This window comes from Scyliorhinus canicula, chromosome 10 (assembly GCF_902713615.1).
Source record: "Scyliorhinus canicula chromosome 10, sScyCan1.1, whole genome shotgun sequence".
Lineage (NCBI taxonomy): Eukaryota > Metazoa > Chordata > Chondrichthyes > Carcharhiniformes > Scyliorhinidae > Scyliorhinus > Scyliorhinus canicula.
In genome coordinates, this window is record NC_052155.1 from 2,824,614 (window position 1) to 2,968,792 (window position 144,179).

General features: G+C 50.2%; 3 protein-coding genes across 7 annotated transcripts in view; 2 read left to right on the plus strand and 1 right to left on the minus strand.

Annotated features, from left to right (window-relative positions):
- Window positions 1–5,128, plus strand: part of LOC119972896 (mitochondrial potassium channel ATP-binding subunit-like) — a 91,023-nt gene extending 85,895 nt beyond the window's left edge. The window contains exon 15 of the mRNA XM_038810441.1: window positions 4,614–5,128. Coding sequence (XP_038666369.1) covers window positions 4,614–4,700 — 87 coding nt within the window. The 3' untranslated portion in view covers window positions 4,701–5,128. The remainder of the gene's footprint in view (window positions 1–4,613) is intronic.
- Window positions 5,129–24,192: 19,064 nt separating this feature from the next.
- cdk5 (cyclin-dependent kinase 5) lies at window positions 24,193–83,822 on the plus strand. Its single transcript, XM_038808507.1, has 12 exons — window positions 24,193–24,306; window positions 34,881–34,969; window positions 40,765–40,832; window positions 41,910–41,970; window positions 57,941–57,997; window positions 59,433–59,528; window positions 60,871–60,945; window positions 66,176–66,272; window positions 69,828–69,897; window positions 75,568–75,628; window positions 79,094–79,174; window positions 82,865–83,822. Exons 1-12 carry the CDS (start codon window positions 24,270–24,272, stop codon window positions 82,949–82,951), a joined length of 879 nt encoding a protein of 292 aa, XP_038664435.1. The 5' UTR covers window positions 24,193–24,269; the 3' UTR covers window positions 82,952–83,822.
- A 13,783-nt stretch (window positions 83,823–97,605) lies between these two features.
- faim2a (Fas apoptotic inhibitory molecule 2a) overlaps window positions 97,606–144,179 on the minus strand; it is a 394,729-nt gene continuing 348,155 nt past the window's right edge. For 2 of the 5 annotated variants that reach the window (XM_038808514.1, XM_038808513.1), the window contains exons 8-12: window positions 141,443–141,480; window positions 119,968–120,055; window positions 116,571–116,666; window positions 100,959–101,012; window positions 97,780–97,926 (exon numbers count right to left, since the gene is read on the minus strand). In XM_038808514.1, coding sequence (XP_038664442.1) covers window positions 97,780–97,926; window positions 100,959–101,012; window positions 116,571–116,666; window positions 119,968–120,055; window positions 141,443–141,480 — 423 coding nt within the window. Of the gene's footprint in view, window positions 97,927–100,958; window positions 101,013–116,570; window positions 116,667–119,967; window positions 120,056–141,442; window positions 141,481–144,179 lie in introns of all 5 variants that reach the window. The other 3 variants (XM_038808515.1, XM_038808517.1, XM_038808516.1) reach the window with 3 other exon arrangements.

Sequence of the window (144,179 nt, forward strand, 5' to 3'; positions counted from 1 at the left end):
GGATATGGGGAGAAGGTGGAAGGGGATTGACGGATATGGGGAGAAGGTGGAGGGGGATTGAGGGATATGGGGAGAAGGTGGAGGGGGATTGAGGGATATGGGGAGAAGGTGGAGGGGGATTGAGGGATATGAGGAGGAGGTGGAGGAGGGATTGAGGGATATGGGGAGAAGGTGGAGGGGGATTGACGGATATGGGGAGAAGGTGGAGGGGGATTGAGGGATATGGGAGAAGGTGGAGGGGGATTGAGGGATATGGGGAGAAGGTGGAGGGGGATTGAGGGATATGGGGAGAAGGTGGAGGAGGATTGAGGGATATGGGGAGAAGGTGGAGGGGGGATTGACGGATATGGGGAGAAGGTGGAGGGGGATTGACGGATATGGGGAGAAGGTGGAGGGGGATTGAGGGATATGGGGAGAAGGTGGAGAGGGATTGACGGATATGGGGAGAAGGTGGAGGGGGATTGAGGGATATGGGGAGAAGGTGGAGAAGGGATTGAGGGATATGGGGAGAAGGTGGAGGGGGATTGAGGGATATGGGGAGAAGGTGGAGGGGGATTGAGGGATATGGGGAGAAGGTGGAGGGGGATTGAGGGATATGGGGAGAAGGTGGAGGGGGATTGAGGGATATGGGGAGAAGGTGGAGGGGGATTGAGGGATATGGGGAGAAGGTGGAGGGGGATTGACGGATATGGGGAGAAGGTGGAGGGGGATTGAGGGATATGGGGAGAAGGTGGAGGGGGATTGAGGGATATGGGGAGAAGGTGGAGGGGGATTGACGGATATGGGGAGAAGGTGGAGGGGGGATTGAGGGATATGGGGAGAAGGTGGGTGAATCTGGAATTTTGATGTCATAGACGAATGTTTGTTCCTCAACCATTGTCACTAAAACAGAGCTTTGAAGAGGCAGAACGAGTCAAATCATTTCTCTCTCCACAGATGCTGGCAGACCTGCTGAGGTTTACCAGCATTTTCTGTTTTATTTCAAAATACCTGGGTCGCTCAGCAGATTTGTTTTCATCAGAATAGAGAGGAATAAAGGATGATCTGAAGGAAAATGGAATATATGAGCAGGAGTAGGCCATCGGTCCCTTAAATCTGCTCCACCATTCACCTAGGCTGCAACTGATGTACCTGAGAGCCATTTTCCCACACTGATCTTCTTATCCCTTAATGTTCTTAATATCTAGTGATCATTCAATCTCCGTCTTAAACAAGCTCAATGAATGAGCATTCCAAAGATTCACAATCCTCTGGATGGAGAAATTCCTCCTCATCTCAGTCCTAAATGGCCCATCCCTTATTCTGAGACTGTGTCCCCTAGTTCCAGACTCACCAGCCAGGCGAAACATCTTTGTTGCATCTACCCTGTTGAGCCTATAAGAATCTTTATAGTCACCTCATGAGGGCGAGGATGAGCCGATTCTTTGAAGGAGTAGAAGATGTGGTGAACGGGGGGTGGGGCCGCTAATCACGTTCATATGTTTTGGTCCTGTCCAAAGCTAGAGGATTACTGCAAGGAGGTTTTTAGGGTCATTTGTAAAGTGGTGCACGTGAAACTGGACCCGGGCCCCCGGGAGGCCATATTCGGGGTGTCGGACCAGCCGGGGTTGGAAACGGGTGCGGAGGCAGATATCGTAGCCTTCGCCTCATTGATCGCCCGAAGGTGGATCCTGATGGGTCGGAGAGCAGCCTCTCCACCCTGTGCCCTGGCGTGGCGGGGGGACATGTTGGAAATCTTGACTCTTGAGAAGGTTACGTTTGAACTGAGGGGAAGGACAGAGGGGTTCTACAAGTCATGGGCATTATTCATGATGCACTTTGAAGAACTGAATAACATCGAACATTAGTTGGGGCGGGTGGGGTGGGAGGGTTGGGGGAAGGGGGGGCGGTGTGTGTAAATGGCGACTATGGGGGATCCCTAATTCCGTTTTGTCATTGGTCTGAACATGCGGGCTAATGTTTGGGGTTTGGTGGGAGAATGGGATCGTTGTTGTTGATAATGGGATTAGCAGGGCTGCACGGTGGCGCAGTGGTTAGCACAGCTGCCTCATGGCGCTGAGGTCCCAGGTTCGATCCCGGCTCTGGGTCACTGTCCGTGTGGAGTTTGCACATTCCCCCCGTGTCTGCGTGGGTTTCGCCCCCACAACCCAAAGATGTGCAGGGTAGGTGGATTGGTCACACTAAATTGCCCCTTAATTGGAAAAAAATAATTGGGTACTCTAAAATTAAAAAAGATAATGGGATTGGCATATCTGTTGCTGATTATTGTTTATTATTGTTGGGTGTAAATTTGGGAGAAAATGTGAAAAAGGAGAATAAAAATATTTATTAAAAAAAAAAGAAACTCTGTCTCTCTCACGAGGGATTCCCGGCTTCACCAAACGAAGAGCTCTCTCCGTGGATTCCCCCTAAAAGCCGGCCCCACTTGGATGGCTTTGAGGGGGGACCTGATTGAGGTCTACAAAATTATGAGAGGTATGGACAGGGTGGATAGCAACAAGCTTTTCCCAAGAGTGGGGGTGTCAATTACAAGGGGTCACGATTTCAAAGTGAGAGGGGGAAAGTTTAAGGGAGATGTGCGTGGAAATTTTTTTACGCAGAGGGTGGTGGGTGCCTGGAACGCTTTGCCAGCGGAGGTGGTAGAGGCGGGCACGATAGCATCATTTAAGAAGCATCTAGACAGGTATATGAACGGGCGGGGAACAGAGGGAAGTAGATCCTTGGAAAATAGGCAACAGGTTTAGATACAGGATCTGGATCGGCGCAGGCTGGGAGGGCCGAAGGGCCTGTTCCTGTGCTGTAATTTTCTTTGTTCTTTGTTCTTGTTCTCACAGGGTTTCAATCTTGCCTCCTGATTTTCCTCCACTCTGGATTCCCACGTCTGCACTTCAGCCTCTACTCCCTGACGTAATTTCAGCTCTTTGTCGGACAGCTAGCTTCACTGAGCTGGCACTGTCCCTGTGTTTATCTGAACTCCTGTTTCCTGGTTGTAGAAGACCATAAGAAATAGGAGCAGAATTAGGCCATTCGGCCCATCGAGTCAGCTCCGCCATTCAATCATGGCTGATATTTTCTCATCCCCATTCTCCTGCCTTCTTCCCATAACCCCTGATCCCCTTATTAATCAAGAACCTATCTATCTCTGTCTTAAAGACACCAAGTGATTTGGCCTCCACAGCCTTCTGCGGCAAAGAGTTCCACAGATTCACCATCCCTCTGGCTGAAGAAATTCCTCCTCATCTCTGCTTTAGTCTGAGTTTTAGTCTTATAGTCTGAGATGGTGTCCTCTGGTTCTAGTTTTTCCTACAAGTGGAAACATCGTCTCCACGTCCACTCTATCCAGGCCTCGCAGTATCCTGTAAGTTTCGATAAGATCCCCCCTCATCCTTCTAAACTCCAACGAGTACAGACCCAGAGTCCTCTAGCGTTCCTCATACGACAAGCTCTTCATTCTTGTGAACCTCCTCTGGACCCTTTCCAAGGCCAGCACATCCTTCCTTAGATATGGGGTCCAAAACTGCTCCCAATACTGCAAATGGGGTCTGACCAGATCCTTATACAGCCTCAGAAGTACATCCCTGCTCTTGTATTCTATCCCTCTCAACATGAATGCGAACATTGCATTTGCCTTCCTAACTGCTGACTGAACCTGGACGTTAACCTTAAGAGAATTGTTAACAAGGACTCACAAGCCCCTTTGTGCTTCTGATTTCCTAAGCATCTTCCCATTTAGAAAATAGCCCATTTCTCCTTCCAAAGTGCATAACCTCACACGTTTCCACATTGCATTCCATCTGCCACTTCTTTTCCCACTCTCCTAGCCTGTCCAAGTCCTTCTGCAGCCCCCCTGCTTCCTCAATACTACCTGTACGATCCAACTGTATGTGTCTCCCAGGGCTTTTTATTATTTTTGTAACCTCTACCTTCATCTGTTGTCACATTCTTAAGTTTGTACACTCTACTCCTTCCTACCATACTCTCATGATTATTTTCCTTATTGCTACATTGTTCGCCGAACTATTCCCTCTTTCTAATTTGTTAAATCTTCTTTCACTGCCCTAGTTATGCAGCTCACCAGAACGCAGGTTCCAGCGTGGTTCAGGTGACATGGATATAAGATTAATGATAATTAATTAAAATGGACATGGAGATAAGATTAAACGTGGGAGATGTAGGATAGAGAGGGGGAGACTGTATCTCACAGGGTTGCGAGACTGTGGAATTTACTCGGAGTCAGTGATTGAAGCAGAGACCATGTCAACATTTAACAGCAGGTGGGATGGGGGAGGTTAGGGATAGGAGGTTAATGGGCTTTGGAACCAGGTAAGGTATGTGGGGTTCAGGCACTTAAAATTGAGATATTGCTCAACTGGAGGAGCAACACTAACGAGGTTTGCTTCTGCATTCATAATTTAGATGTTATTCTAAACCCTGATTGTGGGAATTTGCTGTTTTCAAAATGGCTGCTGGATTTGCCTGTTCGAGAGCTGTGACTGTAAATTCCTTGTTTGTATGTCAGATGCTCTGGGCCTTTGGTGAGAGGCCTTTTGCTGCAATGTCAAATGGAGCTTTTCCCTTGTACCTTTATGATGAGCAGCTCTCATTGCCCACAGGTGGGGACCCATGCTGAACTGCTGAAAAGAGGAGGACTGTACGCAGAACTGGTTCGCAGACAAACTAGCGAGGAGTTCATCGTGTGAGAGGACAGCAGAGTACGCCATGGAGAGCAAGCAGACTGCATTCCAGGCATTTAGCCACCTCATAACGCCTCCATTCCAAACATAAGACGGAAAGATTCAACTGAGAAGAGAAGAAACTTTGGATCCAAAGATTTATACACCACCCATGGTAGCTCTGACAGCAAAGCACTGAGATTTAATTATGGCGGAATAGGTGTGGAGAGAGAGAGAGATTCCCTTACACTACCCATTGGAACTGTGAAAGTCACACAATTCCAGATCCTTTACCTATGCAATGGGAGTGTTCCTGAAGAGAGCTTGAGGCACAGTGTAACACTGGGGTACAGTACTGGTGGGGACAGGTCTGTCACTATAACACTGGGGTACAGTACTGGTGGGGACGGGTCTGTCACTGTATAACACTGGGGTACAGTACTGGTGGGGACGGGTCTGTCACTGTATAACACTGGGGTACAGTACTGGTGGGGACGGGTCTGTCACTGTATAACACTGGGGTACAGTACTGGTGGGGATGGGTCTGTCACTGTATAACACTGGGATACAGTACTGGTGGGGATGGGTCTGTCACTGTATAACACTGGGGTACAGTACTGGTGGGGATGGGTCTGTCACTGTATAACACTGGGGTACAATCCTGGTGGGGATGGGTCTGTCACTGTATAACACTGGGGTACAGTACTGGTGGGGACGGGTCTGTCACTGTATAACACTGGGGTACAGTACTGGTGGGTACAGGACTGTCACTGTATAACACTGGGGTACAATCCTGGTGGGGACGGGTCTGTCACTGTATAACACTGGGGTACAGTACTGGCGGGGACGAGTCTGTTACTGTATAACACTGGGGTACAGTACTGGTGGGGACGGGTCTGTTACTGTATAACACTGGGGTACAGTACTGGTGGGGACGGGTCTGTCAGTGTATAACACTGGGGTACAGTACTGGTGGGGACGGGTCTGTCACTGTATAGCACTGGGGTACAGTACTGGTGGGGATGGGTCTGTCACTGTATAACACTGGGTACAGTACTGGTGGGGACGGGTCTGTCAGTGTATAACACTGGGGTACAGTACTGGTGGGGACGGGTCGGTCACTGTATAACACTGGGGTACAGTACTAGTGGGGAAGGGTCTGTTACTGTATAACACTGGGGTGCAGTCCTGGTGGGGATGGGTCTGTCACTGTATAACACTGGGATACAGTACTGGTGGGGACAGGTCTGTCAGTGTATAACACTGGGGTACAGTACTGGTGGGGACGGGTCTGTCACTGTATAACACTGGGGTACAGTACTAGTGGGGAAGGGTCTGTTACTGTATAACACTGGGGTACAGTCCTGGTGGGGATGGGTCTGTCACTGTATAACACTGGGATACAGTACTGGTGGGGACAGGTCTGTCACTATAACACTGGGTTACAGTACTGGTGGGGATGGGTCTGTCACTGTATAACACCAGGGTACAGTACTGGTGGGAACGGGTCTGTCACTGTGTAACACTGGGGTACAGTACTGGTGGGGACTGATCTGTCACTGTATAACACTGGGGTACAGTACTGGTGGGGACTGATCTGTCACTGTATAACACTGGGTTACAGTACTGGTGGGGACGGGTCCGTCACTGTATAACACTGGGGTACAGTACTGGTGGGGTCGGGTCTGTCACTGTGTAACACTGGGGTACAGTACTGGTGGGGTCGGGTCTGTCACTGTGTAACACTGGGTTACAGTCCTGGTGGGGACGGGTCTGTCACTGTATAACACTGGGGTACAGTCCTGGTGGGGACTGATCTGTCACTGTATAACACTGGGGTACAGTAGTGGTGGGGACTGATCTGTCACTGTATAACACTGGGGTACAGTACTGGTGGGGACGGGTCTGTCACTGTGTAACACTGGGGTACAGTACTGGTGGGGATGGGTCTGTCACTGTATAACACTGGGGTACAGTACTGGTGGGGACGGGTCTGTCACTGTATAACACTGGGGTACAGTACTGGTGGGGACGGGTCTGTCACTGTATAACACTGGGGTACAGTACTGGTGGGGATGGGTCTGTCACTGTATAACACTGGGGTACAGTACTGGTGGGGACGGTTTGTCACTGTATAACACTGGGGTACAGTACTGGTGGGGACGGGTCTGTCACTGTATAACACTGGGGTACAGTACTGGTGGGGACGGGTCTGTCACTGTATAACACTGGGGTACAGTACTGGTGGGGACGGGTCTGTCACTGTATAACACTGGGGTACAGTCCTGGTGGGGACTGATTTGTCACTGTATAACACTGGTTACAGTACTGGTGGGGATGGGTCTGTCACTGTATAACACTGGGGTACAGTACTGGTGGGGACGGGTCTGTCACTGTATAACACTGGGGTACAGTACTGGTGGGGACAGGACTGTCACTGTATAACACTGGGTACAGTACTGGTGGGGACGGGTCTGTCACTGTATAACACTGGGGTACAGTCCTGGTGGGGACGGGTCTGTCACTGTATAACACCGGGGTACAGTACTGGTGGGGACGGGTCTGTCACTGTATAACACTGGGGTACAGTACTAGTGGGGAAGGGTCTGTTACTGTATAACACTGGGTACAGTACTGGTGGGGACGGGTCTGTCAGTGTATAACACTGGGGTACAGTACTAGTGGGGAAGGGTCTGTTACTGTATAACACTGGGGTACAGTACTGGTGGGGACGGGTCTGTCACTGTATAACACTGGGGTACAGTACTGGTGGGGACTGAACTGTCTCTGTGTAACCCTCAGCTAAATGGCTGCAGAGCTGGCCATGGCCTTCCACTTACAATGTCTTATCTGCATGCTAAGCAGTTGTTGAATTGTCTGAGGCCTGTTCTTTCAATGTTCAACTTCTCTTTGTAAATTATCCTTTAATCGTCAGAGCCATTGTTGTATTTTTGTGATTATATTGGAGTACAGAATCAAACATGTGGATGTGTAAACATCCTGTCACTCATACATACATGTTATGGAGGAACTGCACTGTTTTTTTAATCCAGAGGACAAGTATTTCAGTTATAGAGTCATAGATGTCTACAGCATGGAAACAGGCCATTCGGCCCAGCTTGTCCATGCTGCCCAGTTTCTATCACTAAGCTAGTCCCACTTGCCTGCATTTGGTGCATATCCCTCTATACCCACCCTGCCCATGTAACTGTCTAACTGCTTTTTAAAGGACAAAATTGTACCCGTCTCTACCACTGCCTCTGGCTGCTCGTTCCAGACCCTCACCATCCTCTGTGTGAAGAAATTTCCCCTCTGGTCTCTTTTGTATCTCTCCCCTCTCACCTTTAACCCATGCCCTCTAGTTTTAGACTCCCCTACATTTGGGAAAATATGTTGACTATCTACCTTATCTCTGCCATTCATTATTTTATACCCTCTATAAGATCACCCCTAAGCCTCCTACGCTCCAGGGAAAAAAGTCCCAGCCTATCCAGCCTCTCCTTATAACTCAGACCATCAAGTCCTGGGAGCATCCTCGTAAATCTCTTCTGCACTCTTTAATATGATGAAGTTAAGTAATGTGAGTACAGAGCAGGTCAGTGTGATTAGGATTGTCCGTTTCAGGCTCATCACTGAAAGCAACAGACTGGGTTCAGGGCCTATTCCTGTTTACTATTGAAATCCCATCCCAGAACAATGGGATTGAACTGGGGAATGGCCTCTGCACACAGTGATCAGCATGTGCCATAAGATCGAGGAGGGGAGGCAAAATCTTGAACTCCAGGATTAGATGAAAGAGGCAAATGTATTCTATCTGGATGGATGGATGAACATCCATAGTTATTGTGACAGAACACTCTCTGTACAAGCTGGCCAGGTCACAGGAATCCCACTCACACTGCTTGATTTGATTGATTTGATTTATTGTCACATGTACTGAAGTACAGTGAAAAGTATTTTTCTGTGGCCAAGGGAACATACACAGTACGTACATAGATAAATAGAATAATCGACAGAGAACATTGACAAACAGTACACCGACAGACAATGATTGGTTATAGTGTGGAACAAGGGGCCAAACAAAGCAAATACTTTTTTAAATTAATTTTTACAGAAAATATAAAATATAACAACAAACAATGAAATGCAACAAAATAACCTATAACAACAGTAACACCCCCCCCAAACCGTATCAACACATGTATCAGATCCCCCCACAAGAGAACTTAAAAATAAATTAAAATTAAATAGACAAACATAGTCATCATCCCCCCCCCCCCCCCCGGGTTGCTGCTGCTACTGTCCCAGTACCCTATCGTTGAGCCAGAAAGTCGAGGAAAGGCTGCCACCGCCTAAAGAACCCTTGCACCGATCCTCTCAGGGCGAATTTGACCTTCTCTAGCTTAATAAAACCCGCCATGTTATTGCTCCAGATTTCCACGCTTGGGGGCCTTGCATCCTTTCATTGTAGCAAAATCCTTCGCCGGGCTACTAGGGACGCAAAGGCCAGCACACCGGCCTCTTTCGCCTCCTGTACTCCCGGCTCCACCCCAACCCCAAAAATCGCGAGTCCCCAGCCTGGCTTGACTCTGGATCCTACCACCCTCGACACTGTCCTCGCCACCCCCTTCCAGAACTCCTCCAGTGCCGCCTTACAGGGAACAGATCAGTCCGAGGGGGAGTCATTGAGGAGTCTTGTAGCTGTGGGGAAGAAGCTGTTCCTATGTCTGGATGGGCGGGTGTTCAGACTTCTGTACCTTCTGCCTGATGGAAGGGTCTGGAAGAAGGCAATGCCTGGGTGGGAGGGGTCTCTGATAATGCTGTCTGCTTTCCTGAGGCAGCAGGATGTTGACAGAATCAATGTGGGCATAATGGCAGGTTTTTTAATGTCTAAATTCACCTCTTTCTGTGTTATCAACACCTTTTAGATTATGGACGGGCCCGTTTTCTCATTCACATGTTTGAAAAGTGGTGTTATGAAAACATTTCCTGAGGTGCTCATCATCAACCCATCAATCAATAAATCCCAATTGGATTTATTGGTGATTGTAAATTCACGGTACCTGTGTGTCCAACAGCTCGACATCCAGTGTGTGGCTGGACTGTCCGCATCCTGTATGTGAGTTTGCTTCTTCGAATCGTACAATCCCTACAGTACAGAAGGAGGCCATTCTGCCCTTCGAGTCTGCACTGACCCTCCGAAGGAGCACCCTACCTAAGCCCACTCCTCCAACCTATCCCTGTAACCACATTGAACCTTCGGGCACAAAGGAAGGAAACCCATGCAGACACGGGGAAAATGTGCAAACTCCAAGTTAGCCAAGGCTGGAATTGAACCAGGGTACCTGGTGCTGTGAAGCAGTGCTATCCCCGTACCAACATACCGCTCTGCTGTGTCTCCTCATGGTGATACACTAAAGGAGGAGCCCCTGCTGCCTGAGGTTAAGGCTTCAATGGAAGCTTGGGCAAGATTGACTCCCAGATATGTTGTGTGATTGCCCAGGATATCATGACCCAAACACCCAGCTATTGTGAATAGCTCCATTGTGAATACCTCGAGGGAGTTGAGAAAAGCTCGGAGTAAACCCTGACAGTAGTGTGCAGGAATGTTGAGGGGGAGAAGGAGCGAGTGGAGATGCAGGGAGGGGAGTAACAAGCGGGAGAGTTAGGGAAAGAAGCAAAAGGTAGAGGTGGGAAGCGCTGAGCAGGAGGTAAGCTGAAAGAATTAGTAAGTCATTCAGAGTTAGTAAGAGGATTTTTGTGCCAGTTAATACCACTGATACCACTGTCGCAGCTGGTTTTGGATTTGTAGATTTAGTTAAGGAAGATTGATCCCAAAGATGTTCGGCACATTAGAAACACAAGGCTGTTTCTTTTGAGTTTGTGAAAGGTTTTGGATTCCTCGCCCAGATCTCCAAATAATCATCTAACGGTTCTTGTCTTGATATTATCTCAAGGCACATTTTAAACTGTTCCTACTTGCAAATACTTCTTCTCCCCAATTGACTTTTGAATGTATTGTGAGGTAGAATTCAAAAATGGTGAACGGGTTTATTACTGCACAATTGGTAGATGTTGAATCCAGTACTGCAGGATCTCCCCATGCTTGCAAACCCAACACTCCTGCAACAGCTGCATGAATGTGTCTGTCTCTGCTGCAGGGCGAGAGCAATGTCAGAAGGATATGTGTGATGTAAAAGATTGTGACCCTGCACAACAACAATGCTGACTATAGCAACTGCAAGAACTATTGAGGCATCTGTTACAACTAGGCTAGTGTCTGGTCAATTCCAGTCCCACGGGCCCCGGAGTCACCAGACCAGTGAATGAACCAATAATTCTGATAAAAATACCCAAAGTCTTGGGCTCTTTGCTGCTTAATAATTACAGTCACCAGGTTTGTAAATGTAAACACAATTACTGTTTATTTATAACAAGAACTTTAATGAAATATGCGGCAAATACAACTGATTAACTATTAGTTAATACCTAATTCCCACTTTAACCTGCCCCACCCTCTACACACACACAAGGCAGACAAACACAGAAGGGTCGAGAGGGGTAAAAATCATCGGCGAAAGGAAGAATGATGATGGTTCTTAGCACACTTTTCACAGCAAGCTTGCAGATTAAAGTTTTTGGTTTGCAGCCTGTAATGTTCCTCCTTGTAGATTCATTCATTCAGGTAATTTGCATTTAGAAATGCTATGCAAACCGCATTTTCTGGAGTGGCACCTTATTTCTGTTCAAACTTTGCTTTCAGTTCGAGGTTTGTATTCAGGCTTCTGTAGTTTCAGGAAAGCAACACTCTCGGACTTTCTGGAGGTAGATCGCACCCACAGCAGGCTTTCTAGACTTTGTTTGCACAGCCTGTAAGGGCTCTCCTATAAATAGATTCATCCAGGCTCTCTGCCAGTTCAGAAAGACAGCCTTTCTGGAGAAAAGCAGATGGGAGAGGACGGCATGACCTTCAGGGGCTGCCAAGATCAAAACTCAAACGTTGAAACTCTGAAAGGCATACCACTAGGATCAGATCCAATCACCTCGTGTTACTGAGCAGAGCACAGCCATTTGGGCCAATTCATTGGCCACCAGCCAAATCGATCAAACCCAGTCCCAACCCATCTCTCTCTTTGGTGCCGGCAAGCCTGTAGCTTCTGTTTAAATAAACACAGCCTTCCAGATTCTTTTGTTTGAATTAAAGATCTCGGCTGCTTGCCTTAAAGACAAATGTCCATTAATCATCCATGGATCAAAAATGTAACGGAAAAAAATAAAAGAAAGAGGAAGTAAGGGAACAAACGGGAAGCACATATCCCTGCTTAGCATCATTCAGGTACCGTGCCTTTAATTCTGAGGTTTTTAAAGAAATCTCTAGCCTTACCCGCTGACACAATCTTTAGTTTCTAGGCTCCGTAAAGCCGATGATCAGTTCCTTGGTCTTTCCGACATTTAGAGAGAGGTTGTTTTCAGTGCACCATGCAACCAAGTGATCTAGAACATAGAACATAGAACGATACAGCGCAGTACAGGCCCTTCGGCCCTCGATGTTGCACCGACATGGAAAAAAAAACTAAAGGCCATCTAACCTACACTATGCCCTTATCATCCATATGCTTATCCAATAAATTTTTAAATGCCCTCAATGTTGGCGAGTTCACTACTGTTGCAGGTAGGGCATTCCACGGCCTCACCACTCTTTGCGTAAAAAACCCACCTCTGACCTCTGTCCTATATCTATTACCCCTCAATTTAAGGCTATGTCCCCTCGTGCTAGCCACCTCCATCCGCGGGAGAAGGCTCTCGCTGTCCACCCTATCTAACCCTCTGATCATTTTGTATGCCTCTATTAAGTCACCTCTTAACCTTCTTCTCTCTAACGAAAACAACCTCAAGTCCATCAGCCTTTCCTCATAAGATTTTCCCTCCATACCAGGCAACATCCTGGTAAATCTCCTCTGCACCCGTTCCAAAGCTTCCACGTCCTTCCTATAATGAGGCGACCAGAACTGTACGCAATACTCCAAATGCGGCCGTACCAGAGTTTGGTACAGCTGCATCATGACCTCATGGCTCCGGAACTCAATCCCTCTACCAATAAAGGCCAACACACCATAGGCCTTCTTCACAACCCTATCAACCTGGGTGGCAACTTTCAGGGATCTATGTACATGGACACCGAGATCCCTCTGCTCATCCACACTACCAAGAATTTTACCATTAGCCAAATATTCCGCATTCCTGTTATTCTTTCCAAAGTGAATCACCTCACACTTCTCCACATTAAACTCCATTTGCCACCTCTCGGCCCAGCTCTGCAGCTTATCTATGTCCCTCTGTAACCTGCAACATCCTTCCGCACTGTCTACAACTCCACCGACTTTAGTGTCGTCTGCAAATTTACTCACCCATCCTTCTGCGCCCTCCTCTAGGTCATTTATAAAAATGACAAACAGCAACGGCCCCAGAACAGATCCTTGTGGTACGCCACTCGTAACTGAACTCCATTCTGAACATTTCCCATCAACTACCACTCTCTGTCTTCTTTCAACTAGCCAATTTCTGATCCACATCTCTAAATCACCCTCAATCCCCAGCCTCCGTATTTTCTGCAATAGCCGACCGTGGGGAACCTTATCAAACGCTTTACTGAAATCCATATACACCACATCAACTGCTCTACCCTCGTCTACCTGTTCAGTCACCTTCTCAAAGAACTCGATAAGGTTTGTGAGGCATGACCTACCCTTCACAAAACCATGCTGACTGTCCCTAATCATATTATTCCTATCTAGATGATTATAAATCGTATCTTTTATAATCCTCTCCAAGACTTTACCCACCACAGACGTTAGGCTCACCGGCCTATAGTTACCGGGGTTATCTCTACTCCCCTTCTTGAACAAAGGGACCACATTTGCTATCCTCCAGTCCTCTGGCACTATTCCTGTAGCCAATGATGACCTAAAAATCAAAGCCAAAGGCTCAGCAATCTCTTCCCTGGCTTCCCAGAGAATCCTAGGATAAATCCCATCCGGCCCCGGGGACTTATCTATTTTCACCTTGTCCAGAATTGCCAACACTTCTTCCCTACGCACCTCAATGCCATCTATTCTAATAGCCTGGGTCTCAGCATTCTCCTCCACAATATTATCTTTTTCTTGAGTGAATACTGACGAAAAGTATTCATTTAGTATCTCGCTTATATCCTCAGCCTCCACACACAACTTCCCACCACTGTCCTTGACTGGCCCTACTCTTACCCTAGTCATTCTTTTATTCCTGACATACCTATAGAAAGCTTTTGGGTTTTCCTTGATCCTACCTGCCAAAGACTTCTCATGTCCCCTCCTTGCTCGTCTCAGCTCTCTCTTTAGATCCTTCCTCGCTTCCTTGTAACTATCAAGCGCCCCAACTGAAACTTCACTCCTCATCTTCACATAGGCCTCCTTCTTCCTCTTAACAAGAGATTCCACTTCTTTGGTAAACCACGGTTCCCTCGCTCGACCCCTTCCTCCCTGCCTGACTGGTACGTACTTATCAAGAACATGCAATAGCTGTTCCTTGAACAAGCTCCACATATCCAGTGTGCCCAACCCTTGCAGCCTACTTCTCCAACCAACACATCCTAAGTCATGTCTAATGGCATCATAATTGCCCTTCCCCCAGCTATAACTCTTGCTCTGCGGGGTATACTTATCCCTTTCCATCACTAACGTAAAGGTCACCGAATTGTGGTCACTGTCTCCAAAGTGTTCACCTACCTCCAGATCTAACACCTGGCCTGGTTCATTACCCAAAACCAAATCCAAAGTGGCCTCACCTCTTGTTGGCCTGTCAACATATTGTGTCAGAAAACCCTCCTGCACACATTGTACAAAGAACGACCCATCCAATGTACTCGAACTATATCTTTTCCAGTCAATATTAGGAAAGTTAAAGTCTCCCATAACAACTACCCTGTTACTTTCGCTCTTTTCCAGAATCATCTTCGCCATCCTTTCCTCTACATCTCTAGAACTATTAGGTGGCCTATAGAAAACTCCCAACAGGGTGACCTCTCCTTTCCTGTTTCTAACCTCAGCCCATACTACCTCGGAAGAAGAGTCCCCATCTTGCATCCTTTCTACCACCGTAATACTGTCCTTGACTAGCAGCGCCACACCTCCCCCTCTTTTGCCCCCTTCTCTGACCTTACTAAAGCACCTAAACCCCGGAACCTGCAACAACCATTCCTGTCCCTGCTCTATCCATGTCTCTGAAATGGCCACAACATCGAAGTCCCAGGTACCAACCCATGCTGCCAGTTCCCCTACCTTATTTCGTATACTCCTGGCATTGAAATAGACACACTTCAAACCACAGACCTGAACACTGCCGCCCTCCTGCGAAGTCAAAACTGTGCTCCTGACCCCTCTACTCTCAATCTCTCGCACCCCAAAACTACAATCCAGGTTCCCATGCCCCTGCTGAATTAGTTTAAACCCCCCCAAAGAGTACTAACAAATCTCCCCCCCAGGATATTGGTGCCCCTCAGGTTCAGATGTAGACCATCCTGTCTATAGAGGTCCCACCTTCCCCAGAAAGAGCCCCAGTTATCCAGAAATCTGAATCCCTCCCGCCTGCACCATCCCTGTAGCCACGTGTTTAATTGCTCTCTCTCCCTATTCCTCATCTCACTATCACGTGGCACGGGCAACAACCCAGAGATAACAACTCTGTTTGTTCTCGCTCTGAGCTTCCATCCTAGCTCCCTAAAGACCTGCCTGACATCCTTGTCCCCTTTCCTACCTATGTCGTTAGTGCCAATGTGGACTACGACTTGGGGCTGCTCCCCCTCCCCCTTAAGTACCTGGAAAACACGATCCGAGACATCACGTACCCTTGCACCTGGGAGGCAACATACCAAACGTGAGTCTCTCTCGCTCCCACAAAATCTCCTATCTGTGCCCCTGACTATTGAGTCCCCAATTACTAATGTTCTACTCCTTTCCCCCCTTCCCTTCTGAGCAACAGGGACAGACTCCGTGCCAGAGGCCCGTACCCCATGGCTTACCCCTGGTAAGTCGTCCCCCCCCACAAGTATCCAAAACGGTATACTTGTTACTCAGGGGAACGACCGCAGGGGGTCCCTGCACTGACTGCTTCTTCCCAGTCCCTCTTACAGTTACCCATCTATCTCCAGTCTTTGGTGTAACTACTTCCCTGAAGCTCCTATCTATGACCCCCTCTGCCTCCCGAATGATCCGAAGTTCATCCAGCTCAAGCTCCAGGTCCCTAACACGGTTTTTGAGGAGCTGGAGTTGGGTGCACTTCCCACAGATGAAATCAGCAGGGACACTGACGGCGTCCCTCACCTCAAACATTCTGCAGGAGGAGCATTGTACTGCCTTCCCTGACATCCCCTCTAGATTAAAAAAAAAAAACAAGAAAAAGAAAAAGAAAGGAAGAGCTTACCTGATATTACCTCAAACCCTGATCCCGCTGAAAGGTAAGCAAATTTAAAGGCACTCACTCACCTTCACGACAGGCCCCTGCTCCCGCTTCCCAACCACCGTGGGGTGGGGGGGTTGGTTAGAGGAGGAGGTAGGGTGGGAAACACTCACAAAGTGTTTTGGGTTTAACTGTCACTTGCCAACAGCCCCTCCACAAACCACCTTCAACTTAGGCTGACCGCACTGCACGTATGCAAATTTCCCCAGAACAGCTGATCAGTAGCTCTGCTCTGCTGCCCTCTGCTGGTTGCTTGCCTTTACTCAAACTCCTTGGGTCTTCTTCGCAGGTTCACCTTCAACTTAGGCTGACCGCACTGCACGTATGCAAATTTCCCCAGAACAGCTGATCAGTAGCTCTGCTCTGCTGCCCTCTGCTGGTTGCTTGCCTTTACTCAAACTCCTTGGGTCTTCTTCGCAGGTTCACCTTCAACTTAGGCTGACCGCACTGCACGTATGCAAATTTCCCCAGAACAGCTGATCAGTAGCTCTGCTCTGCTGCCCTCTGCTGGTTCTATCTCCCTTCTGATGTCCGAGAGCATTTAAGAGTCAACCACATTGCTGTGGGGCTGGAGTCACATGTAGGCCAGACCAGATTTCCTTCCTAAAGGAAATTAATGGTTTTTATGACATTCAACAATGGTTTCATGGTCATCATTAGACATTTAATTCCAGATTTTTAAAACTTGATTTCAAATTTTATATGGCAGGATTTGAACCTGGGCCCTCTGAGCAGGACTCTGGGTCTCTGGATTACTATATTACAGCGACAATACCACTAGGCCACTGCCTCCCTGTTTGGCAAGATTGGATGGAATTTATTTTAATGCGAGGAGTTTGATGAACAAGGCAGATGAATTGAGGGCACAAATTAAAAATGGGGGTATGATGTCATTGGTGTCACTAGGTCATGGTTGAGAGAGGGGCAGGATTGGTAGCTCAATATTCCAGGATACAGGATCTTCAGGCGAGATAGGGAAGGAGGTAATAGAGGAGGGGGTGTCGCAATTTTGATCAGGGAATCAATTACAGCAGTAAGGAGGAACGGCATCTTAGAATACTCTTCAAATGAGGCCATATGGGTAGAACGTAAAAACCAAAAAGGAGCAATCACATTGCTGGGAGCGTTCTAAAGGCCCCCTGACAATCCGAGAGAAATAGAAGAGCGGATATATGTCAACACATTTCAGAGAAGTATAAAAGTAATAGGGCAGTGATAGTGGGGAGTTCAACTTCACCAATATTGACTGGGGTGGTCAGATTGTGAAAGGTTTAGAGCGGAATTCTTAAAATGCGACAAAGAGAAGTTTTAAAGCCAGTACGTAGAAGGACCGACAAGAGAGGGGCGGTCCTGGACTTAATTTCAGGTAACAAAGCTGGGCAAATGGTTGAAGTATCAGTCGGGGGAGCATTTAGCAGACAGTGATCATAACTCAGTTAGATTTAAGATTGTTCTGCAAAAGGACAAGGATGGGCCTGAAATCAAAGTTCTAAACTTGGGGAAAGGCCAATTTTAATAAGATCAGATATGATTTGGCTAGAGTGGACTGGGAGCAGAGGCTTTTAGGTAAATCTGTGACAGAACAGTTGGGTGCAGTCAAGAAGGAGATGGGGAAAGTACAGGGCCAATATGTTCTAATCAAGAAAAAGGGTGGGACCAACAAATCCAGTGAACCCTGGATATCGAGGGTGTAAGAATCCTTTGATGTAACCCCTGTTTGTTTCCTGTTTTACCCGTTTTTTTAGTCTTTGCTATTACAATTTTGACCTATGGATAATGTGTCTTGAAGGCAACCTGTATCTTCAACTCAAGCAGATGCAGTGACCTGTGACTTTAAGAAAGCAGTCGGCATGAAGCAGCCTTTAGTTCAAACAAGCAGATTCCAGAATGATTTGACTGACATCAGTGATGATTCAGATTGATGGACTTGGCTGGCAGACTATGAACTGGCTCGAGATGGTGGGCTTTGCTGCTAGACCGTGTTGACTGGTTCTGATTTCTCTGGAATGTTTCTCTCCCCAGTAAGGCTGGATGATAGTTTCACTTTCAGTTCAGAAGCTGGAAGTCATGGTATTACAGTGGGTAGCACTGTTGCTTCACAGCGCCAGGGTCCCAGGTTCAATTCCGGGCTCGGGTCACTATCTGTGCGGAGTCTGCATGTTCTCTGCGCAGGTTTCCTCCGGGTGCTCCAGTTTCCTCCCACAAGTCCCGAAAGATGTGCTTGTTGGGTGAATTGGACATTCTGAATTCTCCCTCTGTGTACCCGAACAGGCCCCGGAATGTGACGACCAGGGGATTTTCACAGTAACTTCACTGCAGTGTTAATGTAAGACTACTTGTGACACTAATAATGATTACTATAAAAAAGAAGCTTCTCTGATTTTCTCTCTCTGATTTGATGAAATAATCTCAGAAACATTAGAACATAGAACATAGAACAGTACAGCACAGAACAGGCCCTTCGGCCCTCGATGTTGTGCCGAGCAATGATCACCCTACTTAAACCCACGTAACCCGTATCCCAACAATCCCCCCATTAACCTTACACTACGGGCAATTTAGCATGGCCAATCCACCTAACCCGCACATCTTTGGACTGTGGGAGGAAACCGGAGCACCCGGAGGAAACCCACGCACACACAGGGAGGACGTGCAGACTCCACACAGACAGTGACCCAGCCGGGAATCGAACCTGGGACCCTGGAGCTGTGAAGCATTGATGCTAACCACCATGCTACCGTAAAGCAGACCAAGCAGGCAAGCAACACGATTCGATTCCCATACCAGCCTCCCCCAGACAGGCACCAGAATGTGGTGACTAGGGGCTTTTCACAGTAACTTCATTGAAGCCTACTCATGACAATAAGCAATTTTCATTTCATTTTCATTAAGTGTGTGAACCCTTCTCTTTCCCCAGTAAGGCTGGAGGTCATTTTAGTGAGACTGCAAAGGATTGAGATTCAAATTTGAGCTGGGATCTGTGTTTGATGCGAGACCAAGATTTTTATGAGGGAAGTAGATTTGAGTTGAAGACCCAGTTTAGTAAAAGCGAAAGTGTCTCTCCAGAGCAGCATGGTGGCACAGTGATGCTGCCTATGGCGCTGAGGACCTGGGTTTGATCCCGGCCCCGGGTCATTGTTTGTGTGGAGTTTGCACATTCTTCCCATGTTTCACCCTCCAAACCCAAAGATGTGCAGCGTAGGTGGATTGACCATGCTAATTTGGAAAAAAGTAATTGGGTACTCAAATTTATTTATTTTTAAAATAGTGTCTCTCTGGAAGACGTCCTGGTGCCTGTGAGTACTGAGTGAATGTTACTGTCAGAAAACCATCACCAAATGTACATTGGTGGCTTTGATCACTCAGTGGGCTAGGAAGACAGCCTACTGCAAAGTATTCCACATCGAAAGCAAGGACTCATAAATTTTATCTTAATTCTTATTATTTTACCACTTTTTCACTCCTCTGTGTTTGTTTGTCTTGTCTGCGTGTGGGTAGAAGGTGGAACAGCTGAAGGGGAGGGGATGTAGTAGGTTAGCTTGCTATTATTCTGTTGTAATTTCTGCATATTTTATCTTTTCTTTCTAAATAAACAGTCATTGTGTTTCAACTTACAAACTGCTATATTGTTCTGAAAGCAGAGAATGCTTGGCACATCCTTTGTTTGATGCAGAGTCTACAGAGAAGGTAGACAACCTTGCCGTGGAAAACCATCTCACACCTAGAAGGAAGAAGCATCAAATCAAAAGCTGTACTTCAGAAAGATACTAACTAGAAGTCATCCCAGTGCATCAAAAGTCCTTATCCTTTTATTTATTTATCCTTGGAGAACAGAAGGCTAAGAGGAGATCTGTTCAAAATCATGAGGGGTCTGGACAGAGTAGATAGGGTGAGAAACTCAGGAAAAGATCAATAATGAGAGGGCACAGATTTAAGGTAATTGGCAGAAATGGGGTACGGAATGCACTGCCCGGAAGTGTAGCGGAGGCAGGTCCAATCGAGGCAATGTGCCATGTTACAGGGAAAAGACAGGGGAATGGCACTAAGCCAAGAAGTGATGGGCCATATGGCCTACATCTGCACCATAATATTTTGTTATTTTGTGTAAAGTAATTGGCGACAAGAAGAAGAGCCTTTTTATTTTGTGAGTGGTAATGGTCTGGAATACACTGCCTGAGAGTGTGGTGGAGTCAGGTTCAATCAAAGCTTTCAAAATGGAATTAGAAAAAGAAAAATCATAGAATCACAGAATTTATAGTGCAGAAATAGGCCATTCAGCCCATCGAGTCTGCACCGGCACTTAGAAAGAGCACCCCACGCCTCCATCCTGTAACCCTGTAACTCAGTAATAACCCCACCCAACCTTTTTGGACACTAAGGGCAATTTTTAATCATCATCCAACCTGCACATCTTTGGACTGTGGGAGGAAACCGGAGCACCCGGAGGAAACCCAGGCAGACACTGGGAGAACGTGCAGACACCGCACAGACAGTGGCCCAAGCTGGGAATCGAACCTGGGACTCTGGCACTGTGAAGCAACTGTGTTAACCACTGTGCTGCCGTTCTGCCCTCACTGTGCTACCCTGTGAAAGTGAAAGGTTATGGGGAGAAGGTGAGTGTGGTGATTGTCCTATGAGGGCAACACAGCAGAGTGGGATCACATGGTTTGGGGGACCAATTGGGACCCAGAGGAGGGAATCACCCCTGGGGGAGGAGTTCTCCGAGTGCAGAGGTACATTGGAATTAGCTGCAAACATGCAGCTCCTGCAGTTGACTGTAAATACATTCATTTTTGTTCTACTAATGAAATCTCCGAAAGTGCACCATTACAATCAGAGAATGGCAGGAGGTGAACTGTTCATTTGAAATAATAATCGCTTATTGTCACAAGTAGGCTTGAATGAAGTTACTGTGAAAAGTCCCTTGTCGCCACATTCCGGCACCTGTTCGGGGAGGCTGGTACGGGAATTGAACCCATGCTGCTGCCTTGTTCCGCGTTACAAGCCAGCTGTTTAGCCCACTGTGCTAAACCACCATTTGGAGAGCTGGTGCAGACGTGATGTGCTGAATGGCCTCCTCCTGTGTTGTAAACATTCTGAGATCTGGTGATATTTTACTGAGATGAAGTGCATTTGGCATTTGCGTTTATACTGGGTGGATGTGTCCTGAGCTACATCTTAAACACAGCTGGTTGGGCTGGTTTAGCACACTGGGCTAAATCACTGGCTTTGAAAGCAGACCAGCAGCACGGTTCAATTCCCGTACCAGCCTCCCCGAACAGGTGACGGAATGTGGCGACTAGGGGCTTTTCACAGTAACTTCATTTGAAGCCTACTTGTGACAATAAGCGATTTTCATTTTCATTTTATATTTCATTGCAATACAATGAGGTTAAGAACATCCTTCCCTGACTCCTCCAACCATCACTGCACAACCTGTGGTACTGGATCCCACAATCTGGGAACCTGCCCCTTCCCCCAGGATCTCTGTTACTGAATCCGGGTCCTCCCAGCCAGAGGGCGGCGCTGTGAAGCCGGGTCCTCCCAGCCGGAGGGCAGCGCTGTGAGCTCAGTCCTCCCAGCCAGAGGGCGGCGCTGTGAGCTCGGTCCTCCCAGCCAGAGGGCGGCGTTGTGAACACGGTCCTCCCAGCCGGAGGGCAGCGCTGTGAACCCGGGTCCTCCCAGCCGGAGGGCGGCGCTGTGATCCAGGTACTCCCAGCCGGAGGGCGGGGCCTTGAACCAGGTTCTCCCAGCCAGTGGGCGGCGCTGTGAGCTCGCTCCTCCCAGGCGGAGGGCGGCGCTGTGAGCCGGATCCTCCCAGCCGGATGGCGGCGCTGTTACGCCGGATTCTCCCAGCCGGAGGGCGGCGCTGTGATCCAGGACCACCCAGCCGGAGGGCGGCGCTTTGACGCCGGGTCCTCCCAGCCAGAGGGCGGCGCTGTGATCCATGTCCTCCCAGCCCGAATCGGCGCTGTGAACCAGGTCCTCCCAGCCAGAGGGCGGCGCTGTGAACTCGGATCCTCCCAGCCGGAGGGCGGCGCTGTAATCCAGGTCCTCCCAGCCAGAGGGCGGCGCTGTGAACCCGGGTCCTCCCAGCCAGAGTGCGGCGCTGGTGTACCAGGTTCTCCCAGACGGAGGGCGGCGCTGCGAGGCCTGATCCTCCCAGCCGGAGGGCGGCGCTGTGAGCCGGGTCCTTCCAGCTGGAGGACGGCGCTGTGAACCGGGTCCTCCCAGCCGGAGGGCGGCGCTGTGAGCCCGGGTCCTCCCAGCCAGATGGCGGCGCTGTTACGCCGGATTCTCCCAGCCGGAGGGCGGCGCTGTGAGCCGGGTCCTTCCAGCTGGAGGGCGGCGCTGTGAACAGGGTCCTCCCAGCCGGAGGGCGGCGCTGTGAGCCCGGTTCCTCCCAGCCAGAGTGCGGCGCTGGTGGACCAGGTCCTCCCAGACGGAGGGCGGCGCTGCGAGGCCGGATCGTCCCAGCCGGAGGGCGGCGCTGTGAGCCGGGTCCTTCCAGCCGGAGGGCGGCTCTGTCAACTCGATCCTCCCAGCCGGAGGGCGGCGCTGTGAGCTGGGTCCTCCCAGCCGGAGGGCGGCGCTGTGAGCTGGGTCCTCCCAGTCGGAGGGCGGCGCTGTGAACCGGGTCCTCCCAGCCGGAGGGCGGCGCTGTGAACCGGGTCCTCCCAGCCGGAGGGCGGCGCTGTGAGCCGGGTCCTTCCAGCCGGAGGGCGGCTCTGTCAACTCGATCCTCCCAGCCGGAGGGCGGCGCTGTGAGGCCGAGTCCTCCCAGCCGGAGGGCGGCGCTGTGAACTCGGGTCCTCCCAGCCTAAGGTCGGCGCTGTGATCCAGGTCCTCCGAGACAGAGGGCGGCGCTGTAATCCAGGTCCACCCAGCCGGAGGGCGGCGTTGTCAGACCGGGTCCTCCCAGCTGGAGGGCGGCGCTGTGAGCTTGGTCCTCCCAACCGGAAGGCGGCGCTGTGAGCTAGGTCCTCCCAGCCGGAGGGCGGCGCTGTGAGCTGGGTCCTCCCAGCCGGAGGGCGGCGCTGTGAGCTGGGTCCTCCCAGCCGGAGGGCGGCGCTGTGAGCCGGGTCCTCCCAGCCGGAGGGCGGCGCTGTCAGGCCGGGTCCTCCCAGCTGGAGGGCGGCGCTGTGAGCTGGGTCCTCCCAGCCGGAGGGCGGCGCTGTGAGCTGGGTCCTCCCAGCCGGAGGGCGGCGCTGTGAGCTGGGTCCTCCCAGCCGGAGGGCGGCGCTGTGAGCTGGGTCCTCCCAGCCGGAGGGCGGCGCTGTGAGCTGGGTCCTCCCAGCCGGACGGCGGCGCTGTCAGGCCGGGTCCTCCCAGCCGGAGGGCGGCGCTGTGAGCTGGGTCCTCCCAGCCGGAAGGCGGCGCTGTGAGCTGGGTCATCCCAGCCGGAGGGCGGCGCTGTGAGCTGGGTCCTCCCAGCCGGAGGGCGGCGCTGTGAGCTGGGTCCTCCCAGCCGGAAGGCGGCGCTGTGAGCTGGGTCATCCCAGCCGGAGGGCGGCGCTGTGAGCTGGGTCCTCCCAGCCGGAGGGCGGCGCTGTCAGGCCGGGTCCTCCCAGCCGGAGGGCGGCGCTGTGAGCTGGATCCTCCCAGCCGGAGGGCGGCGCTGTGAGCTGGGTCCTCCCAGCCGGAGGGCGGCGCTGTGAGCTGGGTCCTCCCAGCCGGAGGGCGGCGCTGTGAGCTGGGTCCTCCCAGCCGGAGGGCGGCGCTGTGAGCTGGGTCCTCCCAGCCGGAGGGCGGCGCTGTGAGCTGGGTCCTCCCAGCCGGAGGGCGGCGCTGTGAGCTGGGTCCTCCCAGCCGGAGGGCGGCGCTGTGAGCTGGGTCCTCCCAGCCGGAGGGCGGCGCTGTGAGCTGGGTCCTCCCAGCCGGAGGGCGGCGCTGTAAGGCCGGGTCCTCCCAGCCGGAGGGCGGCGCTGTGAGCTGGGTCCTCCCAGCCGGAGGGCGGCGCTGTGAGCTGGGTCCTCCCAGCCGGAGGGCGGCGCTGTAAGGCCGGGTCCTCCCAGCCGGAGGGCGGCGCTGTGAGCTGGGTCCTCCCAGCCGGAGGGCGGCGCTGTCAGGCCGGTTCCCGCCCCTCAGTCTCCGGCCGCCGAGATGCAGAAATACGAGAAACTGGAGAAAATCGGAGAAGGTAAAAGGGAGCGACCCCGGGGGACAGCGCTGGGTGGGGGTCTGGGCAGCGGCCTCGGGGGTCTGGGCGGTGCGGCTGGGGGTCTGGGTGGAGGGCCGGGTGTCGCTGACTGCCGCCTGTCCGAGCGGGGGCCTGGCCGCAGGGATTAAATCCCCAGCCCCGGGTGTGAGGCCGAACTGCAGAATAGAACCGGGTCACTGCAGAGAGCAGCACTCCCTCCGTACTGACCCTCCCACAGTGCAGCACTCCCTCAGTACTGACCCTCCCACAGTGCAGCACTCCCTCAGTACTGACCCTCTGACAGTGCGGCACTCCCTCAGTACTGACCCTCTGACAGTGCAGCACTCCCTCCGTACTGACCCTCCCACAGTGCAGCGCTCCCTCAGTACTGACCCTCTGACAGTGCAGCACTCCCTCAGTACTGACCCTCTGACAGTGCAGCACTCCCTCAGTACTGACCCTCTGACAGTGCGGCACTCCCTCAGTACTGACCCTCTGACAGTGCAGCACTCCCTCAGTACTGACCCTCTGACAGTGCGGCACTCCCTCAGTACTGACCCTCTGACAGTGCAGCACTCCCTCAGTACTGACCCTCTGACAGTGCAGCACTCCCTCAGTACTGACCCTCTGACAGTGCAGCACTCCCTCAGTACTGACCCTCTGACAGTGCAGCACTCCCTCAGTACTGACCCTCTGACAGTGCAGCACTCCCTCAGTACTGACCCTCTGACAGTGCGGCACTCCCTCAGTACTGAACCTCTGACAGTGCGGCACTCCCTCAGTACTGACCCTCTGACAGTGCGGCACTCCCTCAGCACTGACCCTCTGACAGTGCGGCACTCCCTCAGTACTGACTATCTGACAGTGCGGCACTCCCTCAGTACTGCCCTCTGACAGTGCAGCACTCCCTCAGTACTGACCCTCTGACAGTGCAGCACTCCCTCAGTACTGACCCTCTGACAGTGCAGCACTCCCTCAGTACTGACCCTCTGACAGTGCAGCACTCCCTCAGTACTGACCCTCTGACAGTGCAGCACTCCCTCAGTACTGACCCTCTGACAGTGCAGCACTCCCTCAGTACTGACCCTCTGACAGTGCAGCACTCCCTCAGTACTGACCCTCTGACAGTGCAGCACTCCCTCAGTACTGACCCTCTGACAGTGCGGCACTCGCTCAGTACTGACCCTCTGACAGTGCAGCACTCCCTCTGTACTGACCCTCTGACAGTGCGCCACTCCCTCAGTACTGACCCTCTGACAGTGCAGCACTCCCTCAGTACTGACCCTCTGACAGTGCAGCGCTCCCTCAGTACTGACCCTCTGACAGTGCAGCACTCCCTCAGTACTGACCCTCTGACAGTGCAGCACTCCCTCAGTACTGACCCTCTGACAGTGCGGCAGTCCCTCAGTACTGACCCTCTGACATTGCAGCACTCCCTCAGTACTGACCCTCTGACAGTGCGGCACTCCCTCAGTACGGACCCTCTGACAGTGCGGCACTCCCTCAGTGCTGACCCTCTGACAGTGCAGCACTCCCTCAGTACTGATCCTCTGACAGTGCAGCACTCCCTCAGTACTGACCCTCTGACAGTGCAGCACTCCCTCAGTACTGACCCCCTGACAGTGCAGCACTCCCTCAGTACTGACCCTCTGACAGTGCAGCACTCCCTCAGTACTGACCCTCTGACAGAGCGGCACTCCCTCAGTACTGACCCTCTGACAGTGCGGCACTCCCTCAGTACTGACCCTCTGACAGTGCAGCACTCCCTCAGTACTGACCCTCTGACAGTGCAGCACTCCCTCAGTACTGACCCTCTGACAGTGCAGCACTCCCTCAGTACTGACCCTCTGACAGTGCAGCACTCCCTCAGTACTGGATTGGATTGGATTTGTTTATTGTCACGTGTACCGAGGTACAGTGAGAAGTATTTTTTCTGCAAGCAGCTCAACAGATCATTAGAAAAGGGAATTAAACAAAATTCAATAAAATGCATGAGAATACATAATAGGGAAACACAACATATACAATGTAACTACATAAGCATTGGCATCGGTTGAAGCATACATGGTGTAGTGTTAATGAGGTCAGTAAATAAGAGGGTCATTTAAGAGTCTGGTGACAGTGGGGAAGAAGCTGTTTTTGAGTCTGTTCGTGCGTGTTCTCAGACTTCTGAATCTCCTGCCCGATGGAAGAAGTTGGAAAAGTGAGTAAGCCGGGTGGGAGGGATCCTTGATTATGCTGCCCGCTTTCCCCCGGCAGCGGGAGGTGTAGATGGAATCAATGGATGGGAGGCAGGTTCGTGTGATGGACTGGGCGGTATTCACGACTCTCTGAAGTTCCTTGCGGTCCTGGGCCGAGCAGTTGCCATACCAGGCTGTGATGCAGCCCGACAGGATGCTTTCTATGGTGCATCTGTAAAAGTTGGTGAGGGTTAATGTGGACATGCCGAATTTCCTTAGTTTCCTGAGGAAGTATAGGCGCTGTTGTGCTTTCTTGGTGATAGCGTCGACGTGAGTGGACCAGGATAGATTTTTGGTGATGTGCACCCCTAGGAATTTGAAATTGCTAACCATCTCCACCTCGGCTCCGTTGATGCTGACAGGGGTGTGTACAGTACTTTGCTTCCTGAAGTCGATGACCAGCCTTTTAGTTTTGCTGGCATTGAGGGAGAGATTGTTGTCGTTACACCACTCCACTAGGTTCTCTATCTCCCTCCTGTATTCGGACTCGCCGTTATTCGAGATCCGGCCCATTATGGTCGTATCGTCAGCAAACTTGTAGATGGAGATGGAACCAAGTTTTGCCACGCAGTCGTATGTGTACAGGGAGTAGAGTAGGGGGCTAAGTACGCAGCCTTGCGGGGCACCGGTTATTGAGGACTATTGTGGAGGAGGTGTTGGTGTTCATTCTTACTGACTGTGGTCTGTTGGTCAGAAAGTCAAGGATCCAGTTGCAGAGTGGAGAGCCAAGTCCTAAGTTTTGGAGCTTTGATATGAGCTTGGCTGGGATTATGGTGTTGAAGGCGGAGCTGTAGTCAATAAATAGGAGTCTGATGTAGGAGTCCTTGTTTTCGAGATGCTCTTGGGATGAGTGTAGGGCCAGGGAAATGGCGTCTGATGTGGACTGATTGCGACGGTATGCGAATTGAAGTGGGTCAAGGCGTTCCGGGAGTATGGAGGTGATGCGCTTCATGATCAGCCTCTCGAAGCACTTCATTACAATTGACGTCAGGGCCACCGGGCGGTAGTCATTGAGGCATGTTGCCTGGTTCTTCTTTGGTACCGGTATGATGGTGGTCTTCTTGGGCAGCACGGTGGCCTAGTGGTTAGCACAACCGCCTCACGGCGCTGAGGTCCCAGGTTCGATCCCGGCTCTGGGTCACTGTCCGTGTGGAGTTTGCACATTCTCCCCGTGTCTGCGTGGGTTTCGCCCCCACAACCCAAAAATGTGCAGAGTAGGTGGATTGGCCACGCTAAATTGCTCCTTAATTGGAAAAAATAATTGGGTAATCTAAATTTAAAAAAAAAAATGATGGTGGTCTTCTTGAAGCAGGTGGGGACCTCGGAGTGGAGTAGGGATAGGTTAAAGATGTCTGTGAATACCTTGGCCAGCTGGTATGCGCAGGCTCTGAGTGCACGACCAGGGATCCCGTCCGGGCCCATCGCCTTCCGTGGGTTCACTTTCAGGAAGGCCGATCTGACTTTGGAAACTGTGATGGTGGGTATGGGTGAATTATGGGCTGCTGGGGCACTCGACAGCGGATTGTTGGTTACATGCTCAAACCAAGCATAGAATGCATTAAGTTCATCGGGGAGGGGTGCGCTGCTGCCAGAGATACTGCTCGGCTTCGCTTTGTAGCCCGTTATGTTGTTTAGTCCTTGCCACAACCGCCGAGAGTCTGTCTGTGACTCTAGCTTAGTTTTATATTCTCTCTTGGCATCTTGGCACCTCTGACAGTGTAGCACTCCCTCAGTACTGACCGTCTGACAGTGCGGCACTCCCTCAGTACTGACCCTCTGACAGTGCAGCACTCCCTCAGTACTGACCGTCTGACAGTGCAGCACTCCCTCAGTACTGACCCTCTGACAGTGCAACACTCCTTCAGTACTGACCCTCTGACAGTGCGGCACTCCCTCAGTACTCACCCTCTGACAGTGCGGTACTCCCTCAGTACTCACCCTCTGACAGTGTAGCACTCCCTCAGTACTCACCCTCTGACAGTGCGGCACTCCCTCAGTACTGACCCTCTGACAGTGCAGCACTCCCTCAGTACTGACCCTCTGACAGTGCAGCACTCCCTCAGTACTGACCCTCTGACAGTGCAGCGCTCCCTGAGTGCTGACCCTCTGACAGTGCGGCACTCCCTCAGTACTGACCCTCTGACAGTGCGGCGCTCCCTCAGTACTGACCCTCTGACAGTGCGGCGCTCTCTCAGTACTGACCCTCTGACAGTGCGGCACTCCCTCAGTACTGACCCTCTGACAGTGCAGCACCCCCTCAGTACTGACCCTCTGACAATGCAGCACTCCCTCAGTACTGACCCTCTGACAGTGCGGCACTCCCTCAGTACAGACCCTCTGACAGTGCGGCACTCCCTCAGTACTGACCCTCTGACAGTGCGGTACTCCCTCAGTACTGACCCTCTGACAGTGCAGCACTCCCTCAGTACTGACCCTGTGACAGTGCAGCGCTCCCTCAGTACTGACCCTCTGACAGTGCAGCACTCCCTCAGTACTGACCCTCTGACAGTGCGGCACTCCCTCAGTACTGACCCTCTGACAGTGCAGCACTCCCTCAGTACTGACCCTCTGACAGTGCAGCACTCCCTCAGTACTGACCCTCTGACAGTGCAGCACTCCCTCAGTACTGACCCTCTGACAGTGCAGCACTCCCTCAGTACTGACCCTCTGACAGTGCGGCGCTCCCTCAGTACTCACCCTCTGACAGTGCGGTACTCCCTCAGTACTCACCCTCTGACAGTGTAGCACTCCCTCAGTACTCACCCTCTGACAGTGCGGCACTCCCTCAGTACTGACCCTCTGACAGTGCAGCACTCCCTCAGTACTGACCCTCTGACAGTGCAGCACTCCCTCAGTACTGACCCTCTGACAGTGCAGCGCTCCCTGAGTGCTGACCCTCTGACAGTGCGGCACTCCCTCAGTACTGACCCTCTGACAGTGCGGCGCTCCCTCAGTACTGACCCTCTGACAGTGCGGCGCTCTCTCAGTACTGACCCTCTGACAGTGCGGCACTCCCTCAGTACTGACCCTCTGACAGTGCAGCACCCCCTCAGTACTGACCCTCTGACAATGCAGCACTCCCTCAGTACTGACCCTCTGACAGTGCGGCACTCCCTCAGTACAGACCCTCTGACAGTGCGGCACTCCCTCAGTACTGACCCTCTGACAGTGCGGTACTCCCTCAGTACTGACCCTCTGACAGTGCAGCACTCCCTCAGTACTGACCCTGTGACAGTGCAGCGCTCCCTCAGTACTGACCCTCTGACAGTGCAGCACTCCCTCAGTACTGGCCCTCTGACAGTGCGGCACTCCCTCAGTACTGACCCTCTGACAGTGCAGCACTCCCTCAGTACTGACCCTCTGACAGTGCAGCACTCCCTCAGTACTGACCCTCTGACAGTGCAGCACTCCCTCAGTACTGACCCTCTGACAGTGCAGCACTCCCTCAGTACTGACCCTCTGACAGTGCAGCACTCCCTCAGTACTGACCCTCTGACAGTGCGGCGCTCCCTCAGTACTGACCCTCTGACAGTGCGGCACTCCCTCAGTACTGACCCTCTGACAGTGCAGCTCTCCTTCTGGGGACCAGCCAGCTGAGGGACATCAGCACTTGGAGGAAACCCACGCAGTCATATGGGGAATGTACAAACTCCACACACACAAACCCAAGGTCAGAATCAAACCCGTGTCCCTGGTACTGTGAGGCTGCAGTGCTAACCACTGTGCCGTAACCACCTGGTTACTTTCTGGTTATTTGTTCGTTTAACTACAGTCTGCCTAGGGCTCTTCATTTCCTGGTTTCTGGAACTCTATTTTCCAGGAGTCGCTTTCTGCCCCTTGATTGCTTTGCCGGTACTGGCAGCTTCTGTGAGAAACATTGTTTGTGCGGTACCTTGTTCCTGACTGAAAACAAATGCTTCTGCTTTTTGGTGTGGAGGTGAAGCAACAGCTTGGTTTTTATACCCATGTAATTGCTTTTATGTCTTAAAATCTTAATTACAATGCAGGCAAAGTTTAAAGTGTAACTAACACCAATAGACAAGTAGGCACCTTTGTTAAACATGAAGCTGAAGTTTTAACCCTTTCTTAGCAGACAAGTACAGCCACACAAGTTAAGTTTAAACCTGTACTTTATTTCTAACCCACAATATAAATATAAATTATTTGAACTATTTCTATTTCCAAACTGCACGTAGATCTTGTAGGGTGTACAGGCTCCAGAGGCTACAGGGATGGGGAGGGATGAGGCCATGGTGGGATTTCAACATGAGGCATTGCTGGACTCTGAGGGTATGAGTTTTTCAGTCTGCAATGCACTATCGGGCGCAAACCTGGTAGTGGGGATTCCCGTCTGCTCAAAGTAATCATTTGTAAGACTGGGTCTTCTCTCCTCTGCCCCTGTCCTCCCTGAATGGTTAAAGGGCTGCACAGTGCATGGTTCAGAGTATCATCTGGGACATCACATCATGCAGCTTCTTGGGAACCAAGGGAACAGCAGGCCATTCAGTCCATTGAGTCTATTCTATTTTTTGATTAGATTATGGCTGTTCAATGTCTAACTCCATTTACCTGTCTTGGTTGTGTAATGTAAAAAAAATTAGAGTGCCCAATTCATTTTTCCCAATGAAGGGGTAATTTAAACATGGCCCTCCAAGCCTGTGCCGACCATGCTGCCTGTCTAAATTAAATTCTTCTGCACTTCAGAGGTCCGTATCCCATTATTCCCTTCCTATTCATGTATTTATCAAGATGCCCCTTAAATGTCACTATCGTCCCTGCTTCCACCACCTCCTCCGGCAGCAAGTTCCAGGCACCCACTACCCTCTGTGTAAAAAACTTACCTCGTACATCCCCTCTAAACCTTGCCCCTCGAACCTTAAACCTATGCCCCTCAGTAATTGACCTCCCTATCCTGGGAAAAAGGCTCTGACTATCCACTCTGTCTATGCCCCTCATAATTTTGTAGACCTCTATCAGGTTGCCCCTCAACCTCCTTTGTTCCAGTGAGAACAAACTAAGTTTTTCGACCCCTCCTCATAGCTTTTTTTTAATATTAATTTAGAGTACCCAATTCACTTTTTCCAATTAAGAGGCATTTTAGCGTGTCCAATCCACCTAACCTGCACATCTTTGGGTTGTTGGGACGAAACCCACGCAAACACGGGGAAAATGTGCAAACTCCTCATGGACAGTGACCCAGAGTCGGGATCGAACCTATGAACTAGGCGCCGTGAGGCAACAGGGCTAACCCACTGCGCCACCATGCTGCCTCTCTCCTCATAGTTAATGCCCTCCATACCAGGCAACATCCTGGTAAATCTCTTCTGCACCCTCTCTAAAGCCTCCACATCCTTCTGGTAGTGTGGCGACCAGAATTGAACACTATACTCCAAGTGTGGCCTAACTAAGGTTCTATACAGCTGCAACATGACTTGCCAATTCTTATACTCAATGCCCCGGCCAATGAAGGCAAGCATGCCCTACGCCTTCTTGACTACCTTGTCCACCTGTGTTTCCCCTTTCAGTAACCTGTGGACCTGTACACCAAGATCTCGCTGACTGTCAATACTCTTGAGGGTTCTACTATTCACTGTATATTCCCTACCTGCATTATGCAATGAAAATCGCTTATTGTCACGAGTAGGCTTCAACGAAGTTACTGTGAAAAGCCCCTAGTCGCCTCATTCCGGCGCCTGTCTGGGGAGGCTGGTACGGGAATCGAACCGTGCTGCTGGCCTGCCTTAAAAGCCAGCGATTTAGCCCAGTGTGCTAAACCAGCCCCATTACTTTACGCATTACTTCACATTTGTCCGGATTAAACTCCATCTGCCATCTCACCGTCCAAGTCTCCAAACGATCTAAATCCTGCTGCATCCTCTGACAGTCCTCATCGCTATCCACAATTCCACCAACCTTTGTGTCGTCCGCAGACTTACCAATCAGACCAGTTACATTTTCCTCCAAATCATTTATATATACTACGGATAGCAAAGGTCCCAGCACTGATCCCGACGGAACACCACTAGTCACAGCCCTCCAATCAGAAAAGCTCCCTTCCATTGCTACTCTCTGCCTTCTATGACCTAGCCAGTTCTGTATCCATCTTGCCAGCTCACCTCTGATCCTGTGTGACTTCACCTTTTGTACCAGTCTGCCATGAGGGACCTTGTCAAAGGCCTTACTGAAGTCCATATAGACAACATCCACTGCCCTACCTGCATCAATCAGCTTTGTGACCTCCTCGAAAAACTCTATCAAGTTAGTGAGAGACGACCTCCCCTTCATAAAACCGTGCTGCCTCTCGCTAATACGACCACTTGCTTCCAAATGGGAGTACATCCTGTCTCGAAGAATTCTCTCCAGTAATTTCCCTACCACTAATATAAAGCTCACCTTGCTACACTTCCTTGCCACCTTCTTAAACAAAGGAACAACATTGGCTATTCTCCAGTCCTCTGGGACATCACCTGAAGACAGTGAGGATCCAAAGATTTTTGTCAAGGCCTCAGCAATTTCCTCTCTCGCCTCCTTCAGTATTCTGGGGTAGATCCCATCAGGCCCTGGGGACTTATCCACCTTAATATTTTTCAAGACGCCCAACACCTTGTCTTTTTGGATCTCAATGTGACCCAGACTATCTATACACCCTTCTTCAGACTCAACATCCACCAATTCCTTCTCTTTGGTGAATACTGATGCAAAGTACAGTATTCATTTAGTACCTCGCCCATTTCCTCTGGCTCACACATAGATTCCCTCCCCTATCCTTCAGTGGGCCCACCCTTTCCCTGACTACCCTCTTGCTTTTTATGTACGTGTAAAAAGACGGGATTTTCCTTAACCCTAATTGCCAATGACTTTTCGTGACCCCTTTTAGCCCTCCTGACTTCTTGCTTAAGTTCCTTCCTACTTTCCTTATATTCCACACAGGCTTCGTCTGTTCCCAGCCTTCTCGCCCTGACAGATGCCTCCTTTTCCTTTTTGACGAGGCCTCTAATATCTCTTGTTATCCAAGGGTCGCAAAATCTGCCATATTTATCCAGCTTCCTCACAGGAACATGCCGGTCCTGAATTCCTTTCAACTGTTTAGTGCGGCCAATCCACCACCCTGCACATCTTTTGGGTTGTGGGGGCTGATGCTCGATCAATGACTCCAGAAGCAAGATTGGACGTCAATTGAAGGCTTTATTGGACTAGATGTTTCCCCCAGCAGTGCAGGTACAGAATGCAGCAGCTGGGGAGACACAGGCTCTTATACTCCGCCTTACTGGGCGGAACCAGCAGGCAGGCGTCACCAATGATCTTGCTGTCTCAGGTACCTCCCACACCAATGGCCTTACAGCCTCAACCTGGGTACCGTAATACCCCTAATACCGACTACCACAGGGGCGAAACCCACGCAAACATGGGGAGAATGTGAAAACTCCACACGGACAATGACCCAGAGCCGGGATCCAACCTGGGACTTCGGTGCCGTGAGACAGCAGGGCTAGCCACTGCACCAACGTACTGCCCACTTGGTTCTGTAATTTTAATACCTTATGCAACAAAAATCTATTGGTATAGAAGCAAATTCTGCAGATCCTGGATCTCTGAAATTAAAACAGAAAATGCAGGAATGCTCAGCGGTTCTGATGGCAACAGTGCTGTCTGTTGGTGCCTCTCCCTCTCTGTCTCTCTCACCCTCTTTGTTGCTGTCTCTTCCTCTCTTTATTGATACCTATCTCTCTGTTGTCTCTCACTCTCTCCCTCTGATGTCTCTCTCTCTCACTCTCATGTCTCTTTCTATGATGTGTCTCTCTCTATGATGTGTTTCTCTCTGATCTCTCTCTTTGTCTCTCTGTTGTCTCTGCCTCTCTGATGTCTCTCTGATCTCTACCTTTGCCTCTCTCTCTCTCTCTCTCTCTCTCTGATGTCTCTCTCTGATCTCTCTTTGTCTCTCTCTCTCTTCTCTGATGTCTCTCTCTGTGATCTCTCTGATGTTTCTCTCTCTGAACTCTCTCTCTCTAATGTCTCTCTTTGTCTTTCTCTCCCCCTCTCTCTCTCTCTCTGTCTATCTCTCTCTCTTTGTCTTTCTGATGTCTCTCTCTCTCTGATGTCTCTCTCTCATGTCTCTCTCTGTCTTTCTCTGTCTCTCTCCGATGTCTTTCTCTCTCTCTCTTTGTCTTTCTGATATTTCTCTCTCTCTCTATTGTCTCTCTCTCTCTTCTGATGTCTCTCTCTCTGCATGTTGGTGTCTCTCTCACCTGTCCCCACAATGTACGAACAACATGAGGTTTTTGAAAGTTATTTCCTCAGCTAGGCTTTCGAAACAGCTGTGTCTTTTCGTCCTAGGGACCTATGGGACGGTGTTTAAAGCAAAGAACAGGGAAACCCATGAAATTGTAGCACTGAAGAGAGTTCGTCTGGATGATGATGATGAGGTAAGTACCTGCACGTATTGCTGGACTAACACACACAACCCACATGTCCTCTGGGATTACATTGCTACCTTACCCTCTGTCACCACTGTGTGTGTGCCTGTACACTGGTGTTGGTGTGTGTGCCTGTACACTGGTGTTAGTGTGTGTGCCTGTACACTGGTGTTAGTGTGTGTGCCTGTACACTGGTGTTGGTGTGTGTGCCTGTACACTGGTGTTAGTGTGTGTGCCTGTACACTGGTGTTAGTGTGTGTGCCTGTACACTGGTGTTAGTGTGTGTGCCTGTACACTGGTGTTAGTGTGTGTGCCTGTACACTGATGCTACTGTGTGCCTGTACACTGGTGTTAGTGTGTGTGCCTGTACACTGATGCTACTGTGTGCCTGTACACTGGTGTTAGTGTGTGTGCCTGTACACTGGTGTTAGTGTGTGTGCCTGTACACTGATGCTACTGTGTGCCTGTACACTGGTGTTAGTGTGTGTGCCTGTACACTGGTGTTAGTGTGTGTGCCTGTACACTGGTGTTAGTGTGTGTGCCTGTACACTGGTGTTAGTGTGTGTGCCTGTACACTGGTGTTAGTGTGTGTGCCTGTACACTGGTGTTAGTGTGTGTGCCTGTACACTGGTGCTAGTGTGTGTGCCTATACACTGGTGTTAGTGTGTGTGCCTGTACACTGATGCTACTGTGTGCCTGTACACTGGTGTTAGTGTGTGTGCCTGTACACTGGTGTTAGTGTGTGTGCCTGTACACTGATGCTACTGTGTGCCTGTACACTGGTGTTAGTGTGTGTGCCTGTACACTGATGCTACTGTGTGCCTGTACACTGGTGTTAGTGTGTGTGCCTGTACACTGGTGTTAGTGTGTGTGCCTGTACACTGGTGTTAGTGTGTGCCTGTACACTGGTGTTACAGTGTGTACTTGCAAACTCTGATGCTATGTATGTCTGCACTGCTGTAATTTTGTGTGTCTGTACTCTGGTGTTTGTGTGTGTGTGCGCGCGCGCGCATGCACTGGTGTTAGTGTGTGCCTGTACACTAACGGTACTGTGTGTGCCTCTGCAAACTCTGATGGTAATGTGTGTCTGCATTAGTATTACCGTGTGTGCTTGTATACTGCTGTCACTGCATGTAATGTCCTGTGGTGTTAGTGTGTGTGTCTGTACTGTGATGTTAGTGTGCGTGCCTGTACTGTGATGTTAGTGTGCGTGCCTGTATACTCTTCCTTTGTACGCCTATACTCACTGGCATTGCTGTGTGCACCTGTACACTCTGGTGTTATTGTGTGCGACTGTACACTCTGGTGTTACTGTGTGCGACTGTACACTCTGGTGTTACTGTGTGCGACTGTACACTCTGGTGTTACTGTGTGCGACTGTACACTCTGGTGTTACTGTGTGCGACTGTACACTCTGGTGTTACTGTGTGCGACTGTACACTCTGGTGTTACTGTGTGCGACTGTACACTCTGGTGTTACTGTGTGCGACTGTACACTCTGGTGTTACTGTGTGCGACTGTACACTCTGGTGTTACTGTGTGCGACTACACTCTGGTGTTACTGTGTGCGACTGTATACTCTGGTGTTACTGTATGTGACTGTACACTCTGGTGTTACTGTGTGTGACTGTACACTCTGGTGTTACTGTGTGTGACTGTATACTCTGGTGTTACTGTGTGTGACTGCACTCTGGTGTTACTGTGTGTGAATGTACACTCTGGTATTACTGTGTGTGACTGTACACTCTGGTGTTACTGTGTGTGAATGCACTCTGGTGTTACTGTGTGCGACTGTACACTGGTGTTGCTGTGAGCGACTACACTCTGGTGTTGCTGCATGTACGTGTGCTCTGACGTTACCATGTGTGTCTGTACACTGTTTTGCTCTGTCGATGTGTGCAGCTGTGACCCCCCACTCTTCAGCCACCCGTGCTTTTTTTTCTTTTCTTTAATTGATGTCACAAGCAGGCTTACATTAACACTGCAATGAAGTCATTGTGAAAATCCGAGTCACCATGTTCCGGCGCCTGTTCGGGTACACAGGGAGAATTCAGAATGTCCTATTCACCTAACAGCACCTCTTTCAGGACATGTGGGAGGAAACCGGAGCACCCGGAGGAAGCCCATGCAGACACGGGAAGACAGTGAACCAAGCCGGGAATCAAACCCGGATCCCTTGTGTTGTGAAACGAAGTGCTAACCAATGCTACCGTGCCGGCCATGTGTGATGTGTGCGGCTGTACCCCCACGTCCTGGTGTGTGCGCCGGTTCCCCCCCCCCGTAAGCAGCTGTACTCTGTGGTATTACTCTCTGTGTGACTTTTAACCATGGCGTCACTGTAACCTCTGCTGTTGCCGTGTGCGACTGTACGCTCTGCTGTTGCCATGTGCGACTGTACGCTCTGCTGTTGCCATGTGCGACTGTATGCTCTGCTGTTGCTGTGTGCGACTGTATGCTGCGCTGTTGCCGTGTGCGACTGTATGCTCTGCTGTTGCTGTGTGCGACTGTATGCTGCGCTGTTGCCGTGTGCGACTGTATGCTCTGCTGTTGCCGTGTGCGACTGTATGCTCTGCTGTTGCCGTGTGCGACTGTACGCTCTGCTGTTGCCATGTGCGACTGTATGCTGCGCTGTTGCCGTGTGCGACTGTATGCTCTGCTGTTGCCGTGTGCGACTGTATGCTGCGCTGTTGCCGTGTGCGACTATATGCTCTGCTGTTGCCGTGTCCGACTATGCTCTGCTGTTGCAGTGTGCAACTGTACCTTTGCTGTTGTCTTGTTCATCTGTACCCTGTGGTGTTGCAGTGTCGTACTGTACCCTGTGGTGTTGCAGTGTCGTACTGTACCCTCTGGTGTTTCCTTATTTGTAACTGTATCCTGCGGCATTGCTGTGTGCAACTGTATGTTTTGCTGTTCCAGTGTGCGACTGTATGCTCTGCTGTTGCCGTGTGCGACTGTATGCTCTGCTGTTGCCATGTGCGACTGTATGCTCTGCTGTTGCCATGTGCGACTGTATGCTCTGCTGTTGCTGTGTGCGACTGTATGCTCTGCTGTTGCAGTGTGCGACTGTATGCTCTGCTGTTGCCATGTGCGACTATGCTCTGCTTTTGCCATGTGTGACTGTATGCTCTGCTGTTGCCATGGACGACTGTATGCTCTGCTGTTGCCATGTGCGACTGTATGCTCTGCTGTTGCTGTGTGCGACTGTATGCTCTGCTGTTGCAGTGTGCGACTGTATGCTCTGCTGTTGCCATGTGCGACTATGCTCTGCTTTTGCCATGTGTGACTGTATGCTCTGCTGTTGCCATGGACGACTGTATGCTCTGCTGTTGCCATGTGCGACTGTATGCTCTGCTGTTGCTGTGTGCGACTGTATGCTCTGCTGTTGCCGTGTGCGACTGTATGCTCTGCTGTTGCCGTGTGCGACTGTATGCTCTGCTGCAGACGTGTGCAACTGTACCTTTGCTGTTGACTTGTACTGTACCCTCTGGTGTTGCAGTCGTACTGTACCTCTGGTGTTCAACTGTATGCACTGCTGTTGCCGTGTTCAACTTTTAGCTTAGCTGTTTCCGGGCGCGACTTATGCTAGACTGTTGCAGTGTGCGACTGTATGCTCTGCTGTTGCTGTGTGCGACTGTATGCTCTGCTGTTGCGATGTGTGACTACATGCTCTGCTGTTGCCGTGTGCGACTGTATTCTCTGCTGTTGCAGTTTCCGTCTATGCTCTGCTGTTGCCGTGTGCGACTATGCTCTGCTGTTGCTATTTGCGACTATGCTCTGCTGTTGCCGTGTGCGACTGTATGCTCTGCAGTTGCAGTGTCCGACTATGCTCTGCTGTTGCAGTGTGCAACTGTACCTTTGCTGTTGTCTTGTTCATCTGTACCCTGTGGTGTTGCAGTGTCGTACTGTACCCTCTGGTGTTGCAGTACTGTACTGTACCCTCTGGTGTTTCCTTATTTGTAACTGTATCCTGCGGCATTGCTGTGTGCAACTGTATGTTTTGCTGTTACTGTGTACGAATATATGCTCTGCTGTTCTAGTGTGCGACTGTATGCTCTGTTGTTGCCGTGTGCGACTGTATGCTCTGCTGTTGCCGTGTGCGACTGTATGCTCTGCTGTTGCCGTGTGCGACTGTATGCTCTGCTGTTGCCATGTGCGACTGTATGCTCTGCTGTTGCCGTGTGCGATTGTATTCTCTGCTGTTGCCATGTGCGACTGTATGCTCTGCTGTTGCCGTGTGCGACTGTATGCTCTGTTGTTGCCGTGTGCGACTGTATGCTCTGCTGTTGCCGTGTGCGATTGTATTCTCTGCTGTTGCCATGTGCGACTGTATGCTCTGCTGTTGCCATTTCCGACTGTATGCTCTGCTGTTGCAGTGTGCGACTGTATGCTCTGCTGTTGCAGTGTGCGACTGTATGCTCTGCTGTTGCCGTGTGCAACTGTACCTTTGCTGTTGTCTTGTTCAACTATACCCTCTGGCATTGCAGTGCTGTACTGTACCCTCTGGCATTGCAGTGCTGTACTGTACCCTCCGGCATTGCAGTGCTGTACTGTACCCTCTGGCATTGCAGTGCTGTACTGTACCCTCTGGTGATGCAGTGCTGTACTGTACCCTCTGGTGATGCAGTGCCGTACTGTACCCTCTGGCACTGCTGTGCCGTACTGTACCCTCTGGTGTTGCAGTGCCGTACTGTACCCTGTGGCATTGCAGTGTTGTACTGTACCCTCTGGCATTGCAGTGCTGTACTGTACCCTCTGGCATTGCAGTGCTGTACTGTACCCTCTGGCATTGCAGTGCCGTACTGTACCCTCTGGTGATGCAGTGCCGTACTGTACCCTCTGGTGATGCAGTGCCGTACTGTACCCTCTGGCATTGCAGTGCCGTACTGTACCCTCTGGCATTGCAGTGCTGTACTGTACCCTCTGGTGATGCAGTGCCGTACTGTACCCTCTGGTGTTGCAGTGCCGTACTGTACCCTCTGGTGATGCAGTGCCGTACTGTACCCTCTGGTGATGCAGTGCCGTACTGTACCCTGTGGCATTGCAGTGTTGTACTGTACCCTCTGGCATTGCAGTGTTGTACTGTACCTCTGGCATTGCAGTGCCGTACTGTACCCTCTGGCATTGCAGTGCTGTACTGTACCCTCTGGTGATGCAGTGCCGTACTGTACCCTCTGGTGATGCAGTGTTGTACTGTACCTCTGGCATTGCAGTGCCGTACTGTACCCTCTGGTGATGCAGTGTTGTACTGTACCTCTGGCATTGCAGTGCCGTACTGTACCCTCTGGTGATGCAGTGTTGTACTGTACCTCTGGCATTGCAGTGCTGTACTGTACCCTCTGGTGTTTCCTCATTTGTAACTGTACCCTGCGGCATTGCTGTGTGCAACTGTATGTTTTGCTGTTCCTGATGGCTTGTGTGTTTAGGGGGAGGTGGTGGTGTAGTGGGGTTGTCACTTGCCTAGCAAACCAGAGACCCAGAGTAAAGCTGTGGGGACCCGGGTTCAAATCCCGACACTGCAGATGGTGAAATTTGAATTCTATAAAAATCTGGAATCAAAAGTCTAACGATGACCATGAAACCATTGGCGATTTTCATTAAAAATCCAACTGGTTCACTAATGTCCTTTAGGGAAGGAAATCTGCCGTCCTAACCCTAACCCGGTCTGGCCTACATGTGACTCCAGACCCACAGCAATGTCGTTGACTCTCAACTGACCCCTCAAGGGCAATTAGGGACGGGTTGTGATGCCCCATGTCCTATGGTGGCAGTTGTGTTTAATGCTGTTTTTGTTCTCTCTCTCTCAGGGTGTCCCTAGCTCAGCTCTGAGGGAAATCTGCCTACTCAAAGAGCTGAAACATAAAAACATTGTGAGGTAAGAACTGTCACAGATCTTGCAGTCTGTGTTATTCAGTGACCTGGGGCCAGACAAAGGATGAAGTGGCTGAGATTCCTTTGCATTTTGGTCTTGTGTAGACAGTAATACTGCCAGTAATAGAGCCAGCAGTTCTGCCGCATGGGGGGAATGGGGGGGGGTGACCCTATGTTTTGCAGGCAGGGTTCAGAGAATCAGGGTCAGGCTCAAGGGTATGTTTTAGATAAGGTTCGGGAATCACTGGGGCCAGGACAGGGTTCAGGGATGCTCGGCCAGGACAGGGCTCAGGGATGCTCGGGCAGGACAGGGCTCAGGGATGCTCGGCCAGGACAGGGCTCAGGGATACTCGGCCAGGACAGGGCTCAGGGATGCTCGGGCAGGACAGGGCTCAGGGATGCTCGGCCAGGACAGGGCTCAGGGATGCTCGGGCAGGACAGGGCTCAGGGATGCTCGGCCAGGACAGGGCTCAGGGATGCTCGGCCAGGACAGGGCTCAGGGATGCTCGGGCAGGACAGGGCTCAGGGATGCTCGGCCAGGACAGGGCTCAGGGATGCTCGGCCAGGACAGGGCTCAGGGATGCTCGGCCAGGACAGGGCTCAGGGATGCTCGGCCAGGACAGGGCTCAGGGATGCTCGGCCAGGACAGGGCTCAGGGATGCTCGGCCAGGACAGGGCTCAGGGATGCTCATCCAGGACAGGGCTCAGGGATGCTCGGCCAGGACAGGGTTCAGGGATGCTCGGCCAGGACAGGGCTCAGGGATGCTTGGCCAGGACAGGGCTCAGGGATGCTCGGCCAGGACAGGGCTCAGGGATGCTCGGCCAGGACAGGGCTCAGGGATGCTCGGGCAGGACAGGGCTCAGGGATGCTCGGACAGCCTTTCGGGAGCTCAGTTTAGGTTTTGTGGGCAGTGGGAGGAGGAATGGGCAAGGTTTGGCCGTGGGATCCGTGGCCAGGAGATGACCCAAGCTGGGAGCAGCTGTCAGGCCCACAACATCCCTTCATTTCAGAACGGAAACCTTAATTCCACTATGGAGATTTGGGATCTGATCTAAATACTCTTTTCTTTTCTCTTCAAAGGCTACACGATGTTCTGCACAGTGATAAGAAGCTGACACTCGTATTTGAGTATTGTGACCAGGTAACGACAGATCTCTGCAACAGACAGTAACAAACTCCGATATAGGCTGGGCCGGTAGGGTCTAATGCTGTTGGTTGAGTGAGTTACAGCTTGGGATCTAATCAAAGGATTCGGCTGGGGGGGCGGGGGGGGGGGGGGGGGGGGGGGGCGGGGGGTGTTTATATATAGAATAAGTTCAGTCCCAGAAATACAGAATAGCCTCGGGGCTAATAAGAGTGAGGAAATTAAGATAATTAATAACACCAGAGAAAAACTACTGGAGAAACTCAAAGGAACTAAAACCCGCAAATTCCCAGGACCTGGTGATCTACATCCTCGAATTTCTAAAAGAGATCGCTGCAGAGATAGTGGATAGTGGGAGCTCTGGAGGCTGCATAAACCCAGCAAGTCTGCCAGCATCTGTTAGGAGAAAAAACAAATTAATGGCCGTGATTCGACAGCCTCATTGCGCCCAACTTGGTGTTGGGACGAGACTGTTGAGTCTCGGGAGAAGCCTCGCGAGATTCACGCCGTTCAAAATGTCTCTCAAGATTTAACGGAGTCTCACGAGATGGCGTGATCCGGATACGGGAGAGGTTCACTAGATTGGTCCCTGGGATAAGAGGCTTGTCCTAAAGTGAGAGGTTGAGTAAATTGAGCCTGTATTCTCTGACATTTAGAAGACTGCGAGATAATCGGATTAAATGATAAAAAGATTTTGAAAAGGCTTGACAGGATAAACACAGAGAGGTTGTTTCCCCAGCGACAGTGAAGTCAGGATGGCTTGGAGGGGAACTGGTGGTGTTCCCATAATCTGTTGCTTTTGTCCTTCTCGATGATAGTGGTCATGGGTTTGGAAGGTGCTGCCTAAGGAGCCTTGGTGAGTCTTTCCAGCGCAGCTTGTAGGTGGTACACACGGCTGCCACTGTGTGCTGGTGGCGCAGGGAGTGAATGTTTCCCAGAGTGTTGACTGAGAAATTGACTCTGTTTTGTTGAATTTGATAAAGTCTGCTGTAGCAGCAGACAATCGCTCACAAAACTAGTCGTCAGACAGTAAGGTGGTGTCCCGTCTCCTGGGCGGGTGCTCAGGAGGGCCGCAATCAAAGCAAAATTCAACAAGCTGAGGGGTATGGCCGAGCTGACAATTGCCGAGTAGTCGCTGTTCTCACTGAGGGGAGGAGGGATTTGTCAACAACAAAAAAATCAATTTGAGAGTCGACATGGTGAACATGTGGGGGAAAAAAAGAAAATGTTTTACTGTTTGGGTGCGGAAAACGCCACAGGTCAACCCCTCCAATCCTGTCCATGAAGAGGTCAGTGCCCTGGATATCCTAGTTTGGGGCTGGGATTTGGACGTGGAGTGGTCCATTTTAAGATCCAAGACAATCTCCTCCCAGAATCATCCGATGTGATTCTAAATCGGGGAGGGCGTCCACCAGCCCGTGTCATCCCAATTGGGTGGATAAATATTCACCAAAATAACCGGGGTGTTCCCCGGTGAAGCACAGACAATAATATAGCGACCATTGGGGTCATCCACAATCCATGAGGGGGTAAATTGTTTTTTTTTTGTGGATCAGTATTGCCGTGCCTCTAGTCCTGTCATTAAAGTCTGAGTGAAAGACTTGTTCCTAACAATTTTTGTGAAGTCTCATCAAACCCTTCACCCACAAATGGGTCACCTGGAGGAACACAACAGCCGGGTGCAGAACCTTCATGTGCGCAAAAATCCTAGCCCGCTTCACTGGTCCATTCAAACCCCTCACCTTCCAGGTTATGAGGCAGAGAGGAGACCCTCTATCGCCTCTCCCGCCGGGTTCAGCCATTACACCTGTAGTTCAGAAGGCAAGAAACCTTGCAACGCCACGGCAAGGAGATCCCAACAGCTGTCTGTACCAGTCCTAAGGCCGGACAAGTACAAATTAATGGACAACGTCAGACTACCAGCTAAGCCCTCCTCCCTCCTCCATCTCCTCTAATCCCACAATCCCCAACAAAGACATCAAATTTACAAAAGCACGAGACTGTCTGACACTAAAATCTAAGCCCCCCCCTTCGCTGAATGTTTGCAGAATGCCCACACTTACAACTTCCCTTCTCTCGGCCCATCTCTAGCTATAGCCGAGAGATTCTCCAACCGACCCTTTATTAAAAGTTAAGAAAATTCATTAACATTATTCAAAAACAAGAATTTCACATATAACAATCCCGTGGTAACAACCGCACTATAAGAATATGTATAACACTAGCATAATGAGGGAAAATAACACTTCAACAGTAATAACTTTATGGTGTAAATCAGCCAAATAAACAAAAATGACATAAGCTCCCTCGCTCATCGCAGGACCTACTCTTTTTCTTTGAAGTTGTAGAATCTTAAGATCATCGCTCAAGAGGGTTCCTCTGCATGATGTCATGGTCGCAGCGTGCAATGAGCCTGATCTAGCCCCGGGGGGGGGGGGGGGGGGGGGGGGGGGATTTTAGCACCTGTCGCCCACCATTTTGGAGGGTCAGCCATCAATTCTGTGATGGTGTTGCCCTACATTCCCTCTGGCAAACCCACGAGGCGGATTTTTTGCCTTCGAGATCCAAGTCATTTACTTTATTCTTCAAAAACGTAGTCACGTCCAGGACCGAAGATAGTTTTGTTTTCCAGCGACGTGATCCTCTCACTGATCAGTGAGGGTCACCTCCATATTCTGGACCTTGTCACCCCACACTTCCATTTTTTATCCATCCCCTACAACTTCCCCGAGATTTCACTGAGGGACTCGTCTACTGACCTTTTTATTTCTCCGGCCAAGTCCTGGTGATGATTTTTCAATTCAACCACCACAATGCGGCTGATATCTTCAGTTGATGGCCATGTGGTGGTCTGGGGCCGGAGAAGCACGCTGTCGCCTCCTGACTCCAACAAAGCTTCCAAGTCTGTTTTGATTTAAAGCTGTATATTTCCCCTTGTGTCGTTTAACATAATTTTTACTGTTAGCGCTACCTATAGCACGCTTTGCAAGTTGGATCGGAGCATCTCCAAATGCGTGTCGTGCAACAATTATTAAAGACTATTGAGGAAAGGACTTGGACAAGCTAGGAGAGTGGGCTATGAAGTAGCAAATTAAATACAATGTGGAAAAGTGTGAGGTTATGCACTTTGGAAGGAGGAATTTAGGCATAGACTATTTTCTAAATGGGGAAATGCTTCGGAAAGCAGAAGCACAAAGGGACTTGGGAGTCCTTGTTCACGATCCTCTTTAGGTTAATGTGCAGGTTCAGTCAGCAGTTAAGAAGGCAAATGCAATGTTAGCATTCATGTCAAGAGGGCTAGAATACAAGACCAGGTATGTATTTCTGAGGCTGTATAAGGCTCTGGTCAGACCCCATTTGGAGTATTGTGAGCAGTTTTGGGCCCCGTATCTAAGAAAGGATGTGCTGGCTTTGGAAAGGGTCCAGAGGAGGTTCACAAGAATGATCCCTGGAATGAAGAACTTGTCGTATGAGGAACAGTTGAGGACTCTGGGTCTGCACTCGTTGGAGTTTAGAAGGATGAGGGGGGATCTTATTAAAACTTACAGGATACTGCGAGGCCTGGATAGAGTGGACGTAGAGAGGATGTTTCCACTTGTAGGAAAAACTAGAAGCAGAGGACACCATCTCAGACTAAAGAGACGATCCTTTAAAACAGAGATGAGGAGAATTTCTTCAGCCAGAGGGATTGGATTGAATTTGTTTATTGTCACGTGTATCGAGATACAGTTAAAAGTATTTTTCAGCGAGCAGCTCAAATTAAGTACATGGGAAGAAAAAGGAATAAAAGAAAGTACATAATAGGGCAACACAAGGTATACAATGTAACTACATAAGCACCGGCATCGGATGAAGCATACGGGGTGTAGTGTTAATGAGGTCAATCAATAAGTGGGGCATTTAGGAATCTGGTGACAGTGGGGAAGAAGCTGTTTTTGAGTCTGTTCGTGCGTGTTCTCAAACTCCTGTATCTCCTGCCCGATTGAAGAAGTTGGAAGAGTGAGTAAGCCGGGTGAGAGGGATCTTTGATTATGCTGCCCGCTTTCCCCAGGCAGCGGGAGGTGTCGATGTAGTCAATGGATGGGAGGCAGGTTCGTGTGATGGACTGGGCGGTGTTCACGACTCTGAAGTTTCTTGCGGTCCTGGGCCGAGCAGTTGCCATACCAGGCTGTGTTGCAGCCAAATAGGATGCTTTCTATAGTGCATCTGTAAAAGTTGGTAAGGGTTAATGTGGACATGCCAAATTTCCTTAGTTTCCTGAGGAAGTTCTGCTTTCTTGGTGGTAGCGTTGACGTGGGTGGACCAGGACTGATTTTTGGAGATGTGCACCCCTCGGAATTTGAAACTGCTAACCATCTCGACCTCGGCCCTGTTGATGCAGAAAGGGGTGTGTACAGTACTTTGCTTCCTGAAGTCAATTAGCTCTTTAGTTTTGCTGGCATTGAGGGAGAGATTGTTGTCGCTGCACCACTCCACTAGGTTCTCAATCTCCCTCCTGACTCGTTATTCGAGTTCCGGCCCACGATGGTCGTATTGTCACCAAACTTGCAGATGGAGTTGGAACCAAGTTTTGCCATGCAGTCGTGTGTGTACAGGGAGTAGAGTAGGGGGCCAAGTACGCAGCCTTGCGGGGCCCTGGTATTGAGGACTATTGTGGAGGAGGTGTTGTTGTTCATTCTTACTGATTGTGGTCTGTTGGTCAGAAAATCGAGGATCCAGTTGCAGAGTGGGGAACCAAGTCCTAGGTTTTGGAGCTTTGATATGAGTTTGGCTGTGGAGGCCAAATCACTGAGTGTCTTTAAGACAGAGATAGATAGGTTCTTGATTATTAAGGGGATCAGGGGTTATGGGGAGAATGCAGGAGAATGGGGGTGAGAAAATATCAGCCATGATTGAATGGCAGAGCAGACTCGATGGGCCGAGTGGCCTAATTCTGCCTCTATGTCTTATGGAGTCTACTTTCACGCAATTCAGATGTATGAATTATTAAACGCACACCGTTTATATATATGGTATACCCTTTATTACAAAATATATCTATGATATCTGAATTCTTAATTCATTCTGAATTATTAAACGCATACCGTTTATATAGATGGTACCCTTTATTACAAAATATATCTATGATATCTGAATTCTGTAAGACTTGCCCTGTTTCCCAAACAATATCCAAATTGAATACTCAGCTATACTTACCACACAGTGCTGTCTTTTTCTTGGTCAAGTGAAGATATTTTAAAACTGTTGTCACGTAGGTTTTCTGCACTGCCTTGGCTCGAAGATGCTTGTTTTCTGTACACTTGGCCTCCAGGCTTGGTGGCTGGAAACTGGCCTGTCCGTTTTCTGAGACTGCTGGATGGTGACTGCCTCTCCATGTTTCTTAGGGTCTGGGCAATTATACCTTTGCTGTTCTTTGATTATGCCTTCTGTTTTATTCGGTTCCCCATCAGCTTCCATGACTATACATTAATATATGTATATCTCGGGGACTGCCCCCAATCGTCTATAATCTGTTTCTCTTCCACAAACTAATCACACTTAATTATTATCTAAACTGGTTACTGAGAGACACGGCTACCAATTGAGACCCTTTTAATACTGTCTGCTGCTGTCTCCATACGGATTCATGACACCTGAGACTCTAACAGCCAAAACTACCTTCCTCTGTGCAGCCCCGATTGTTCCCCCTGATTCTCATTGGCTCCAGTTTTGCAGGGGATCATTGATGCCACACTCGGTCAAATGCTGCCTTGATGTCAATGTCAAGGTCAGTTGTTTGCAGACGTCTCATAAGATCAGCTCTTTTGCCCATGTTTGACCTAAGGTGCTGAGTGACCCTGGCAGAACCCAAACTGACCGTCAGTGAGCAGGTATTTCTGAGTAAGTACTGTTTGATAGCACTGTCAGCGGCCCATTCCATAACTTTGATGCATCTGTGACAGATAAATTGGTGAGGATGAGGCCAAGAATGTTTTTCCCTTTTGGCTCCCTCACCACTTGCCGCAGACTTAGTCTAGATGCTGTGTCCTTCAGGACTCAACCAGCTCGATCTGTAATGATATTACTGAGCCAATGCTGGTGATGGGTATTGAAGTTCCCCCAGCCAGAATACACTCTTTGCTCTACCCACCCTCAGTGCTACCTCCAAGTGGTGTTCAACATGGAGGAGTACTGGGTTCATCAGTCAGTTGGGAGATGGTAAGGGGAGGCCGTGGTGTAGTGGTATTGTCACTGGACTGGTATCCAGAGGCCAGGATAATGCTCTGGCATCCTGGGTTCAATCCCACCATAGCAGCAGATGACATTTGAATTCAATAAAAACCTGGAAGTAAAAGTCTAATAATGACCATGAAACATAGAACAGTACAGCACAGAACAGGCCCTTCGGCCCTCGATGTTGTGCCGAGTAATGATCACCCTACTCAAACCCACGTATCCCCCCTATACCCGTAACCCAACAACCCCTCTTAACCTTACTTTTTTAGGACACTACGGGAAATTTAGCATGGCCAATCCACCTAACCCGCACATCTTTGGACTGTGGGAGGAAACCGGAGCACCCGGAGGAAACCCACGCACACACGGGGAGGACGTGCAGACTCCACACAGACAGTGACCCAGCCGGGAATCGAACCTGGGACCCTGGAGCTGTGAAGCATTTATGCTAACCACCATGCTGCCCTTGCTGCCATTGTTGATTGTCATTGGGGCCTTTGGTAAGAAACGGAGAAGATGGCTTCCTTGAGAAATTCCTCACAGTTGTTTCACAGTTCCATGATGACATGCTTGAGTGTGGCTTGGATGATAGTGAATATTCTGATCCACTCCCAGTTACTAATGGAGCTAAGCAGTACTGTCTGCGAGCACTAATCCTCTTCAGCTTATTTTTTCCGACCATGCTTTCTGATGCCTTCCATGATGGTCGTTCTGATATTGAAATGAAATATCACATGGATGGGAATCTGCTCAATCTGAGATGTCTGGAGAAAGAGCAAGGTCAACAAAGACATCATTTAGCAATTTCCTGTTTGCTGATGACTCTGCACTAACTGCTGGTTCAGAGCTGAACATGCAATGCAGCATGGACATATTCTCCAATGCCTGTGACAAATGGCTGAGCAGCTAAATACATACTTTGGTTCTGTCTTCACAAATGAGGACACAAATAAGATACCAGAAATGTTGGGGAACGCAGTGTTTAGTGAGAGGGAGGAACTGAAGGAGATCAATAGTAATGGAGAAATGGTGTTCGGGAAATTGATGGGATTCCCAGGGGCTAATAGTCTACATCCCAGAATATTTAAGGAAGTGGCTCCAGAAATATTGGATACATTGGTGGTCAACTTCCAAGATTCTCGACTCTGGAACAGTTCCTGCAGATTGGAGGGTAGCTAATGTAACTCCACTATTTAAAAAGAGGGGTCGAGAGACAGCAGGGAGTTATAGACCAGTCAGCTTGACGTCTAGTAGGGAAAATTCTCGAATCCATCATCAAAGATTTTACAGCTGAGTACTTAGAAAACTGTCAGGACAGAGTCAGCATGGATTTATGAAGGGGAAATCATGCTTGACAAATCTACTGGAATTCTTCAAGGATGTAACTAGTAGATTTGATGAAAAGGAGCCAGTGGATGTGGGGCATTTGGACTTTCAGAAGACTTTTGACAAAGTCCCACATAAAAGATGAGTGTGTAAAATTAAAGCGCATGGGATTGGGGGAGTGTTTGAGATGAATAGAAAACTGGTTAGCAGACAGGAAACAAAGAGTAGGAGTTAACGGGTCTTTTTCAAATTGGCAGGCAGTGACTAGTGGGATTGGTGCTGAGAGCCCAGCTATTCACAATATATATTAACGATTGAGATGAGGGAATGAAATGTAATCTCTCCACATAAGTAGATGACACAAAGCTGTGTGGGAGGGTGAGCTGTGAGGATGCAGTGATCCTTCAGTGTGATTTGGACTAGTTGAGTGAGTGGGTAAATGAATGGCAGATGCAGTATAATTTGGATAAATGTGAGGTTATCCACTTTGGTAGCAAAAACGAGAAGGCAGAACTGTTATCTCCATGACCAAAAATTAGGAGAGGGGAATGTGCAACGAGACCTGGATGTCCTTGTATACTAGTCACTGAAGGTAGGCATGCAGGTACAGCAGGCGGTAAAGAAGGCTAATGGTATCCTGGCCTTCATTGTGTGAGGATTTGAGGACAGGAGCAGGGATGTCTCGCTGCAATTGTACAGGGCCTTGGTGAGGCCACACCTGGAATATTGTGTGCAGTTTTGGTCTCCTTATCTGAGGAAGGATGTTCTTGCTTTAGAGGGAGTGCAGCGAAGGTTTACCATACTGATTCCTGGGATGGCGGGACTGACGTATCAGGAGAGGTTGAATCGGTTAGGATTGTATTCGCTGGAGTTCAGAAGAATGAGGGGGCATTGTAAAAACCTATAAAATTCTCACAGGACTGGACAGGGTAGACGCAGGAAGGATGTTCCCGCTGGTGAGTGTGTCCAGAACCAAGGGTCACAGTCTGAGGATACAAGGGAGACCATTTAGCACAGAGATGAGAAATTTCTTCAACCAGAGAGTGGTCGGCCTGTGGAATTTGTTACCACGGGAAGTCGTTGAGGCCAAAACATTGCGTGTTTTCTAGAAGCAGTTAGATATAGCCCTCGGGGCGAAGGGGATCAAAGGACATGGGGGAAAGCGGGATACGGCTATGAGAACATAGAACAGCACAGTACTGGCCCTTTGGCCCACGATGTTGTGCAGACCACTTATCCTCATCTAAGATCAACCTAACCTACACCCCTTCAATTTACTGCTGTCCATGTGCCTGTCCAAGAGTCGTTTAAATGTCCCAAATGACTCTGACTCCACCACCACCTCTGCTGGAAGTGCATTCCGCACACCCACCACTCTATGGAAAGAACTTACCTCTGACATCTCCCCTATACCCTCCTCCAATCACCTTAAAATTATGTCCCCTCGTGACAGCTATTTCTGCCCTGCGGAAAAGTCTCTGGCTATTACTCTATCCATGTCTCTTCACCTTGTACACCTCTATCAAGTCACCTCTCTTCCTTCTTCTCTGCAGTGAGAAAAGCCCGAGCTCCCTCAACCTTTCTTCAAAAGACATGCCTTCCAGTCCAGGCAGCATCCTGGTAAATCTCCTCTGCACCCTCTCCAAAGCATCCACATCCTCCCTATAATGAGGCGACCAGAACTGGACACAATATTCCAAGTGTGGTCTAATTAGGGTTTTATAAAGCTGCAGCAAAACTTCACAGCTCTTAAACTCAATTCCCCTGTTAATGAAAGCCAACACACTATACGCCTTCTTAACAACCCTATCAACCTGGGTGGCAACTTTGAGGGATCTATGTACATGGACGCCAAGATCCTTCAGTTCCTCCACACTTCCCAGATTTCTGCCTTTCACCCTGTATTCAGCATTCAAATTTGACCTTCCAAAATGAATCACTTCACATTTATCAAGGTTGAACTCCACCTGCCACTTCTCAGCCCAGCTCTGCATCCTGTCAATGTCCTGTTGTAACCTGCAACAGCCCTCGACACTATCCACAACTCCACCAACCTTTGTGTCATTGGCAAACTTACTAACCCATCCTTCCATTTCCTCATCCAAGTCATTTATAAAAACCACAAAGAGGGAGTGCGTGGCCACGAATAGGAGGAGGTTGGAGTACTTCCGGCTTTACCGAGGGACCAGGCAGGGTTGCCCCCTGTCCCCCTTGTTTGCACTGGTAATCGAGCCGCTGGCGATGGTTTGAGGGATTCAGAGAGGTGGAGAGGCTTGGGGCGAGGTGGAGAGGAACATAGGGTGTCGTTGTATGCCGATGACCTGTTACTGTATGTGGCGGACCCGGTGGGAGGGATGCCGGGGGTGATGGAGTTGCTAGCTGAGTTTGGGACCTTTTCAGGTTATAAATTAAATTTAGGCAAGAGTGAGGTGTTTGTGGTGCACCCTGGAGACCAGGAGGAAGGAATTGGTAGGCTCCCGCTTAGGCAGGCAGGGGAGAGCTTTAGGTACCTGGGGGTGCAGGTGGCCAGGGACTGGGGGACTCTTCACAAGCATAATTTCACCAGACTTGTAGATCAGATGGAGGAGGAGTTCAAGAGGTGGGACATGCTGCCATTATCGTTGGCGGGGAGGGTACAGTCTGTCAAAATGACGGTGCTTCCGAGGTTCTTGTTCCTCTTCGAGTGCCTGCCCATCTTTATCCCCAGGGCCTTCTTTAGGAGAGTGACCGGCAGTATTCTGAGCTTTGTGTGGGTGCATGGGACTCTGAGAGTGAAGAGGGTGTTCCTGGAGCGAGGGAGGGACAGAAGCGGGCTGGCGCTGCCCAACCTTCTGGGGTACTATTGGGCGGCCAATGTGTCAATGGTGCGTAAATGGGTGATGGAGGGGGGAGGGGCGGCGTGGAAAAGAATGGAGATGGCGTCATGTAGAGGTACGAGCCTGGGTGCCATGGTAACGGCGCCGTTGCCGCTCTCCCCTAAGAGGTTTACCACGAGCCCGGTGGTGGCGGCGACCCTAAGAATCTGGGGACAGTGGAGGCGGCATAGGGGGCAAACAGGGGACTCGATGGAGTCTCCACTGGGTGGCAACCATCGGTTCATCCCGGGGAACAAGGATGGGGGATTTAGGGGGTGGCAAAGGGCGGGCATCAGCAAATTGAGGGACCTGTTTATTGGCGGGAGGTTTGCGGGCCTGGGGGAACTGGAAGATAAATTTGGCCTTCCCCAAGGGAACATGTTCAGATACTTGCAGGTAAAGGCGTTTGCTAGGCGACAGGTAGAGGGATTCCCTTTGCTGCCCTCGCAGGGGACGATGGACAGAGTGCTTTCGGGGGTGTGGGTCGGAGAGGGGAAGGTGTCTGACATCTATAAGGTAATGCAGGAGGTGGAGGAGTCGTCAGTGGAGGAGCTGAAGGCTAAATGGGAGGAGGAACTTGGGGAGCAGATAGAGGATGGGACTTGGGTGGATGTCTTGGAGAGAGTCAACTCTTCCTCCTCATGTGCGAGGCTTAGTCTCATCTAATTCAAGGTGCTGCACCGGGCCCACAGGTCCGGGACTAGGATGAGTAGGTTCTTTGGGTGTGAGGATAGGTGCACCAGATGTTCGGGGAGTCCTGCGAACCACGCCCATATGTTCTGGGCATGCCCAGCACTGGAAGAATTCTGGAAGGGGGTGGCGGGGACGGTGTCGAGGGTGGTTGGATCCAGGGTCAAACCAGGGTGGGGACTCGCGATGGAGCCGGGAGTGCAGGAGGCGAAAGAGGCTGGTGTCCTGGCCTTTGCGTCCCTAGTAGCCCGACGAAGAATTCTGCTACAGTGGAAGGATGCAAGGCCCCCAAGTGTGGAGACCTGGATCAGTGACAGGGCGGGATTTATAAAACTGGAAAGGGTCAAATTTGCCCCGAGAGGATCAATACAAGGGTTCTATAAACGATGGCAGCCTTTTCTGGACTTCCTAACGCAAAGATAGGTATCTTGGTCAATAGCAGCAGCAACCCGGGTTGGGGGGGGGGGGGGGGGGGGGGGGGGGGTGTTCTTTATTGTAGTTTCTATTCTGTAACTTTATATTGTGTTAATTTGCGTTGTTGTTAAAATGCTGTGTTGTGCATGGGGGTGGGGCGAATGTTTATGATTGTTAATATTATTGTTATTTTTGGTATTTTATTATGGTGCGTTATTGTTGTATAAATTCAAAATTTTTCAGTAAAAATTATTTAAAATCCCAAAAAAATAAAAAATAAAAACCACAAAGAGCAGAGGACCCAGAACAAATCCCTGCGGGACACCACTGGTCACCGACCTCCAGGCGGAATACTTTCCTTCCACTACCTTCTTTCGGCCAGCCAATTCTGTATCCAGACAGACAAATTTCCCTGTATCCCATACCCCCTGACTTACTGGATGAGCATATCATGGGGAACCTTATCAAATGCCTTACTGAAATCCATATACACCACATCCACTGCCCGAACTTCATCAATGTGTCTTGTCACATCCTCAAAGAATTCAACGAGGCTTGTGAGGCATGACCCGCCCCTCACAAAGCCATGCTGACTATCTTTAATCAAACTATGTTTTTCTAAATAATCATAAATCCTACCTCTCAGAATCCTTTCCAGCATTTTGCTCACCACAGACGTAAGACTGAAATCCCAGGGATTTCCCTATTCCCTTTCTTGAACAGGGGAACAACATTCACCTCCCTCCAATAGAACAAAGAACAAAGAAAAGTATAGCACAGGAACAGGCCCTTCAGCCCTCCACGCCTGCGCTGACCATGCTGCCCGTCTAAACTAAAATATTCTCCACTTCCCGGTTCCGTATCCCTCCATTCCCATCCTATTCATGTATTTGTCAAGATACCCCTTAAACATCGCTATTGTCCCTGCTTCCACCACCTCCTACGGCAGCGAGTTCCAGGCACCCACTACCCTCTGTGTAAAAAACGTACCTCGTACATCTCCTCCAAAACTTGCCCCTCGCACCTTAAACCTATGCCCCCTAGTAATTGACCCCTCCACCCTGGGAAAAAGTATCTGACTATCCACTCTGTCTATGCCCCTCATAATTTTGTAGACCTCTATCAGGTCGCCCCTCAACCTCCTTTGTTCCAGAGAGAACAAACCAAGTTTATTCAACCTCTGGTATTCAATCATCCGGTACTACTCCAATGGAGAGTGAGGACGCAAAGATCATCGCCAACGGCACAGCAATCTCTTCCCTCGCTTCCCGTAGTAACCTTGGGTATATCCCATCTAGCCTACTGGACTTATCTATCCTGATGGTTTTCAAAATTTCCAGCACATCCTCCTTCTTAATATCAACCTGTTTGAGCCTATTAACCTGGTTCACACTGTTCTCACGAGCAACAAGGTCCTTCTCTCTAGTGAATACTGAAGCAAAATATTCATTTAGGGCCTCCCCTATGTCCTTAGACTCCAGGCACAATTTCTCTCCACTATCCCTGATCTACCCTACTCTCACTCTGATCATCCTCTTATTTCTCACATAAGTGTGGAACGCCTTGGGATTTTCCCTAATCCTTCCTGCCAAGGCTTTTTCATGCCCCCTTCCACCTCTTTTAAGTCCATTTTTGAGTTCCTTCCTGGCTACCTTGTAACCCTCTCGAGCCGAGTAAGATCCTTGTTTCCTCAACCTTGCGTAAGCTTCCTTCTTCCTCTTGACCAAAAGCTCGACTTCTCTTGTCATCCAAGGCTCCTTCACCTTACCATTCCTTCCTCGTCTCACTGGGACAAAACAATTCAGCACTCGCAGCAAGAGCTCCTTAAACAACCCCCACATTACTGTTGTTCATTTCCGTGAGAACATCTGTTCCCAATTTATGCTCCTCAGCTCCTGTCTAATAGCAATATAATTTCCCCTCTCTCAATTACATACCTTCCCATACTGTCTTCCTATCCATGACTATGTTAAAGGTCAAGGAGTTGTGGTCATTGTCACCGAAATGCTCTCCCACCGAGACATCTGTTACGGGCCAGGGTTTAAAAACTCCAAAGCGTTTTATGGAGTCCACCTGACCTAGAACCTTGATGTTGAATTTGGCTAGGATGACCACAAGAGCCTTCCCTTCAGACGTAATTCAATGGACCTCTGAGGCGCTTTTAATCAAAAGAAAAAGCTTTATTCCAAGAATTTAGTTAATAGTTGGCTAAACACACACAGCAAGAATTTTTAACAATTATGAACATAAAGACCCCACAAAGCTACAGTAAGCTATGAATTCCCCCCTTAACTGTTCCAATTCAATAACAAAATCCAAGTAAAACCAGAAACCCCTTTTCAAAGGTGTGGCCCAGCACACGGCACTCTCACTGGTATAAGACTGTTGTTATAGATACTCTGTTCCCCTTTTCAAACAGCAGGTTAGAATTCCTTCTAGAAAGCAATTATCTATTTTAGGTCACCAAGCAGTCTGGAAACAGCTTTTAAAATGAACCAAAACAAACTCACTGCCACAGCCCAGGCTCCACCCACACAATGACATCACTCAAGCCATGTGATAAGACGAAAACCTTTCTTAAAGGGACACTCCCAGGGCAGTATTGAGTTGGATGATCAGCCATTTTCATAGTGAACGGCAGAGCGGGCTTAAGGGCTGAATGGCCTGCTCCTATTTTATATGTTTATATTACTTTGACCTTATGACCCAAGGTTTCAGACCATGACCAGAACCTGTTAACAGTAAATAAGTTCAGTACCTCAACAGCACACAATCCCGAGCTGTCTATTTTGACGATGGGACACATGTAAGACTTGCCGAAACAAGTATAACCTTTGGCATTCTTTGAACATCAGTCTGTGAATGAAGTCAACCGTACCGGTGTGAAAGTCTATAGAGCAATAAACCTGCCCACTCTGCTCTACACATGTAGTAGTAATAATAAGAATCTTTATTGTCACAAGTAGGCTTACATTAACACCGCAATGAAGTTACTGTGAAAAGCCCCTAGTCGCCACACTCCGGCGCCTGTTCGGGTACACAGAGGGAGAATTCAGAATGTCCAATTCACCTAACAACATGTCTTTCGGGACTTGTGGGAGGAAACCGGAGCACCCGGAGGAAACCCACGCAGACACGGGGAGAACGTGCAGACTCTGCACAGACTGTGACCCAAGCCGGGAATCAAACCTGGGACCGTGGCGCTGTGATGCAACAGTGCTAACCACTGTGCTACCGTGCCGCCTAAAACTTGTGCCTCTTGGACTGTGTACTAGTGTTGTGCCATGAAGCTCAACCACTTTCATTTGAACTGCCTTCAGAGATCAGATGGTCAGACAAAATGCCAGACACGTAGGTCCTGCCCCGAGTTAGAATGGCAAACACCTACATCACATTGAGACAGTCAAAACTGAGTTGGGCTGGCCACGTAGTCAGAATTCTTGACACCCACTTCTCAAAATGAAGATTCTGTGGGGAGATTGATTTTGGGCTATGCTCTCATGGTCAAAGGAAACACTACAAGGACATGCTGCTGGCTTCACTTTAGAGTTTTCAACTGCGAGTCAGTTGGGCCATTTCGGGCATGAGGAGAAGCCTCTTCACTCAGAGGGTGGTGAACCTGGGGAATTCTCCATCACTGAAGGCTGTGGAGAAAGTATATTCAAGAAGGAACTGCACAGGTTTCTAGACACTTTAACGGTGTTGAGGGGCACAGGGAGAGCGGGTTGTTGTGATAGAGGATCAGCCATGATATTGAATTGTTGGATTGGCTCAAAGGGCTGAATGGCCTTCTGCTCCGATTTAGTGAAACCCGCCCAGGATTGCTGTAGCTGGATCAACCCAATAAAGGTGTGTGGCCTCCTTTGAAAGTGATATCAGAGGCAGAAAGAAAATGCAAGGAGAGGAAATCCCACACCACCAACTCATCCAAAACTCAACCGTTGGCAGCATCCTGTTCTCTTTGTGGCTGAAGCTTACGGGTGGGTCGCAGTTACCTTCACATCCACCAGAATCCTACCAAACGTTCCAGATGATGAACATGGTCATCCTTGAAAGACAAACAAGCAAGTGATAAACAAGGAGCAGGTCATACCCTGCAATCTAATCCAGATTTGGGGGTTCAGAGTTAAAATAACTGATACCTGGGAATGATTTACAGGCTGGAATCTCATTGAGGGGTGTTGGGGTGTTGGGGGAGGGAGCTAGGGTTTATACAGGGAATGATATATTTCGTGGACTAAAGCACAGGCTGGAATCTTATCAAAGTGAATGAGGATTTATATGCAGCATGATGATTAGCTGGGAGTGTCTTACCGGTTGGAGTATCACTAATGGGTCTTTCTCTGCTCTGTCTCAGGAGTTTGCCGGTGGCTGTCCTGGGAGGGTTTGATGGGGACACTGGAAATAACGGTGGCATCCTATCTGTCTGCTTTGTGCAGCTTTTTACCTCTTGAGTTTTATTACAGGATTTGAAGAAGTATTTCGACAGTTGTAACGGAGATCTGGATCCTGAGATTGTGAAGGTAAATACAGCTCCCCTTATGTCCATTCGATAATACATATATTCCAGATATTGATACACTGTCCCCATCAAACACTCCCAGGACAGGTACAACACGGGGTTAGATACAGAGTAAAGCTCCCTCTACACTGTCCCCATCAAACACTCCCAGGACAGGAACAGCACAGGGTTAGATACAGAGTAAAGCTCCCTCTACACTGTCCCCATCAAACACTCCCAGGACAGGTGCAGCACGGGGTTAGATACAGAGTAAAGCTCCCTCTACACTGTCCCCATCAAACACTCCCAGGACAGGTACAGCACGGGGTTAGATACAGAGTAAAGCTCCCTCTACACTGTCCCCATCAAACACTCCCAGGACAGGTACAGCACGGGGTTAGATAGAGAGGAAAGCTCCCTCCACACTGTCCCCATCAAACACTCCCAGGACAGGTACAGCACGGGGTTAGATAGAGAGGAAAGCTCCCTCCACACTGTCCCCATCAAACACTCCCAGGACAGGTATAGCACGGGTTAGACACAGAGTAAAACTCCCGCTACACTGTCCCCATCAAACACTTCCAGGACAGATACAGCACGGGGTTAGATACAGAGTAAAGCTCCCTCCACACTGTCCCCATCAAACACTCCCAGGACAGGGACAGCACGGGGTTAGATACAGAGTAAAGCTCCCTCTACACTGTCCCCATCAAACACTCCCAGGACAGGTGCAGCACGGGGTTAGATTCAGAGTAAAGCTCCCTCAACACTGTCCCCATCAAACACTCCCAGGACAGGTACAGCACGGGGTTAGATACAGAGTAAAGCTCCCTCTACACTGTCCCCATCAAACACTCCCAGGACAGGTACAGCACGGGGTTAGATAGAGAGTAAAGCTCCCTCAACACTGTCCCCATCAAACACTCCCAGGACAGGTACAGCACGGGGTTAGATAGAGTAAAGCTCCCTCAACACTGTCCCCATCAAACACTCCCAGGACAGGTACAGCACGGGGTTAGATACAGAGTAATGCTCCCTCTACACTGTCCCCATCAAACACCCCCAGAACAGGTGCAGCACGGGGTTAGATACAGAGTAAAGCTCCCTCTACACTGTCCCCATCAAACACTCCCAGGACAGGTACAGCACGGGGTTAGATACAGAGTAAAGCTCCCTCTACACTGTCCCCATCAAACACTCCCAGGACAGGTACAGCATGGGGTTAGATATAGAGTAAGGCTCCCTCTATACTGTTCCCATCAAACACTCCCAGGACAGCTACAGCACGGGGTTAGATACAGAGTAAAGCTCCCTGTACACTGTCCCCATCAAACACTCCCAGGACAGGTACAGCACGGGGTTAGATACAGAGTAAAGCTCCCTCTATACTGTCCCCATCACTCCAAGGGCAGATTTATCTCTCTTTAATCACCATTTCTTTTGTTCTCTTCCTCTAGTCGTTTATGTATCAGTTATTGAAGGGTTTGGCCTTCTGCCACAGCAGGAATGTACTACACAGAGACCTGAAACCACAGAATCTCCTGATCAACAGGGTGAGTCAGAGTGCACAACGGAGACCCCCCAGTTCAAATCAGAACAATCTCAGGGAGACCCTCGTGGGAGAGGCTCAGAGCCTGAGAGTGGGTCCTGTGGGGAAGAGAGGCCTGAGGTTTGTGAGTGACCCTCAGGGGAAGGTCTCAAAGCCTGCGATGTTAGAGGAACACAGCCCTTCAGAGGCCCCATTGACCTTGGGAAAGATCCTAAATTGTTATCTAATCTGGAGGAGATCTCTGTGGGCTTGGGAAGGAGGTGTCACAGTAATATCACTGGACCAGTAATCCAGAGGCCCAGACGAATGCTCTGGAGACGTGGGTTCAATTCCCACCACAGCAGCTCGGAGAATTCAAATTCAGTTAATAAAATCTGGAATATAAACTGGTCTCCGTGATTGTGATAATGTAACCATTGTCGATTGTTGTAAAAACCCATCTGGTTCACTGATGTCCTTTAGGGAAGGAAATCTGCCGTCCTTACCCGGTCTGGCCTACATGTGACTCCACACCCACAGCAATGTGGTTGACTCAAAACTAGCCTCTGAATTGGCCGAGCGAGCCTCTTGGTTTTATCAAACCGCTACACAATCTAAAACAAATGAAACTGGATGGACCTCCCTAACAGCACTGTGGATATACCTACACCACGTGGACTGGAGCCGTTCAATAATGCAGCTCAGCACCACCTTCTCCAGAGCATTAGGGATGGGCAAGAAATGCTGGTGGATCCAGCGACACCCACATCCCGTGAAATAATTTTAAAAGGTGTTTCTTAATCTGGGAAACATTGTGCTGCGGGAGATATAGAACATACAGTGCAGAAGGAGGCCATTCAGCCCATCGAGTCTGCACAAACCCACTTAAGCCCTCACTTCCACCCTTCGGAGCACCCGGAGGAAACCCACGCAGACGTGGGGAGAACGTGCAGACTCCGCACAGTGACCCAGCGGGGAATCGAACCTGGGACCCTGGTGCGGTGAAGCCACAATGCTATCCACTTCTGCTGCCCATAACCCAATAACCCTCCCAACCATTTGGACACTAAGGGCAATTTATCATGGCCAATCGACCTAACCTTCACGTCTTTGGACTGTGGGACGAAACCGGAGCACCCGGAGGAAACCCACGCAGACACGGGGAGAACGTGCAGACTCCACACAGTGACCCAGCGGGGCATCGAACCTGGGATCCTGGCGCTGTGAAGCCACAGTGCTATCCACTTGTGCTACCGTGCTGCCCGGTTGGATGTCTGGGAAACCCAAGGTGAACCAGGAGAGACCGTGCTGTGGTTCTGATGCCTTGTATTCACTCTGAACAGAGTTCTTTCTTTTGTGCCACACAGAATGGTGAGCTGAAACTGGCGGACTTGGGCTGGCTCGGGCGTTTGGTATCCCCTGTCCGATGTTACTCTGCAGAGGTAGGGAGCAATTTCAATCACCTGAGATCATCCCCTAAACTCTTGTGGGTTCAGAATCATAAACAAAGAAGATCAAAGAAAAGTACAGCACAGTAACAGGCCCTTCGGCCCTCCAAGCCTGCGCTGACCATGCTGCCCGTCTAAACTAAAATCTTCTACACTTCCGGGGTCCGTATCCCTCTATTCCCATCCTATTCATGTATTCGTCACTATTGTCCCTGCTTCCACTACCACCTCCAGCAGCGAGTTCCAGGCACCCACTACCCTCTGTGTAAAAAAACAAAAAAAACAACTTACCTCGTACATCTCTAAACCTTGCCCCTCGCACCTGAAACCTAATTGACCCCTCTACCCTGGGAAAAAGCCTCTGACTATTCACTCTGTCTATGCCCTTCATAATTTTGTAGACCTCTATCAGGTCGCCCCTTAACCTCCTTCGTTGCACGTACCTGCAAGTAGATCCCCTAGGCTTGGGCAGTCACTAGATACACACTTGAAGGGACCTTTCTTAATTATACTGGGTAGAGTGGTGTCAATCTGGGCATCTTTCACGGTTAAACCTGCCTCTCAATTTCCCAACATCTTCCACCTTACATTAGGTATGAGGAAGGATAATTACACCTCTCCATGTCCAGGTCTCTGAGGCACTCCAAGGAGTGAAGAGCAGCGTTTAACTTGGTGGATGAAGGGTGTGGCCCAAAAACGTAATTGGCAATGAACCAAACGCAAACTCGGTAACTACACTGTTCCTCATCTCTTCACTTTAACTATTAGCCAAGGCTCAGTTGGTCAGAAGGTCACGGGATCAAGTCACACTCAGAGCCCATACCCAGGCTGGCATTACATTCTAATACTGAGGGAGAGATGTGCTGTGGGAGGGTCAGTACTGAGGGAGTGCTGCACTGTCAGAGGGTCAGTACTGAGGGAGTGCCGCACTGTCAGAGGGTCAGTACTGAGGGAATGCCGCACTGTCAGAGGGTCAGTACTGAGGGAGTGCCACACTGTCAGAGGGTCAGTACTGAGGGAGTGCTGCACTGTCAGAGGGTCAGTACTGAGGGAGCGCTGCACTGTCAGAGGGTCAGTACTCAGGGAGTGCTGCACTGTCAGAGGGACAGTACTGAGGGAGTGCCGCACTGTCAGAGGGTCAGTACTGAGTGAGTGCTGCACTGTCAGAGGGTCAGTACTGACAGTGCTGCACTGTCAGAGGGTCAGTGCTGAGGGAGTGCTGCACTGTCAGAGGGTCAGTGCTGAGGGAGTGCTGCACTGTCAGAGGGTCAGTACTGAGAGAGTGCTGCACTGTCAGAGGGTCAGTACTGAGGGAGTGCCGCACTGTCAGAGGGTCAGTACTGAGGGAGTGCTGCATTGTCAGAGGGTCAGTACTGAGGGAGTGCTGCACTGTCAGAGGGTCAGTACTGAGGGAGTGCTGCACTGTCAGAGGGGCAGTACTGAGGGAGTGCCGCACTGTCAGAGGGTCAGTACTGAGGGAGTGCTGCATTGTCAGAGGGTCAGTACTGAGGGAGTGCTGCACTGTCAGAGGGTCAGAACTGAGGGAGTGCTGCACTGTCAGAGGGTCAGTACTGAGGGAGTGCCGCACTGTCAGAGGGTCAGTACTGAGGGAGTGCTGCATTGTCAGAGGGTCAGTACTGAGGTAGTGCTGGACTGTCAGAGGGTCAGTACTGAGGGAGTGCTGCACTGTCAGATGGTCAGTACTGAGCGAGCGTAGAACTGTCGGAGGGTCAGTACTGAGGGATTGCCGCACTGTCAGAGGGTCAGCACTGAGGGAGTGCTGCACTGTCAGATGGTCAGTACTGGGGGAGCGCTGCACTGTCAGAGGGTCAGTACTGAGGGAGTGCTGCACTATCAGAGAGTCAGTACTGATGGAGTCCTGCACTGTAGAGGGTCAACACTGAGGGAGTGCGGCACTGTCAGTGGGTCAACACTGAGCGAGTGCTGCACTATCAAAGGGTCAGTACTGAGGGAGTGCTGCACTACAGAGGGTCAGTACTGAGGGAGCGCTGCTTGTCAGAAGGTCAGTACTGAAGGGGCGCAACACAGTCAAAGGGTCAGTACTGAGGGAGCGCTGCACTGTCAGAAGGTTAGTACTGAGGGAGTGCCGCACTGTCAGAGGGTCAGTACTGAGGGAGTGCTGCACTGTCAGAGGGTCAGTACTGAGTGAGTGTTGCACTGTCAGAGGGTCAGTACTGAGGGAGCGCCGCACTGTCAAAGGGTCAGTACTGAGGGAATGCTGCCCTGTCAGAGGGTCAGTACTGAGGGAGTGCTGCACTGTCAGAGGGTCAGTACCGAGGGAGCGGCACACTGTCAGAGGGTCAGTACTGAGGGAGTGCTGCACTGTCAGAGGGTCAGTACTGAGGGAGTGCCGCACTGTCAGAGGGTCAGTACTGAGGGAGTGCTGCACTGTCAGAGGGACAGTACTGAGGGAATTCTGCACTGTCAGAGGGTCAGTACTGAGGGAGTGCTGCACTGTCAGAGGGTCAGTACTGAGGGAGTGCTGCACTGTCAGAGGGTCAGTACTGAGGGAGTGCCGCACTGTCAAAGGGTCAGTACTGAGGGAGTGCCGCACTGTCAGAGGGTCAGTACTGAGGGAGTGCTGCACTGTCAGAGGGTCAGTACTGAGGGAGTGCCGCACTGTCAGAGGGTCAGTACTGAGGGAGTGCTGCACTGTCAGAGGGTCAGTAGTTAGGGAGTGCTGCACTGTCAAAGGGTCAGTGCTGAGGGAGTGCTGTACTGTCAGAGGGTCAGTACTGAGGGAATGCCGCACTGTCAGAGGGTCAGTACTGAGGGAGTGCTGCACTGTCAGAGGGTCAGTACTGAGGGAGTGCTGCACTGTCAGAGGGTCAGTACTGAGGGAGTGCTGCACTGTCAGAGGGTCAGTACTGAGGGAGTGCTGCACTGTCAGAGGGTCAGTACTGAGGGAGTGCCGCACTGTCAAAGGGTCAGTACTGAGGGAGTGCCGCACTGTCAGAGGGTCAGTACTGAGGGAGTGCTGCACTGTCAGAGGGTCAGTACTGAGGGAGTGCCGCACTGTCAGAGGGTCAGTACTGAGGGAGTGCTGCACTGTCAGAGGGTCAGTAGTTAGGGAGTGCTGCACTGTCAAAGGGTCAGTGCTGAGGGAGTGCTGTACTGTCAGAGGGTCAGTACTGAGGGAATGCCGCACTGTCAGAGGGTCAGTACTGAGGGAGTGCTGCACTGTCAGAGGGTCAGTACTGAGGGAGTGCCGCACTGTCAGAGGGTCAGTGCTGAGGGAGTCCCGCACTGTCAGAGGGTCAGTACTGAGGGAGTGCCGCACTGTCAGAGGGTCAGTACTGAGGGAGTGCTGCACTGTCAGAGGGTCAGTACTGAGGGAATGCCGCACTGTCAGAGGGTCAGTACTGAGGGAGTGCTGCACTGTCAGAGGGCCAGTACTGAGGGAGTGCTGCACTGTCAGAGGGCCAGTACTGAGGGAGTGCTGTACTGTCAGATGTGCAGTAGTTCAGATGAGATGCTAAACTGAGCCCCTGTTACCAATTTTCATTTCATGTCAACAAATCCACCGCACTGGAAAGAACAGGCATTTGCTACCCTCTAACTCCATCACCCTGTGTAACAAGCGTTCCTCTAACTCCATCACCCTGTGTAACAAGCGTTCCTCTAACTCCATCACCCTGTGTAACAAGCGTTCCTCTAACTCCATCACCCTGTGTAACAAGCGTTCCTCTAACTCCATCACCCTGTGTAACAAGCGTTCCTCTAACTCCATCACCCTGTGTAACAAGCGTTCCTCTAACTCCATCACCCTGTGTAACAAGCGTTCCTCTAACTCCATCACCCTGTGTAACAAGCGTTCCTCTAACTCCATCACCCTGTGTAACAAGCGTTCCTCTAACTCCATCATGATAAATATATTATCCAGTCATTCAGCTGCTGTTAAAGTGTTGAACTGATTTTGCTCATTGTTGATGTTATCACTGATATTGATATTGTGATGAATGCTGGGACTGTTCGGTATTATATTTTATTGTTATTGCAGTAATATTATTAAAGACCCAGGGTTCAAATACATGCAGGCAGTATGTATGTTAAAGTTGGAAATAGGTTGGTGTAAAAGTTAGGGAATCATTGATCCTAACCATTTACGTTTTTACATATGGATGGCTAATGGTATATTGTTAATAGAAGGGAGGATCCCTGGGTGTAGATAATTCATGTGGGATGGTGTTTAGTCTTAGCTGAGCAGATCATGGCACATCTTAGTGGTATACAGATGATGTAATTAATGGAAGGAGTCAGGTCTGTCGGTGTTTTTTTTCAGTTTTGCCATAGGATTCGAATCTGACAAGACAGAAAGAATTTCAGGTTGTTCCTGAAAGGGCCTCCCTCCAAATGTCTTCACAGAGAACAGCAATTGCCCTGATCCCTGGAATGAAGAGCTTTTCGTATGAGGAACGGTTGAGGACTCTGGGTCTGTACTCGTTGGAGTTCAGAAGGATGAGGGGGGATCTCATTGAAACTTACAGGATACTGCAAGGCCTGGATAGAGTGGATGTGGAGAGGATGTTTCCACTTGTAGAAAATCTAGAACCAGAGGACACAATCTCAGACTAAAGGGACAATCCTTCAAAACTGAGATGTGGAGGAATTTCTTCAGCCAGAGGGTGGTGAATCTTGTGGAACTCTTTGCTGCAGAAGGCTGTGGAGGCCAAATCATTGAGTGTCTTTAAGACAGAGATAGATAGGTTCTTGATTAATAAGGGGATCAGGGGTTATGGGGAGAAGGCAGGAGAATGGGGATGAGAAAAATATCAGCCATGATTGAACGGCGGAGCAGACTCGATGGGCCGAGTGGCCTAATTCTGCTCCTATGTCTCATAGTCTTATGATTGCTAACTTGATTCATGAGAGGTCTTTGAACTATATTGGGTTGCTTTGTTGGAATATATATAGTGACAGATGTCGATAGTGAGTTGAAGCTTTTCCTTTTATTTAAGAACTGTTTAACTTTTGTTGATGTTAATGTGGTTAATTCTGTGTTTAAATTAAAGTTTGTTCGAACATAAATCAAAGTTATCATCCCTGGGGCCAAGTATCCTTTCCTCACAGTTTTACAAATTGCAAATTGTTGGGGATTTCCCGTCCAGTATTCTTACAAAAATTAGGGTGTGCTCCGATATCCTAACAATATTCTTAGGGAGGAGAGGTACTGGTTGTTTAACCTGCCCTTTGCCCATTGCAGGTGGTGACACTGTGGTATCGCCCTCCAGATGTGCTGTTTGGTGCTAAACTCTACTCTACTTCCATAGACATGTGGTCAGCTGGCTGCATATTTGCAGGTAATTTACAGACCTGATGTGAGGGCACGCTGCTCTCCTACACTCCCCACATCCCAGCCCTCGCCATATCCTCTCCCTAGCTGTAGGATTACCAGTCCGTGGTGTGTTAAATCACTGGTTCTGGAGTGTTGGTACCGGCTCTGAGCCCCACTCTTTGGGAAGGATGTTAAGGTATTGGAGAATGTTACGATCCAATTCGCAGCCTGTAACCTTTTGTTTCAAGTAGACAAAGTTTAAAATCCCAGTTACCCACGAGGAGAGTAAAACCACAAGATTCTATGGTTTTAAACAATAGAACTTTACACCATATCAGAAAACTAAAACAATATGCAATGTCTATCTTATACTCCAGCATTCAAAATTAACATGAGGTAAATATGAATTAACAGGCACACTGTGGTTGAACATACTACCCTGCGCATTAATGGCAGATGCGACCAAGACAGATCCCATGGATTTTTCATCAACCCGTCCAGACGTCAGTGACCACTGTGAGTCACAGTATTTCATTAAAACGCTTTATCTCTCTAATGAGGTATTTAATCTCTTCACTTTTGATGACTTAGCCTCTGAATTAACACAACAGCCGTTACGACTTGGACTGTCTCAATGACTGCTGACCTCGCAATGGTTCAGCCTCTTCTCCTGATTTTTTGTTCCAGAAGATTCACAAAGCTGCACCCCTGTCTCTAGTTACCCCCTGTCCCTAGTTACTGCCGCATTTCCAACTCTTTTGCAGACTGCTAGCTTCACTAAGTGGGTTCTCTAAATTTCAGTCTCCCAGCTGCACTGAGCTTGAAATGTCTCCCAGGACATCTCTGAGCCCTAACTGCCTGGCCTGGCAAACATATCCCAGGCTTCTCTGTGAGCTGCAAATCACATGAGGTCCAAACTGCAACTAACCCCCATCCCTGGCAAGAATTCAGGCAAATTGAAACCAGAGAACCTTAAGCTTCACCCATCTCGTTGATGATGTAGCCCTTCAGTATTCACTGAACGTTTTTAAACTCTATAACTCCCGAAACAAACTATTTCTCTGTACTGTACTTCTTTGCAGCATCCTGGGCTGGATTCTTCGCATCCCCGCGGCGAAATCGCTTTTAGAGAATCGCTCGCGTGCGATTTACGTGGCATGGCTGGGGGGGCCATTGACAGAACCCCCCCCCCGCGATTCTCCGGGCACAACTGGCCGAGTTCGCGACGGCGTGGTTCTACCCACGTATTGGCCGTTGAGAACCTCGGGTGGCGGCTGCAGATTCGCTCCTCGGCCATCTGGTGGTAGCGGGGTGGGGGGGGTGTGGGGGGCCTCATGGCCGGCCAGGGCAGCGATTAGACTGCTCGGATCCGCGGGCACCTGCCATCCCGAGGGGGGTGAGGGGGGCGGGGTGGAGGAGGAGGGGGGGGGGGGGGGGGGGGGGGGGGGCACATTATCGATGTCGGTCCGCAATCCGACTCCGCCATCGCGCATGGCACACCCGCTGCAGGCCGCCGCCTTGCGCATGTGCGGAATCGCCACTGGCAGTGCGGGGCCCGTATCTGCAGCTGAAGCTGCGAGAAGCACTCTGGGGGGCTGCCAGCCCCCTGCAGGTAGGAGAATAGCTGTAGATTTTTCTGAGGAAAGTCAAGAGTGGAACGCCAGCGTTTTTACGCTGACCTGGGGACATAGCCCTTCAACCACATCGCTGTGGGTCTGGAGTCACATATAGGCCAGACCGGGTAAGGACGGCAGATTTCCTTCCCTAAAGGACATTAGAGAACCAGATGGGTTTTTACGACATTTGACAACGGTTTCTTGGTCACCGTTATTGAGACGAGCTTTTAATTCCAGATTTATTAATTGAATTAAGATTCCACCAGCTGTCACGATTGGATTTAAACCCAAGTGTTCAGAATGTTAGCCTGAGCCTCCGGATTACTAGTCCAGTGATATCACTACGCCACCATCTCCCTGTGCCATAACATTGCATGATGAATTAACAGTGGTTATCACTGTTGCTTCACGGCACCAGGGACCTGGGTTCAAATCACGGTTTGGGTCACTGTCTGTGCACGTTCTCCCCGTGTCTGCGTGGGTTTCATAGATTCATAGAACTTACAGTGCAGAAGGAGGCCATTCGGCCCATTGAGTCTGCACCGGCCCTTGTAAAGAGCACCCTACCTATCCCCACACCTCCACCCTATCCCTGTAACCCCATTTAACCCAAACTTTTTGGACACTTAAGGGAATTTAGCATGGCCAATCCACCTAACCCGCACATCTTTGGACTGTGGGAGGAAACCGGAGCACCCGGAGGAAACCCACGCAGACACAGGGAGAACGTGCAGACTCCACACAGACAGTGACCCAAGCCGCAAATCGACCCTAGGAACCATAAGCTGTGAAGCAGCTGTACTAACCACTGTGCTACTGTGCTGCCCTCCGGGCGCTCTGGTTTCCTCCCACAAGTCCCGAAAGACATGCCTGTTAGGTGAATTGGACATTGTGAATTCTCCCTCTGTGTACCCGAACAGACGTCGGAATGTGGCGACTAGGGGCTTTTCACAGTAACTTCATTGCAATGTTAATGTAAGCCTACTTGTGACAATAATAAAGATAATTATTTTTTTAAATCACCTCATTAAATAGAGAAAATATCTTGCAGAAAGCTGCAACACAAAAGGTCTTGGGGAAACTTGTGCATGAAGCACAGAAAGCTAGCACACAGGGGCAGCAGGTAATCAGGAAGGGCAATGGAATGTTGGTCCTTATTTCTGAGGGGTTGGAGTTTCAGAGTCGGGAAATCTTGCTGCAGCTGTACAAGGAACTGGTGAGACCACATCTGGAGCACTGGGAGCAGTTTTACTCCCCTTATTTTAGGAGGGATTGTCTTGTGAGCAAAGGTTAAACAGGTTGGGACTCTACTCATTGGAATTTAGAAGAATGAGAGGTGATCTCATTGGAACATGTCGGATTCTTGAGGGGCTGACAGGGTAAATGCGGAGAGGATGTTTCCCTCATGGGAGAGTCTGGGGCCAGAGAGCAGGGTCTCAGAATAAAGGGGAGCCAATTTCAAACTGAGGAGGAGGAGGAATTTCCTCAAAGGGTTGTGAGTCTTTGGAACTCCTCGTCACAGAGAGCTGTGGGGACAGAGTCCGTGTGTATATTTAAGGCTGAGATAGATTCTTGATCAGTCAGAGAATTGAGGCTTATGGGAGAGGGCAGGAAAGTGGACGTGAGGAATGTCGGATCAGCCATCATCACATTGAGTGGCGGAGCTGGCTCGAGGGGCCGAATGGCCTCCTCCTGTTCCTGTTTCTTTTGGTCTTATCAAAGTTCACAGATTGATTGAATGAATAATACATTTAGCAGTGAGACAGACTCGGGGTGGAGAAAATTGGAAACACCCGTCAGCCTTCACTTTGAGTACAATGCTTAAATAATGAAGACAAAATATTTCCGTGCATGGTTTAGCTTTTGAGAAGCTTTTGAGCTTCTCAAACAGTTTGAGAAGTGATTGTGTTTTGATGAAACCTCTGCAGAGCTGTGTTCTCATTAACAAACTCTTCTTTTTCCAGAGTTAGCAAATGCAGGAAGACCACTGTTTCCTGGGAATGACGTCGATGATCAGTTGAAGAGGATTTTTCGATATCCTTTTTAAATCCTGTGCTTTCAACCACGTGTCAATAACAATCTGCATTTCTGTAGCACCTTTATTGTGCAAAGCATCCTCAGGTATTACAGGGAGATAAGAGGAACTGAGGTCACGTTTTGGGAAGGGAAGTTTGGGGTGACTTATGATCACAATAGGTTTTGAGAAGTTTTTAAATGATAATGGAGGGGGGTGGCGTGTTGACAAAAAGAGATCAGCAAGTAGGGAGCACGGAAGTGAGTATATTGCAGTACATACAATTAGGAAAGTTAAGGGCTTTTTACTGTAAGAGGACTGGGCTGCTAGAATGAGGAAATTTCACTACAATTCGTGTATGGCTTTGGTGAGGCCACACCTGGAATATTGTATGTAGTTTTAGTCTTATCAAAGCTTTGGAGGTGAACATAAAAAATGGAAGCAGGAGTAGGCCGTTCAGCCCCACGAGCCTGCTCCGTCTTTCAGCTGGATGGTGGTCGAACTTCTACCTCAACAGTAGTTACCCGCACTATCCCCATATTCCTTGATGTCTTTAGTAACTTGACATGTCTCGATCTCAGTCTTGAACATATTCAATCACTGAATCTCCACAACCATGGGCTGGAGAATTCAAAAGATTCAACATCCACTGGAGTGTCCCTGGGATGAGGGGGTTGTCCTATGTTGAGAGGATCTGTAAATTTGGCTCACTGTACATTCTTTGGAGTTTGGATGAATGAGAGGCAATCTCAGTTAAAAATACAAGACTCTCAAGGGGCTTGACAGGGTAGACACCGAGGCTGTTTCCCCTTGGTCGGAAAACACCGAGAGAATGTGGAACACAGGGCACAGTGGCAGGAGAAGGAGATGATCATTTAAGACTTTTTTATTCATTCATGGGACGTGGCCGTCGCAGGCTGTGCCAGCATTTATTGCTCATTCCTAATTGCCCTTGAAGGCAATTGCTGTGGGTCTGGAGTCACATGTAGGCCAGACCAGTTAAGGACGGCAGATTTCCTTCCCTAAAGGATATTAGTGAACCAAATGTTTTTTATGACAATTGACAATGGTTTCATGGACATCATTAGACTTTTAATTCCTTTTTTATTGAATTAAAATTTCACTACCTGCAGTGGCGGGATTTGAACCTGGGTCCCCAGAGCTACTATGGGTCTATGGTTTACTACGCCACCACCTCCCCTGAGATGAGGAGAAATTACTTCACACACAAGATTGTGAATCTGTGGAATTCTCCACCCCAGAGGCTCCATTGTTGAATATATTTAAGACTGAAATGGACAGTTTTGGTCTCTGGAAGGAAGGGATATAGAGGGCAGGTGAGATCAGCCATATTCATCTTTGGTGAGACCCAACAACAAGCTCTTTGCCCTACTCTGTGTCCCACGGAAGACTCGGCATGAGTCAGGCAGCCTGAGTGGGTGAAGCTGAAGAGATGGTTCCTTCACACATTGTGTAGCTGAGATGGGGGGGGGGTTGATCATGTTGAAGTGTGCAGACAAGTTGCAGAGTGCTAATCCATCATACTGCTAGTCACAAAGGGTTGATGTGAGTAGAGCTGGGTCAAAAGTTGGTCACAGCTTTCATGTGTGGAGTTTGTGATGTAAAAACAAAATCTCAGGAATAATGATGTCACGTTCTCACATCTACCTCTTCTCTGTCTTTATCTGCCTCTAGCCTCTCCTTGCCTCTGTCTCACTGTGTCTCTCTTTAACTGCATCTTTCTCTCCCCCATCTGCCTCATTCTGTCTGTTCCTTTGCTTACCCTATTATTGCCCCTCTCAGTTTTTCCCTGTCATTTATTTCTTTGTGCTCTCTCACACTCGTTCAAACGCATACTGTCAGCTACCCTGCACCCTCCCCACCCTCTTTCTCCTCCCCCCCCACCATCTTTCACTGCCTCTTGCCATCTCTCTGATTCACTGCCTTTCTCCACCTCTCCATTTCTCTTTCCACCCCCCCATCTCTCTTTCCGCCCCCCCATCTCTCCTTCCGCCCCCCCATCTCTTTCCGCCCCATCTCTCTTTCCACCCCCCATCTCTCTTTCCGCCCCCCCATCTCTCTTTCCGCCCCTCCGTCTCTCTTTCCACCCCCACCTATCCGTACCCCTCTCTGTCTCTTTCCGCCTCTCCGTCTCTGTCCCCTTTTCTGTCTCTCTCTCCATCTCTCTCTCCCCCTCTCTTGTCCCCCTTTCCTCCTCGCCGTCTCTCTTTCCTCCTCGCCGTCTCTCTTTCTGCCTCTCCGTCTCTCTTCCGCCTCTCCGTCTCTCTTCCGCCTCTCCGTCTCTCTTCCGCCTCTCTTCCGCCTCTCTGTCTCTCTTCCGCCTCTCTGTCTCTCTTCCGCCTCTCCGTGTCTCTTTTCACCACTCCGTGTTCTCTTTCCCCCACTTTGTCTTTCTCTCTTTCCCTCGCTCTGTCTTTCTCTCTCTCCCTGTCTTTCTCTCTCCTCCTCCCTGTTTTTTCTTTCCCCCCCTTTCTGTCTTTCTTGCTCTCCCTCTCCATCTTTCTCTGTCTTTCACTCTCTCTCCCTCTCTGTCTGTGTCTCTCTCTCCTTCTCCCCTTTTCTCTCCCCCTCACCTTCAAGTTCTCTCATGTTTACTGTCTCTCTCTCTCCCTCCATTGCCATCTCATGTTTTTCTTTCTCCTTTCTGTCACTAGCTCTCCCTCTCTCTCTCTCTCCATCCATTTGCCAGCTCTCACCATCTCTTTTTCTCTTGAACTCGCCCTATTTCACTCTCTCATTTCTGTGTTTCTCTCTTGTGATGACATCACTCTCATATCGTCTCTCACTCATCTTTTTGTCTTTCTGTCACTCTCTCTGTTTGCCTGTGTGATTCTTTTTGTCTTTTTGACGTCGGTAGTGGGGAAAATTCTAGAATCTGTGATCAAAGATTTTATAGCAGAGCATTTAGAAAGCAGTGGCAGGATTGGACAGAGTCAGCATGGATTTATGAAGGGGAAATCATGCTTGACAAATCTACTGGAATTCTTCAAGGTTGTAACTAGTAGATTTGATGAAAAGGGGCCAGTGGATGTGGTATATTTCGACTTTCAGAAGGCTTTTGAGAAAGTCCTGCATAAGAGATTAGTGTATAAAATTAAAGCACGAGAGATTGGGGGTAGTGTATTGGAACGGATAGAAAACTGGTTAGCAGACAGGAAACAAGGAGTAGGAATAAACGGGTCTTTTTCCAAATTGACAGTCAGTGACCAGTGGGGTATGGCAGGGATCGATCCTGGGACCCCAGCTATTCATAATATAAATGATTGAGAAGAGGGAACTAAATGTAATATTTCCAAATTTGCAGATGACACAAAGTGAGGGTGAGCTGTGAGGAGGATGCAGAGATCCTTCCGTGTGATTTTGACAGGCTGAGGGAGTGGGCAAATGAATGGCAGATGCAGTGTAATTTGGACAAATAAGACCATAACGCATAGAAACAAAATTAGGCCACTCAGACCATCGAATCTGCTCCGCCATTCAATCGTGGCCGATATTTTTCTCATCCCCATTCTCCTCCCTTCTCCGCATAACCCCTGATCCCCTTATTAATCAAGAACCTATCTATCTCTGTCTTAAAGACACTCAATGATTTGGCCTCCACAGCCTTCTGCGGCAAATAGTTCCACAGATTCACCACCCTCTGGCTGAAGAAACTCCTCCTCATCTCTGTTTTAAAGGATGGTCCCTTTAGTCTGAGATGGTGTCCTCTGGTTCTATTTTTTCCTACAAGTGGAAACATCCTCTCCATGTCCACTCTATCCAGGCCTCGCAGTATCCTGTAAGTTTCAATGAGATCCCCTCATCCTTCTAAACTCCAACGAGTACAGACCCAGAGTCCTCAACCTTTCCTCATCCGAAAGGTTATCCACTTTGGTAGCAAAAATAAGAAGGCAGACTATTATCTGAGTGGCCATAAATTAGGAGAGGGGAATGTGCAACGAGACCTGGGTGTCCTCGTACACCAGTCACTGAAGATGCGGGTACAGCAGGTGGTAAAGAAGGCTAATGTTATGCTGCCCTTCATTGCGAGAGGATTTCAGTACAGGAGCAGGGATGTCTTGCTGCAATTATACAGGGCCTTGGTGAGGCCACACCTGGAATATTGTGAGCAGTTTTAGTCTCCTTCTCTGAGGGAGGATGTTCTTGCTCTGAGATTGAGTCGGTTAGGATTGTATTCACTGGAGTTCAGGAGAATGAGGAGGGATCTCATAGAAACCTATCAAATTCTAGATGGTGGGTGTATCCGTGATAGACCATTTAGGACAGAGATGAGAAGGAATTTCTTCACCCAGAGAGTGATGAGCCTGTGGAATTTGTTACGACAGGAAGTAGTTGAATCCAAAACATTGCATGTTTTCTTTTTTTTAATAATATTTTATTAAGGTATTTGAAAATGTTTATAACAGTAACAATGACATCATCATGGTAAAATAAACATTTCCTCAACCATACAACACTCCCCCCCCCCCCCCCCCCCCCTCCCCCCCGAAGCCTAACATTGACCCTCTTAAGGCAAACTTTATTTTCTCGAGACTGAGAAAGCCAGCCATGTCACTAACCCAGGTCTCTACACTCGGGGGCTTCGAGTCCCTCCACATTAACAGGATCCGTCTCCGGGCTACCAGGGAGGCAAAGGCCAGGACGTCGGCCTCTTACGACCCCCTGAACTCCCGGATCTTCCGACACTCCAAAGATCACTACCTCCGGACTCCGCACCACCCGTGTTTTTAGTACCGTGGACATCACCTTAGCGAAACCCTCTTTGGGCATGCTCAAAACATGTGGACATGATTTGCTGGGCTTCCCGCGCACCTCGCACACCTGGCTTCTACCCCGAAAAACTTGCTCATCCTAGCCGCTGTTCTGTGTGCCCGATGGACTACCTTAAATTGTATCAGGCTAAGCCTGGCGCACGATGAGGAGGTATTAACCCTGCTTAGGGCATCCGCCCATAGACCCGTCTCTATCTCTCCTCCTAGCTCATCCTCCCTCAGCTCCTTCAGCTCCTCTAGCGGAGTTTCCTCCGCCTCCGAAAGCTCCTGGTAAATATCCGATACCTTCCCCTCTCCCACCCAGGTATTGGAAACTACTCTATCCTGTATTCCCCGTGGCGGCAGCAGCGGAAAGGCCGGCACCTGTTTTGCAGGAAGCCACGCACCTGCAAATACCTAAACCCATTCCCTGCTGGCAATTCAAATTTATCCTCCAAAGCTTTCAATCTGGGAAAGCTCCCATCTATAAATAGATCCCCCATCCTTCTAATTCTTGCCCTCTGCCAACTCCGGAACCTGCCATCAACATTGCATGTTTTCAAGAAGCAGTTAGATATAGCACTCGGGGCAAAGGGCATCAAAGGATATGGGGGGAAAGCGGGATTAGGTTATTGAGTTGGATGATCAGCCATGATCATAATGAATGGCAAAGCGGGTTTGAAGGGCCAAATGGCCTCCTCCTGCTACTATCTTCTTTGTTTCTCTTTTTGACTTTCTTTGTTTTTCTCTCTTTGTGTTTCTCTCTATTCTGTTTCTCTCTCTCTCTCTCGCTCTCTTTCTCTCTCTCTCTGTTTCTCCCTCACACCATCTGTGTCTCATCTCTTTTGCTATCTCTTTTTCAATCTCTATCTTTCAGTTTCTCACTGCTGTGTCCAGAATGTTCCTTGACGTTCTTACTCTGCTGGGGACCCCAACAGAAGAGCAATGGCCCTCCATGACGAAGCTACCTGACTACAAGGTGAATGAAGCATTCCTGTTGGATTCTGCCCTCACCACCTGAGAGGAGAGCTTACATTTGGGTGTTTAAATTTACAAAGGGGCTACTGCTAGTGATTGAAACAGAGACCACGGTCCACATGTTTAGACAGGCGGTTGAAGGATTGGGGATAAAGGAATGTGGGATTTGGATTAGGATTACTGTTTAGCCATAGTTTTAAAGATCAGCTCAAGGCTTCCAAGCAGCAGGAATCTGATGCTCCTGACACTGGGAAGGCAGGGAAGTGAGAGGGTATCGGGATATGAAGCAAAAAACTGGGTAAGTAGAGTTTAGGTACGCGTCAGACGTGCTCGCACGGAAGCGCAGAACAGGCTGGAGGGTCTGCATGATTTCCTCATGTGGGAATGGGAATGAATGAGAAACTATTTGATAAATGGCATTTCTGAGCTGATTCTGTCAGTCTCTGGTTGAATAAAGAGTTACAGTCAACACTGAAACTGAAGAAAGAGGCAAAAACATCTGGAGCATTAAGGGGATGATGATAAAGGGGGATTCTAAAGAGGTTAAGGAAGTTGAAAAACACTGAGGAGCTATCATCTGGAGAATAGACATCAACATTAACTAGATGGGCCAAACAGCCTGTAATCATTTCTGTGTAATTCTGTGACCGTGCTTCTCGTTTACCCCTGATTTCCCCGCCACCTTCCCCCACACACTCCTGTGTTTAACACTCTCCCGTGATTCTCCTCTTCTCGCTCTGTTTCTCCCTCAATGAAAGGATTTTGGGATCGAATTGATTGTGTTAAATTTTGAAATAGTGAATTTGAGTAAGTTTAAAAGTGGGACAGGTACAAGCAGCAGGGCTTGACGATGTGTATTAAAACATCGTTTTAGAAGTTTGTGAAATGTGGCACTTCACATTCTGTCTCGGTGAGAGGGTGAGTTCATCCTTGGCCCAGTGTCGAATTTTGCCCTGATTGGTTTTTGGAACAGCAGGTTCGGTGTGCTGTTACACAGACCAGGAGGAAAGCTGTCCGGGTTCTGCACTTTGTTACACAGGCCAGGAGGAGAGCTGTCCGGGTTCTGCGCTCTGTTACACAGGCCAGGAGTAGAGCTGTCCGGGTTCTGCGCTCTTACACAGGCCAGGAGGAGAGCTGTCCGGGTTCTGCGCCCTGTTACACAGGCCAGGAGTAGAGCTGTCCGGGTTCTGCGCTCTTACACAGGCCAGGAGGAGAGCTGTCCGAGTTCTGCGCTCTGTTACACAGGCCAGGAGTAGAGCTGTCCGGGTTCTGCGCTCTTACACAGGCCAGGAGGAGAGCTGTCCGGGTTCTACGCTCTGTTACACAGGCCAGGAGGAAAGCTGTCCAGGTTCTGCGCTCTGTTACACAGGCCAGGAGGAGAGCTGTCCAGGTTCTGCGCTCTGTTACACAGGCCAGGAGGAAAGCTGTCCAGGTTCTGCGCCCTGTTACACAGGCCAGGAGGAGAGCTGTCCGGGTTCTGCGCCCTGTTACACAGGCCAGGAGTAGAGCTGTCCAGGTTCTGCGCCCTGTTACACAGGCCAGGAGGAGAGCTGTCCGGGTTCTGCGCCCTGTTACACAGGCCAGGAGGAGAGCTGTCCGGGTTCTGCGCTCTGTTACACAGGCCAGGAGGAGAGCTGTCCAGGTTCTGCGCTCTGTTACACAGGCCAGGAGGAAAGCTGTCCAGGTTCTGCGCCCTGTTACACAGGCCAGGAGGAGAGCTGTCCGGGTTCTGCGCCCTGTTACACAGGCCAGGAGTAGAGCTGTCCAGGTTCTGCGCCCTGTTACACAGGCCAGGAGGAGAGCTGTCCGGGTTCTGCGCCCTGTTACACAGGCCAGGAGGAGAGCTGTCCGGGTTCTGCGCCCTGTTACACAGGCCAGGAGTAGAGCTGTCCAGGTTCTGCGCCCTGTTACACAGGCCAGGAGGAGAGCTGTCCGGGTTCTACGCTCTGTTACACAGGCCAGGAGGAAAGCTCTCTGGGTTCTACGCTCTGTTACACAGGCCAGGAGGAAAGTTCTCTGGGTTCTCTGCTCTGTTACACAGGCCAGGAGGAAAGCTGTCCAGCTTTACCAATGGCTTCACTGCCCAGTTTCTGTTGTGGTCAAGTTAATCTTCTGCTTAAACTCGGGGTTTGAATGGCGGATTGTGTTGTTGAGGAGAGAATTATGATTTGCTTTAATTTTCATCACTGTCTCCATGTGTGTCTGTAACTTGGAGCAGTTTTCCCATTAATATCCAGACATAGCTCATCACATACGTCGTCACGATTTGAGAAGTACACATCTGAAGACACAGTATCTTGATCTGGTCACAAGGGAGCCCTGTTGTTGTACCCATGTTATGTTACATAGTTAGACATTGGATAGATACGCAAACTCCTGAACATACGATACTCTTATGAGTGAGTTTTTAAAATTTATTCTTCCACAGGATGTGGTGTCGCTGGCTAGGCCGCATTTGCTGCCCGTCCCTATTGACTCCTGAAGCATCGTTAAGCCTGAAAGAATATTTAGGCAGATAATAACACCTCTCATTCTCTCTCTCTCTCTCTCTCTATCTCTTTGCCTTGCTCTTTCTACCTCTCATTTTCTGGTTTCCATCTCAACCTACATTTTTCTGTCATTACATCTGTCACGTTATTCTGGTCCTGCCCCCTTTTTAATGCTATCTCTCACTCTTTCCTTTTAACCTCTCTCTCTCTCAGCTTTTATCTTACTCTTTCTGTCTCCCCCTCTCTGTATCTCACTCTTTATCCAGCTCGTCTGTCCTTCTAATCTTGCCGGGTTCCACATCCTCTCTCTCTTTCCCCCCCCCCCCCCCCCCCCCCCCCCCCCCGGCATCCTCAATCTTCCAGAATAATAAAAGCAAAATACTGTGGATTCTGGAAAACAAAATGCTGGAAAAACTCAGCAAGTCCGTGGAGAGAAAAGCCGAGTTTTGTGGGGATTATGAAGGTGCGATCTCTCAGTGGGTGTGTTGTGAACCATAGTACCGAGCATTCCGGGGCCTGAGGGTCCCAGGTATCACTGCAGGCCTGTGATTGGAGCTGGGCCAGCTCATTCGGCACAGCCAGGGGTCCCGTGGTGTCCTTACCGCTGGAGCAGAAACTCGTTTCAGGCCCAATGCCAGGACCTGTTGGCCATGGGAGACGTGTTTGTAACACCGTCAATGGGCAGAAAAACAGGGGGAATTCTTCCAGCACTTCCCCCAGTATTTCCCCCAGTGGATGTGAAGATACGCTTAAAAGAATAACTAGACACAATGGAATTGTTGAGTGCAGACGTGGATGCTTGGGATGAAGAGGTTGTATGAGTACCAGCACTCCGGGAGTGTACGTCCTGGAGAAGAGGGAAGACGGCATACTGAGGAAGATTAACTAATAATGATGGATTAACTGTGTTTTAGTTCCATATAAGCACTCATAGAAAACAGTTTAATGAGAATCTCTGACTCCGTGTTCTTTTCCAGCCCTATCCCATGTACCCAGCGACAACATCTTTACTGAATGTCGTTCCGAAGCTCAACACAACTGGACGAGACCTGTTGCAGGTGAGGGACACTCCGGAGCGGCTCCCAGGAGAGATCAGATCGTTATTAAAATTGTATTTGTTACATTTCAGGGCGGCATGGTGGCACAGTGGTTAGCACTGCTGCCTCGCGGCTCTAGGGTCCCGGGTCCAATTCGGCCTCAGGTCACTGTCTGTGCGGAGTCTGCACGTCCTCCCCCTGTCTGCGTGGGTTTCCTCCGGGTGCTCCGGTTTCCTCCCACAGTCCAAAGATGTGCAGGTTTGGTGGATTGGCCATGATAAATTTCCCTTAGTGTCCAAAAAGGTTAGGTGGGGTTATGGGTCACAGGGATAGGGTGGAGGTGTGGGCTTAGGTAGAGTGCTGAGGGGTGACTAATAGAAGGTCTTCAAAATGACGAAATGTTTAGACAGAGTGAAAACAGAAAATGTTTCCTCACGTGGGGGAAGAGCCTCGCTAGAGATTTTCAATAGAGGGACAGGTAGTATTGAGGAAGCAGGGGGGCTGCAGAAGGATGTGGACAAGCTAGGAGAGTGGGCAAAGAAGTGACAGATGGATTACAATGTGGACAAGTGTGAGGTTATGCACTTTGGAAGGAGGAATGGAGGCATAGACTATTTTCTAAATGGGGAAATACTGCGGAAATCAGAAGCACAAGGGGACTTGGGAGTCCTTGTTCATGATTCTGTTAAGGTTAACGTGCAGGTTCAGTCGGCAGTTAAGAAGGCAAATGCAATGTTAGCATTCATGTCGACAGGGCTAGAATACAAGACCAGGTATGTACTTCTGAGGCTGTATAAGGCTCTGGTCAGACCCCATTTGGAGTATTGTGAGCAGTTTTGGGCCCTGTATCTAAGGAAGGATGTGCTGGCCTTGGAAAGGGTCCACAGGAGGTTCACAAGAATGATCTCTGGAATGAAGAGCTTGTCGTATGAGGAAAGGTTGAGGACTCTGGGTCTGTACTCGTTGGAGTTTAGAAGGATGAGGGGGGATCTTATTGAAACTTGCAGGATACTGCGAGGCCTGGATAGAGTAGATGTGGAGAGGATGTTTCCACTTGTAGGAAAAACTAGAACCAGAGGACACCATCTCAGACTAAAGGGACGATCCTTTAAAACAGTAAGAAGTCTTACAACACCAGGTTAAAGACCAACAGGTTTGTTTCAAACACGAGCTTTCGGAGCACGGCTCCTTCTTCAGGTGTTTCTTCAGGCTCGTGTTTGAAACAAACCTGTTGGACTTTAACCTGGTGTTGTAAGACTTCTTACTGTGCTCACCCCAGTCCAACGCCGGCATCTCCACATCATGGCCTTTAAAACAGAAATAAGGAGGAATTTCTTCAGCCAGAGGGTGGTGAATCTGTGGAACTCTTTGCCGCAGAAGGCTGTGAAGGCCAAATCACTGAGTGTCTTTAAGGCAGAGATAGATAGGTTCTTGATTAATAAGGGGATCAGGGGTTATGGGGAGAAGGCAGGAGAATGGGGATGAGAAAATATCAGCCATGATTGAATGGCGGAGCAGACTCGATGGGCCGAGTGGCCTAATTCTGCTCCTATGTCTTCTGGTTTATTTTCAGATAGTCAGCGAGAAATCCAATTGGGAATTCAGAATAAACTTCTTCCACCAGCGAGTGGTGAGAGGGTTGGGATAAATGGGTCCTTCTCTGGCTGGTGAACTATAACTAGCAGGGGCCGCAGGGGGTCAGTCCTCGGACCTCAACTGTTTACAATTTATAGAAATGATCTGCGAGCATGGACAGAGAGTAACAGCAAAATTTACAGGTAATACTAAAATAGATGGGAAAGCAGGCAGTGAAGAGGAGATAAAGATTTTACAGATGGATATAGATAGGCTAGGAGATTGGGCCATAATTTGTCAGATGGAGTTTGATGTAGGTAACATAGAACATTACAGCGCAGTACAGGCCCTTCGGCCCACGATGTTGCGCCGACCTGTGAAACCCTTCTAAAGTCCCTCTACACTATTCCCTTATCATCCATATGCCTATCCAATGACCATTTGAATGCGTTTAGTGTTGGCGAGTCCACTACTGTTGCAGGCAGGGCATTCCACGCCCTTACTACTCTCTGAGTAAAGAACCTACCTCTGACATCTGTCCTATATCTATCTCCCCTCAATTTAAAGCTATGTCCCTTCGTGCTGGACATCACCATCCGAGGAAAAAGGCTCTCACTGTCCGCCCTATCTAATCCTCTGATCATCTTGTATGCCTCAATTAAGTCCCCTCTTAACCTTCTTCTCTCTAACGAAAACAGCCTCAAGTCCTTCAGCCTTTCCTCATAAGATCTTCCCTCCATACCAGGCAACATCCTTGTAAATCTCCTCTGTACCCTTTCCAATGCTTCCACATCCTTCCTATAATGTGGCGACCAGAACTGCACGCAATACTCCAAATGCGGCCGCACCAGAGTTTTGTACAACTGCAACATGACCTCATGGCTCCGAAACTCAATTCCTCTACCAATAAAAGCTAACACACCGTACGCCTTCTTAACAACCCTCTCAACCTGGGTGGCAGGTTATCCATTTCAGCTGAATAAACAGAAAGGGATATTATTATCTAAATGGGGGCCGGGGGGGGGGGGGCCGAGAGAGGGGGTGGCGGGGCCGAGAGAGGGGGGGGGGGGGGCCGAGAGAGGGGGGGGGGGCCGAGGGGGGGGGGGCGGACCCGAGGGGGGGGGCGGACCGGGGGGGGGGGGAGCGCACCGAGGGGGGCCGCCCTGGGGGAAGGCGGCCACCGCGCATGCACTGGTTGGCACCGGCCCAACTGCGCATGCGCGGGACCCGAGTCTCTGGCGCCCCCTAGTACATGGCGCCCCGGGCGACTGCCCGAGTTGCCGGTGCCTTGAGCCGGCCCTGCCTGAGACTCAGAGTAATGCTCTGGGGACCTGGGTTCAAATCCTGTCACTGCAGATGGTGAAATTTGAAATCAATTTTTAAATGAATTAAAAGTCTAATGATGACCATGAAACCATTGTCGATTGTCACAAAATCCCATCTGGTTCACTAACGTCCTTTAGGGAAGGAAATCTGCTGTCCTTACTCGGTCTGGCCTACATGTGACTCCAGACCCACAGCAATGTGGTTGAAGGGCAGCACGGTGGTGCAGTGAGTTAGCACTGCTGCCTCACGGCGCCGAGGTCCCAGGTTCGATCCCGGCTCTGGGTCACTGTCCGTGTGGAGTTTGCACATTCTCCCCGTGTTTGTGTGGGTTTCACCCCCACAACCCAAAGATGTGCAGGGTAGGTGGATTGGCCACGCTAAATTGCCCCTTAATTGGAAAAATGAATTGGGTACCCTAAATTTATTCTTAACTTCCCCCTCAAGGGGCAGTTAGGGATGGGCAATAAATGCTGGCACAGCCTGCAACACCCATGTCCCATGAATAAATAAAAAATAAACCCAGCATGGACTGGTCAGGCTGAATGGTCTGTTCCTCTGCCATATGTCCTGTGGTAACATTTTGTCTGTGACCTTCTGTCGAGATTGTTTCATGTTTACCAAGCTTGTACTGATTTTACCAGTGGTGGGCATGGGTTGTGTCAAAACCACCTGAGGTTCTCTGGTGGACTCTCTATTCCTGTAGACCTGTTCGAGCTTTAATCCTCATCCTGCGCTGGGAAAGGATGATGCCTATAATTGTCCTGTCTCTCCCTGAAGGTTTATTTGTCTCTTTTTGTCTTTTATATACAGAACTTGTTGAAATGTAACCCAGTGCAAAGGATTTCAGCTGAGGAAGCTTTGCAACATCCCTATTTTGCAGATTTCTGCCCCCCTTAAGGGGAAAAGTGAGATCGGGAGCGGCCACAGTCACCCCTCCCTCCCCCCACGACTGCCCCCCCTTGTTGATGTCAGCCTGATGGAAGCACCCACAGCTCCAGCTGCCCCCCCCCGCCTGCCCTGAGCCAGACATCTCATCACTATAGAAAACTATCTGACTGACAGCTGGGGTGACCTCAATATGAGTGGGGCTCCTGAGAATGAGTGTTTATCTGAAGGATTTTTTTGCCAGCATTCTATTCCAATTAATGAGAGAAAGCACTTTGTTGTTTGTAAGGGAATCGTGTTGACACGTGTCCTGTTGACTGATATTTTCTGCCCGTGTGTCATTGCGCATCAATGTGACTATCTTTTTGCTGGCATGTTCTTAAGCATGTGATTCATGCATCTCATGCACATGGGTGTATGTTTCATGTCCGCAATTGTGTGCTAGTCGCCATGTGTGCAATCAGGACTACTATCATGTGTGGCCCTGTTTGTTGAGCACTTGTCCGTGTCATCATGTATGCCCTTGCTTCTCAGTCATGTGCTGTCTCACTTGTCTGCATGTTATTAGATGTAAGCTCATCATGGTCTGTGTTGCCATGTCCCTGTATGTATATGGCTGGTGGTACATGATGCACACCTGTGTGTGTGTGTGTTATTGCATATCCTCCTGTGTATACACATGTTAACATGGATGTAATGGCTGTGTAATTGTGTGTATTGCAGACAGTTTTGTTAATGACCAAATAATGTCACTGAGTAAAGTATTACTGTGCAATTGGAGCACAGATCCTCTGCTGCAGACCCTGCTCATTCTGGAAGGATTTTCTTAGAATTATGTTTATCATAGAGAAAGCATTTTTTTTTAAAGGAATGTTGAAAACAAGAAGTTTGGATATTTGTTTTGTACATGTATTGTGTGTGTGTGCTCAGCATGTTTTTGTTATTGCATGAATGCATTGTGTGATTTTCATCTGTTGTATGTGCGATCTCCTCTGTTACCAAGCTTTTTAAAAATTCATTCACTTTTTTTTGGAAAATATTGCATTGAGGCATTTATAATTTTAACATTTTAACATTCTAAACAGAGCGGTCCAAGACACGCAAAAAAACCACAATAACATTCCCCCAGCTCAAACTCCTAGCTACCCATACCTTAGAATCCCTGCCCTTAGTCTTTCACTTCCATGCCTCCCCTTCCCCCTCCCCTCCTGCTGATGGTCAGTTTTCCTTGAAGAAGTCGATGAACGGCTGCCACCTCCGAGCGAACCGTGTAATGAACCTCTTACGGCAAACTTCATCTTCTCTAGCCTAAGAAACCCTGCCATGTCACTGACCCACACCCCCGACTTTCGAGCCTGCGAATCCCTCCATCACAGCAAAATCCGTCTCTGGGCCACCAGGGAGGCAAACGGCAACACGTCAGCCTCTCTTCCCCCTGGGCTCCCGGATCTTCCGACACTCCAAATATTGCCACCTCTGGACTCGGAGTCACCCTCCCTTCCAGGTAAAAATTCATTCACAGGATGTGGGCATCGCTGGCTAGCACAGTATTTATTGACCATCCGTTGTTACCCTTGAGAAGCTGGTGGTGAGCTGTCTTTTGAACCACTGCAGTCCCTCGGGTGTAGGTACACGCACAGCGCTGTTAGGGAGGGAGTTCCACGTTTTTGCTGCAGAAAAGTGAAGGAACGGTGATATATTTCCCAGTCAGGGTGGTGAGTGACTTGGAGGGGACCCTCCAGGTGGTGGGATTCCCAGGTATCTGCTGCTCTTGTCCTTTTAGGTGGTCGTGGGTTTGGAAGTTATTGTCAAAGGAAGCTTGGTAAGCTACTGCAGTGCATCTTGTAGATGGTACATAGCTGCTACTGTGCGTCAATGGTGGGGGGGAGTGGATGTTGGTCAATGGGGTGCCAGTCAAGTGGGCTGCTTTGTCCTGAATGTTGTTGAGCTTCTTGAGTGTTGTTGGAGCTGCACTCACTCCAGACAAGTGGAGTATTCTATCATACTCCTGACTTGAAGATGGTGGACAGACGTTGGGGAGCCAGGAGGTAAGTTACTCGCCACAGAATTCCCAGCCTTTGACCTGCTGTTGTAGCCACAGTATTACTATGGCCGGATCCAGTTGATTTTGTGGCAAATGATAACCCCCAGGATGTTGATTGTGGGGGATTCAGCGATGGTAATGCCATTGAACGTCATGGGGCGACGATTAGATTCTCTATTATTGGAGGTGGCCATTGCCTGGCACTTGTGTGGTGTGAATGTAACTTGCCACTTGTCAGCCCAAGCCTGGATATTGTCCAGGTCTTGCTGCATTTGGACACGGACTGCTTCATTATGTGAGGATTTGCAAATGGTGCTGAACATTATGCAGTCATCCGCAAACATCCCCACTTCTGACCTTATGACAGAAGGGAGGTCATTGATGAAGCAGCTGAAAATGGTTGGGCCTCGTACACTCCTGAGGAACTCCTGCAGTGATGTCCTGGAGCTGAAATGATTGACCTCCAACCACCACAACCATCTGCGCTCACGTGTCTTACGATTTTGTGTTTGTTAACACATGCATTTGTGTATTTTGTATGCTTCCCTGTTTTTGAGAGTGCTCCTGTCTATTAACATGTGTGCTGTTAATACTTGTACTTTTGTGTGTCCATGTTAACACAGGCTCTCATGTGTCTGTTTTGGCATGTGTGCTCTCGTGTCTCTGCACTGTCTGTGGTCTTGTGTGTGTTTATGTTAGCACATTAGGGGCTGGTTTAGCTCACCAGGCTAAATCGCTGGCTTTTAAAGCAGACCAACGGTTCGATTCCCGTACCAGCCTCCCCAGACAGGCGCCGGAATGTGGCGACTAGGGGCTTTTCACAGTAACTTCATTGAAGCCTACTTGTGACAATAAGCGATTTTCACATGTGCTTGTGTTGTTGCCACATGTGCTCTCATGTCCACATTGGTACATGTCCTCTCGTGTGTATGTGTCCATTTACACATGCTGTCATGTGTGCCAGTGTGGAAAGGCATGAGCACTTTTTTTGCCAAATGCCTGTTGTTGAGTAAAGTGTTTTCGTTGGGTCCAAATTCCAGAGTTCATCGGTTTAGCTGCCCCCCTAAATGATAAAGACAGCACAGCCTGGTTACTGGACACCTTTCCACACTGCTCTGAGGATAGGACCATCCTTTCAGTTCCTACTCTGCCAATGTAGTGTTGCCTGGGAATCATTTGAAGCTCTGTTGTTGTAATTAGGTCACTGAATCGATACAAATTCTTTAGTATTTGCTTCGTCTTTGAATAGCAGGAAAATAATCAGTCATAGCTCAGAAACTACAGATCCAAAATAAATTGCAGTAACAGAACATCAACATGGCAGACTTGGCTGGACAGCAGAACTTCAAACCCCCTCAGATGCAAAACAATTAATAAAAATGAGAATGTTTTGTTAACTTTCGTAATACTGATGGGAAAGTTCACTCGACTCATTCCTCAGATGAGGGGGTTATCCGATGAGGAACGATTAACCTGGTTCAGCCGCATTGCTGCCTACGGCGCTGAGGACCCGGGTTCGAATCCCGGCCCTGGGTCACTGTCTGTGTGGAGTTTGCACATTCTCCCCGTGTCTGCGTGGGTTTCGCCCCCACAACCCAAAAGATGTGGAGGTTAGGTGAATTGGCCACGCTAAATTGCCCCTTAATTGGAAAAAATAATTGGGTACTCTAAATTTAAAAAAAAAGAAAAAAAAAAAAAAAAAAAAAAACCTGGTTCAGCCTATTACCTGCTGGAGTTCAGGAAAACAAGGTGATCTTATGGAAATATGACATTCTGAGGGGATTGATCAGTGTGTGTGTGTGTGTGGGGGGGGGGGGGGCCTTTCCAATTGTGAATGGTGTTGCTATTCTGGAATTTTCTTCTACATCCCCGGACAGGCGCCGGAATGTGGCGACTAGGGGCTTTTCACAGTAACTTCATTGAAGCCTACTCGTGACAATAAGGGATTTTCATTTCATTTCATTTCATTTCATTTCATTCATTTCATTTTCAGTTATTGAATATATGAAATGAAATGAAATGAAAATCGCTTATTGTCACGAGTAGGCTTCAATGAAGTTACTGTGAAAAGCCCCTAGTCGCCACATTCCGGCGCCTGTCCGGGGAGGCTGGTACGGGAATCGAACCGTGCTGCTGGCCTGCTTGGTCTGCTTTAAAAGCCAGCGATTTAACCTTGTGAGCTAAACCAGCCCCTATTCAAGGCCGTCTTCCGTTTTTCCATGGGGGGGGGGGGAGGTTTTTTGGGGGCAGACGGAAAAGTGGAGTTAGGGCCACAACCAGGTCAGCCAGGTTTAAAGGGCTGAGTGGCCTCCCTCTGCTCTGAAGCCCTGTGCTGCTACGCACTAGGTACAGTGAACATGAGCAGGTGACTAGAGAGGAACAAGAATAGGCCATTCAACCCATCGGGCCTCGATAAAATATTAAAGCATGCCGCTGTGCAGAGAGACCTGGGTGTGCTAGTGCATGAGTCACAGAAGGTTGGTTTACAAGTGCAACAGGTGATTAAGAAGACAAATGGAATTTTGTCCTTCATTGCTAGAGGGATGGAGTTTAAGACTAGGGAGGTTATGTTGCAATTGTATAAGGTGTTAGTGCGGCCACACCTGGAGTATTGTGTTCAGTTTTGGTCTCCTTACTTGAGAAAGGACGTACTGGCGCTGGAGGGTGTGCAGAGGAGATTCACTAGGTTAATCCCAGAGCTGAAGGGGTTGGATTATGAGGAGAGGTTGAGTAGACTGGGACTGTACTCGTTGGAATTTAGAAGGATGAGGGGGGATCTTATAGAAACATTTAAAATTATGAAGGGAATAGATAGGATAGATGCGGGCAGGTTGTTTCCACTGGCGGGTGACAGCAGAACTAGGGGGCATAGCCTCAAAATAAGGGGAAGTAGATTTAGGACTGAGTTTAGGAGGAACTTCTTCACCCAAAGGGTTGTGAATCTATGGAATTCCTTGCCCAGTGAAGCAGTTGAGGCTCCTTCATTACATGTTTTTAAGGTAAAGATAGATAGTTTTTTGAAGAATAAAGGGATTAAGGGTTATGGTGTTCGGGCCGGAAAGTGGAGCTGAGTCCACAAAAGATCAGCCATGATCTCATTGAATGGCGGAGCAGGCTCGAGGGGCCAGATGGCCGACTCCTGCTCCTAGTTCTTATGTTCTTATGTTCTTATACCATCCTGGCAGATCATTTAATGCTTTTTCCCCACATTATTCCCATGTTTTTAAAATTTGTTTATGGGATGTGGGCATTGCTGGGTCAACATTAATTTTGCCCATCCTGAGGACAGTTGACAGTCAACCACATTGCTGTGGATCTGGAGTCACATGTAGGCTTCCACGGCCAATGCGATAGAGAATTCCAAGATTTCTCTACATCTCAGTCTAAGTGCTTCCCCCCTTATTTTTAATTGTGTTCCCTGGTTCTAGACTGCCCAACCAGAGAAAACGTATTCATTTGTGGGACGTGTGTCAGCCAGGCCAATGTTTATTGCCCATCCCTAATTGCCCTTGAGAAAGTGGTGATGAGCCACCTCTTCAACCGCTGCAGTCCATGAGGTGTAGGTATAACCACTGTGCTGTTAGGGAGGAAGTTCCAAGATTTTGACTCAGTGTCTGCACCTACCCGTCTACTCTTGGAAGTATTTTGTAGATTTCAATGAGATCACCTCTCATTCTTCTAAACTCCGCCAATAAAATAACTAAACAAATCAAAATTTTGAGAGACACTGGGGCAGACCAATCAATGATGGTAGCTGATGACGCAATTTATGTCTGGACAGATTTATGAAGGAAACGGTATTGAGGGATATTAATAGAATTTATGAACTTTTTTTGTGTAAAGTAAATTTAAGAAGTCACTTTGTAAAGAGAATTGTTTTGGTGGGAATTATTCCTTAATCAGCTATTGAAGGAATAGATTTTATTCTGGTTAATGATTTGGCTAGTGGAGACAGTAATGTGGTGACAGGTGTTCTGCAGCAGACACTAAATCATGTTGGTCCTAACATGGTCAAAATGAAACATTTCTTGCCAATAACAAGCAATTGAAGGAAAATCTGGTTAATGTCAAAAAACAACTTTCAGGTATGACGAGGAAGTTTGTTAATGAAAAATGAATTGATATAAACAATTGAGAATCAGTCATGGAAGGGAGACTGCAGACTTGAAATGTCTCGATGATAAACTTGTAAAAGCAAACTTCAGCCAAAACATAATGAGCTTAAACATTAGAAGTCTCTGAAGTATTTTGGAAAATGCCTTGAACGGGAAAAGGCATTGTTGGTATAATCAGAATAATTAGTTGAATGACAATTAAAAACCATGAAAACAATCATTATTATCAGGTGTCCGTTTGAAATGAAAAAATGAAAATCACTTATTGTCACAAGTAGGCTTCAAATGAAGTTACTGTGAAAAGCCCCTAGTCGCCACATTCCGGCGCCTGTTCGGGGAGGCTGGTACGGGAATTGAACCGTGCTGCTGGCCTGCCTTCGTCTGCTTTCAAAGCCAGCGATTTAGTCCAGTGCTAAACCAGACCCTTTATCACATCCGTTAATAATAGGTTCTTGCATTTTTACCTCCTGCAGATGTACAGTTAACAGGTCTGTACTTCCATGTTTTCTCTCTTCCCTCCCTTCTTAAATTATTCAGTCACATTTGCTATCTTCCAATCTGCAAGAACCATTCCAGCATCTACAAAATGCCAGGAGTGTATCCACTCTTCGTAGCTACTTCCTTCAATGTACATTTTGTTGAGGCATTTTGTTTTCATCGGGACAATTGCAAGAAATTCAATGTCTGGTAACTACAACTTTATACTGTATTGGAAGAGAATGCTGATTGGTTGGCAAGTGGACTCTGATTAATAGAGGTGTTGCCATGGAAACCGCACCAGTGAATGGTAACTGACGGTTGACTGTCAAGCATTGTTTGAAAATTTCCAACCTGGCAGCTGGATTCTGATTGGTCAAGGAATTGCCCTGAGGAATGAACCAGTAAATGGCTGCCATGTATTTTATTTAGCTGAAATGGTCACAATGTGAATACATGTTCTTTCTGTCAGCAAATAAAGCTTCAACAAAATGTGTTTGCTGGCAGTATTCAAGTTCTGTACTACTAAACAACAATCAGAATACTGGGATGTAGACGATCAGGTACCACAGACTTATCAACCTTCAGTCCCATTAATTTCTCCGTGAGTGATGAAGTGAGAATGATATACTGAGGAAGAAATAAAAAGAATTGGGGAGAAGAAGTAATGCTAGACAAGGAATCTGCCAAATACGAGTGAAGACAAATGTGAGTCAGGGTGAATCTGGTGAAACTAAAGGATCTTTGGCTGTGAACGATCATTCAGGTATATATTGACAAGGAGATTGATTAAATGTATGAAGAACTAAACCAATAGGAGAATGGAAAGAGCTATCTGATTGTTCTGTGAGATTGGAACAGTATTATTGAAGAAGGAAGAGATAGGAACATATAACTCAGGAGGAGGCCATTCGGCCCCTCTGGCCTGCTCTGTCATTCAGTGAGATCATGGCTGATCCGTCTATGGTCTCAACTCCACTTTCCTGTCTGCCCTCACCTCCCCCCCCCCCCCCCCCCCCCCAAAACCCTCAACTCCCTTATCAATCAAAATTCTAACGCATCTTGAATAAACTTAATGCCCAGGAGTATATGGACTTAGACAAAGAAATAAGTGAGGCTAAAAAAAATGGAAGATTTGTGTAGAAGAATAGCTCTTATCAAATACATACTTAAGGCATCAAAAGAAGATGTATGTGGGAAATGTCTGGTGATACAGGAAGCTTTGAACTGGACCGTACAGCAGCAATACTGTTATGAATGTGAATGGTCAGCAAGGAGCCGATACAGACTCAGATCGTAATCTTATGAAAATGGGAAAAGTACCCTGGCAGGAGAAGATCCAAGGTAGAATAAGCATAAAACAGCAGAGCAGAGCCTATAGAGGCTGAAAGAAGTAAATGAAGAATCTGTAAATGGAAGCACCAGTTAGAAAAGGTAAGGATATCACCAACATAAATGAACAATGGGATGTATCAGGGAATCATAGAATTTACAGTACAGAAGGAGGCCATTTGGCCCATTGAGTGCACCAGCCATTAGAAAGAGCACCCTACTTAAGCTCACGCTTCCACCCTATCCCCATAACCCAAGCTAACCTTTTGGACACTAAGGGCAAGTTTAGCATGGCCAATTCACCTAATCTACACAACTTTAAACTGGGAGAAAACCGCCCGAGCACCCGGAGGAAACCCACACTGACACGGGGAGAAAGTACAAACTCCACACAGTCGCCCAAGGCCAGAATTGAACCTGGGTCCCTGGTGCTGTGAGGCAGCAGTGCTAACCACTGTGCTGCCCATAGGCAGACAAGGAGGGACAAAGAACATAGAGCTTTTAAGAGGGAAAAAAATCAAGAAATCATGGGATACAATTGCAATCTTATTAAAGATGGAAGAAAGGAGAAAATGGACACGTATCAACACTGAATAAGAAAGCTGAAATACCGACATAAATAATGAGTTAAGTGGAAAAATAGAAAAAGTAAAGAATAACGGTTGAAAGAACAGTGTAACTGAAAGGAGATTAGTGGCACTCGGCATAAGGATTGAAAATTACAGCAGTAAGAGTGATTAAATGTAATCACTAATACATCTCATTAAACATTCAGAAGAAAGGTCTTTACCAGATAGTGATACCAGTGTGAGGCAAATAACAGCTGTCTTTAAAAGGGAAACTGGGATAAGTAAACCAGGAAGAAGGGACTAGGTGGATAAGGTGCTGGGTGAGATGAAGCAGAACGGGCGGAGGAAAGGACTTGCTCTTCGATTGAGTTTTCACAACTTCAGGAGGTCCCAAAGCTCATTCCAGCCAATCAGGTACTTTTGTTGCAGTGTAGGAAACATAAAAGCCAATTCTTGCACAAGCAATTTCCCACAAACTGCAATCTGATAATAATCAGACATTTTTAAGATTGAGGGATAATATTGACCTGGACCCTGGGTATGCCTGCCCTGATCTTTGAAATTATGTCCATAGGATCTTAGGGAAAATGGAACGTCAGTTAATGTTTTGTTCTGAAAGACGGCACCTCCAGCAGAGCAGCTCTCCCTCTGCACTGCACTGAAACGTCAACCTGGATTATGGACTCCAGTCTCTGGTTCTGATTCACAGATGAGAGGGCTACCCAACTAGTTGTGATTGATTTCAAAATGAATGTCCCATGTGGGGAGCTTTGGGTTATCAGCACCACACTCACCAACTCAGCTAACAGGACCAAGAAGGAAGAGGGGCATGGTGGGATTAATGGCCTGTGCTGTAACCGCTGGCTCCATAGGCCAATGCAGTTTGAAATTGAGTCATGTTGAACAATCACCAAGCTTTGTGGAAGTGACTGATTACAGCTCCATTATCACTGCTCCAGCTGTGATGAATGAACCTCATCCTCCCCAGAACAGAGAGAAATCTGCAGCCCTCGTTTGAAAGGCTATGAGGAAGGCGCAAGTTGAGTGGGAATAATTGATTAGCTCTTTCAAAGATGGGTTTCAAAGATGGCTCAGAGACTTGGACTATGTGCAGCAGTCACCTCACAACTCTGGAGAATTACCACCAGTACTTTTTCCACAAGATCCTTTTGCAGGATAGGCACACCAACATCAGTGTTCTCGCTCAGGCCAACATCTCCAGCACCGCCCATCCTCAATCAGCTCTGCTGGGAGGACCACATAGTCCGCATGTCTGACACAAGACTCCTGAAACAGGAGTCTATTCGAAGCTTCAACATGGCAAGTGAGCCCCAGGAGGGCAGAGGAAATGCTTCAAGGACACCCTCAAAATATCTTTGATTAAAGTGCAACATCACAACCAACAACTAGAAATTCCAAGACCATCCCAGGTGGTGGTGGGGGGGGAGCATCCGGGAAGGACCGTAACATGTCAGGTTTCATCACCAAAGATAAGCTACAGCCAACGTTGACAGTGAAAGCGGTGCGTGACTATTCCAGCAACACCCCCCCCCCCACTGTGTGTCTCACCCCCTCTCCTCCAACCACTATCTGTCTCACCCCCCCACTCTTCCAACCACTGTCTATCTCACCCACCCCCACTCCTCCAACCACTGTCTCACCCCCTCCTCCAACCACTGTGTTTCTCACCCCCCCCACCCCCACTCCTCCAACCACTGTGTGTATCACCCCCTCTCCTCCAACCACTATCTGTCTCACCCCCCCCCCCCCCACTCTTCCAACCACTGTCTATCTCACCCACCCCCACTCCTCCAACCACTGTCTCACCCCCCTCCTCCAACCACTGTGTGTCTCACCCCCCCCCCCCCCCCCCCACCACCACCACTCCTCCAACCACTGTGTGTCTCACCTGTGACAGAATCTGTCGATCGCACATTGGACTCCTCGCTCACTGTTGGTGGGGAAACAATTCATCCTCGACTCAGAGGGATTAACTAAGAGAGCTTTCAGAGAGCAAGGGCATGATGGGCAGATTGGCCTCTTGCTTTACGGTCCTGCAGATGTACTTACTGAAAGGGAAAAGCTTCTGAACCAACTGGAAAGGTGGTAACAATATTTAATTCAAACAGCACAAAGTTATTACAAGTTCAGAGATGACTATCACAGAGTTCACATGAATACATTCTCCGATAAGTGTCCTCATTCCTGAAGGACAATTCACCTGTTTGCTTTTAATTTATTCTAAATGTTCACTGAAGTTAGGATTGAGGACAAAGACTGGCTCAGGTCAGGCAGTGTGTGGGGAGAGACTGTTGTTTCAGAGCCAAGGCTTCTGACTCTCCCACGATAGAGGCCGGCCAGGTTGCCATTAAACAGCACTCAGGTCAAATCCAGACTGTGGCAGCCAGTTCTAATTTACTGTTGGCAGCTGGTGATACAGTGGAGTCAGGTGGCAGAGTGAGAGTTAAACAGAAACACAGCAAAACACCACAACACCAGCAGCTTCCTGCTGCCAATTCTGCTCCATGGAGGGGAGATGGCTGAAATCACCGCTGTCAGTTCAGTTATAACCATAGTGAGGGGAAAGCAGCTAAACAGGAGGTAAGAGGGCAGGGCACCAAACGTCAGAGACTAAAATGTTTTATCACCGGTCTTATTCTGTATGTCCAATAGCTCCAATACTGGAGCTGCTTTGCAGATTATTAAAACTGTTAGCACCACAAATTACAAATTGATATTTAAAACTAAACATCGCTGGAAATACACCAATTGAGCCGTGGACATGTGCTACATCACACAAAATACAAATAATTTATTAAATTTCGAGACTTAACTCGGTACATTTTGAAATGCTGAAACCGAAATCCACCTTTTGTTATTCATTAAAGAAAAGTAACTTGGAACAGAGCTGCCCAGTGTGTGTTCCCTGCGCTGGGAGGAGTTTGAGAAGAGTAGCTGGGGAGACAGAAATGATCATCATTTGACAATCACTGCCAGAGTAAGTGTGGGTATGATGCCACCCTAAGCCACCATGGTTGCGATATCAGGTGGTGCCTGGCACTTGTGGACCTGACCCCTGCCCCTCCTACAGCAGGATTAGCATCTTTGTCACTGATGACGAAAAGTGACAGGAAGATACTTTGGGGCAGAAAGGTTGTGACTGGGCAGTCCCTGCTGCCCACCCTTTCTACACTTGAAACTCAAAACATGGTCTTCAGTCATCAATTGGGGGGGGGGGGTTATCAGTGTGTACCCACACGGGAGGGGTTATCAGTGTGTACCCACACGGGAGGGGATATCTGTGTACCCACACGGGAGGGGATATCAGTGGGTACCCACTCGGGAGGGGATATCAGTGTGTACCCACACGGGAGGGGATATCACTGTGTACCCACACGGGAGGGGATATCTGTGTGTACCCACACGGGAGGGGATATCACTGTGTACCCACACGGGAGGGGATATCTGTGTGTACCCACACGGGAGGGAATATCAGTGTACCCACACGGGAGGGGATATCACTGTGTACCCACACGGGAGGGGATATCTGTGTGTACCCACACGGGAGGGGATATCACTGTGTACCCACACGGGAGGGGATATCTGTGTGTACCCACACGGGAGGGGATATCAGTGTGTACCCACACGGGAGGGGATATCAGTGTACCCACACGGGAGGGGATATCACTGTGTACCCACACGGGAGGGGATATCACTGTGTACCCACACGGGAGGGGATATCAGTGTGTACCCACACGGGAGGGGATATCAGTGTGTACCCACACAGGAGGGGATATCTGTGTACCCACACGGGAGGGGATATCAGTGTGTACCCACACGGGAGGGGACATCAGTGTGTACCCACACGGGAGGGGATATCAGTGTGTACCCACACGGGAGGGGTTATCAGTGTACCCACACCGGAGGGGATATCAGTGTGTACCCACACGGGAGGGGATATCAGTGTGTACCCACACCGGAGGGGATATCTGTGTGTACCCACACGGGAGGGGATATCAGTGTGTACCCACACGGGAGGGGTTATCAGTGTACCCACACGGGAGGGGGTATCAGTGTGTACCCACACGGGAGGGGGTATCAGTGTGTACCCACACGGGAGGGGTTATCAGTGTACCCACACGGGAGGGGATATCAGTGTGTACCCACACGGGAGGGGATATCACTGTGTACCCACACGGGAGGGGATATCAGTGTGTACCCACACGGGAGGGGATATCAGTGTGTACCCACACAGGAGGGGATATCAGTGTGTACCCACACGGGAGGGGACATCAGTGTGTACCCACACGGGAGGGGACATCAGTGTGTACCCACACGGGAGGGGTTATCAGTGTACCCACACCGGAGGGGATATCAGTGTGTACCCACACGGGAGGGGATATCAGTGGGTACCCACACGGGAGGGGATATCAGTGGGTACCCACACGGGAGGGGATATCACTGTGTACCCACACGGGAGGGGATATCAGTGTGTACCCACACGGGAGGGGATATCAGTGTGTACCCACACGGGAGGGGATATCTGTGTGTACCCACACGGGAGGGGGGTATCAGTGTGTACCCACACGGGAGGGGATATCAGTGTGTACCCACACGGGAGGGGATATCAGTGTACCCACACGGGAGGGGATATCAGTGTGTACCCACACGGGAGGGGATATCAGTGTGTACCCACACGGGAGGGGGTATCAGTGTGTACCCACACGGGAGGGGATATCAGTGTGTACCCACACGGGAGGGGATATCTGTGTGTACCCACACGGGAGGGGATATCTGTGTGTACCCACACGGGAGGGGATATCTGTGTGTACCCACACAGGAGGGGGGTATCAGTGTGTACCCACACGGGCGGGGATATCAGTGTGTACCCACACGGGAGGGGATATCTGTGTGTACCCACACGGGAGGGGATATCAGTGTGTACCCACACGGGAGGGGATATCAGTGGGTACCCACACGGGAGGGGATATCAGTGTACCCACACGGGAGGGGATATCAGTGTGTACCCACACGGGAGGGGATATCAGTGTACCCACACGGGAGGGGATATCACTGTGTACCCACACGGGAGGGGATATCAGTGTACCCACACGGGAGGGGATATCAGTGTACCCACACGGGAGGGGATATCAGTGGGTACCCACATGGGTTAATCCAGGACTAGCTGCTGTCCCCAGAAATGTTGCGAACCCAGGCAAGCTCCATTGACAGACGTCTCTGTCTACCATAACGCACCTGTGGAGGTAGTTGTACCATGAGCTTGAGGTTAGAGAGTAAAATCTTAGCATTTGTACATCCAAGATCTGAGAATTGAAATAGAAGGTCCCGAATGATTTCTAATCTCATGGGTGGGTGGGAAAGGGGACGGGAGGAGGAGGGTTTCAAGGGTGGGATGTTGGGTGTGAGTGGGTGGGGAGGGTTTCAGGGTGGGGTGTTGGGTGTGGGTGGGTGGGGAGGGTTTCAGGGTGGGACGTTGGGTGTGGGTTGGTGTAGGTGGGGAGGGTTTCAGGGTGGGGTGTTGGGTGTGGGTGAGTGGGAGTGGGGAGGGTTTCAGGGTGGGGTGTTGGGTGTGGGTGGGGAGGGTTTCAGGGTGGGACGTTGGGTGTGGGTGGGGAGGGTTTCAGGGTGGGACGTTGGGTGAGTGGGTGGGGAGGGTTTCAGGGTGGGGTGTTGGGTGTGGGTGGGTGGGGGTGGGGAGGGTTTCAGGGTGGGGTGTTGGGTGTGGGTGGGTGGGGAGGGTTTCAGGGTGGGGTGTTGGGTGAGTGGGAGTGGGGAGGGTTTCAGGGTGGGACGTTGGGTGTGGGTGGGGAGGGTTTCAGGGTGGGGTGTTGGGTGTGGGTGGGGAGGGTTTCAGGGTGGGGTGTTGGGTGTGGGTGAGTGGGAGTGGGGAGGGTTTCAGGGTGGGGTGTTGGTGAGTGGGAGTGGGGAGGGTTTCAGGGTGGGGTGTGGGTGGGGTGTGGGTGGGGAGGGTTTCAGGGTGGGATGTTGTGTGTGGGTGGGTGGGGGTGGGGAGGGTTTCAGGGTGGGGTGTTGGGTGTGGGTGAGTGGGGAGGGTTTCAGGGTGGGGTGTGGGTGGGGAGGGTTTCAGGGTGGGACGTTGGGTGTGGGTGGGGAGGGTTTCAGGGTGGGACGTTGGGTGTGGGTGGGTTGTTGTGTGTGGGGAGTGTTTCAGGGGTCGATGTTGTGGCTGCTTCAAAAGACAATGTAAATATAAAACAAAAGAAAGATACAGAATGCAGATGGAAACAAGATCTAAAATCCTCGAAAGGAGCCTGGAGCTGCTCAATCCCGACTGCCGAAGAGCTGGAGGAGGAACATGAAGATGTAGATGATGTCTGTGTAGAGACAGAGGGCTCCAAACACATGTTCTTCAGGGCTGAGAGAATAGCGCTTGTTGCCCAACAGAAGCTGTGTATCATAAGCTAGGAACTGTGATAGGAACACAGTAAGATAAAGACCAAAATCAACATTGTAGCTGAACAGGCCCCTGTTAATGAATGCCAATACACATGGTCACTCAACCCTTATTGAACTTGGATCCCTTTGTGTTTCACCCAGGAAAACTCTGCAACCCCACTGCTAAGTCTAGTTGTTCCCTAAATGCTTCCCTGGGTTTTGAAATGTAACTGCTCCAGACATTCACATGTCTAAGCATACGAAGAACTATGGGGATTAAGGAAATGAAGGATCTGTTCCTGGGAGGGTGATTTGCGAGTTTGGAGGAGTTGGGCAAGATGTATGAGCTGGGGCGGGTGGAGGTTTTAGGTATATGAAGGTGTGGGATTTTGCAAGGAAGGTTTTCCCAACCTCCCCGATAGTGCTGAACCTCTCGCCGTTGGAGACGGTGCTGTCAGTGGGGGGTTTGGACAAGGGGGGGGGGGGGGGGGGGGGGGGGGGTTGTCTCAGTGATTTATGGCAGGATTCTGGAGGATGGCATGTCTGTGGAAGGGGTTAAGGCAAAGTGAGAGGAAGAGCTGGGGGCGGTGAAGGAAGAGTGATGGGGATGTGAGGAGATGCAGAGGGAGAATGCTCCCTCGACTTTGTGCGCAATGTTGGAGCTGATACAGCTAAAGGTTGTGTACAGGGTGCACCTCACAAAATCAAGGATCAGCCGGCTGTCCGAGGGGGTGGAGGATGTCTGTGAGCGATGTGGAAGGGGTCCCGGGAACCATGTTCATATGTTTTAGTCCTGCCAGAAGCTGGATAGGTTTTGGAGGAGGTTTTCAGTGCAATCTCGGGAGTCTTGCACGTGGATGTGGAAACCATATGCGGGGTGTTGGATTGGCCGGAGTTGTAGACGGGAGCGGGGCAGAAGTTTTAGCCTTCGCTTCGCTGATCGCTCGTAGGCGGGTCCTGTTGCTGTGGAGTCAGTCTCCCACCTTGTGCCTTGGCGTGGTGGGGGGAGCTGCTAGCGATAAGTGTTCCCTCATGCTGATTGGGCAGTGAGCTAACCAACGCGAGTATAACAGGTCAGCTGATACAGCAGTGGACAAAAAGGAGTGAGGATCCTGAGATATGCAAACGGATCCTGGAAATACTAATGCAGGGTAAATGAACTCCCTCAGTACTGACCCTCTGACAGTGTGGCACTCCCTCAACACTGACCCTCTGACAGTGCAGCGCTCCCTCAGCACTGACCCTCTGACAGTGCAGCACTCCCTCAGTACTGACCCTCTGACAGTGCGGCACTCCCTCAGCACTGACCCTCTGACAGTGCAGCACTCCCTCAGTACTGACCCTCTGACACTGCGGCACTCCCTCAGTACTGACCGTCTGACAGTGCAGCACTCCCTCAGCACTGACCCTCTGACAGTGCAGCACTCCCTCAGCACTGACCCTCTGACAGTGTGGAACTCCCTCAACACTGACCCTCTGACAGTGCGGCACTCCCTCAGTACTGACCCTCTGACAGTGCGGCACTCCCTCAGTACTGACCCTCTGACAGTGCGGCGCTCCCTCAGTACTGACCCTCTGACAGTGCGGCACTCCCTCAGTACTGACCCTCTGACAATGCAGCACTTCCTCAGTACTGATCCTCTGACAGTGCGGCGCTCCCTCAGTGCTGACCATCTGACAGTGCAACACTCCCTCAGTACTCATCCTCTGACAGTGCAGCACTCCCTCAGTACTGACCCTCTGACAGTGTGGCACTCCCTCAACACTGACCCTCTGACAGTGCGGCACTCCCTCAGTACTGACCCTCTGACAGTGCAGCACTCCCTCAGTACTGACCCTCTGACAGTGCAGCACTCCCTCAGTACTGACCCTCTGACAGTGCAGCACTCCCTCAGTACTGACCCTCTGACAGTGCTGCGCTCCCTCAGTACTGACCCTCTGACAGTGCAGCACTCCCTCAGTACTGACCCTCTGACAGTGCCGCGCTCCCTCAGTACTGACCCTTTGACAGTGCAGCGCTCCCTCAATACTGACCCTCTGACAGTGCAGCACTCCCTCAGTACTGACCCTCTGACAGTGCAGCGCTCCCTCAATACTGACCCTCTGACAGTGCGGCACTCCCTCAGTACTGACCCTCTGACAGTGCAGCACTCCCTCAGTACTGACCCTCTGACAGTGCAGCACTCTCTCAGTACTGACCCTCTCACAGTGCAGCGCTCCCTCAGTACTGACCCTCTGACAGTGCAGAGCTCCCTCAGTACTGACCCTCTGACAGTGCGGCATTCCCTCAGTACTGACCCTCTGACAGTGCGGCACTCCCTCAGTACTGACCCTCTGACAGTGCGGCACTCCCTCAGTACTGACCCTCTGACAGTGCAGCACTCCCTCAGTACTGACCCGCTGACAGTGCAGCACTCCCTCAGTACTGACCCTCTGACAGTGCAGCACTCCCTCAGTACTGACCCTCTGACAGTGCGGCATTCCCTCAGCACTGACCCTCTGACAGTGCAGCACCCCCTCAGCACTGACCCTCTGACAGTGCAGCACTCTCTCAGTACAGTGACTGTCCAATTTGTGTTTTTGAATCTCTGTATGGGATTTGACCACATGACGTCCTGACTCTATCCGTTGAGTCATGGGTGACTCTCCTGTATATTCTCCCTCAGAACCATGTTTCTGGGCCTCCCCAGTCTCTACCCTGAACCTCTGATCAAGTCCCTGGGGCTCAGTGCTGTGACTGTTCAGGTCTCTGAATTCAAAACCAAAATGACTCTCAGGTAATATCACCAGAATGAGACAGAGGCTTCAGCTGGGTGTGGCCAGAACGGAGATGGAGTTCCTCACTGCCAGAGTTTGGTATATTCTCCTCTCCAGCACAGGGCTGTTTTCACTGCCTTTGCCCCTCAGCCCTGACCAAGAAGCCAATGCTTGGTAACAGTACTGGGACTGTAATCCGAGTGTTTCATCCACCCAAACTTCAGGAACCAGACAACACAGAACACTGTCATTCAGCATTTTAGCTTCTCCTGTTTTCTGGAGGCTGAAAATGTTTTTATTTTAGTTACCATGGTGAAGACAATAGCTCCCAGTCCTGCGTAAACTGTCTGTAACCAGGGGAGCTGGAATGAAAGTAGCAGAGAAAGCAGTTAGCGCTGTCCTGATCTTTGCATGTGTCTACTTCTTATTCATAATCTTCCTTTCCCAGGTCTGAGAATAGCACCAGGCAATCAGTGTGAAACCAATTCAGACCATTTACCCAAACTCACTTATCCCCACATAAAATGTTTTGTTCAAGCACTAACTAGTTATACTCACATATGACCTTTTTTAAGTTCATGGAGTCATGGAGGCCCTTCAGCCCATCGAAACTGCACTGGGAAAAAGCACCGTGGTACAGTGGTTAGCACTGCTGCCTCACGGCACCAGGGTCCCAGGTTCGATTCCGGCTTGGGTCACTGTCTGTGCGGAGTCTGCACGTTCTCCCCGTGTCTGCGTGAGTTTCCTCGGGTGCTCCGGTTTCCTCCCACAGTCCAAAGATGTGCAGGTTAGGTGGGGTTGCAGGGATGGATCGAGGGACTGGACCTGGGTGGGGTGCTCTTTCAGAGGGTCAATGCAGACTCGATGGGCTTGTGGTAGTCACCACTGATGTATATATTGTATATAGAAGATGTCGGTGTAGGTGCTTTATGGTTAGGCCCTGTACTACAGGTACAGGAGTAGTTCCCTGTCTGCTGGCCCCGCCCGGTAGGCGGAGTATAAATATGCGTGCTCCCCATACAGCAGCCATTTCACCAGCTGGTGTAGGAGGCCACACATCTTAGTGTAATAAAGCCTCGATTGCATTCAACTCGCGTCTTTGTGTAATTGATCGTGCATCAATTTATTACACTAAGTTTTCAGAAGATGAACCTCCACATCAAGCCGGATCACCTGCAGCTGGATCCGTAAGCAGACAACGCCAAAAAGGACTTTGAATATTGGCTAGCCTGTTTTGAAGCTTACATCGGATCTGCGCCAGACCCAATCCCAGAAGCACAGAAGATCCAGATCCTTTACACGCGGCTGAGCTCCAACATCTTTCCACTTATCCAGGACTCGCCGACCTACACAGAGGCCATGGCGCTACTGAAGGAAAACTACGCTCAGCGGACTAACACGCTCTATGCCAGGCACCTCCTCTCCAGGCGCCGTCAACTCCCTGGTGAGTCAGTGGAAGATTTCTGGTGTGCCCTGGTTCCCCTCGTTAGAGACTGTGACTGTCAGGCCGTTTCGGCCGCGGAACACTCGAATTTGCTCATGAGAGACGCATTTATTATGGGCATAGGGTCCGATTACATCCGACAGCACCTCTTGGAAAGGGCCACGTTCGATCTCGCGGAGACAAAAAACCTAGCGCTCTCACTCAGGGTTGCTTCACGCAACATCCAGGTTTACGACCCCGACCGTGCAGCCCAACCCCCCAGTACATCGTGGACTCCGCAGACGGCCGCCCTATCGTGGACCCCATCAGTGACCCCCCTCAGCCAACCCCACGCCTGTGCCGCGTGGCAGCCAACCAACCCCGGAGGACCCAAATGTTACTTCTGTGGGCAGTCCAAACACCCCCGACAGTGCTGCCCGGCCCGGAGCGCCCTCTGCAAGGCCTGTGGCAAGAAGGGACACTTCACTGTGGTGTGCCAGGCCCGCTGAGTCGCTGCTATTGTTCCGGCACCTCCCACGTGCGGCCAGTGGGCACCGCCATCTTCCCCTCCTTGGACCACATGCGGCCCGTGGGCGTCGCCATCTTCTTCGACTCGCAACGCGTGCGGCCCGTGGGCGCCGCCATCTTGTTCCCCCCAGGACCAACAGGCACCGCCATCTTGTTTTCCCCACGACACGTGTGGCCAGTGGGCGCCGCCATCTTACCCGACTCCGAACCCATGCCTCCCGGGCACCTCATCTGGCCGCTCGTCGCCTGCAACTGCCGATGACCAGCCGCGTCTTGCCTCGGTCACGATTGACCAGTCTCATCCACACAACCTTGCAACTGCTTCAACCAAAGTGAAGGTCGATGGGCACGAGATCTCCTGCCTGCTGGACTCTGGGAGCACCGAGAGCATCATTCACCCCGATACGGTAAGGCGCTGCTCTTTCGCAGTACACCCCGCTAACCAGAGAATCTCCCTGGCCTCCGGGTTCCACTCCGTGGCGATCCGAGGGTATTGCATCGCCACTCTCACTGTCCAAGGCGTGGAGTTCAGCGGCTTCCGCCTCTACGTCCTTCCCAACCTCTGCGCTGCCCTGCTACTTGGCCTGGACTTCCAGTGCAATCTCCAGAGCCTAATACTGAAATTCGGCGGGCCCTTACCACTCCTTACTGTGTGCGGCCTCGTGACCCTAAAGGTCGACCCACCTTCCCTGTTTGCAAACCTAACCCCGGATTGCAAACCCACCGCCACCAGGAGCAGACGGTACAGTGCCCAAGTCAGAACCTTCATCAGGTCCGAAGTCCAGTGGCTGCTTCGGGAAGGCATCATCGAGGCCAGCAACAGCCCCTGGAGAGCCCAAAACTGGGGAGAAACACAGGATGGTCGTTGACCACAGCCAGACCATCAATCGGTACACGCAGCTCGACGCGTACCCCCTCCCATGCATATCTGATATGGTCAATCAGATTACACAGTACCGGGTTTTCTCAACTGCAGACCTCAAATCTGCCTACCACCAGCTCCCCATCTGCAAGGCGGACCGCCCATACACTGCGATCGAAGCAGACGGCCGCCTTTACCACTTTCTTAGGGTTCCCTTTGGCATCATCAACGGGGGTCTCGGTCTTCCAATGGGAGATGGACCAAATGGTTGACTGGTACAGGCTGCGGGCCACTTTCCCGTACCTGGACAATGTCACCATCTGCATCCGCGATCAGCAGGACCATAACGCCAAGCTTGCCAAGTTTCTCCACACCGCCACTCTCCTCAACCTGACCTACAACAAGGAGAAGTGCATGTTCCTCGGCTATGTGATCCAGAACGGAGTTCTGGGGCCCGATCCCGATCACATGCGCCGCCTCATGGAACTCCCCCTTCCCCACTGCTCCAAGGCCCTCGAACGATGCCTGGGGTTCTTTTCTTATTACACCCAGTGGGTCCCAAACTACGCGGACAAGGCCCACCCGCTCATTCAATCCGCTGTTTTTCCCCTGACGACCGAGGCTCCTCAGTTTTGGGCTCTTCAACCGTATCAAGGCCGACATCGCCAAGGCCGCGATGCACGCGGTCGGCGAGACGTTACCATTCCAAGTCGAGAGCGATGCATCAGACGTCGCTCTGGCCGCTACCTTCAACCAGGCAGGCAGGCCTGTGGCATTCTTTTCCCGCACCCTCCATGCCTCCGAAATTCGGCATTCCTCCGTTGAAAAAGAGGCCCAAGCCATCGTTGAAGCTGTGCGGCATTGGAGGCATTACCTGGCCAGTAGGAGATTCACTCTCCTCACTGACCAACGGTCGGTTGCCTTCATGTTTAATAACACACAGCGGGGCAAGATCAAAAACAATAAAATCTTGAGGTGGAGGATCGAGCTCTAACCTGCAACTACCAGATTTTGTATCGCCCCGGTAAGCTCAAGTAGCCGCCTGATGCCCTATCCCGAGGTACATGTGCCAGCGCACAGGTGGACCGACTTCGGACTCTGCACAACAACCTCTGTCACCCAGGGGTCACACGTTTTACCATTTCATCAAGGCCCGCAACCTGCCCTACTCCATTGAGGAAGTCAGAGCAATCACCAGAGACTGCCAGGTCTGCGCGGAGTGTAAGCCGCACTTCTACCGGCCAGACCGTGCGCGCCTGGTGAACTTCAAAGGGCCCCTCCCCTCCACCGACCGAAACACGTACTTTCTCAGTGTGGTCGATGAATACTCAAGCACTCAACACCAACTTTGCTCTGTTCGGCTTCCCCGCCTACGTCCACAGCGACAGGGGATCCTCATTCATGAGCGATGAGCTGCGTCAGTACCTGCTCAGCAGGGGTATTGCCTCGAGCAGGATGACCAGCTACAAGCCCCGGGGAAACGGGCAGGTGGAGCGGCAGACTGGGACGGTCTGGAAGGCCGTCCAACTGGCCCTACGGTCCAGAAATCTCCCAGCCTCCCGCTGGCAGGAGGTCCTCCCCGACGCCCTTCACTCCATTCGGTCGCTCCTGTGCACCGCGACTAACGAAACCCCCCATGAACGTCGCTTTGCCTTCCCTAGGAAGTCCACCTCCGGGGTTTTGCTCCCGACATGACTGGCAGCTCCAGGACCCGTTCTCCTCCGTAGACACGTTCGACTCCACAAGGCGGACCCGTTTGTTGAGAGGGTACAGCTACTTCAAGCCAACCCGCATTATGCCTACGTAGCGTACCCTGACAGCCGCCAAGACACATTCTCCCTCAGGGACCTGGCACCAGCTGGTTCCATACACACACACCCCCCCGACCCGGCGCCACACACCTTCGACCCGGCGCCACCCTCCCCTCCCCTTTCGACACGCTCCCGGAGTCACCGAAGACCAAACCGACGCCGGAGTCGCCGCCAGCACTGCGGCGCTCTCAACGACAGATCAAGGCTCCGGACTGCCTGAATTTGTAATATTATCTGTACTTTTAAAACACTCTTTCTGTATCTAGTTCTCCACCACCCCCGGCGGACTCAATTTTTTTAACAGGGGGTGAATGCGGTAGTCACTACTGCTGTATATCAGAAGATGTCGATGTAGGTGCTTTATGGTAAGGCCCTGTACTACAGGTATGGGGGTAGTTCCCTGCCTGCTGGCTCCGCCCAGTAGGCAGAGTATAAATATGTGTGCTCCCCGTACAGCAGCCATTTTGCCAGCTGCTGTAGGAGGCCACACATCTCAGTGTAATAAAGCCTCGATTGCATCCAACTCTCGTCTTTGTGTAATTGATCGTGCATCAGGGCCAAATGGCCTTCTGCACTTTCAGGATTCTATAATTCTATAGCAGTGTCAGAGGGTGAATTTTGGTGATAGGGTCGATAATGCAGTAAGATTTAAGATAGTTGTGGAAAAGTAATTGAAGACGTCATAAAAGGACCAAAGGTGGACTGGAAATTCTGAAGATTCTGAATTGGGGAAAGGCCAATTTTAATCGGATAAGACAGGATCTGACCAATATGCACTGGAAACAGCTAACTGTGGGAAAATGCACATTAGAGCAGTGGAGATATACAGCATTGGATATTGAAAAAAAGGCAGGGTTATGGAAAATTCAGGAGGCTCAGAGTAGTGGATGTCCTAGAGGAGTATAGAAAGTGCAGAGGGTATTTAAAAAAGAAATTAGGACTTCGAAAGGGGGCATGACAAAACACAGACAGGCAAAATAAAGAAAAATCCCAGTGGTGTTCCATAACTACGTCAAGGGCAAGAGGGTAACCAGGAAAAGTGTAGGGCCCATTAGGGACCAACGTGGTAGGCTGTGCATGGAACCAGAAGACGTAGGTGAGATATTAAATGAGTATTTTGAAGGGGGGGGGCAATGAGCCCCCCAACCAGGCTGATCACCTGGAATGTTCGAGGATTAAATGGGCCGGTTAAGAGGGCGCGCGTGTGTTCGCACATCTTAGGTGACTGAAGGTGGACGTGGTAATGTTGCAGGAGACGCACCTTAGAGTAACGGACCAGATTAGACTGAGGAAAGGCTGGGTCAGTCAGGTCTTTCACTCGGGACTGGATTCAAAGACTAAAGGGGTCGCAATCCGGATCAATAAGCGGGTGGTGTTTGAGGCAGGTAGAATAGTTTCGGATGTGGGAGGTCGGTACATTATGGTCAGTGGGAAACTGGAGGGGGTGCAGGTGGTATTGGTGCAGAAGCACCAAGTTGGGATGATGTGGAGTTTATAAAGAAGATGCTGGGGAAGATACCGGACCTGGACTCACACAGGTTGGTCATGGGAGGGGACTTCAACACAGTTATTGACCCTGGCTTGGACCAAGCTCGAAAACAGGCAGGGTGCCAGCAATGGCAAAGGAACTAAAAGGGTTCATGGAGCAGATGAGGTGGGGTGGGGGGGGGGGGGGAGAATCCATGGAGATTTGGGCAACCGAGGGTGAAGGAGTTCTCCTTCTACTCACACATGCATAAAGTGTACACTCGGATCGATTTCTTCATTTTGAGCAGGGCTTTACTGGCAGGGCTGGTGGACACGGGATACTCGGCGATCACAATCTCAGACTATGCTCCGCAATGGGTTGACCTGCAGGTTGGTAAAGACAGTAACCAGCGCCCGCACTGGAGGTTAGATGTGGGTCATTTAGCTGACGAAGAGGTGTGCGAGCGGCTGAGGAAATGTATTCAGAACTACCTGCAGGTCAACGACACGAGGGAAATGTCAGCAGCGGTGGCGTTGGAAGCACTGAAGGTGGTGGTCAGAGGGGAGCTGATCTCGATACGGGCCGACAGGGAGGAGGTGGACAGGGCAGAGACGGACCGACTGGTTAAGGAGATACTACAGATCGATAGGAGGTATACGGAGATCCCAGAGGTAGGGCTTTTAAGGGAACGGCGGAGGCGGAGTTCGGCTTGTTAACCACAGGGCGGGCGGTGCAGCAGCTGAGAAAAGCGAGGGGGTGATCTATGAGTATGGAGAGAAGGCCAGCAGAATGCTTGCACAGCAGCTTAGAAAGAGGGAGGCAGCCAGGGAGATAGGGAAAGTAAATGATGGAGATGGGAACCTGGTTGGAGACTCAGCAGGGGTGAGTAAGGCGTTTAGGGATTTTACAGTAGGGTGTATAGGTCGGAACCCCCTACGGGGCCGGAGGGGATGAGGCACTTCTTGGAGGGGCAGAATTTCCCAAAGGTGGACGGGGAGCTGGTAGAAGGGCTGGGGCCCCCGATCGGGTTGGAAGAGATAGTGCAGGGTCTGAAGGCCACGCAGTCGGGTAAAGCCCCTGGGCCGGATGGGTACCCTGTGGAGTTTTATCAAAGGTTCTCTGGGATATTGGGGCCGGTGTTGATGAGGATGTTCAATGAGTCAAGGGATAGAGGGGCGCTGCCCCCGACGATGTCACAGGCCACAATTTCACTGATTCTGAAGCGGGACAAGGACCGGAGCTGTGTGGGTCCTACAGGCCGATATCCCTGTTGAATGTGGACGCCAAATTGCTGGCCAAAATGTTGTCCTCCAGGATTGAGAATTGTGTTCCGGACTTTATTGGGGAAGACCAGACGGGGTTAAGGGTAGGCAGTTGGTGGCCAATGTAATGAGATTGTTAAACGTGATCATGATGCCCCCGGAAGGTAGGGAGGTGGAGGTAGTGATCGCAATGGATGCAGAAAAGGCTTTGATCGGGTAGAATGGGATTATCTGTGGGAGGTACTGGGATGGTTCGGATTTGGGCGGGGCTTTATTGACTGGGTCAGGTTGCTATATCCGGCTCCTGTGACAAGCGTACGGACGAATAGGACTACATCGGACTATTTTAGACTGCACCGGGGGACGAGACAGGGATGCCCTCACTCCCCACTGTTGTTCGCGCTAGCTATAGAGCCGTTGGCAATTGCTCTGAGAGCCTCAAGGGGCTGGAAGGGGCTGGTCCGGGGGGGGGGGGGGGGGGGGGGGGGGGGGAGCACAGAGTCTTGCTCTATGCAGACGACCTGCTTCTATTTGTATCGGACCCAATGGAGGGGATGGAAGAAATCATGAGGATTCTAAGGAAATTTGGCCGGTTTTCAAGGTATAAGCTAAATATGGGGAAAAGTGAGATGTTTGCGGTCCAGGCGAGGGGACAGGAGAGGGGATTGGGGGAGCTGTCGTTTAGATTAGTTGGGGAAGCTTTAGGTACCGAGGCATTTAAGTGTCGCAGGAATGGGACTGGCTGCATAAATTAAATCTGGCCAGACTAGTAGACCAAATGAAGGACGATTTTCAGAGGTGGGACGTGCTTCCGTTGTCACTGGCTGGGAGGGTGCAGACGGTGAAGATGACGGTCCTCCCGAGATTCCTATTCGTGTTTCAATGTCTTCCCATCTTTATTCCAGGTCAATATTCCGCTTTGTTAGCCGAGTGGGTGCGTGCGGAGGAGGCCTCCTGCATGGGGACCTCCCTCCGGGCCCTCGCCACGGCAGCACTCCCATCCCCACCCAAAAAACACTCCAGCAGCCCAGTGGTGACAGCCACCCTCCAATCCTGGAACCAACTGCGGCAGCAATTTGGCCTGAACAAAATGTCGGACAAGGCTCCCATCTGCAACAACCATAGGTTCAAACCAGCACTGACTGACGCCACCTTCAAAAGGTGGAGACAGGACGGGGGGACACTGACACTCAGGGACCTATACACGGACGACAGGATTGCAACACTGGACGAACTGACAGAGAAATTTCAGCTAGCTGGGGGGAACGAGCTACGGTACCTGCAGCTCAAAAACTTCCTACGAAAGGAGACAAGGACGTACCCACAACCGCCACGACAGACACTACTGGAAGACCTACTGGACACAAGTATCCTAGAGAAAGGGAACTGTAGTGACATGTATGGCCGACTGGTAGATAGGGACGACACCGTCTGGACGCAACAAGAAGGAAATGGGAGGACGACCTGGGGATGGAGATAGGGTGGGGACTCTGGAGCGAAGCACTGCATAGGGTCAACTCCACCTCCACGTGCGCAAGGCTCAGCCTGACGCAACTAAAAGTGGTACATAGAGCCCACTTAACGAGAAACCGTATGAGTAGGTTCTTCCCGGAGGTGGAGGACAGATGTGAGCGGTGCCAAAGAGGCCCGGCCAACCACGCCCACATGTTCTGGTCTTGCCCCAGACTTGTGGAGTACTGGACAGCCTTCTTCGAGGCTATGTCCAAAGTGGTGGGGGTGAGGGTGGAGCCATGCCCGATAGTGGCGGTCTTCGGGGTTTCAGACCAGCCAGATCTATTCCTGGGGAGGAGGGCGGACGCCCTTGCCTTTGCCTCCCTGATCGCCCGCCGTAGAATCCTGTTTGGCTGGCGGTCAGCAGCACCGCCCAGAGCTGCAGACTGGCTGTCCGACCTCTCGGATTCTCTCCAAATGGAGAAAATCAAATTCGCCATCCGAGGGTCGGACGACGGCTTCAACAGAACGTGGGAGCCATTCATGCAATTGTTCCGGGACCTGTTTGTGGCCAACGTACAAGAGGAAGAATAGTCGGGGGAAGGTAGCCGGCGGGGAGGGGGCGGGCTACGGGCTCGTTACGGGGGTTTGATGGCTAGCTAAGGCCCAAAACCAAACTAAATAAATGCCAATAAACATGTTGGGGAATGTAAAATATGTATGCCGGCAAAGAGGGGGAGGCCACAGTTATTACTACGAAGATGCTCACCTGTAAATATATATGTTAATTTTTGCGTGTTTTTTTTTCACTCTCTAACAATTTGTAATTTGTTCAATATAAAACATGAAAACTGAATTAAAAACATTTATTAAAAAAAATATTCCGCTTTGTTTGAGCGGGCAAGACCCCGGGGGTAAGGAAGGTAATGCTTGAGCGGAGTCGGGGAGAGGGCGGGCTGGCGCTGCCAAATTTTAATAACTATTACTGGGCGGCGAATATAGCCAGGATCAGGAAGTGGGTGGTGGGGGAGGGGTCAGCATGGGAGCGTATGGAGGCGGCTTCATGCAAGGACACCAGTCTGGAGGCGTTGGTAACTGTGCCTCTGCCGTTCCCGCCGGCATGGTACTCCACCAGCCCCGTGGTGATGGCTGCCCTGGGGGAAATGGAGGAGACATTTGGGAGCAGAGGGAGCATCGGTCTGGTCCCCAATCTGTAATAATCACCGGTTTGCCCTGGGAAGTATGGATGGGGGATTCCGGATATGGCGGAGAGCAGGGATTGAGAAGATGGGGGATATGTTTATAGAGGGCAGCTTTCCGAGTATGAGGGGGCTGGAGGAGAAGTTTGGGTTGGTGAGGGGAAACTAATTCAAGTATCTGCAGGTGCGGGACTTCCTACGTAGACAGGTGTCAACCTTCCCGCTCCTACCGCTGAGGGGGATTCAGGACAGGGTAGTTTCCAGAGGCTGGGTAGGAGAAGGGAGCGTCTCGGACATTTACAAGGAACTTATGGGGTCAGAGGAGACGCAGACCAAGGGGCTGAAGCGCAAGTGGGAGGAGGAGCTGGGAGGTGAGATAGAGGATGGTCTCTGGGCGGACGCGTTGAGTAGAGTCAACACGTCCGCAACATGTGCCAGGCTTAGCCCGATACAATTCAAGGTCGTTCATCGGGCTCACATGACAGTGGCCCAGATGGGCAGGTTCTTTGGGGTGGAAGACAGGTGTACAAAATGTGCGGGAGGGCCAGCGAACCATGTCCACATGTTCTGGACATGTCCGAAGCTTAGGGGATTTTGGCAGGGGTTTGCGGACGTCATGTCCACGGTGTTAAAAACAAGGGTGGCTCTGAGTCCAGAGGTGGCGATTTTCGGGGTGTCGGAAGACCCAGGAATCCAGGAGGAGAAAGAGGCAGACATTCTGGCCTTTGCTTCCCTGGTAGCCCGGAGACGGATACTATTAGCTGGGAGGGACTCAAAGCCCCCGAAGTCGGAGACCTGGCTATCGGATATGGCTAGCTTTCTCTGTTTGGAGAAAATCAAGTTCGCCTTAAGAGGGTCAGTGTTAGGGTTCACCCGGAGGTGGCAACCGTTCATCGACTTCTTTGGGGAAAATTCATCGTGGGGGTGGGGGGTGGGGGGAGGAGAAGTTTAGATTAGAGTAGGGGTTAATAAAAGTGGGACCTGTAAGGGAGGGAGACGGCTTTTGCACTATGTTTTTAGTTTCATGTACATTGTTTATTTTGTTGTTGTTATAATACCAAAAATACCATGTGTTCACTCTGGAGAAGGACGATGTAGGTGTAGGAAGCAGGAAGGGGGACTGTGATATAATGAACAGAGAGGGAGGAGGCGGCTTAAAAGTGAATAAATGCCCAGGCCCAGGTTAGATGTATCCCAGGCTGCTGTCTGAGGCACATGAGGAGACTGCAGGAGCTCTGATGCTAATTTTCAAATTCCTTCTGGCAACAGGAGAGGTGCCAGAGGACTGGAGGACTGCTAACATCATGTCACTATTCAAGAGGGGAAGTAGGGAGAAAACAGGTTAATACATGTGTAGCCACCTGGGCTACTGTGAAAGAAAATCCGTTAACATATTAATGAGGCAATACCGGGCGAGTCCCAGATACATTGGACACAAGTTAAGCACAAATTGATACATTCTATGGAAGGCCAGACCCTGTGGCGCCAGAGAAGCCCAAGACAAAAGGTCCCAAGAACCGCCCCAGCAACCAAGGTACTGCCCTAGGATTGGGGGGTTCAAACATATCGATTGGAAAGAGACCCAATCGATTCCAAGCAGGTAAGGGAGTCCGCCCAAAGGGGCGCGGACCCCCTGGGACCTATAAAAGAAAGGTCCCACACATGGTTCAGTCTCCTGTCTCCGGGCTCCTGTCTTCTACTCCAGCCGTCGAGCAGCAGCCACCAACAAGTAAGTGCCTAACGACGACGAACCGCTACCAGACATAGGCACTCCTGACACCCTTGGCAATTGATAGCAATCCGAAGTCTGCAGGCCAGAGCAGAGCAAGAGGCCTTGTTCCCTGACCTCGCAGTTCCTTCGAGATAAGTATTAGTTGTTTAGCGGTAGGAGTAAGTTTAATCCTTTAGCGTGTGCATGGGTAGTTATTATAATTGTATTATAATAAACTCTAGTTGTTTGGACTTACTAATTGGTGTATGGTTTTATTGCTTTGAACTTCACCTTGAAGCTTGTGGCGGTGTCTTAACGGCACCTGGCGACTCCAGAGCTTAGAACGAGAAACAGAGCCAAAGTGAGTGTTAAGCACACTCACCCAGTACGACCAACACATGCCAGTGAGACTAACATCAGTGGCAGAGAAATTATTGGAAAAAATTCTGAGGGTCAGAATGAATCTCCAATTGAAGACAGTAAGAAATCTCCTTCCTCATTCACCTGAGGAAGGAGCAGCGCTCCGAAAGCTAGTGATTTGAAACAAACCTGTTGGACTTTAACCTGGTGTTGTAAGACTTTTTACTGTGCCCACCCCAGTCCAACGCTGCCATCTCCACATCATGGCTCCAATTGAAGAGGCAAGGATTCAAGGACAGTCAGCATGGTTTTGTCAAAGGGAGATCATGTCGAACAAATTTTATTGAATTTTTTGTGGAGGTGACGAGGTGTGTCGATGAGGTTTTTGAAAGCGTCCCCATGGGAGGCTGATGAAGAAGGTAAGAGCCCATGGGATCCAGGGCAATTTGGAAAACTGGCTCAGTGGCAGGAGGCAGAGGGTGGTGGTTGAAGGTTGTCCTTGTGACTGGAAGCCTGTGTCCAGTGGTATTCCGCAGGGATCGATGCTGGGTCCCTTGCTGTTTCTACTGTACATTAATGATCTAGACGTGAATGTGGGGGCTTTGATCAGTAAGTTTGCAGATGACATGAAAATTGGTGGTGTAGTAAAAAGCGAAGAGGATAATTTTAGATTACAGGACGATATAGACGGGCTGGTCAGACGGGCACAACGGTGGCAAATTAAATTTAAACCTGAAAAGTGTGAGGTGATGCATTTTGGGAGGACTAACAAGGCAAAGGCATACACAATGAATGAGAGGATGCTAGGGAATACAAAGGACCAGAGGGATGTTGGGGTTCATCCATAGATCACTGAAGGCAGCAGGACAGGTAGACAAGGTGGTTAAAAAGCGATATGGGAGACTTGCCTTTATTAGCCGGGGCATAGAATACAAAAGCAGGGAGGTTATGATTGGATTGGATTGGTTCATTGGCACGTGTACCAAGGTACAGTGAAAAGTATTGTTCTGCGTGCAGCTCAGACAGAAGTTGGAAGAGTGAGTAAGCCGGGTGGGAGGGGTCTTTGATTATGCTGCCCGCTTACCCCAGGCAGCGGGAGATGTCGATAGAGTCAAGAACTGTTTAATAAGCAGGTTAGGCCCCAGATGGAGTACTGTGTTCGGTTCTGGTCACCACACTATAGGAACAAAGTGGTTGCATTGGAGAGGGGGTAGAGGTGATTCACCAGGATGCTGCCGGGGCTGGTGCGTTTCAGCTATGAAGAGAGACTGGTCCACAAAATCAGGCGGGGAGGGGGGGGGAAACCTCACTGAGGTCCACAAAATCAAGAGGGGTAAAGATAGGATAGATAGCAGAAAGCCTTTCCCCTCAGTGGAGGGGTCAATGACCAGGGGCATAGATTTACGGTAAGGGTCAGGAGATTTGGAGGGAATGTAAGGAAAAGCTCTTTCACCCAGAGGGTAATGGGAATCTGGAACACGCTGCCTGAGAGGGTGGTGGACGTGGGAACCCTCACAATAATTTAAGAAGCATTTTGATGAGCACGTTGTGGTAAACCACTGTTAGTATATTATATGTATTGTTACTGTATTACGTATATTGCGGTAAACCACTGCCTGCTGGCTCCGCCTCCCCTCGAGCTCGGTATAAAGGTGGCGGACCTCCGGCCCTGCCCCAGTTCGGGATCAGAGGCCAGGAGGCTTTCTGTTTAGCTTATTAAAGCCTCAGTTTCGTTCACTACTCGTCTTGAGTTCATTGATGGCACATCACACGTGACACACCAGAGCACACAAGGCTGTGGACCAACTGCTGGAAAATGGGATCAGTGTAGACAGGGGCTTGATAGCTGAAGGGCCTCTGTCTGTGCTGTGAAACTCTGTGACTCGATGAAGGGTTTTGAAAGAACCAATTAGGAGAATTGATCCTCTGACAGCCAGAATGATAAACAGCAGAGAAACAGCTTTAAAAGGTGATGTTTCATTTCTTTGAGAATATCTCCACATGGATTCTGATTTTGGGACCTCAGCTTGAGTGTTGTGTTCGATTCCAGCCCCAGACTTTAGGGAGGATGCCAGGGGCTCGGAGAGTGTGTAGAGGGGATTTATTAGGAGGTGGCACCAGGGATGAGGGACTTTGGTTACATGGAGAGACTGGGGAAGCTCGGATTGTTCTCCTTGGAGAAGAGAAAGTGATTTAATGGAGGTGTTAAACATCACAAAGATTTCCCAGGGTCAGTAACCGTGGCTACAAATTTAAGAAAACTGGAAAAACAGGCAGAGGTGAGGATGCAGTGCCTGGAAGAATCATGGGTTGGATTCTCCGCAGCCCCGCGCCGAAATGGCTTTTGGCACGGGGGCGGAGAATCCAATTTCATACCGAAATAGGGCCTGGTGATTCTCCGGGACCTGAGAATTGCCGTGTTCGCGGAGTACTCGGGGGGCCATTGCCAAAGACCCGCTCAGCAATCCTCCGCTCCCGACCGGCCAAGTCCCCGATGGCGTGGTTCTAACCTTCTATCGCCGTTTGGGAAGCTTGTGTGGCGGCTGCGGACTCAGTCTGCAGCCACCCTAGTGGGGTGGGGGGGGGGGGGGGGGAAATTGGACACGGTGGGGGTGGGGGGCCTTATAAGCGGATGGGGGACAGATCGGGCAGGTCGGGGGGGGGGGGGGGGGGGCGGCCTACATTTTGCAGCTGCCCCCGCAGTCCGAGTCCGACATGGCGCTCTGCGCGGCAGCTGGAGGCCGCCGCCATGCTTCTGCGCGGACTCGAAACCGGAAGTGCGGGGTCCCGTGTCCTTAGCTAGAGCTGTGTGAATCCCTGCTAGCCCCCGCAGGTGACTGAATTGGATGATCGTTTTTAGCGGAAACTCGGGAGTGAAACACCAGCGTTTTTGCGCCGGCGTGGGGATCATAGCCCCATGTTGGGAGAATCCAGCCCCATAGCTCTCAATATTGAGGTGGTGCGGTGTTAGTGTGAGCAGGGAGGGTGGGAGGAATGGGGCAGTGTGGGGTGCTGTGGGGAATAGTGTTGGGGTGAGCGTGGGTGGATGGTCGGGGCGGTATGGGGGGCGGTCTGTGGGGTATATGATAGTGAACCAGATGGGTTTTTACGACAACGAGAATTGTTCATTAATTCCAGATATTTATATTGAATTCAAAGTCCACCATTGAACCCAGGTCCCCAAAGCATTAGCAGTCCAGTGGAGTGACATTGCCACTGTGCCATCGCCTCCCTGGTTACAGGCCTATGGAGAAAGAGCTGGGGGAGTGGGACAAACTGGATACCTTTATACCTAGCACAGACCTGCTGGCTGAATGGCTTCTTTCTGTGCTGTAAGATTGTAGGGCAATTAATCTGATTATTAAAGGCAGTAAATGTTTTTGTGAATTGCACATTTAGTTACAATTGCTCAGTCTGTCCATTTTAGATCCATATCTATTGAAAAAACGTAATGTTTTTAAAAATAAATTTAGAGTACCCAATTATTTTTTTCAATTAAGGGGCAATTTAGCGTGGCCAATCCACCTACCCTGCACATCTTTGGGTTGTGGGGGTGAAACCCACACAAACACGGGGAGAACGTGCAAACTCCACACGGACAATGACCCAGGGCCGGGATCGAACCTGGGACCTCAGTGCTGTAGACAGCAATGCTAACCACTGCGCCACCGTGCTGCCCTTACTTAATGTTTTAATGATTTTGTGTGTAGATAAATATTTCTAACAGTGACAATTCAGAGACTGTTTACTGTGAACGTAGTGTTTTGAACTTTGAGCATCCTGTGCACTTTCCTGTCATTTTGCAGCTTGTCAGGATGTGGCTATGTTGAAGTTTCTTACTTACATATCCGAATGGGACAGTGAAGACCATGACCAACCCAGTGATCAACAATGCCATCATTAGCCCAAACATCAATCCATGGCAAGAGGTAAAGTCAAACTGCAACAAGAAGTATCAGTTAACAGGAGGAATTTACCCAACTAATGCCCAACATTGCCGAGAACCCCAGAGGCCAAGGAAGGGGATGGTTAACCCAGCAGGAACTTGCCGACAGCCTTCCCCTCACTCACTCTGACCACTCTCCCTCCCTGCTCAATGCTCTCTCTAGTTCCTGTGCAGTGAACCATCTCCATCCCTGTCCATCAACCTCTCCCACCAGCCCTCCTCGGCTCTGCAACTCCGAAGCAGTCACTACTGTTCCCTGACAGGTACGGCAGCCATTTTTGTACAGAAAGATCCAACATACTGCATCAAACAAAATGAGCCGATCACCTCAAAACAAAACAGAAAAAAGCTGGAAAAAACTCAGCAGCTCTGGCAGCATCTGTGGATAGAGGGAAACGAGAGTTAACGTTTCAAGCCCAATTTTCTTGCTCATTTCCAGCAACCACAGTATTTTGATATATTTGGACAGTTCCTGTGTTCTGGTTATTCTGATTCAGGGAGGAAGGTTGAACAAGACAGTGGTAGAATTAAATACTTAGAGATGAGAGGGAATAACGGGCCTCCACGACAGTGCTGCACTCCCTCAGTCCTGACCCTCTGACAGTGCAGCACTCCCTCAGTACTGACCCTCTGACAGTGCGGCACTCCCTCAGTCCTGACCCTCTGACAGTGCTGCACTCCCTCAGTCCTGACCCTCTGACAGTGCAGCGCTCCCTCAGTACTGACCCTCTGACAGTGCAGCACTCCCTCAGTACTGACCCTCTGACAGTGCAGCACTCCCTCAGTACTGACCCTCTGACAGTGCAACACTCCCTCTGTACTGACCCTCTGACAGTGCGGCACCCCCTCAGTACTGACCCTGACAGTGCAGCACTCCCTCAGTACTGACCCTCTCACAGTGCAGCACTCCCTCAGTACTGATCCTGACAGTGCAGCACTCCCTCAGTACTGACCCTCTGACAGTGCAGCACTCCCTCAGTACTGACCCTCTGACAGTGCAGCACCTCCCCCAGTACGGACCATCTGACAGTGCAGCACTCCCTCAGTGCTGGGCCTCTGACAGTGCAGCACCCCCTCACTACTGACCCTCTGACAGTGCGGCACTCCCTCAGTACTGGGCCTCTGACAGTGCACCACCTCCTCAGTACTGACCCTCTGACAGTGCAGCACTCCCTCAGTACTGACCCTCTGACAGTGCGGCACTGCCTCAGTACTGGGCCTCTGACAGTGCAGCACTCCCTCAGTACTGATCCTGACAGTGCAGCACTCCCTCAGTACTGACCCTCTGACAGTGCAGCACTCCCTCAGTACTGACCCTCTGACAGTGCAGCACCTCCCCCAGTACTGACCCTCTGACAGTGCAGCACTCCCTCAGTACTGTCCCTCTGACAGTGCAGCACTCCCTCGGTAATGACCCTCTGACAGTGCAGCAGTCCCTCAGTACTGACCCTCTGACAGTGCAGCACCTCCCCCAGTACTGACCCTCTGACAGTGCTGCACTCCCTCAGTCCTGACCCTCTGACAGTGCAGCGCTCCCTCAGTACTGACCCTCTGACAGTGCAGCACCTCCCCCAGTACTGACCCTCTGACAGTGCTGCACTCCCTCAGTACTGACCCTCTGACAGTGCTGCACTCCCTCAGTCCTGACCCTGACAGTGCAGCACTCCCTCAGTACTGACCCTCTCACAGTGCAGCACTCCCTCAGTACTGAACCTGACAGTGCAGCACTCCCTCAGTACTGACCCTCTGACAGTGCAGCACTCCCTCAGTACGGACCCTCTGACAGTGCAGCACCTCCCCCAGTACTGACCCTCTGACAGTGCAGCACTCCCTCAGTGCTGGGCCTCTGACAGTGCACCACCTCCTCAGTACTGACCCTCTGACAGTGCAGCACTCCCTCAGTACTGACCCTCTGACAGTGCGGCACTGCCTCAGTACTAGGCCTCTGACAGTGCAGCACCTCCTCAGTACTGACCCTCTGACAGTGAGCCACTCCCTGAGCACTGACCCTCTGACAGTGCAGCACGCCCTCAGTACTGAATCTCTGACAGTGCAGCACCTCCCCCAGCACTGACCCTCTGACAGTGCAACGCTCCCTCAATACTGACCCTCTGACAGTGCAGCACTCCCTCAGGACTGACCCTCTGACAGTGCAGCACTCTCTCAGTGCTGACCCTGTGACAGTGCAGCACTCCCTCAGTACTGACCCTCTGACAGTGCAGCACTCCATCAGTACTGTCCCTCTGACAGTGCAGCACTCCCTCAGTACTGACCCTCTGACAGTGCAGCAGTCCCTCAGTACTGACCCTCTGACAGTGCAGCAGTCCCTCAGTACTGACCCTCTGACAGTGCAGCACTCCCTCAGTACTGACCCTCTGACAGTGCAGCACTCCCTCAGTACTGACCCTCTGACAGTGCATCACCTCCCCCAGTACTGACCCTCTGACAGTGAGCCACTCCCTGAGCACTGACCCTCTGACAGTGCAGCACGCCCTCAGTACTGAATCTCTGACAGTGCAGCACCTCCCCCAGCACTGACCCTCTGACAGTGCAACGCTCCCTCAATACTGACCCTCTGACAGTGCAGCACTCCCTCAGGACTGACCCTCTGACAGTGCAGCACTCTCTCAGTACTGACCCTGTGACAGTGCAGCACTCCCTCAGTACTGACCCTCTGACAGTGCAGCACTCCATCAGTACTGTCCCTCTGACAGTGCAGCACTCCCTCAGTACTGACCCTCTGACAGTGCAGCAGTCCCTCAGTACTGACCCTCTGACAGTGCGGCACTCCCTTATTACTGACCCTCTGACAGTGCAGCGCTCCCTCAGTACTGACCCTCTGACAGTGCAGCACTCCCTCCGTACCGACCCTCTGGAAGTGCGACACTCCCTCAGTATTGACCGTCTGACAGTGCAGCGCTCCCTCAGTACTGACTCTCTGACAGTGCGGCACTCCCTCAGTACTGACCCTCTGACAGTGCAGCGCTCCCTCAGTACTGACCCTCTGACAGTGCAGAACTCCCTCAGTACTGACCCTCTGACAGTGCGGCACTTCCTCAGTACTGACCCTCTGACAGTGCAGCGCTCCCTCAGTACTGACCCTGTGACAGTGCAGAACTCCCTCAGTACTGACCCTCTGACAGTGCGGCACTCCCTCAGTACTCATTCTATGATTCTAAGATCATAGTACCTGTACTAATTGATCCCTGGCAAGTCTTTCAACCAAGACTGGGAATGGACAACAAACGGCAGCCTTTGAAGCAAGGCCCACAGCCTAGGAATAAATTGAACGTACCTTTGTTTGGAAGGAGAAGATGCTGACTGCGAGACAGACCAGGCATGTGATGCCAATGCAGATCATCACACTCTTTGTGTCATGATAACTAGGAGGAGGAATAGATGAAGATAGAACAGTACAGCAGTGAAGACATGCAAGTAAAGTGGTCCCAGATTAACACTAAATCAATACTGAAATTAACACTAGTTAGACATCAAAATTAGTCTCTGTGCCGCAAACCAGTCTCTTAAATTGTGGAGATTTTTTTTAAATATAAATTTAGATTACCCAATTATTTTTTCCAATTAAGGGGCAATTTAGCGTGGCCATTCCACCTACTCTGCACATTTTTGGGTTGTGGGGGTGAAACCCACGCAGACACGGGGAGAATGTGCAAACTCCACACGGACAGTGACCCAGAGCCGGGATCGAACCTGGGACCTCAGCGCCGTGAGGCGGTTGTGCTAACCACTAGGCCACCGTGCTGCCCAATTGTGGAGATATTAAACTGACTTTTACAGACCTCTCTCAATGCCTTCCTCTGCAAAGCATGCTGACAGTGTGACACAGCACAATGTTCCTTCGAACATGGAACATACAGTGCAGGAGGCCATTCGGCCCATCGTGTCTGCACCGACCCACTTAATCCCTCACCCACCCTATGCCCGTAACCCCATCTAACGTTTTTGGTCACTAAGGGCAATTTATCATGGCCAATCCACCTAACCTGCACGTCTTTGGACTGTGGGAGGAAACCGGAGCACCCGGAGGAAACCCACGCAGGCACGGGGAGAATGTGCAGACTCCGCACAGACAGTGACCCAGAGGGGAATCGAACCTGGGACCCTGGTGCTGTGAAGCCACAGTGCTATCTATTGTGCTACCGTGCTGCCCTGCTCCCCACAGGACTAGCAATAGGAAGCCATGTGAGTCTGCTCCACCATTCAGTTAGATCATGGCTCATCTGCTGTACCTTAACTACACATACGTACCTTGTTCCCATAATCCCCTCATCCAAACACCCATTCATTTCCCTTCGAACCCCAGCTTCTTGGGGGAGAAGCTCCAGATTTCCACTGACTTTGTGTGAAACGTTTTTCCTGACATCACCACTGAACCAATTCTGAGGTCATGTCCACTTATCTGACAATATTTTCTCTATGTTTACCTTATTAATTCCTTTAATCATCTTAAACATCTCAATTAGATCACTACTTAATCATTTATAGGAGTGTGTGTTGTTGGCTTCTCACAGTTGTGTTAGGTACACTGGTCTAACACTGGCGGCAACTGGATGCAGCTTAAATCAGAAAGATACTCCAGACCTGGAAGTTAGTTCAATCAGGTTTATTGAACTAATAGCACAGTTCGCACAGTTCTCTGTGAGTTCGGCTCTCTGCTAACTTAAGTGTGGTTACTCTGTCTGACTGAACCAGACTAGCTGTTAGCCACGTGGTGGAGGTGTGAGATTGTAACAACACCCTTGACTGACTCTCTAGATGTTCATTAATGGAAAGAGGTGGAGTGTGAGTGACACGTGTCTTTTATAGTCAGATCCCACCCTTGAGTGTCCTGCCTGCTTATTGGTCAAGTCCTGTTCTCTGTGTCATTAGCTGCTTGTCTGTATATCATTATGTGTGTGCCTGCATATCATGACATCTGCTGTTGAGTAAAGAGTCAGGAGTTCTGTTCCTTTGCCAAACACCTTTATTTTCCTTGAACACTCTGCAGAAAACATTATCACCACCACAAGAACCAGCTGCACCCCCCTTACATAACCAGTGTCAATTATTGGATACTTAAATATGTGTGCAATAAAAATCAAAATATGAACATGTGTGTGTGCCGGAATCGGGCACATTATAATTGAAGATTCTTTTATTTTTCTGCCTACGTAGATAGTTTAGGCAGGACCCTATTGGACAGCCCTCCGCCCACCCCCTCCTTTCCAGTCCCTCCCCACCCCTCTCCTTTCCAGTCCCTCCCCACCCCCCTCCTTTCCAGTCCCTCCCCACCCCCCTCCTTTCCAGTCCCTCCCCATCCCCCCTCCTTTCTAGTCCCTCCCCACCCCCCTCCTTTCCAGTCCCTCCCCACCCCCTCCTTTCCAGTCCTCCCCACCGCGCTCCTTTCCAGTCCCTCCCCACCCCCCTCCTTTCCAGTCCCTCCCCACCCCCCTCCTTTCCAGTCCCTCCCCATCCCCCCTCCTTTCTAGTCCCTCCCCACCCCCCTCCTTTCCAGTCCCTCCCCACTCCCCTCCTTTCCAGTCCCTCCCCACCACCACCCTTCCCTCCTCCCCTTCCTTCCCGTTCTGTTGGTACAGAGGCGAGGGTATCTGGTCTCTCCAGCGCAAAGTTTAGTACTTGTACCGTTTGTTTTTTGTGCAACAGTGTTGTGAACTGGTTCAATAATCAGAATATCCTACACTCCCTCCTCGTACATTGGTACAGAGGGGAGGGTACCCTGTTTCTCCAACGCAAAATTAGTGTTTGTACCGTTTGGCCTTGTAGAAATGTAATGTTTTTAACAAAAATATGAACATATGTGTGTGGTCAGGGTGGGTAGGAATCATCAACCAGTCAACACATTGTGATCAGCACTGCCCAGTGCCACGCCAGCTGGTCAGCACTGCCCAGTGCCACACCAGCTGGTCAGCACTGCCCAGTGCCACACCAGCTGGTCAGCACTGCCCAGTGCCACACCAGCTGGTCAGCACTGCCCAGTGCCACACCAGCTGGTCAGCACTGCCCAGTGCCACACCAGCTGGTAGGCACTGCCCAGTGCCACACCAGCTGGTCAGCACTGTCCAGTGCCACACCAGCTGGTCAGCACTGCCCAGTGCCACACCAGCTGGTCAGCACTGCCCAGTGCCACACCAGCTGGTCAGCATTGCCCAGTGCCACACCAGCTGGTCAGCACTGCCCAGTGCCACACCAGCTGGTCAGCACTGCCCAGTGCCACACCAGCTGGTAGGCACTGCCCAGTGCCACACCAGCTGGTCAGCACTGTCCAGTGCCACACCAGCTGGTCAGCACTGCCCAGTGCCACACCAGCTGGTCAGCACTGCCCAGTGCCACACCAGCTGGTCAGCATTGCCCAGTGCCACACCAGCTGGTCAGCACTGCCCAGTGCCACATCAGCTGGTCAGCATTGCCCAGTGCCACACCAGCTGGTCAGCACTGTCCTGTGCCACACCAGGTTGTGCCATGACAGACCAATATATTGAAAAACGCTTATCGTTCAAACTACACCAGACAGGAATTGGTGACTCTCAGCAGGAGACAGGTCAGCATAAAACTGGACTGACATCAGATGGAATAATGTGATTGGGGGTCTGGGAGATACACAACAATGTGATTGGGGTTCGGAAGATACACGACAATGTGATTGGGGTCCGGGAGATACACGTCAATGTGATTGGGGTCCGGGAGATTCACGACAATGTGATTGGGGTCTGGGAGATACACGACAATGTGATTGGGGTCCGGGGGATACACGACAATGTGATTGGGGGTCCGGGAGATACACGTCAATGTGATTGGGGGTCCGGGAGATACACGTCAATGTGATTGGGGTCTGGGAGATACACGACAATGTGATTGGGGTCCGGGAGATACACGATAATGTGATTGGGGGTCCGGGAGATACACGACAATGTGATTGGGGTCTGGGAGATACACGACAATGTGATTGGGGGTCCGGGAGATACATGACAATGTGATTGGGGTCTGGGAGATACACGACAATGTGATTGGGGGTCCGGGAGATACACGACAATGTGATTGGGGTCTGGGAGATACACGACAATGTGATTGGGGTCTGGGAGATACACGTCAATGTGATTGGGATCCAGGAGATACACGTCAATGTGATTGGGATTCAGGAGATACACGACAATGTGATTGGGGTCCGGGAGATACACGTCAATGTGATTGGGATCCAGGAGACACACGACAATGTGACTGGGGTCCGGGAGATACACGACAATGTGATTGGGGTCTGGGAGATACACGACAATGTGATTGGGGTCTGGGAGATACACGACAATGTGATTGGGGTCTGGGAGATACACGACAATGTGATTGGGGTCTGGGAGATACACGTCAATGTGATTGGGGTCCGGGAGATACACGACAACGTGATTAGGGTCTGGGAGATACACGACAATGTGATTGGGGATCCAGGAGATACACGTCAATGTGATTGGGGTCCGGGAGATACACGACAACGTGATTAGGGTCTGGGATATACACGACAACGTGATTAGGGTCCGGGAGATACACGACAATGTGATTAGGGTCCGGGAGATACACGACAATGTGATTGGGGTCCGGGAGATACATGACAATGTGATTGGGGTCCGGGAGATACACGTCAATGTGATTGGGGGTCCGGGAGATACACGTCAATGTGATTGGGGGTCCGGGAGATACACGACAATGTGATTGGGGTCCGGGAGATACACGACAATGTGATTGGGGTCTGGGAGATACACGACAATGTGATTGGGGGTCCGGGAGATACACGTCAATGTGATTGGGGTCCGGGAGATACACGACAATGTGATTGGGGTCCGGGAGATACACAACAATGTGATTGGGATCCAGGAGATACATGACAATGTGATTGGGGTCTGGGAGATACACGACAATGTGATTGGGGTCTGGGAGATACACGACAATGTGATTGGGGGTCCGGGAGATACACGTCAATGTGATTGGGGGTCCGGGAGATACACGTCAATGTGATTGGGGTCTGGGAGATTCACGACAATGTGATTGGGGGTCTGGGAGATACATGACAATGTGATTGGGGTCTGGGAGATACACGACAATGTGATTGGGGGTCCGGGAGATACACGACAATGTGATTGGGGTCTGGGAGATACACGACAATGTGATTGGGGTCCGGGGGATACACGACAATGTGATTGGGGTCTGGGAGATACACGACAATGTGATTGGGGTCTGGGAGATACACGACAATGTGATTGGGGTCCGGGAGATACACAACACTGTGATTGGGGGTCCGGGAGATACACGTCAATGTGATTGGGATCCAGGAGATACACGACAATGTGATTGGAGTCTGGGAGATACACGTCAATGTGATTGGGATCCAGGAGATACACGACAATGTGATTGGGGTTCGGGAGATACACGACAATGTGATTGGGGTCTGGGAGATACACGACAATGTGATTGGGGTCTGGGAGATACACAACAATGTGATTAGGGTCCGGGAGATACACAACACTGTGATTGGGGGTCTGGGAGATACACGACAATGTGATTAGGGTCCGGGAGATACACGACAACGTGATTGGGGTCTGGGAGATACACGACAACGTGATTAGGGTCCGGGAGATACGCGACAATGTGATTGGGGTCCGGGAGATACACAACAATGTGATTAGGGTCCGGGAGATACACGTCAATGTGATTGGGGGTCTGGGAGATACACGACAATGTGATTGGGGTCTGGGAGATACACGTCAATGTGATTGGGATCCAGGAGATACACGTCAATGTGATTGGGATCCAGGAGATACACGACAATGTGATTGGGGTCCGGGAGATACACGTCAATGTGATTGGGATCCAGGAGACACACGACAATGTGACTGGGGTCCGGGAGATACACGACAATGTGATTGGGGTCTGGGAGATACACGACAATGTGATTGGGGTCTGGGAGATACACGACAATGTGATTGGGGTCTGGGAGATACACGACAATGTGATTGGGGTCTGGGAGATACACGTCAATGTGATTGGGGTCCGGGAGATACACGACAACGTGATTAGGGTCTGGGAGATACACGACAATGTGATTGGGGATCCAGGAGATACACGTCAATGTGATTGGGGTCCGGGAGATACACGACAACGTGATTAGGGTCTGGGATATACACGACAACGTGATTAGGGTCCGGGAGATACACGACAATGTGATTAGGGTCCGGGAGATACACGACAATGTGATTGGGGTCCGGGAGATACATGACAATGTGATTGGGGTCCGGGAGATACACGTCAATGTGATTGGGGGTCCGGGAGATACACGTCAATGTGATTGGGGGTCCGGGAGATACACGACAATGTGATTGGGGTCCGGGAGATACACGACAATGTGATTGGGGTCTGGGAGATACACGACAATGTGATTGGGGGTCCGGGAGATACACGTCAATGTGATTGGGGTCCGGGAGATACACGACAATGTGATTGGGGTCCGGGAGATACACAACAATGTGATTGGGATCCAGGAGATACATGACAATGTGATTGGGGTCTGGGAGATACACGACAATGTGATTGGGGTCTGGGAGATACACGACAATGTGATTGGGGGTCCGGGAGATACACGTCAATGTGATTGGGGGTCCGGGAGATACACGTCAATGTGATTGGGGTCTGGGAGATTCACGACAATGTGATTGGGGGTCTGGGAGATACATGACAATGTGATTGGGGTCTGGGAGATACACGACAATGTGATTGGGGGTCCGGGAGATACACGACAATGTGATTGGGGTCTGGGAGATACACGACAATGTGATTGGGGTCCGGGGGATACACGACAATGTGATTGGGGTCTGGGAGATACACGACAATGTGATTGGGGTCTGGGAGATACACGACAATGTGATTGGGGTCCGGGAGATACACAACACTGTGATTGGGGGTCCGGGAGATACACGTCAATGTGATTGGGATCCAGGAGATACACGACAATGTGATTGGAGTCTGGGAGATACACGTCAATGTGATTGGGATCCAGGAGATACACGACAATGTGATTGGGGTTCGGGAGATACACGACAATGTGATTGGGGTCTGGGAGATACACGACAATGTGATTGGGGTCTGGGAGATACACAACAATGTGATTAGGGTCCGGGAGATACACAACACTGTGATTGGGGGTCTGGGAGATACACGACAATGTGATTAGGGTCCGGGAGATACACGGCAACGTGATTGGGGTCTGGGAGATACACGACAACGTGATTAGGGTCCGGGAGATACGCGACAATGTGATTGGGGTCCGGGAGATACACAACAATGTGATTAGGGTCCGGGAGATACACGTCAATGTGATTGGGGGTCCGGGAGATACACGTCAATGTGATTGGGGTCCGGGAGATACATGACAATGTGATTGGGGTCCGGGAGATACACGAAAATGTGATTGGGATCCAGGAGATACACGACAATGTGATTGGGGTCTGGGAGATACAGGACAATGTGATTGGGGTCTGGGAGATAAACAACAATGTGATTGGGGTCCGGGAGATACACGTCAATGTGATTGGGGGTCCGGGAGATACACGTCAATGTGATTGGGGTCCGGGAGATACATGACAATGTGATTGGGGTCTGGGAGATACACGACAATGTGATTGGGGTCCGGGAGATACATGACAATGTGATTGGGGTCCGGGAGATACACGACAATGTGATTGGGGTCCGGGAGATACACGACAATGTGATTGGGGTCCGGGAGATACATGACAATGTGATTGGGGTCCGGGAGATACATGACAATGTGATTGGGGTTCGGGAGATACACGACAATGTGATTGGGGTTCGGGAGATACACGACAATGTGATTGGAGTCTGGGTGATACATGACAATGTGATTGGGATCCAGGTGATCCACGACAATGTGATTGGGGTCTGGGAGATTCACGACAATGTGATTGGGGTCTGGGAGATACACGACAATGTGATTGGGGTCCGGGAGATTCACGACAATGTGATTGTGGTCTGGGAGATACACGGCAATGTGATTGTAGTCTGGGAGATACACGGCAATGTGATTGGGGTCCGGGAGATACACGACAATGTGATTGGGATCCGGGAGATACACGACAATGTGATTGGGATCCAGGAGATACACGACAATGTGATTGGGATCCAGGAGATACACGACAATGTGATTGGGGGTCTGGGAGATACACGACAATGTGATTGGGGTCTGGGATATAAACGACAATGTGATTGGGGTCCGGGAAATACATGACAATGTGATTGGGGTCCGGGAGATACACAACACTGTGATTGGGGGTCTGGGAGATACACGACAATGTGATTGGGGTCTGGGAGATACACGACAATGTGATTGGGATCCAGGAGATACACGACAATGTGATTGGGGTCTGGGAGATACAGGACAATGTGATTGGGGTCTGGGAGATAAATGACAATGTGATTGGGATCCAGGAGATACACGACAATGTGATTGGGGTCTGGGAGATACACGGCAATGTGATTGGGGTCCGGGAGATACAGGACAATGTGATTGGGATCCAGGAGATACATGACAATGTGATTGGGGTCCGGGAGATACATGACAATGTGATTGGGGTCCGGGAGATACACGACAATGTGATTGGGATCCAGGAGATACACGACAATGTGATTGGGGTCTGGGAGATACACGACAATGTGATTGGGATCCAGGAGATACACGACAATGTGATTGGGGTCCGGGAGATACACGACAATGTGATTGGGGTCCAGGAGATACACGACAATGTGATTAGGGTCCAAGAGATAAACAACAATGTGATTGGGGTCTGGGAGATACACGACAATGTGATTGGGGTCCGGGAGATACAGGAAAATGTGATTGGGATCCAGGAGATACACGACAATGTGATTGGGGTCCGGGAGATACACGACAATGTGATTGGGGTTCAGGAGATACACGACAATGTGATTAGGGTCTGGGTGATACACGACAATGTGATTGGGATCCAGGAGATCCACGACAATGTGATTGGGGTCCGGGAGATACACGACAATGTGATTGGGGTCTGGGAGATACACGACAATGTGATTGGGATCATGGAGATACACGACAATGTGATTGGGGTCTGGGAGATACACGACAATGTGATTGGGGTCCGGGAGATTCACGACAATGTGATTGGGGTCCGGGGGATACACGACAATGTGATTGTGGTCTGGGAGATACACGGCAATGTGATTGGGGTCTGGGAGATACACGACAATGTGATTGGGCTCTGGGAGATACACGACAATGTGATTGGGGTCTGGGAGATACACGACAATGTGATTGGGGTCCGGGAGATACACGACAATGTGATTGGGGTCTGGGAGATACACGACAATGTGATTGGGGTCTGGGAGATACACGACAATGTGATTGGGGTCTGGGAGATACACGACAATGTGATTGGGGTCCGGGAGATACACGACAACGTGATTAGGGTCTGGGAGATACACGACAATGTGATTGGGGATCCAGGAGATACACGTCAATGTGATTGGGGTCCGGGAGATACACGACAACGTGATTAGGGTCTGGGATATACACGACAACGTGATTAGGGTCCGGGAGATACACGACAATGTGATTAGGGTCCGGGAGATACACGACAATGTGATTGGGGTCCGGGAGATACACGACAATGTGATTGGGGTCCGGGAGATACACGTCAATGTGATTGGGGGTCCGGGAGATACACGTCAATGTGATTGGGGGTCCGGGAGATACACGACAATGTGATTGGGGTCCGGGAGATACACGACAATGTGATTGGGGTCTGGGAGATACACGACAATGTGATTGGGGGTCCGGGAGATACACGTCAATGTGATTGGGGTCCGGGAGATACACGACAATGTGATTGGGGTCCGGGAGATACACAACAATGTGATTGGGATCCAGGAGATACATGACAATGTGATTGGGGTCTGGGAGATACACGACAATGTGATTGGGGTCTGGGAGATACACGACAATGTGATTGGGGGTCCGGGAGATACACGTCAATGTGATTGGGGGTCCGGGAGATACACGTCAATGTGATTGGGGTCTGGGAGATTCACGACAATGTGATTGGGGGTCTGGGAGATACATGACAATGTGACTGGGGTCTGGGAGATACACGACAATGTGATTGGGGGTCCGGGAGATACACGACAATGTGATTGGGGTCTGGGAGATACACGACAATGTGATTGGGGTCCGGGGGATACACGACAATGTGATTGGGGTCTGGGAGATACACGACAATGTGATTGGGGTCTGGGAGATACACGACAATGTGATTGGGGTCCGGGAGATACACAACACTGTGATTGGGGGTCCGGGAGATACACGTCAATGTGATTGGGGTCCGGGAGATACAGGACAATGTGATTGGGGTCTGGGAGATACAGGACAATGTGATTGGGGTCTGGGAGATAAACAACAATGTGATTGGGATCCAGGAGATACACGACAATGTGATTGGAGTCTGGGAGATACACGTCAATGTGATTGGGATCCAGGAGATACACGACAATGTGATTGGGGTTCGGGAGATACACGACAATGTGATTGGGGTCTGGGAGATACACGACAATGTGATTGGGGTCTGGGAGATACACAACAATGTGATTAGGGTCCGGGAGATACACAACACTGTGATTGGGGGTCTGGGAGATACACGACAATGTGATTAGGGTCCGGGAGATACACGACAACGTGATTGGGGTCTGGGAGATACACGACAACGTGATTAGGGTCCGGGAGATACGCGACAATGTGATTGGGGTCCGGGAGATACACAACAATGTGATTAGGGTCCGGGAGATACACGTCAATGTGATTGGGGGTCCGGGAGATACACGTCAATGTGATTGGGGTCCGGGAGATACATGACAATGTGATTGGGGTCCGGGAGATACACGACAATGTGATTGGGATCCAGGAGATACACGACAATGTGATTGGGGTCTGGGAGATACAGGACAATGTGATTGGGGTCTGGGAGATAAACAACAATGTGATTGGGGTCCGGGAGATACACGTCAATGTGATTGGGGGTCCGGGAGATACACGTCAATGTGATTGGGGTCCGGGAGATACATGACAATGTGATTGGGGTCTGGGAGATACACGACAATGTGATTGGGGTCCGGGAGATACATGACAATGTGATTGGGGTTCGGGAGATACACGACAATGTGATTGGGGTCCGGGAGATACACGACAATGTGATTGGGGTCCGGGAGATACATGACAATGTGATTGGGGTCCGGGAGATACATGACAATGTGATTGGGGTTCGGGAGATACACGACAATGTGATTGGGGTTCGGGAGATACACGACAATGTGATTGGAGTCTGGGTGATACATGACAATGTGATTGGGATCCAGGTGATCCACGACAATGTGATTGGGGTCTGGGAGATTCACGACAATGTGATTGGGGTCTGGGAGATACACGACAATGTGATTGGGGTCCGGGAGATTCACGACAATGTGATTGTGGTCTGGGAGATACACGGCAATGTGATTGTAGTCTGGGAGATACACGGCAATGTGATTGGGGTCCGGGAGATACACGACAATGTGATTGGGATCCGGGAGATACACGACAATGTGATTGGGATCCAGGAGATACACGACAATGTGATTGGGATCCAGGAGATACACGACAATGTGATTGGGGGTCTGGGAGATACACGACAATGTGATTGGGGTCTGGGATATAAACGACAATGTGATTGGGGTCCGGGAAATACATGACAATGTGATTGGGGTCCGGGAGATACACAACACTGTGATTGGGGGTCTGGGAGATACACGACAATGTGATTGGGGTCCGGGAGATATACGTCAATGTGATTGGGTTCTGGGAGATACACGACAATGTGATTGGGGTCTGGGAGATACACAACACTGTGATTGGGGTCTGGGAGATACACGACAATGTGATTGGGGTCTGGGAGATACACGACAATGTGATTGGGATCCAGGAGATACACGACAATGTGATTGGGGTCTGGGAGATACAGGACAATGTGATTGGGGTCTGGGAGATACACGGCAATGTGATTGGGGTCCGGGAGATACAGGACAATGTGATTGGGATCCAGGAGATACATGACAATGTGATTGGGGTCCGGGAGATACATGACAATGTGATTGGGGTCCGGGAGATACACGACAATGTGATTGGGATCCAGGAGATACACGACAATGTGATTGGGGTCTGGGATATACACGACAATGTGATTGGGATCCAGGAGATACACGACAATGTGATTGGGGTCCGGGAGATACACGACAATGTGATTGGGGTCCAGGAGATACACGACAATGTGATTAGGGTCCAAGAGATAAACAACAATGTGATTGGGGTCTGGGAGATACACGACAATGTGATTGGGGTCCGGGAGATACAGGAAAATGTGATTGGGATCCAGGAGATACACGACAATGTGATTGGGGTCCGGGAGATACACGACAATGTGATTGGGGTTCGGGAGATACACGACAATGTGATTAGGGTCTGGGTGATACACGACAATGTGATTGGGATCCAGGAGATCCACGACAATGTGATTGGGGTCCGGGAGATACACGACAATGTGATTGGGGTCTGGGAGATACACGACAATGTGATTGGGATCATGGAGATACACGACAATGTGATTGGGGTCTGGGAGATACACGACAATGTGATTGTGGTCCGGGAGATTCACGACAATGTGATTGGGGTCCGGGGGATACACGACAATGTGATTGTGGTCTGGGAGATACACGGCAATGTGATTGGGGTCTGGGAGATACACGACAATGTGATTGGGCTCTGGGAGATACACAACAATGTGATTGGGGTCTGGGAGATACACGACAATGTGATTGGGGTCCGGGAGATACACGACAATGTGATTGGGGTCTGGGAGATACACGACAATGTGATTGGGGTCTGGGAGATACACGACAATGTGATTGGGGTCTGGGAGATACACGTCAATGTGATTGGGGTCCGGGAGATACACGACAACGTGATTAGGGTCTGGGAGATACACGACAATGTGATTGGGGATCCAGGAGATACACGTCAATGTGATTGGGGTCCGGGAGATACACGACAATGTGATTAGGGTCTGGGATATACACGACAACGTGATTAGGGTCCGGGAGATACACGACAATGTGATTAGGGTCCGGGAGATACACGACAATGTGATTGGGGTCCGGGAGATACATGACAATGTGATTGGGGTCCGGGAGATACACGTCAATGTGATTGGGGGTCCGGGAGATACACGTCAATGTGATTGGGGGTCCGGGAGATACACGACAATGTGATTGGGGTCCGGGAGATACACGACAATGTGATTGGGGTCTGGGAGATACACGACAATGTGATTGGGGGTCCGGGAGATACACGTCAATGTGATTGGGGTCCGGGAGATACACGACAATGTGATTGGGGTCCGGGAGATACACAACAATGTGATTGGGATCCAGGAGATACATGACAATGTGATTGGGGTCTGGGAGATACACGACAATGTGATTGGGGTCTGGGAGATACACGACAATGTGATTGGGGGTCCGGGAGATACACGTCAATGTGATTGGGGGTCCGGGAGATACACGTCAATGTGATTGGGGTCTGGGAGATTCACGACAATGTGATTGGGGGTCTGGGAGATACATGACAATGTGATTGGGGTCTGGGAGATACACGACAATGTGATTGGGGGTCCGGGAGATACACGACAATGTGATTGGGGTCTGGGAGATACACGACAATGTGATTGGGGTCCGGGGGATACACGACAATGTGATTGGGGTCTGGGAGATACACGACAATGTGATTGGGGTCTGGGAGATACACGACAATGTGATTGGGGTCCGGGAGATACACAACACTGTGATTGGGGGTCCGGGAGATACACGTCAATGTGATTGGGATCCAGGAGATACACGACAATGTGATTGGAGTCTGGGAGATACACGTCAATGTGATTGGGATCCAGGAGATACACGACAATGTGATTGGGGTTCGGGAGATACACGACAATGTGATTGGGGTCTGGGAGATACACGACAATGTGATTGGGGTCTGGGAGATACACAACAATGTGATTAGGGTCCGGGAGATACACAACACTGTGATTGGGGGTCTGGGAGATACACGACAATGTGATTAGGGTCCGGGAGATACACGACAACGTGATTGGGGTCTGGGAGATACACGACAACGTGATTAGGGTCCGGGAGATACGCGACAATGTGATTGGGGTCCGGCAGATACACAACAATGTGATTAGGGTCCGGGAGATACACGTCAATGTGATTGGGGGTCCGGGAGATACACGTCAATGTGATTGGGGTCCGGGAGATACATGACAATGTGATTGGGGTCCGGGAGATACACGACAATGTGATTGGGATCCAGGAGATACACGACAATGTGATTGGGGTCTGGGAGATACAGGACAATGTGATTGGGGTCTGGGAGATAAACAACAATGTGATTGGGGTCCGGGAGATACACGTCAATGTGATTGGGGGTCCGGGAGATACACGTCAATGTGATTGGGGTCCGGGAGATACATGACAATGTGATTGGGGTCTGGGAGATACACGACAATGTGATTGGGGTCCGGGAGATACATGACAATGTGATTGGGGTTCGGGAGATACACGACAATGTGATTGGGGTCCGGGAGATACACGACAATGTGATTGGGGTCCGGGAGATACATGACAATGTGATTGGGGTCCGGGAGATACATGACAATGTGATTGGGGTTCGGGAGATACACGACAATGTGATTGGGGTTCGGGAGATACACGACAATGTGATTGGAGTCTGGGTGATACATGACAATGTGATTGGGATCCAGGTGATCCACGACAATGTGATTGGGGTCTGGGAGATTCACGACAATGTGATTGGGGTCTGGGAGATACACGACAATGTGATTGGGGTCCGGGAGATTCACGACAATGTGATTGTGGTCTGGGAGATACACGGCAATGTGATTGTAGTCTGGGAGATACACGGCAATGTGATTGGGGTCCGGGAGATACACGACAATGTGATTGGGATCCGGGAGATACACGACAATGTGATTGGGATCCAGGAGATACACGACAATGTGATTGTGATCCAGGAGATACACGACAATGTGATTGGGGGTCTGGGAGATACACGACAATGTGATTGGGGTCTGGGATATAAACGACAATGTGATTGGGGTCCGGGAAATACATGACAATGTGATTGGGGTCCGGGAGATACACAACACTGTGATTGGGGGTCTGGGAGATACACGACAATGTGATTGGGGTCCGGGAGATATACGTCAATGTGATTGGGTTCTGGGAGATACACGACAATGTGATTGGGGTCTGGGAGATACACAACACTGTGATTGGGGTCTGGGAGATACACGACAATGTGATTGGGGTCTGGGAGATACACGACAATGTGATTGGGATCCAGGAGATACACGACAATGTGATTGGGGTCTGGGAGATACAGGACAATGTGATTGGGGTCTGGGAGATAAATGACAATGTGATTGGGATCCAGGAGATACACGACAATGTGATTGGGGTCTGGGAGATACACGGCAATGTGATTGGGGTCCGGGAGATACAGGACAATGTGATTGGGATCCAGGAGATACATGACAATGTGATTGGGGTCCGGGAGATACATGACAATGTGATTGGGGTCCGGGAGATACACGACAATGTGATTGGGATCCAGGAGATACACGACAATGTGATTGGGGTCTGGGATATACACGACAATGTGATTGGGATCCAGGAGATACACGACAATGTGATTGGGGTCCGGGAGATACACGACAATGTGATTGGGGTCCAGGAGATACACGACAATGTGATTAGGGTCCAAGAGATAAACAACAATGTGATTGGGGTCTGGGAGATACACGACAATGTGATTGGGGTCCGGGAGATACAGGAAAATGTGATTGGGATCCAGGAGATACACGACAATGTGATTGGGGTCCGGGAGATACACGACAATGTGATTGGGGTTCGGGAGATACACGACAATGTGATTAGGGTCTGGGTGATACACGACAATGTGATTGGGATCCAGGAGATCCACGACAATGTGATTGGGGTCCGGGAGATACACGACAATGTGATTGGGGTCTGGGAGATACACGACAATGTGATTGGGATCATGGAGATACACGACAATGTGATTGGGGTCTGGGAGATACACGACAATGTGATTGGGGTCCGGGAGATTCACGACAATGTGATTGGGGTCCGGGGGATACACGACAATGTGATTGTGGTCTGGGAGATACACGGCAATGTGATTGGGGTCTGGGAGATACACGACAATGTGATTGGGCTCTGGGAGATACACAACAATGTGATTGGGGTCTGGGAGATACACGACAATGTGATTGGGGTCCGGGAGATACACGACAATGTGATTGGGGTCTGGGAGATACACAACACTGTGATTGGGGATCCGGGAGATACAGGACAATGTGATTGGGGTCTGGGAGATACACGACAATGTGATTGGGGTCTGGGAGATACACAACAATGTGATTGGGATCCAGGAGATACACGACAATGTGATTGGGGTCTGGGAGATACACGACAATGTGATTGGGGTCTGGGAGATACACGACAATGTGATTGGGATCCAGGAGATACACGACAATTTGATTGGGGGTCTGGGAGATACACGACAATGTGATTGGGATCCAGGAGATACACGACAATGTGATTGGGGTCTGGGAGATACACGACAATATGATTGGGGTCCGGGAGATACACGACAATGTGATTGGGGTCCGGGAGATACATGACAATGTGATTGGGGTCTGGGAGATACACGACAATGTGATTGGGATCCAGGAGATACACGACAATGTGATTGGGGTCTGGGAGATACACGACAATGTGATTGGGGTCCGGGAGATACACGACAATGTGATTGGGGTCCGGGAGATACACGACAATGTGATTGGGGTCTGGGAGATACACGACAATGTGATTGGGGTCTGGGAGATACACGACAATGTGATTGGGGTCCGGGAGATACACGACAATGTGATTGGGGTCCGGGAGATACACGACAATGTGATTGGGATCCAGGAGATACACGACAATGTGATTGGGGTCTGGGAGATACAGGACAATGTGATTGGGGTCTGGGAGATAAACGTCAATGTGATTGGGATCCAGGAGATACACGACAATGTGATTGGGGTCTGGGATATAAACGACAATGTGATTGGGATCCAGGAGATACATGACAATGTGATTGGGGTCCAGGAGATACACGACAATGTGATTAGGGTCCGGGAGATACACGACAATGTGATTGGGGTCCGGGAGATACACGACAATGTGATTGGGGTCCGGGAGATACAGGACAATGTGATTGGGGTCTGGGAGATACACGACAATGCGATTGGGATCCAGGAGATACACGACAATGTGATTGGGGTCTGGGAGATACACGACAATGTGATTGGGGTCTGGGAGATACACGACAATGTGATTGGGGTCTGGGAGATACACGACAATGTGATTGGGGTCTGGGAGATACACGACAATGTGATTGGGATCCAGGAGATACACGACAATGTGATTGGGGTCTGGGAGATACACGACAATGTGATTGGGGTCTGGGAGATACATGACAATGTGATTGGGGTCCGGGAGATACACGACAATGTGATTGGGGGTCTGGGAGATACACGACAATGTGATTGGGATCCAGGAGATACATGACAATGTGATTGGGGTCTGGGAGATACACGACAATGTGATTGGGGTCTGGGAGATACACGACAATGTGATTGGGGTCTGGGAGATACATGACAATGTGATTGGGGTCTGGGAGATACACGACAATGTGATTGGGGTTCGGGAGATACACGACAATGTGATTGGGGTCTGGGAGATACACGACAATGTGATTGGGGTCCGGGAGATACACGACAATGTGATTGGGATCCAGGAGATACACGACAATGTGATTGGGGTCTGGGAGATACACGACAATGCGATTGGGATCCAGGAGATACACGACAATGTGATTGGGATCCAGGAGATACATGACAATGTGATTGGGGTCCGGGAGATACACGACAATGTGATTGGGATCCAGGAGATACACGACAATGTGATTGGGGGTCCGGGAGATACACGACAATGTGATTGGGGTCTGGGAGATACACGACAATGTGATTGGGGTCCGGGAGATACACGACAATGTGATTGGGATCCAGGAGATACACGACAATGTGATTGGGATCCAGGAGATACACGACAATGTGATTGGGGTCTGGGAGATACACGACAATGTGATTGGGATCCAGGAGATACACGACAATGTGATTGGGGTCTGGGAGATACACGACAATGTGATTGGGGTCCGGGAGATACACGACAATGTGATTGGGATCCAGGAGATACACGACAATGTGATTGGGGTCTGGGAGATACACGACAATGCGATTGGGATCCAGGAGATACACGACAATGTGATTGGGATCCAGGAGATACATGACAATGTGATTGGGGTCCGGGAGATACACGACAATGTGATTGGGGTCCGGGAGATACACGACAATGTGATTGGGATCCAGGAGATACACGACAATGTGATTGGGGGTCCGGGAGATACACGACAATGTGATTGGGGTCTGGGAGATACACGACAATGTGATTGGGGTCCGGGAGATACACGACAATGTGATTGGGATCCAGGAGATACACGACAATGTGATTGGGATCCAGGAGATACACGACAATGTGATTGGGGTCCGGGAGATACACGACAATGTGATTGGGGTCTGGGAGATACACGACAATGTGATTGGGATCCAGGAGATACACGACAATGTGATTGGGGGTCCAGGAGATACACGACAATGTGATTGGGGTCTGGGAGATACACGACAATGTGATTGGGGTCCGGGAGATACACGACAATGCGATTGGGATCCAGGAGATACACGACAATGTGATTGGGATCCGGGAGATACACGACAATGTGATTGGGATCCAGGAGATACACGACAATTTGATTGGGGGTCTGGGAGATACACGACAATGTGATTGGGATCCAGGAGATACACGACAATGTGATTGGGGTCTGGGAGATACACGACAATATGATTGGGGTCCGGGAGATACACGACAATGTGATTGGGGTCCGGGAGATACATGACAATGTGATTGGGGTCTGGGAGATACACGACAATGTGATTGGGATCCAGGAGATACACGACAATGTGATTGGGGTCTGGGAGATACACGACAATGTGATTGGGGTCCGGGAGATACACGGCAATGTGATTGGGGTCCGGGAGATACACGACAATGTGATTGGGGTCTGGGAGATACACGACAATGTGATTGGGGTCTGGGAGATACACGACAATGTGATTGGGGTCCGGGAGATACATGACAATGTGATTGGGGTCCGGGAGATACACGACAATGTGATTGGGATCCAGGAGATACACGACAATGTGATTGGGGTCTGGGAGATACAGGACAATGTGATTGGGGTCTGGGAGATAAACGTCAATGTGATTGGGATCCAGGAGATACACGACAATGTGATTGGGGTCTGGGATATAAACGACAATGTGATTGGGATCCAGGAGATACATGACAATGTGATTGGGGTCCAGGAGATACACGACAATGTGATTAGGGTCCGGGAGATACACGACAATGTGATTGGGGTCCGGGAGATACACGACAATGTGATTGGGGTCCGGGAGATACAGGACAATGTGATTGGGGTCTGGGAGATACACGACAATGCGATTGGGATCCAGGAGATACACGACAATGTGATTGGGGTCTGGGAGATACACGACAATGTGATTGGGGTCTGGGAGATACACGACAATGTGATTGGGGTCTGGGAGATACACGACAATGTGATTGGGGTCTGGGAGATACACGACAATGCGATTGGGATCCAGGAGATACACGACAATGTGATTGGGGTCTGGGAGATACACGACAATGTGATTGGGGTCTGGGAGATACATGACAATGTGATTGGGGTCCGGGAGATACACGACAATGTGATTGGGGGTCTGGGAGATACACGACAATGTGATTGGGATCCAGGAGATACATGACAATGTGATTGGGGTCTGGGAGATACACGACAATGTGATTGGGGTCTGGGAGATACACGACAATGTGATTGGGGTCTGGGAGATACATGACAATGTGATTGGGGTCTGGGAGATACACGACAATGTGATTGGGGTTCGGGAGATACACGACAATGTGATTGGGGTCTGGGAGATACACGACAATGTGATTGGGGTCCGGGAGATACACGACAATGTGATTGGGATCCAGGAGATACACGACAATGTGATTGGGGTCTGGGAGATACACGACAATGCGATTGGGATCCAGGAGATACACGACAATGTGATTGGGATCCAGGAGATACATGACAATGTGATTGGGGTCCGGGAGATACACGACAATGTGATTGGGATCCAGGAGATACACGACAATGTGATTGGGGGTCCGGGAGATACACGACAATGTGATTGGGGTCTGGGAGATACACGACAATGTGATTGGGGTCCGGGAGATACACGACAATGCGATTGGGATCCAGGAGATACACGACAATGTGATTGGGATCCAGGAGATACACGACAATGTGATTGGGGTCTGGGAGATACACGACAATGTGATTGGGATCCAGGAGATACACGACAATGTGATTGGGGTCTGGGAGATACACGACAATGTGATTGGGGTCCGGGAGATACACGACAATGTGATTGGGATCCAGGAGATACACGACAATGTGATTGGGGTCTGGGAGATACACGACAATGCGATTGGGATCCAGGAGATACACGACAATGTGATTGGGATCCAGGAGATACATGACAATGTGATTGGGGTCCGGGAGATACACGACAATGTGATTGGGGTCCGGGAGATACACGACAATGTGATTGGGATCCAGGAGATACACGACAATGTGATTGGGGGTCCGGGAGATACACGACAATGTGATTGGGGTCTGGGAGATACACGACAATGTGATTGGGGTCCGGGAGATACACGACAATGCGATTGGGATCCAGGAGATACACGACAATGTGATTGGGATCCAGGAGATACACGACAATGTGATTGGGGTCCGGGAGATACACGACAATGTGATTGGGGTCTGGGAGATACACGACAATGTGATTGGGATCCAGGAGATACACGACAATGTGATTGGGGGTCCAGGAGATACACGACAATGTGATTGGGGTCTGGGAGATACACGACAATGTGATTGGGGTCCGGGAGATACACGACAATGCGATTGGGATCCAGGAGATACACGACAATGTGATTGGGATCCGGGAGATACACGACAATGTGATTGGGGTCCGGGAGATACAGGAGGATAGTAAGGTATCTTTCCACCTTTGGGACCTAATAAGTGAACTACTCCCAATACAGGCCATTGGTCTGTGCAGGGCTTTATAGTCCAGGAGTCTCCTTCTGCCCTCACGCGCCTCACCGGGTTAACTTCTCCTTCCATTCCCCTCTGCTTCATGGATTTAGATATTTTCCCACTGCCAGGCTCTCGCTAGTGGGCTAGGTGGCAGAGACAAAGTTTAACTGGTTGTGAGAAGTTATGTTTTAGGGTAAACTCTTACGTGGTCAGCATCCCTGCCATGTATGACATTGCCAGCGTCTGAGGAGAGAAGAAAAGACTGCATCAGTTATTCACTCAAATGTAATCACTTCGCCCAACTGCAATGAGGATTAGTCAGGATGAGGAGGGTGATGATTATTACAATGCCAGTTGTTACAGCTGGATGGGAAGATCCCAGAATGGAACCCTGGCTCAACTTTTACTTTTAAAAACTAAAACGTGGAGGTAGAGTCCCAGGACCGCTAATACGTTTTAACAAGAAGGAAATACATTTATTGAACATGAAATAAATTGATGATGATCCAATGGCCGGGATTCTCCGACCCTGCTCCAGGTCTGAGAATCCCTGGGGGGAGGGAGGGAACGGACGCGAGAATCGTGCTGTGCCGCCACAACGCTGGCTCGCCGATTTTCCGGGCGCCTGCGGGATTGCCGCCGCGCCGGCCAGGGGCTGTTGAAAGCGGCCTCCCCGGCGATTCTCCGGGCCTTGATGGGCCGAGTGGCCGCTGAGTTCGGCCGAGTCCCTCCGGCGTCGGTTACTGAGGGTCACGGCGGGACCTGGAAGTGTGTCTGCGGGGGCCGTCCTGGAGGGGGGGGGGGGGGGGGGGGGGAGGATCCGACCCCGGGGGAGGCCTCAACGGTGGCCTGGCCCGCGATCGGGACCTACCGATCGGCGGGCGGGCTGGTTCCATGGGGCTACATGGGCCCCTGTAGGGCTCCGCCATATTTCGCGGGGGTCGGGGCCGAGACGGGAACCCATGCGCATGCGTGGAATTACGCCGGCCGTGGCACGCATGCGCGAACACGTGCCGGCTATAGCGCGCATGCGTGGACTCGCGCCTGCCATGTCGCCCCGGCTGGAGCTGCGGGGACCACTCTGGCACCGACCTAACCCCCGAGGAAGGGGAGCATACCAGACAATTGAGGACCGCTGACGCCGGAGTGGTTCACGCTGGCATCAGAACTTGGCCGCGGGATTGGAGAATCCCGGCAATACCTCTTTACTCCCCTCTTTGCTTAACAATTACAAACAGGTTTTAGCATCAACACGGATTACAAAGTACATCTACAATGGACTCGTTAACACAAAGTCCCTGTTGAGCAGACACGACTGTGGGAAATACAATCACCACTCTGATCCCCAAGTGAACGTTCGTGTATTTCTCCAGATTCCCCCCAGATGATTGTCACATGAGAGTTTACAAACACCTCTCCCCAAAACACACTTTAAAATCTTCCCTCACAGTATGCTTTCCTTTAGTGGTTTACATTCCAAAATGCAGACCAGATTTTCCAGGTACAAGGGGAGAAAATCAGCAGAGCCAACAGTGGAGTACAGAAAGTACAAGGTCAAGCTTAATAAAGCAATTAGGAGAGCAAAGAGGGGATATGAGAAATCTCCGGCTGCTAAAAGTAGGGCAAATCCCAAAATATTCTATCAATTTATCAATGTGAAGAGGATTACCAGGGAAAGAGTAGGGCCCATTAGGGACCAAGGGGGAAATCTGTGGGTGGAGCCAGAGGACATTGGTAGGGTGTTGAACAAATATTTCACATCTGTCTTCACCCAAGAGAATGAGGAGGCAGATGTGGAGAGAGATTGTGAGGTTCTTTAGCGAATTGGAGTGACAAGGTATTGGCAGGTTTAAAAGTGGACAAATCTCCAGGTCTGGATGAATTGTGTCTCAGGCTGCTGTAGGAGGTGAAGGAGGATATTGCAGGGGTCCTTTTTAATTCCTTTCTGGCCACGGGGGAGGTGCCCGAGGACTGGAGAACAGCTAATGTGGTCCCACTATTTAAGAAAGGTTGTAGAGACAAGCCAGGGAACTACAGACCAGTGAGTCTCACGTCAGCAGTAGGGAAACTATTGGAAAAAATTCTGAAGTAGAGAATCTGTCTCCACTTGCAGAAGCAAGGTTTGATCAGGAATAAATAGCATGGCTTTGTCAGAGAGAGGTCATGCCTAACAAATTTTACTGAATTTTTTGACGGAGTGACCAGGTGTATAGATGAGGGTATTGCAGTTGATGAAGTTCGCATGGATTTCAGCAAAGCTGTTGACAAGGTCCCACATGGGAGACTTATAAAGAAAGCAAATGCACATGGGATACAGGGTGATTTGATAAGGTGGATTCAAAATGAGCTTAACTGTAGGAGACAGAGGGTGATGACAGACGGCTGCTTTAGTGACTGGAAGCCAGTGTCCAGTGGGGTACCACAGGGATCCGTGCTGGGTCCTCTAGTGTTTGTTATTTATATAAATGACATAGATGATTATGTGGGGGGTAGGATCAGTACGTATCCAGATGACACAAAGATTGGCCGGGTCGTTAACAGTGTGATTGAGTGTCTTGGGTTACAGGAAGATAGAGGCAGGATGGTCAATGGGCAGAAACATGGCAAATGGAATTTAACCCTGAAAAGTGTGAGGCGATACACTTTGGAAGGAGTAATGTGACAAGGAAGTATTCAATGAATGGCCTGACACTGGGAGTTCTGAGGAACACAGGGACCTTGGAGCGTTTGTCCATGGATCTCTGAAGGCAGAAGGGCAGGTTAATGGGGTGGTGAAAAAGGCACATGGGACACTTGCCTTTATCAATCGTGGCATAGATTACAAAAGCAGGGAGGTCATGCTGGAGTTGTATAGAACTTTGATGAGGCCACAGCTGGAGTACTGTGTGCAGTTCTGGTCGCTGCATTATAGGAAGGATGTGACTGCACTGGACGGGGTGCAG

Bases quoted from the DNA above. Each gene is read 5' to 3' on its own strand.
- cdk5 (XM_038808507.1), top strand. From the start codon at position 24,270: ATGCAGAAATACGAGAAACTGGAGAAAATCGGAGAAG. The intron at 40,833-41,909 runs GTAAGAACTGTC...TTCTCTTCAAAG, and splicing joins AAACATAAAAACATTGTGAG to GCTACACGATGTTCTGCACA. The intron at 66,273-69,827 runs GTAATTTACAGA...TTCTTTTTCCAG, and splicing joins AGCTGGCTGCATATTTGCAG to AGTTAGCAAATGCAGGAAGA.